The following is a 144,179-nucleotide window of genomic DNA, read 5'->3' as shown; positions in this document are numbered from 1 at the left end:
CATTCAATATGATTCTTACTGTATATTTATGAGTAGTTCTCAGTTATTAATCATGTCTCTTTATGGATTCTGAAACATTCAGAGCCATATACTGTACTTCCATAACACAAGTTAACCTCATGCCCATGTATGAAAGAGAACTCCAGTTGTCTTATAAAAATAAGCAAATGCCTTGCACACATGCTGCAGGCATAATGCTAAGACACCAGTTTGCTTCCAGCAATTTTATTGGATTGATCTTGTCTGCAGATTGGCAAATCTCCCTTGTTTTATGGCATATGGTATTCTAGCATATAGTATTCACTCTTTTGTGGACATACTGGCAAATAAAGTGAAATCTTCCAATAGTTTCTCAGTAAAGATTTCTTTTACTATAGATCTAATGAAAGTGACTCATTTAAACAAATGCCACTTTGTTGCCAACTGTAAAATTCTCACTCTGTTTCCCATATTGTGCGTGTGATGGACTATCTTATATGATTTTGCATATGCTGAAATGTACCCAGGTTTTGGAACAGACATCAAGACCCTAATGATGTTATTGTTGAAAAAAGATCTTGCAATGAATATTACTCAGGACTCATAGGCTTAGTATGTGGTCATTAAAAAATCCATGGTTGATCCACTGCTCAAGACTGAGTTAATCATATACAATGTAATTCACAGAGGACCTAGGGGTTACAGTGGACGAGAAGCTGGATGTGAGTCAACAGTGTGCCCTTGTTGCCAAGAAGGCCAATGGCATTTTGGGATGTATAAGTAGGGGCACTGCCAGCAGATCGAGGGACGTGATCATTCCCCTCTATTCGACATTGGTGAGGCCTCATCTGGAGTACTGTGTCCAGTTTTGGGCCCCACAGTACAAGAAGGATGTGGAAAAATTGGAAAACGTCCAGCAGAGGGCAACAAAAATGAACAGGGGACTGGAACACATGACTTATGAGGAGAGGCTGAGGGAACTGGGATTGTTTAGTCTGCGGGAGAGAAGAATGAGGGGGGATTTGATAGCTGCTTTCAACTACCTGAAAGGGGGTTCCAAAGAGGATGGATCTAGATTGCTCTCATTGGTAGCAGATGACAGAACAAGGAGTAATGGTCTCAAGTTGCAGGGGGGGAGGTTTAGGTTGGATATTAGGAAAAACTTTTTCACTAGGAGGGTGGTGAAACACTGGAATGCGTTACCTAGGGAGGTGGTGGAATCTCCTCCCTTAGAAGTTTTTAAGGTCAGGCTTGACAAAGCCCTGGCTGGGATGATTTAGTTGGGGATTGGTCCTGCTTTGAGCAGGGGGTTGGACTAGATGACCTCCTGAGGTCCCTTCCAACCCTGATATTCTATGATTCTATGAGTGTTCAGAATTCAGTTGTATCATATGAGTATTATGCAACTTGTATGACATAGTAAGTGTAAGGAAAATACACAACCTTAGATTATCCTATACTAGTATGACTCTTTTGGGGTTACAGCTGTAGATCACAAAAGTGAGTGAAGTGAGCTGTAGCTCACAAAAGCTTATGCTCAAATAAATTTGTTAGTCTCTAAGTTGCCACAAGTACTCCTTTCCTCTTTATTCAGACTTTCTTTAAATTCTCTGTGTAGAGCCACATCTTTGGCAAACGCTGTTTGTCTATTCTCTAAGCCAAAGTGAAAAGAGATACTTCCTAAGAGCTGCAATGGCTGTCAAAAGAATAATTTTGAAAAAAAAACTGGTAATTGAAGTCAACACTCTAAAGAGCAAGATCCTCAACTAGACCTAGACCGTTTTATCCCAACTGGGGATATGGCTTATGTTTTAGTAAGGTTACATACTTCATTAGATATTGTTATATGTGAGAGGTCAGAACAAAAAAGATTTCTACAGTCTGGTCACTCTGGGACAGAGACTTTGTCTATATGTTTTTCTGTAAAATACGTTAGCACACTTCTGGTACAAGAAATGAAATTAACACTCCTGTGCAGTGGGCAAAGACAAGGTCTGTGCACCATTTAAGTCTGAGTCCTTGCTTACCTGGGTGGTGCATTGATCTCTTTCTGGATCTTTACACCACTGTTAAATTTCATCCTATATAAGTAAAAATAATAAATAAAAAATAATTGGTGCCCTATTAGCTAATTAACTTGAGAAAGTTGCACCCTACTTATCTTCCGCTTGTGGACAAGTTGTGTCAAAGTCTAGAGATGAAGATTTCCACACACACACACACACACACACACACACATTTTAACACTCTTCTCTCTCTCTGTCTTTTGAATGGCAAAGTCTGGTGATATAGTATTAGCTCACAGACATTAAACAACTATGAAATGTCTACATTATATGATCTGTTATTTGCATTTTATAGCTGCACTGTGTAAGAATATTCCCTACAATATAAATGCATTTTATTTAGCATATGATAAAATATTAATTATATAAATAAATACAATGTCCTCTTTAGCGGGCTGATGTTCCTCAATGGAAAATACATTCTCTTTGATTGATTGCTACTACAAGGCTTGATTCCAGTCTTCTTCCTCTGCCTGTGTGCTGAACTCCCTTATTTTTATATTCTGGTGATATTAACGTTATTAGCGTGATGCTGACTTGTGGTGTATGAAACAAAAGTTTTTGAATTATTAACGAAATTACAAGGGTAGAATCAGATGATTCAATGGAAGTTGGAAATCTTAAAAAGACCAGTAACTGATACTAAATTTTAATGAGGTCCAGAGTGACACTGGAATGCACCATTTCATTTGCCATTAACCTTTTGGATATGCTGCTCTGAGGTGTTTAACTTCTTCAAACAGGTGCCCTTTAATGACAAAGACAGGTGACTGTTCCATTTAAGTGAACATGTTTAACAGAAACATGGCAGTGGAGTGAAAATCATGGGGTAGGGGCTAAATATGAAATAATATAGAAGGTTTACAGATCACTGAGGACAGGAAGGGGGAAGACGCGTCCTATCGAGATAAATGAAGTTGGACTCTTTGGCAGAACTGCTCATGGGATAGAATAAATTGCTTGAAATTAAAGATAATGAAGAGACTAATGATCCATTTCTGTGAGGGGCTGAGCATTCTCAGCACCTACAGTTCCCTATAAAAACCAAATCTAACAATAATGTAGGAGAGAACATGATGTGGTCAAGAGAGCTCAAAGTTAGGTGCTGAATTCTAACTCTAGTTTTGTTCTTGCCCATCTATGATCCTTTGGCGAGTCATTAAGTCCCAGTTAATCAAGGTATTTTCAGCATGTGACTCCTTTAAAGCATGTAAGCAGTCCTATTTGTCACATTTCACTTCCCTGGCTTTAGTGAGACTAAAGAGAGAGATGGTGGATGTTCCCTCTATTGTAAGGGGAGTCTCAGCTATTCCTTCACACAAAGGCCAGATGCTCACAACCATGTGTATATGCATCCATCAATCCCAGAGGCAGCTGTTCTCACTGCTTAATACTTGACATCAAAAGGCTGCCCTAATCTGATGTTGGTCTATCTCCAAACTTCCATAGATTCTCATTTTGTATTCATTCTGTTTCTGTTTAGGACACTGGCTCCCAAGTAATTTTGGTGGAGCCCCTTAGGATGAATTGCTGCATGGGCACTCCTTCCCTTATCCCCTCCTGCCATCTCCTGACACATTTGCCACCATCTGTCTTTTTTCTGTCCATTTTCTCTCTCGAGTCTTCTTTTATTGTGTGTTTTCTTTTTTCTTCTTTCCTCCTCCCCACCCCATTGTCCTTTACTACATATTATTATTTAATGACACAGTCTTCCCCCAGTGCTCTTGGAAGATTATTTCACAGTCAACTACTGAAAAAGTTGTGTTCAACCTACACTTTTATTTTCTTAGTTTCATTCCATAACTCCAGGTTACATCACCTTGGGCCACTATAATCACTTGCTCACTTTCCTTAACTTTTACACCTTTCACCTTCTTTTAGATGGGGTCAGGGACCTTAATTACTCAAAAAAAAGGAAAGAATCATTAAGTCAATATTTTTTTAGAACAGAGGATATTCAGAGGGAATCTCAGTCGTTACACATAGATTAGTTGTTAGATGGAATCAATGATCAAAAAGCAGCAATAGGAACAATTAGCAAAAAACACACAAATGTGCAATAGAATTAGGTGCAATATTTGGAAGAGAACAAATTATTATGGAGAATAACTGCTAACTCCAGGGAAGCAATCAAAAAAAGATGTGCTTTCTGCCTTTCTTATCTCCTAAAACCTCCTATACACCTATGTGATAATGATTGCTGACTTAATTGCTTGAAGTTTCAGTTTCTAACTGAGGTCAAAACTTCTGGGCTTTGTATTAGTTTATTTATGGAATGATGTGAAAGGTCTTTGTGAAGGTGATTTTTCCAGACTCATTAAATATTTAAAAATGAAGGGATTTAAAAAGTTGGCTACAGTTCTATGAGCACAGAATCAAACAATTTACTACTTGGGGACCAGAAGCCAATTAAAGTAATAGAAGGGAAACAACGAAACAAAGAAAGGTTAAGAGATACTCATATATTAGTGAAGGAATAGATAGGTGACAATCATTAATTGGCATTGGCTCCGTTTGGTCAATGATTATAAACCAAACCATACAAAATAATATCAATAAAAATAAATGACCAGCTGTCAAATATGAATGGGTTGATGGAGAATCTGGTAAACCCTCAGGCATGAGGACACCCATCATAATGCTTACTGTATGTGCTTTAATTCAGTGGACACTTAAATTAATATTACTTGCTGGAAATTTCTGACTCCATTCAGGAAACTTTCCCTAATACATTGAAAGCGGTGACCTGCTTGACAAGAACATGTATCTATTTTACGTTGTTGTTGCACGCTATGAATATTAAATAGGTTGTCTGGAACATTTTGGAGGAGACTCAACCGTTTCAAAAATGGTCAACATTTATGCAATGTATATATATATATATATATATATGAATGAAATGTCTAGGGTTAGATTAACAATGGGAGGAACAATAGGCCTGTGCTTTTGTCTCTAGCTCCTGGGGTCATGTGATTATATCAGACTAAGCTTTCATTTAGAAAAATAATATTTCTAGCTCTCATGGCTACGAAGAAAATCTTTAAAAAGTGAACCCATGCTGCCTGTGACATCTGTTGAGTCTGCAGACCATCTTCAACTGAGGAAGGCACAGCAGCTTTTAGAACCAGGGAAGAATCCACACCCATGATCAAGAGCAAACAGGACCAGCTGCAGCTCCAGGGATATCACATGCTGTTGCTTGTGGGGCCATGCTGTCTCTCATGCATGCCACTGGCCCATGCTATGCTGAGGTAATGATGGTGGGAACCCACACAATCCTCTGTTTGAGTGAGTGAGGGCTCTATGGTCACTCCTGAACTGAACCCAGCCAGCTTGAGAGGCAGGAAGCACTGGTATGATGAAGAAAGAATCCCCAGCCTGCCCAAAAAAGGAGCACTTGCAAGCCACTTACAAATTTAGTATATGGCTCTTGTGTGGATATATGCCAAAATCCTCCAAAGCAGGGGTGGGGGTAGAGCATGGGCAGAGAGGCTGTGGTGGGTGGGTGCCTTGGGATCCAGATTTCTTTAATCCATTTCTGAGGACTTTCTTACTTTTTATGAAGAGAACCTTTTGATAATATTAGCTAAATAAGTGGCAACAAAGCAGATGCTTTTAATGCCTGTTTAAAATTGAATATGTTTAGGTATGTATAGCTATCCAGAAAGGGTGACTATGTATATGTATAGCTGTATACCTATCCAGAAAGGGTGACTCATTAAAAGATGCACTCAAAATTAATGCCTATCAGTGGGTACATTCAGGACCATATCTGATTAAAAAGAGGATGGGCAATACCAGCCTTCCCTTCCCCATATCCCCTTTGTTGGGTACACTTTCATCTCGTCTTCTACCTGGGCTCCAAATGCCAATAAAGTTACTGATGCTCACATAATGAAAGTGAAAATGCACCTGTGTGCATGTGTCAAAGATTCTAATATCTGCATGCAGCCTTAACACATGCTTATATCTTGGTTTGCACAAATGTTAGAATTTGCACCAACCAATGTCAACATAAACAGCATGTTTTCTTGCAGACTTTAAATCATTTAGTGTTTGTACAGGTATTTGTACCTGCCCGCTGCAGTCACAAGTTTGTGCATAGACAAGTACAATATATGTGCATGCTAAAGGAAGCCGGGCCTTTGAAAATGTATACCTGAGACAGAGAAACTGGAACTGGAAGAGAAAGAGAAAAAGCCAAGATGTTAAAAGTTAGGTTCCTAAATGCATATTTAGTTGACTAAATGAATGGCCTGATTTTCACAAGTGCTAAAAACCCATCAGCTCCCACTGACTTTAGAGGGGGCGGGGGAGAGGAAACATCATTATCCAGTAACTCCCTATGCCTCTAAACCCCAATATAGGGGTCAGCTCTCCTAGCTTTATACCTGCTGGGGGGGGGGGGGGAGAGGGGCTGCTCCTCGCTGAGGGTATCCCAAGCAGGTTAGAGGAGTTTCCATTTCCCTTGTACCTCATGAATGAAGTGGATAAGGACAGAGAGTCTGCTCCATAAATTAATCTAGTTTATTTTGTTTATATACATTTCTCTTGAAAAAACAAATGTTTTGTGGTGAGGTTTCGGGGTTTGTTTGTTTGCTTCTTCCCATTTTAGAACATTTTTGCTCCACTTTTCAGAAGTCTCAGAAAAGACAAAGGAGTCTCTGAAAAGTTGTAGGGTACTTTAGAACTTAAAACTTGTGGTGGTTTATCAAGTCCTTGGAGATATGTCTGCATGGTAGAGAGAGCATTAAAAGGTTAAGAAAACAATAATAGAAAGAGAAAGATAAACAAGAGTTAACAGGACCTCAAAATATGGTTCACAATATACTGTTTGAATTGCTTCCCTAGTTATAGCATCTTTAAAACATGAAGTTCCCATGTCTCACATAGAGAGAAAGCACAAGAAAATCAATAGCTCATTACGAAAATGGCTGGGATATCAGTTAGCTTCCCAAAGGAAGATTCTTTACAAAAGATCTTGTAAAGGAAAGCTTCCCCTGTCACCATTAACTGATGAAACTGAGGTAACTGCTAGCAAAGCAGTAATGAAATCATGAGGGTCAAAGGATGAAAGTGTGAGAAAATAGATACTATCATTACTGGAGATGGGGGAGTGAAAAAACGCATTAATTTTCTCTGCCTCCACTTTTCACAGTGAAACTTTTTTTTCTTCATTGTTTTAAGAGGGGAGGAACCTCAACAATGCAGGTAAATGTAGCAGGTGCGAAAGTCTGCAAAACTGTGGGTGCACTTTGCAAAACTTAATGTAAAAACAAATTACCAATAAAAACACAAACATTTAAAGAACATTTTATTGCCATGTTTCTTTCAGAGAGCTAGAGCCAAATTCACTACCGGCACAAGCAAATCTTCACTGACTTCATTACAATTGTGCTTGTTTATGTCAGTGATGAATTTGGCCCATAAAGTGTGGCTCAATGCCCTATGAAGTCAAGGAGGGCTTTTCTGTGGTGCTCAGTGGGCTTTAAATCAGGCCCATAATGAGGAAGGGTATTCTGAAAGTTTCAAAAGGCCAGCATTGTGTGACCCAAGAACCCCTTAATGCCAACTGGCATGAGGGTTACAGGAATGTCCTGATTCTGGTGTGTACATTCTGGTTCACCAAAGAATGTCATGTGAAGTATCAAATGAAAGCCGGGATCATGCTAGTCATTAATATTACTGTGAAATGTTTGTACAGATACTATATAAAAATCTGCAGTAAATTAAGGGGTTATCAGACTTTTCTATCAAAACCTGACAGCTGGTAACTTTCGCCCGACTTCTGATTTTATTATGAACATGCAACTCTCAGTGGTTCACCAAGTTTCAGTGAAACTCACTGAAATTTAGGGAATTTAGGTGTAGAATTCCAACTAGGACATTTTTGCCTGTTTGAGCATATCATTTTGCCCCCTCACCAGTAGCCAAATACCACTTTAAAGGATTATTCATGAGAAGACATTGGATAGAAGGTCACTGAGCTACTTGAATAAAATGGGAAAAGTCAAAATAGGTAAGCTAATTACCTTTGAAAAGTAGCCTCTAGATGTAAGATGAGATCTTACAAGATGAGAGCTACATCCTGTTGAACCCAAAATTCAAAGCAGAATTTAATGGGTGTAAACGTGTGGGAACTGAAGCAAAGATCCACTGAACCTACACAAATCAAAAACTCTGGTATGATCTCTCATTCTAAGAATGTAAATTATAGTAACACAAGAAATGCAAAATATTTACACTGAAATTATAGTTAGAGTGTTCAAGAGCTCAGCTGCTACAGTGATGAGCGTGGTATAAGAATCTATACAGAAGAGAACAGAAACTGTACCAGAAAAAAAGCCACTTTATTTCTTCCTCTGAGCCCTAACATTTTTTGGTGTTGGGTCTTTGTTCAAACTGGTTCTCAGGTGATTCCAGAAGTGTGGGTGCACGTGGCTCATGACCAGTAGTCAACACATAGAAAAAGCTTGGGTGGAAGGGAAAGGAAATGGAGTAAATGAGTTAAGATTAAGATGGGAAAGAACAAGCATGCAAAGGAGGAGGAAACAAGAGGATGCAGGCAGGCTAAAATGTTGAGAGGGGCTGACACTCTTCTGCAGGAAGTCAGGCCACTGGTTTTCACATGGCAAGAAAACCGAGAAGTAGAAAAATCGGTGGAAAATGATGTGGAGCTGGTTGGATTATCAGAGGAAGATTGAACCTGGAACAGTTACAGTATGTGGGTGGATGGTGGATCCAAGAAACTGGTGCCCAATTCCCTATATGATTCTTCTGTGATGGTTGCCATCTTGACCACTGCCAAGGATTCAACAGTGGACCGCCACAACTAGCAGTGTTAATTTATTCAGCTTCAGCTGAAGACACAGCTCTCTTTAGCCACTGCTATAACAGACTAATATTATCTGTAGATCAGGCACAGCGGGTGACTGTAACCCACACTCACCAGTGGGTTATAGTTGCACTTTATCTAAAAATTTATACGGCTAGCTCTGACCTTTATTATACATTAAGAAAGCTTGTGCCATACATTTAGGTCTTGTAGCATTGAATCTATGCTGACTAAGGCACCTGTTAATGTGACTGTATATTCCCAATATACCAACAGGAGGATAGAAAAAACACTGATTCAAAATGAGGTTCAGGAAATAAATTAAAGGAAATAGAGGGATTGGTGCAAAGTAGTTTACGTAAGGGAAGACCTGATGAGACAGCAAGTATCCTCGAGAGAAAATTCTCTTACTGAGCTGTGAAAAATGAAGCCATAAAGGCTAAGATATTGCTAAAGAGCATTACACATTCTTTTGCTAGTGCAAGCATAACATTAACAATAGAGACTAAGAGAAGATACTGACTAGAGAAGAGTCTGAGAAAACTGATATCACCCTCATCTAGTAAGATGTTGGCCCAGACCCAGATTTGCTGAACTCATGAAGAGAGGTTAAAAATTATACTTGGTCAACATTTTTCAATTAAAAGTTTTTTCAATGGGAAACAGTTTTGTATAAAATGATTTTCATCTAAATTTTTCATATCTCCATTAAAAACGCCAAACCTTAAAACAAATAAACAAACAAAATATAGTTTTCAGGTGCTGAAACCCCAAAAGGTTTCAGTTTTTGGCAACTGGTAAGTTTTGCTTTTTGGTTACTGAACAGAGGAAATGGTGCGAGGGCCAGATTGATGAGATGAGTAGCTGACAGCAACGTTCCACCAGGTAGAGCCAATTACAATAGCACTAACACTAGAGTTTCTGTGGGAGATTGGCCTGAGAGAAGAGAGGTAATTTTGTGCTTTGCAGGTGTAGACTTGATTTTTGAGTGATTTTGTTCTGGGGATGCTCTTGTTTTAGTGTTTGCACACGCCAGCTAATGCCAAGACCCCGGGCCTCATGGAACAATGCATAGCTGGAAACCAGTCTATCTGACCTGTGGGTTAGTACGGTTAAAATAGATATTCGTGTTATAAGAACGTTTTTTAGTGTTTAGACTTTATGAAATGCTTATAGGATGCTGCATGTATTACACCTACATATAATAGCAGTATCCAATGCTATAAGGTAATATTTAAGTGTTTGCTCTATAACTATAAAATGTTTGTTCTAAAACTCTGTAACTCACCAAAGAGGAAAAAAAAATCTGAACCTAATGCAAAATGCTGGATTCCTAGAGAAGGTGTTATCTCCTGCCCATCAGGAAGGACTATTGAATACAAATGGGCCATTGTGGAACAAAGATTTTGTTGATTGCACCACCTACCCACCCATGAAGAAGTTATGTGCAGAAGCATTCATCCCATCAACTTGGACTCTAGGGTGATAGGGTATTTTTACGTTGGTTGGACTCTAATGGGCAAAGATTCTAATGGGCCTAAACGTAAGCAACCAATCTCCAAGCTGCTTGGCTTGGGTTAGCCCCAAACGACATAAACACTTGCTTATTATAGAAGCTTTTATTACCTTTTGAACTTAAGATTGCATCTCATTTGTGTGTGTGTGCTTACCAGCTTTAACCTTGTAAATAATTCTCTTATTTCTTTTTCCTAGTTAATAAACCTTTAGTTAGTTTGTTAGAGGATTGTCTACAAGCATTGTCTTTGGTGGGAGATTTAAGGTGCAAATTGACCTGGTGTAAGTGACTGGTCCTTTTGGCATGGGAGTAACCTAAATATTTTGTGATCCTTGATGTAAAGTGACCATCTATCTCAGAATCAAGCTTGCCCAGTTGACAAAATAGATCTGAATATCCAAGGGGACTGTCTGTGACTCCATGATAAGGCTGAGGAGTTTATATTTGTTGGTTGAAGCTAAGTATAGAACTCACAACCAGTTTGCCCTGTGACTCCTATTCTCTCTCAAGAGCCATTTGGCATAGTCTTGGCAGGATTCACATGCCACAAGTCAACTGGATTTATAGATCATAATCCAGAGCTGTTAAAAGCTTAAACTTGATATTGAGAGTTTTTAAATGTCAAAGAATAGACCCAATGAGTGGAGCACATTCATATGATGGTCTTGAGACAAAAGACCTTGAGAAGTTATGTAAGGAGAGCAGAATATCTTATAAAAAGAAACTCCCTGAACGAGGGCCATCACAGGGACATTTAAAACTATGATGAAGATACATTACCAGGAGAATGAATGACTGGGATATGTTACCCCCTTATTTGTTATTCACATATAGATGTGATCCCCAAGAACCTATTGGCTTTGCTCCCTCTATGGAAGACAAGTGATTTAAATCAAGACTCTTGTGAGGATAGTACAGAGGAGATAGGACAATCTGTAGCGGAGCATGTCACTTGTTTTAACGAGTCAGCTGGTTCAATAAGTTTGGTATGAGAGACATGCTGAAGAAAGATTTTTTGACATAGGCCATTTGTTGTTAGTGTTGATTCCAGTGAGGAAAAACAAAATGCAAGATTGTTGGGAAGGACCTTTTGAGGTGATAGAGTGAATGAGGTCACTTATGCTACACAAAAGCCCCATGGCAGGGGAGCAGGGCAGATAGTACATGTCAATAACTGAAAGCTTACCGTGAGAGGGAGATGGCAGTGAATATGATTGAGGGTGGGAGAAGAAACAGAATGAGGGAGAAGTGAAGGGACTGATGAAAGGTCATGCAGCAGGTAAGTGTCTGAGCCAGGAATAGAACACAGTTTTCCTAACTCATAGTTCAGTGCCCTATCCACGGGGTATGCTTCCTCCTGGGTTTATTAAAATTGAGTTATACCATTTTTACAATGGTGCACATGAGAAGAGAATGTGGCCTAATAATGTCACTTGCTCCAGGAACAACAAAGATAATAAGAATGAAAATAAGTGGATCACTGACACTGTTAGACCTGGATCCGTAGCTTGTTTTCCATCGGTGCATGAGTTGACTGCAACTGTAATGTCAAAATTAAACAAACACCAATGGGGAACAAGAAGATGGGAGAGAGTTACTTAATTATTTTTAATTAATTTTAATTGCTGACATTTTCAGTGGTAGTTTAGCATCCTGAATTCTCCTCACCCTTTCCTGATGACATTGGGATTTCTGCCAAATTTTTATTGCTTTGGGTTCCTTTGGTACTTTTTAAAAATGAAGAGCTTCTAACAGGTGAAAAGTTTAAAACCTCAGGGGAACCCAAGTGACTACAGAGAAACAGGCTAATAGTTTAAACCTTAACCTTAACCCTTTATTCAATCCGGGGGGCAGAAATGGGATGGTACATCAGCAGGAAGCTGCAATCTATTTTGTAGGATTTGTGTAGTCATATTATATATTGTAGCTCTGACTGCATGGAGAACAGTATGCAAATGCTATATAAAAAGTCTTAAGAACCATTAGGATTAACTAAAAGAAACACTTTTTCTAACATAAACAGTTTTTTGCTATTTGCTGGGTTGTTGGGGGATTTTTTATTTATTTATTTATTGGTCAAAAGGGGCACAAATTTTAAGGCAAATCTTATTAGCCAAGATGGAAAAAGATCCAATACTGCACTGGCACTGATGATATAATGGCATGTGGCTTTTTACATACTGTAATCCATTTATAGGTAGTCATTTTTAGATGAATATTTCTTAAGAAGCTGCTTGCAAACATTTTCACAACTCCCTGAAGTTCTCAGCTGGATTGCTCCCAGACACTCTCATTGCCTTCAGGGTGTTGATGCTGACCCAGGGCTGCTTTTGCCCTGAATCCACAATGCATTAATTACTGACAATATTCTCTCTACAGGTGCTTAAATAAATTGGTTCGTCTCTAAGGTGCCACAAGTACTCCTGTTCTTTTTGCGGATACAGACTAACACAGCTGCTACTCTGAAACCTATTGCAAAGGTGGTGTTGTTTTAAAAAATCATTGAAATGCTCCATCTATCCTGCATTGGTGTATGTGTTCTCTGCTAGATGTGCAGCTTCTTCATATCATTGATGGGCTGCTTGATGCCAACATTTTCATGATTGGTCCCAATATGCTCATCAATTATGTGACTAGCTGGATTAGCCAGACTAGCCAGAAACGCTAGAGATCTGCTAATTTCCTATCAAGATAGCCCATACTGCAGCTGAGCTCTACGTAGCCCTCCAGGTCAAAAGCACAGAACGCTTGCACTGTTGGTCAGTGAAAATGCCAGTGTCTTATATTGGTGTTTCTGATAAGCTATGTTCATAGGAATTTAAAAAAAAAATCATTAGCATTCCTATAACAGATCTACTTTTGTATTTTAACAAACAGTTAACAAATATTTCTACAAAAGTTCTCTATTTATAGAAAATGGTCACATACCGTATGTAGATAAAAGCACAGCTGGATATTTTTGAAGGCATGAGTTTTTTATAAATATAGAAATTCGGTAATTATAACTGTTGTGCCATCGTAATAAGCACAGCTGGGGAATGCTGCTGCTGCTTCTGTTTCTTTGGCTGTGAACCTAAATTCAGACTTCAAAGTCCCTACTGTCTCGTCTGCATCTTTGTTCTGTGCAGTGGAAACCACCTAGGGACACCACAGCTAAATATATGGCTCCTTTCCCCCAACTAATGATCAGTAGCATGATCAAATGCCCATTGAAGACAATGTAATAACTTCCACTGACTCTGGATCAGGCCCAACGCCTTCTGCTGAGTCATGTAATCAAGCCACCACAGGGGCTAAACAAAAAGCAGGAATTGAAAACAGCAAGATTCTGAGAGCTGTCCAAAGAACAAAAAATGATGTTTCACAGTTAAGTTGTCATCAGAGAACTCATCTGAGTGGTTGTTGGCTCATAGCTGTTAAGTATTACTTTTATTTATTTCTTGTTTAAAAAAGAAAAAAGGAGGAAAAACAACCATTGATTGAATGTTTAAACTAAGGTTCAGAATTGAAATGAAGTGATATTAACTATACAGTGACCAGCCTCCCAACAGTGAGATGATCAAAATTACTTTAAAAATTAGACTGTAAATTTAGGCAGCTTGTTGTTAACATTCTAAACAGCTGCCTACTCATTAATCTGTGCAGTTTTCACTCACACTCCACTTAAAGTTTATAGAGTACACAATGGGGAAAATTGATGATAAATTGTAAACTGAAGCTACTGGACACAATAGGCAATGTATTGTATAATTTTTTGTTTGTTTTTTAAACACAGCTAAATGAAATTTTCTTTGTATTTCACTTCTGGACTTCCTGCATTAACATCAGGACAATAATTCTTTGATTTGTTTGTTCAGCACATGTTGTACTACTTTCTGTAAACAGGGGAATAGTCCTGCTGTTGTGGGGAACCTTCCTGGCTTCTGTACTTTACCCAGTGGCCTCCCTGTCCTTGTGGACTCCGCTTCCACTCTCCTGTCTGGCAGAGTCCTCGTAACCCCAACAAGGTTGGGCCCAGGATTCCTGGGGGGCTCGACCCCCAACCCTGCTGTAGTCACCTAGGACAGGGGCTAGGGTGTCCCCACTCTGGGGTACTCTCTCTGCCCTGGGCACTTCTCTGACCCACTGACCATTACATACAATGTAAAGCAAATGCAAGTTATTTAATCAACAATTAATATTAAAAAGAATAAGGAAAAATGGGAAAGGTTAAAGGAAACACATCAACCCGCTCTGTGGCAGGGAACATCACCAACAGTGTCTCTGGAATGTCAGGGCAGTTCACAGTCTGTTCCTTGTAAGTCCCAGGCCTTCTTCTCAGGCCCTGGCTGTGCTGCAGGGATGCTGTAGGTTGGACACTTGCTCTGGTGGTGGCCACACACTCTCAGGCTCTAAGTGGTAGGACCCTTCTTCCCAGTGTCGCCCCCGCCCTGTCGGGGTTATGATCCAAGCCTGGCCCGCAGAGCCTCTTGGCTGAGGCGTCTCCCTGTGCTGGGCCTGCTGCCCAGGGTCCCCCTTGGTCTCCCCAGCTGCTCACCGCACCCAGCTCTGGACTGCTCCAGCCCCAGCTGCACCACTCTATCTCTGCACTGCTGCTGCTGCTCGGCCTCCAGCTCCCTGGGCTGCTTCTTTGGCCCCTCTGGCTCTGGTTGCTGCAGCTCTGCTCCCAGGACAGGTCTACTCTGCAGGCTGCTTCTGTGACTCTGCTCTCAGCACTGACCTGCTTCCTGGGCTGCTTTTCTGGCCCCTTTGGCTCTGGCTGCTGCAGCTCTCCTCCCAGGGCAAGTCTGCTCTCTCTGGGCTGTGCCTCTGGCTTTGGGGCTGCAGCTCTGCTCCCAGGACAGGGTCTGCTCTCTCTGGGCTGCTTTTCTGGTCCCTCTGGATCTGGCACAGCTCTGCTCCCCAGCTCAGCTTGGGCCCCTGCTTTCTCCTTAGCTCAGCCCCACTCTGTCTGACCCAGGCGAATCCAGCTCACACAGAGGACGGGACCTCTCTGGGCTCCTGACTCTCTGATTAGCCTGCCCACCCCGTCATTCAGGCTGACCTGGAGCATTGGCTTCTCCCCATTGTTCCTGGGGGCTGTCAGTCTCAGGGTCCTGATTCCCCATCGACCCTTCCCCCTTTTTAGTACTGGGAGCTAGCAACTAAAAGACCCCCAGTGAATGTTAGTAAGGGGGCAACAGTCCCCTTACATTTGTTAGGGGCTGATTTGCATTTGCCTGTTCTGCAGATGTACAAAATGAGGCTGGGGCAAAGAATATCTGCTAGATACACCTTTTGTAATCTGACAAACCTGCATTCCGAAGCTTGGAAGCTGCTCTCTCTTTGCATCTTGAGCACTGGAACACAAGATACCTCAAAAGTTGCCAGGAAGACTCACCCATACTGCCTCTCTTCACTGGCCAGTGGAGCTATCTGACTGTGCAGGTGCAGCAGGGGGTGTATTCTGCCCTGGGAGAAGTTCTGCCCCTTTCCAAACTACCAAAGCATAACTGAGTCCTAGATTAATATTTTTTAATTATTAAACAATTTATAGTGATCCATCAGACCTCTGCCCCATATGCACTAGGAGGGAATAGACACATCGCCTCCACACAATTCCCCAAACTGGAGTTCTGTAGGGAGTTGGGTCTGCAAGGTGTCAGGGACAGAACTTGAGTGGGTGGTGGTGTACTGTCCTCCTTAAGCCCCCCCTTAAGTCCCTTACACTACAGCATTCCTCCTATGACCAGCTACAATGTCTCAGGGCCATAATCTGTCAGGGGTGAAATACACATTATGGATGATGGCTCTGAGCCATAGTGTTCAAATACAGCTAATTAAACAGCCTTTAGCTGAAGGACTCTATTTTGAATTTATGAAGGAAGATTATGAGTAAGAATGAGAAACAAATAGTCAATCATGTCTGTAAAAGCCTTGTCTGGACTATTTCACCATGTACAAGAATAATCCCACAAAGGCTGTTTAAATTGCAAAACCACAGTCTCCGGTGGTAAAGCAGCCTCAGGGTATATGACAAATTAACTAAGTTATGTGCAGCAAGATAAACAAAGGGACTATATAAAAGATTAACAAAGAAATATTGTATATTGACTGCATACATTGTTGGATTTTTTAGTCCACCAGCACTTTGAATGACATGCTAATAGGCGCACGATGGAGTCCTGAAAGTAATAACTTTATAGTTTTCTCAATTAGTGCATATTTCAAATAGATTTCTGCAGAGATAAATCTATGACATTTGATAATGATATGTTAAGAAATATATTTTTGCAAATAGCTTTTAATACAGTGGTATCCTACTAGAAGATTTTACACAATTTGAATATTTGTTATAATTATTCACTTTCATACATATTATTTGATGACTCTTATTGCAAAGTTAAGATCTATGGAAATGCGCTCATTCATCCTTGTCCTAGTTTTTGTCCCCATAACATGAATGGGCCTGATTCTCCATTGTCTTACGTAATCATTTATATCTGTGCAAAAAGGAGTCGAGTAAAAATCAGAATGGTAGAATTGTACACCACTTTGTACAAGTATAAATTGATGCACAAGCTAAAAGGCTGTGGTGAGGTCTATACTACCGGCGCTCTAGCAGCATCTAGCAATGCCACTGTAATCCCATAGTTTAGACTTAGACTGCAGTGATGGAAGGGGTTTTGCATTGCTGTAGGAACTCCACCTCCCCAAGTGGTGGTAGATAGGACAATGGAAAAATGCTTCCTTTGTCCTAGCTGTGTTTTTACACCACTGACACTGTTGCTCTGTCAGCCTAAGTTTCAAGTACAGATCAGGCTTTAGACGCACTGCCTCCCGCAGTTTGTTCAGAACTGCAATCCTGTTCCTAGTCGATTGCCCAGTTTTGCAAAAGCACAGGATTTACAAAATGGTTGACAGACAAGAGCTTCAAAATTGTTAGACAGCAGAGCTCCAGCAAATGCTCACCCGGCTCCTTGACTTGCCTTTCTTCTCAGCCTCTCTCTCTCTCTCTCTCTCTCTCTCTTTTTTTTCTTTTTGGTACTGATTGCTAATGACTTACTATAGCTTAGGTTATGCAGAAAGAAACAGAGATGAAGATAGCCAGAAGATTGATAGTTTACCATTCATTCTCTGTACCCATACGGAGAGGGAATTGTGCATGGTATTTATATAAAGGTCTAGGACTGAAAAAAAATCAACTAAAATAACTAATTGGTCTTAGAGATGTTGTGGGTCTGAATGTCTTTCTGCATCCCTTGAAAGTTACGGCTCCTTTTGGGGAATGACAGTTCAGATCAGCACATTGTGTTACCTCGGAAACAGCAGTGGCAGCATATGTATATTTAGATTGAAAGTATTTATTTGCCTGCACATTTCTATCTAATACAGCATTGACTTTTGTTTAAGTTCTTAATGCAGTCAGTCCTTCGCTATCACAGCTACTCCTTACTACTCTTCAGTCAACCACTGTTGCCATGTGAGCAAAGTTTTATTATTATAATTTTTTACTTATTCACATGCACAGCTGCATCTTTCTTAAATCAGAATGGTTTACAGGAGAAAAATTAAAAGAAAATTATTTATACCTTTGGGCCCAGAAAGGTAAAATCCATGCAGCATTGTCATGACGTCAACTAAGAACTGGCCTGTACAGTGGGGTAATCTGACCTACGGGTGGGTGTGATTTCTAAAGCACACTAGCATCCTGAGCATTAATTGGTCCATGTAGACTCTGCTGGCATGCACTAAAGGTTCCCTACTGTGCTTTAACATATTACTGTTTGAAAAAGTACTGTGTTAAAGCATACTGTGGAACCTTTAATGCACACCAGCAAGGTCTACACCAGGGGTCGGCAACCTTTCAGAAGTGGTGTTCCGAGTCTTCATTTATTCACTTTAATTTAAGGTTTCACATGCCAGTAATACATTTTAACGTTTTTTGGAAGGTCTCGCTCTATAAGTCTATATATTATATAACTAAACTATTGTCGTATGTAAAGTAAACAAGGTTTTCTAAAGAAGCTTCATTGAAAATTAAATTAAAATGATGATCTTATGCCGCTGGCCCGCTCAACCCGCTGCCAGCCTGGGGTTCTGTTCACCTAGGCCGGCAGCAGGCTGAATGGGGCCTGCGACCGGGACCCTGGCTGGCAAGGGGCTGGCAGCCAGAACCCCAGACTGGCAGCGGGCTACGTGGGGTCAGCGGCCGGGACCCCAGACCAGCAGTGAGCTAAGCAGCTCAGCCCGCTGCCACTCAGCCCGCTGCCGGTCTGGGGTTCCATCCTCTGGCTCCTGCCAGCCAGGGTCCCAGCTGCCAGCCCCGCTCAGCTCGCTGCCGGTCTGGGATCCCGGCCCTGCCCACACAGAGTGGGTACCTACCTTCTCCCTGGTTCTAGCCCATTCTCTTCCTCTCTCTATGCACAGAGCTGAGGGTGGGAGTGCACTGAGCACAGGGCTAGGGATGAAGGAGCAGGCTGGGGGTTGGGGTGCAGGGTCTGGCCAGGAGCTAGAATGAGGGAGGGGGCTCAGGGCTGGGGCAGGAGGTTTGGGTGTGGAGCGCTTACCTGGGAAGCTCCCATTTGGTGCAAGGGGTGCAGTTGGGAATGTGTGGGGGTGCAGGAGCTCCCGTCTGGTGCTCAGGGTGGGGGTGGGAATGCGCGGGGTGCAAGAGTCAGGACATGGGCTGTGGGGGGGCTGGGTATGTGTGGAGGGGTGCAGGAGTCAGGGCCTGGGGGGCTGGGTATGTGTGGGGGTGCTGGAGTCAGGGCTGGGTGTGTGTGAGGGGGGCGCAGGGGTCAGGGCAGAGGGCTGGGTGGGTGTGTGGGGGGTGCAGGGGTCAGGGCAGAGAGCTGGGAGGGTGTGTGGGGAAGTGCAGGGGTCAGGACAGAGGGCTGGGAGGGTGTGTGGGGAGGTGAAGGGGTCAGGGCAGAGGGCTGGGATTGTGTGAGGGGGGTGCAGGAGTCAGAGCAGAGGACTGGGTGGGTGTGTGGGGGGTGCAGGGGTCAGGGCAGAGGGCTGGGTTAGTGAGGGGGGTGCAGGGGTCAGGGCAGAGGGCTGGGTGGTTGTGGGAGGGTGCAGGGGTCAGGGCAGAGGGCTGCGGGTGTGGGCTGGGGTCATGGGGGTGCTCCCAGTCCCCTGCCCTGAGCGGCTCATGGCAGGGGGCTGGAAGGGATATGTCCTGATTCCACCCCCTGTCCCCATGGCCCTGTCCCCACCTCTTCTCCGCCTCCTCCCCGGAGCAGCGTGCACTGCGGCTCCACTCCTCTCCCTCTCTTGCAAGGGCCATCAGCTGATGGGCGGCAGGGAGGGAGAGGAGGAGGGGCAGGAACCCAGCATGGCGGGGAAGAGGCGGGGGAGGAGGGACCTTGCCTGCCCTACAGCAGCAGTCAGCAGGATCAAGCTTCTTCACCCTGCCCCCATGGGAGGAGGGCGGAGAAGAGCGGAATGGGGCAGGCAGGATTTTTAATGGCACGCTGCTGCCTGCCAGGGTCCCGGCCTGGGTTCGGCAGCGGGCTGAGCAGGGGCAGCGGCCGGGACCCGGCCGGCAGCAGCGTGCCATTGAAAATCAGCTCGCGTGCCGTCTTTGCTCTACACCAACCAATTTATAGGCAGCACATTAGTGCACTTTAGAAAACATACCCCTGTTGAGTGCATTACCCCACCATATAGACAAGCCCCCATAAAACCATACAAGGCGGCCTCCATTTCCTCTTATTTCACATCAACTCTAAGCAGTAGGATATTTGTCTACAAGAAAGATGCTTGGCAGGAAAGAGGGGACAAGGAGCAAGGAATCTTGGGTTCTAATTTATGGTTCTGCAAATGAATTGCCATGTGACCTTTGGCAAGTCATTTAAACATTTCACATTGCCCAGTCTCTAATGGGATAATAGGGCACTAACACCTACCTTCCTGGGTTTAGGGAAGCTTGCAAAGTGCTTTGAAATCCTCAGAAAAAAAGCTCAATATAAATGTACAGTATTATGATCTTAATTCTTATACTTTTATTAGCTTTTCCCTGATGAAGGGAAACAATTACATTACGGTTTTAAAATATAGCATGATTCAGCTGTCAGGAAGTTATTTTAATATTTCAAGGCATTAACTTTTCTCCTTTCCTTAGATGAATGGCTTTACTCACAATAAATTATTTTTGGTAAAAAAGCTATTATGTACAAACTAATGAACAGTTGCTCAAAGTCAAAAATAAAAAAAAAAATAAATAAAAATAAAGCAATTAAAGGTACAACAAATTCCCTGACTACCATCCATATCAGAATATATCAGGAAAAGATACTGGAAAAATAAAAACAAAAACAAAACCCCAAAAAATAAAACAAGGGCTCCTGTAGAGGTGGTCCAGACCTGCCTATACTGGCACACCAAAAAGCCTTGGGGAAAAACAATACAAAAATTGCAATAAAATTCAAATGGATCCCAACTATACAAATCTCCTCTCCAACTCCATCAAAATCAACACCCAGATTCATGTTTACTCTTTCCTCGCTCTCAGGCTATCATTTTTTCTACCCTCATAGATCCTCTGCCCTTGCATTCACTGCTGCTTGCCTGCCCTTCTGGAGCACCTTTCCCCACGGAGGAAGAGGAGGGTGTTGGAGTGGTGCCGCATGATATCATATACAAAAGGAACTCTGTCTCCTCATTTCTCTTCAACACCTCCAATTCCACAACGAGCTATGGAGCAGGAGCAAGCATAGTTGAGAAGCAGAGAGCTCCGTGCAGAGCTGTGAAAAGGAAGATTCTGCCAGGGTGACCTATTTCTTGCCTATCAGCTGCAGGGAGTGTTGGCCTCAGTGGCGGGCAGAAAGTGAACAATAACACAAAAAAAAGTTTCTGACAGCCAGCCAGGAAAGCTGGAGGTAGTGAGAGGTGAGCCAAAGTGTGTGTGAAGACAGAGGAGAAAGCCAGCATCTCTGGCCAAAAGCCAGGGACTTGGCAGATGTGGTTATATGCAGCATTCAACTAACTATAACAGCCAGAATATTATTCTTTCATGTCCTAAATTTTTCAATTTCACACACATTTCATGGCTGTGCAAATGAATTTTCCTGGGCAACAAAATAGAATGCAAGGGCCTGATTCTGATCCTAGACCATATTTAACTCCATTAACTTCAGCAGAGTTTCTCTCACTATATATTTTAGAATGAAAAGTGTTAGTAAGACTGGAATCAGGCCCCCAAAGATTTAAAGGGTCTACGCCCCACAGCTATTATCAATATGTTTATATATTATCCGAATTTGAACAATAAAGTATTGTCTAGTGGCTAAAGCACAAAAATGGGAGTCAGAGAATCCAAGTTCTGTTTCCTGTTCTAACATTGATTTGGTGTCTTTGCACAAGTCAGTCAACTAATTTGGGTATTTCAACATCTGCAAAATAAGTTCAACAGCCCTGGCAGTGCATTGACTGTTGTTTGGTTGGTAAGTTGATCAACAAAGTTAATATGTAATGTACACTCACAGCTGAATACATCGTGAACATCTGCAGTTTTTGTAAGCTGAGGTACAAAGATATAAAAACCAGAGAATGCTGGAATCTTAGCCAACTGAAGTAATATTGTATTTTTTTAAAAAAAGGTAAAATGGGTCCGTGGCATAAATGCTAGTGACGACTTGAAACCTACCTTAGAACATAACTGCTGGAGGTTTTGAATGTTAAGCCTGATAGCTGATTAAATATCAGAAGAGTTTTTATAAGTGACCATAACTTAGCCTGAGTTGTCTTAGCCTACTCAGCTGCTTTACTTTCCTTGTTTTTGTGTTGCTCATGAAAGATGCTGAATTTACCATCCTTTAGCATCTGAAATCTTATGTTGCTCTTGCTGACCAGTGGCTAGTACCCACCAATTTCTCTCCACCAACATGGCTCAAAAATGAGCTGAAGGGAACAGTTCTAGGGCAAGAAAATAGTTTAATCTCTGTATCAATTCAATACTCTCCCTCTATGCTGAAACTGCCAAAAAAGGTGCAAGTTTCATGGTCAAGTTGTAATGTGGACAGTTGTCCTCTATGAACTGGACTCGTACAACAAACATTTCACACAGACCACACAATAGCCACCAGAAGATAATGCAGTTCAGAGACTATTGACCAGAGCCCCATTCAAATGAGCATTTTACTGTACAGGGGAAGTATTCTTGGGTAATTATTAATCTCCTGAGCCATAACCTCCTTTTTGCCTGTTAATCATTTCTTCTACAAAGCAGATCTATTTTTGAAAGCTTTAAGGATACAAAGATAGGAAGAAAGGCAAGAGTAGATTGGGGTGTATTTTTTAAACACCTCGTCTCAGTCTTCCACTTGGTTAAGGGCCAAATTCTCTACTGAGTTATACCAAATACAACCCCCATATGCAAATCAGTGAAGAATTTGGTTCTAAACAACCGTAAGAGAATGAAGCACTTCGAGAGGCACTGATTAAAGGGCCCAGGACTGCAGTCTAATTTTTCAGCCCAATGATTTTGTTTCTGTGTTAGCAAGTGTACCTGGTAAATCTTTACCTTTATAAGACTGAGCGTCTGTACAATAAAATCAATTTATTAGGGAAAAAGCAAAGGGAAATGAAGAGAGGGAAAAACAGAGGGAAGAGTGAAGGCATGCAAGAGCAAAGGAAGTCTAAGAGGTCATGTGACTAGCTATTTATTTTCAAGCCACCAAGGTGGCAACCCTATAAAATACTGATGGACTACCACAATGATTGACCTCTAAATTGTCTTCTAACATTACACTGCATATTTATACCTATTTTAAACTTGGAAGAAGGTTAGATTTATTTGCCTGTAGAATACAATTTATACTCTCAGTCTCCTGTGCTCCATTTTACATTTTCTAAAGTGCACTAAATTTAATACTTCCCAGTTAACAGCTCTCTGATGAATACAGACAGTTGTAAACAAGACATCCTGTTTCTGGGCTGGTGAGGGTTGTAGCCTCATATTCTAACATCATGTCACCCTGTACATGACTCACAGTCCTGCCTGTTGGCTGTAAATGATGTGTCACTCTGACTCCTAAGATAATATGTATAAAAGTACTTAATTTGCTTTGTGTCTTGGAATGTAAAAGTCAGCAAAAATAAAAGCACTCATTTATAAATAACAGCAAAACAACAACAACAACAAAACAAAAAATAACCCACAACAACACATGGGATGGTTGATGAGAGATAACCGTATAACTGTACACTTCTAAACTTAGCCAGCTCATTATTCTTCTAAATCAGAAAGATAGTTTGGTGCTAAAATTGGGCTCATGTTGTATGTCAAAGTGACTAGATTTATAAAAACTGCAAATAAGAAAGAGAGAAGGTGTATTATTTGACCAATCATATGTCTCCTCATGCAGCAGCTAGAGATGGGAAGCAGGGCAACTGAAAAATAATTAGAGATCATAAAAGTTTTCTATGTAAGCTACCAAAGATCCCCAAGTAAGATCAAGGGAGAGTCTTCAAAAGAATTTTAGGTTATGTGGCTTCAGAGGGAATTGTGCAGCTGAAAACTCATGCAGTGCTTTGGACATATCAGGATAAAAGGCTGATGTGATCTGTTTCACTATAATAACATAACATGAAAAGGTGAAGATTGCATATGACCTCCCTTTCTTCTACAGTCAATCTTGCCACATTTAATAGACTAAGCAAAGTTAGACTTAGTCAATAATTCGTTGGAAGCGGTCTAGGGATTGTAGGTGATACTCCCCAGAGCTATTGGCTATTCAGTGGTTGGTGGTACTCTGCTTTCTGAACAATTGCCCCAGCACAGAATTAAAGAATGGTATTGCACTACTAAAGGTGTATTCTGCTGGATGAGATCTAAAACCAAGACTTTGTCCCCTTGTGGTTGCTAAAAATCCTACTGGACTTTGTGAAAGAGCAGGGCCGTTAACCACCTGTGTCCTAACTTCAATTCCTCTTGAATTTTCATTTGGATAGGATCTTCTATAGAGCAGAGCTCATAACAGAAAACATGTCTTTATGGACAGTCATTTTGATTTGAAAATAATTTTATTTCCAATACTTTTGAATTCTCTTTCAACCAATATTTGAGCACTTGAGCTTCACCAGCATGAATCCTCATGAAAAGCCATTTTTTACCTAGAAAATTTCTCCCAAATTGTCTACTTGACTGTAGAATTCACAATTTGAAACATTTGCTGTATTGGCCAATCACATATGTTGGCAAATCAGGAAACAGAAATAACAAAGCAGAACTATTTTTATAACGTGAACTTACCCAAGATGTCTTAGCTGATTGAACTGTTTTCCTTAGAATTATAACATTTAAATTGGTATTTCCCAAAGTATGGGTCATGTTTTCTTTAGGGGTGAGGCATGAAGGAGATTACCCAGTGTGGGGCATGCAACAGCAGCCATGTAAGTTTCCTCCATGCTGCTTGCTAACATGACTTGCCTGCAGGGGGTACAATAGAGTTCCTTTTTCTGAAGAGGCTCAGCTTTCAAATTTTTGTTAATTTCTGATTTATATGACTGAACTGCAGGAAGGATGAAATTATTTTCCTCTGATGCAGTTGCCCCTCCCTGAATTTTTAATGTATTACCCTCTGAAATTAATTCAACCTGGGACTTACAATAATACTTCTGAAGAGCAAATATTTTGGTTTTGGAATGGTTTAGAGCAAGCATCAGATATTGTGCTCTCCCCTTCCCCCACAAAAAAGAAAAAAAAAGCAGAGAAGGATACACTCAAACCCTCCTCCTAGTCATACAGGAAAATATGTCTTCATTCACCAGTTTAGATCGCCAATTGAATATTGGGCTTTGTTTATTCATATACTCAACTTGTTTTTTTTTCAGGAACAAAGTATAAACTCTTCCTTAAAACGGCCTGTACCAGGAGGGCTGGGGCCAGCCAGCTCTGTTCAATTATCAGGCCCAGCTGGGAAAGGATTAGATCGATCCCTATAAAGGGCTGAGAGAACTCAGGTGAAGGGAGATCTGGGGGAGGGTCTTGGCTTGGTTTGGCCTCGCTTGGCTTCTGCAGTAAGACTTGAAGCGGGGGACTGGATGGGCTTCACCTTCTTTCAACACAGAGTGGCAAGGGATAGAGCCTCTAGAAGCTGTAGCTAGTGTGGATAGAGGACCTGCTTTTTATTGTTTAAATATAAAATTTAGACAAAAGATCAAAACACTGCATCCTGGACAAGGACCTGAAAGACTTGGGGCATAGCACTGTATCCAACTGGGCTGAGCAGACAGGCTAGCAGCAGACATTGCCCTTTATATTTCTGGAGGCCCAGTGGTGTTGATTTCTTGGTTAGGGACTTGAAAAAGCACCTGAAAGGGAAAACAAATGAGCAGCTATCCGAGCCTCCCACCTTTCCCCTCTGAAAGTGTTTGGGACATCGGTATATCAAGACCAAGGGGGAATTGTTTTGCAGGAACTTCTGAAATAGCGAAAGCGCTTCCTTGCTCCTGTTACTTGTTTTTCCTTCTATGTCCCTTGGCACATAAGTTGCATTCATTTTGAACACAGCTTGAATACCAGCTCAGTTCAAGCTATGCACCTTTGCCACTTACACACATTTGCTGTCCTATAACCAACATTTAAATTACACTGTTGCTGAATTTGACCCTAAAACTGCTTACTCCAGCCTTATACTAGGGCTGAATTTTACCCATTATTATGTGCAGTGGCTTCAATTAAAAACTTGACAAACATTTATTTGGGGGTACAAAGCCATAGTATTTGATCTGTTGTATTTAGAATTAGAACACTAACCCTTATACAGAACTTTATATCTGTAGATTTGAATATGGAAGACACAGAGGAGGGGACATGCCCAAGGTCCCACGCAGGTCAGTGGTAGGCTGGGAATAGAGTTCAGGTTTGCTGACTCCAAGCCCAGTGGCCTTGCTGCTTGACCATGTTATTAATTACTATTTACCTAGGAGCCCCAGACGTGGACCAGGACTCCGTTGTACTAGGCACTGTACAAACACAAAACAAAAAGATGTTCTGTGCCCCAAGAAGCATATAAGACAGAGACTACAGGTAGATACAGACAGATAGGTATAGGTTGTGAAGGGCCTTCAAAGTGAAGACAAGCAGTTATGCTTGATGCAACAGAGAAGGGGGAACCAAAGGAGCGTTGCAAAAAGAAAGGTGACATAATCAAAGCGATGACCTAGGAAAATGACCTTTTCAGCAGCAATCTGAATGAGTCTGAGCAGGGCAAGAATGCATTTGTCAAGGCCAGAGAAAAAGATGTTGGAATAACTGAGACATGAGAAGATAAAAGCATGGACAAGAGTTTTAGCTGTGCGGATGGAGAGGAAAGGCCTTACTTTACAGAAGATATAAAGGAAGGATTGACAAGATTTAGACACAGCCACACATTGTCTCAATAAAGAATAACTACAGATATGCATCTATGTGCATACAGAAATGGTAGACGTACCACAGTTGTTACCTTTACCTGAAAATGTTGTGCCAGGTCTTCAGCTACTGTAAACCTGTGTAGCTTGACTGAACTCAATGCTTGCTGATATACACCAGCAGAGGACACAACCATGTTGTCATGTTGTGAACCTTGGTGGGCCTAATGACCTTTTTTCATGCACTATATTAAACATTTCTTACCTCTTACATTTTATTACTGTTTTCTAAAATGTCCACGACTACAATTTCTTTCTCTATGTCCTTCTAATCCATCATTACAACACAGTGAATCATCCCCCTTTCATTGTGAGGCTGATGACTTTTTCCACTATAGCATCTTTCAGTTAGGGTGATCAGACAACAAGTGTAAAAAATTGGGACAGGGGGTGGGAGGTAATAGGTGCTTATATAAGAAAAAGCCCCCAAAATTGGGACTGTCCCTATAAAATTGGGACATCTGGTCACCCTACATTCAGTACTACAATAGAATTCCTCTTCCAGCCTCCAAGGGTTCTTTAAAATGGTGTTCAACTAATCATCCAATTGCAGCAATGCTCGTAGGGTCAGATTTTTGCCCTTAGCTCTAGATGTGCACAGCTGCCATTGAATTTAACCGCTTACCTCCAACTCCATATGAAACTATTTCCACCCTCAAGGAAAATGGAAATCCTAAGGCTGCTGCTTATCTCAGGATCTTTCCATGAGAGTGCAGCACTTTGAGTTTTGATTCATCACCAGGTCTGCTGCTAGGTATTTGAATAAAAGTCACTTCATGCAAGTGATGCAGCATCTGGACCAGAATGTCTAGGTTAAACTTTGGCTTCCAGTTATCGGTGTTGATATTTGGTTCTAATCATTGGTATTGGGTTCCGCCTTGTCATAAGAATTGGATTATGGTTTATTCATCTATTTTTATGATTAATTATTCACCATTATTAATTTTTATTTTTATATTTTTGTATTGTTGTAGGACAGGGATCGGCAACCTTTGGCATGCAGCCCGCCAGGGTAAAGCCCCTTGGTGGGCCGGGCAGGTTTGTTTACCTGCCGCGTCCGCAGGTTCGGCTGATGATGTGGCAGGTAAACAAACTGGCCTGGCCTGCCAGGCGGCTTACCCTGGAGGGCTGCATGCCAAAGGTTGCTGATCCCTGTACATTGTAGGATAATTGTCCCTTCTGGAAATATGAGCATTTCATTGCCTTGCAACCAGTTTGCCAAGATCACCCAATAGTGAAGAGGAAGAAACTATTAAATCCCTTTTCTTATTTCCAAGCTTCAGCTGTGTTGCCTGCTTATTCTACACCATATACACATTCACTGTGAGGGAGAATAAATGAATAAGTACCCAAAGAAGAAAAATGATATCTAACAAAAACCTCAATCATATTGTGTCTTGGGGACCAACAGGAATTGTACAAAAAGAACACAGAAACACACATCTTTCCACATCTATTTAGTTCAAATGAGAGGAAGCAATTTTTAGCCTCATACATTGCATGAATTCTTGCAATGTCCTTGGATTTACCATATACCATCAGAGGAAGGACACCTTTTTATCCCACTGGGTGTTTGCCGTATGCTACAGTCAAACACTGCTAGGAATTGAAGGGGGAAAAAAACAAAACATCAAAAGACATGGAGCTATTCCCTACTAAATATACTAACAGCAACAACAAAATGCATTTCTTCTGAGGACTTCATTCATTGATAAGGATCAGTATGGGTAAATACCTATTGGCAAAAACGTGTTGCTTTTGGGAATTTCATACTTCCCATTAAGCTTGCTATCTGGTATCATTCCTATTATTATGCATTATTAAGACTGGAACTTTTTAATCCATAGGGCAATTTCATTTTCCCTGGGGAAATTTTATTCCTGCAAAACTACTCCCTTTTGTCACTGGATCATTTTTGAAGCAATGAAAGCAGCAAGGCAAAATGTTTCTGTTTCATGTCTCTGTCCTCCTCTCTCCCCCCCTTCTATTTATTTCGTTTATTAGAACAAAAATGACAATTAAGTGACCCACACACACACAAACAGAAAGGGTTGTGATACACTTGAATAGTACCCTATCCCACTGTTAGTCCCACTGAAGTTAATGGAATTGCCTGTGAATTACTCAGTGCGTGTAAGGACATCAGAATCTGGCCCTACATGAAGATCTCTTACAGCATCACAAGGCACATTTTCTGGATTTTAGAAAACACTGAAATGCTATTTTCCCAGTCAGTATTGTACATCATGCAAAAATATAAACCTCTTGCAACACTATTCATATTTAGTGTGTGCAGAGGTATCAATCTTCAGAAATGACCTGTGAGAGCAAGTGTATTATCTGTGACATCAAGGTTAAGTGCACTCTGTTGAAAGCAACTAGATTATGCCGTTAAAACCATCCTAGTAAGATAGGTGTAGTACCATAAAATATGTGGATGATGCTTGGTTGATGGTAGGCCAAGGAAAAGTGACTCTTAACAGAGGAAGGGGAATAAAGCAATGATAGAAAGGAGAGAGCATCGAACTTGACCAACTATCCTTTCTCCTGCCACTTTCAATGGTCATTTTATCACTCTCCCTTTACTATCCTTCACTGAGGGTCATTTTACCCTTCATCTTTTGTGTATTAATGGACACGTCTTTCTTCCTACCACCACCTCATCAATGTGATATTATTTTTCATGCAGTAGGGTTGTTTTTTTTAATCAGTAAGGAAATAAAAAGACAATTCAGACTGCCCAATCTTGTCAGACTCAAATGGTCTAATGTGGCTTGAATGTCTAATTTTATAGCACACTTATGCCTAACTGATGAGTAGTTAGTCTCAATAAGAGGAAAAGCTCTCAGTGTATTGTGGAGTACTGAGGCAAAGCAGTAATTAAAGGAAGGCAATAAATGTCAGTGTACATAGGGCATTTTGCACATGTGCTGGTTCAGTTTAATTTTCTATCTTTTGTTCTCTTTCTGCACATAGATAAAGTGAATGCTATAAATTGTAGTGAAGAAACCATGTTAAAGGTAATGAACCTCAAAAATTCCTAAGGTTTAGTTTTGTTAAACACCTAAACGTTATTAATAAAACTATTCTGAAGGTGAAGTATTAGCCCTAGAGTACCATATGAATGGTGATGTTAATGACAGATTAACCTTATTAATGGTCACTATAACACCTTGTCATCTGATGTTCCTCTGTGTATAGGTCTTTTTCCCCAGCCCCTGAGATGAGAGAAGGAGGTGCCTTTCCTCTTACATCCAGAAGAGGAAGGATGGTTCTTGTGGTTAAGGAACAAGACTAGGATTGAGAATTTCAATTTAGGATCTGCCACAGAATCAGTGTGCCACTTTAGTTACGCAGTACTTCCCGTCCCCATCCATAAAATAGGGTTTAAACTTACCTCCCTCCTAGAGATATTGTAAGAATAAGTTCACTAATGTTTATGAGGCAGAAAAGTAGATGGAGGAGCTATGCTGACTCGTGATCTTCTCTCTCTAGGAACCAGCAGAGGAGAAGTCAGGGTTGGGTTGGTTCTTCTCTTTCCGTCATCCCTTATAGTTGAGAGGAGTGAGGGGCCCAGCAATTTACAAGCTGTTGGGTCTTGTAACTAAGGAGAGCTAGGATCTGTTTGGAAATTAGCATTGTGCTTTTTGGAAGAGTGACGGGGTTCAAATAAAATCCCAGTTGCTTCTTCCTGCTTAAAATTCTCTTGTAACTTAAACTGTGGCATGTTGCTGCGTGTAAAGTAGAATCGCTAAATCATTCCATCTCAGAGGAACTTCGCAGTCATAGTGAGTAAAGTGAACTGCTCTGTGTCCTTAGTTTGAGACTACGGCAGGTATGCAACAAATGGACTATAAATCTCATGGGACTAGGAGTTCCAGAAATATTTCCAACACTTCCTGAATTCATTTGTGTCAAACATATTATAAGCATACCAGATTTTCCCATCAAAGCCAATTATAGCATTTTTGGGGTGGGCCTGTGATACAATCACCAACACATGTAAATGATTATTCTTCACTGCTATCACACCATTATGCATAGGGATGGCCTAAGGTTTTAGGGAAGATTCTTTGACCTGATTCTTTGGGATACACACTGACGCTGGGTCCTTTTCCATAAAAAAAAAAGTGTGTGGGATGGTTAAATGCACATTTAATTGCAGGAGATGTGTTTTCCCTATTGGGATCTAAGGAGAATAAAGATAAAATGCATAATGACACATGACCCCATTGGCTTCCGGTTCTTTAGAACAATCTGTATACATAGATTAAGAAATATTTTCACTATATTTTACTTGGAAGCAAATGTTCCACTGATTTGAGAGTTTATAGAGAGCAATATCTATGTTTACAATATGAGTACTCTAGGTTTCTCCAGTGTTCTCTTCAGTTCAGATATTCAGTTTGCAAAGAGGAAGTGGAGATACCTCACAAGGAGCAGCACACGGCCTATATGTATCATTATTACGGCTGCTGGAGCAAACAGTCAGAAGATGTTAGTCAAAATGACAACAGGATTTCACTTGATAGAAGTACTTTGTACTTGTTCTTTCTTGTGATTTCCACACATCCCTTTCTTTTGTTGCAGAATCTTCAGAATAATTAGGTAAGTTGATTTCTTCAGGCAATACTTGTCCAGTTGTTTTCTGGCAGTAACAATATGATCCATGAGTTTGCAGATTTCATGTAACACCTCTCCTGTATTTTCAAGTATCCCACTCAACTTATAGAAAATGATTCCCTAGCAAGCCAAAACGTAATTTAAACTATGACATTTTTCCCTAGCCAGGGTGCTTTACTACACACACTGGTTGGCAAGCTTGTCTCACACAGCGAATTGAGCCATTAGAGGATATGCTGGATAAGACAGACTCCTGTTTTGACCTCTGACTCTTGTAGCTCAGAGAACACAAGGACAATTAGCCATCCCTAAAACCATTTTTTGTGAACAGTGCTGAACGTTTCCTGCTGCACTTGTGATGAATCTGAGTTAAGACACAGTTGTTTATATGCAAGACTGATCTATGTGCCGAGATGGGACAATGTGGGAGGGGATGTGATGTCATGGCCAGGGCTCTGAACTGGGACTCAGCAGACCTGCATTCTGTTCCTAGCTTTCATTGACTTTCCTCATATGTAAAATGGGGATGATGATGTTTCACTCCTTTTGCAAAGCATTTTGAGCTGGATGGATGAAGAAGTGCTATATTACAGTTCGGTATCATTTATGTGTGATCCTTATTTCAGCTATCTGTGCTGATGTGAATGTGAAGCTGCTTAGCATTCCTCAGATCAGTATAACTATCCACAGATTTTTAAAATGGGCATAGCCCTTCAAGGAGAAGTGCTCTCTATATAAAAAAATCATCCATGTGATCAGCTACAACCATGAATTTGATCATAGATTTGCTGGAAACCACAGTCAACAGCAGTGTGTTCCCATTTCAGCTCTGCAGTATTCTTACAAGTGCATACAACTGTGTGGTTTGGAATGTATTTGCTTTTCATGATGACCATGTCAGAAAATACCACTTGACTTTGTGTCATCCAGTGGTGGGTACTTTGGAAACATAAGTGATTGGTATTTTATATTGCACAACATGGTTTCACCGATAATCTGTACAAGAAACGAGGAACGGGAAATGTTTTGATATTGACAAGTGTGCATACACAGAAAATCAATAAAGAAAAGTAATTTAGAAGGGAAACATTGATTCAAGAGAGAAATCCTTGAAGAAAAAAGCCTCAGTGAAAAAAAGCAAACACAACAGAAGCAATAATATATTTGATCCTTAATAATCTGTTTTCGTAACAGTTGATGTCATGACACCTGGTAAAAGTACTGGAGTGATCACATCAGTCCATCTAACGGGATCATTTATTTCAAGAAGGACTGAGATCTATCTTGAATATTAGTGCTGTGTAGATACTGACCTTATTCCTTTGGTAATAAGAAACACAGGGTCAGACTACTCACTCCATTACATCAGTTTTACACAAGAGTAACTCCACTGATTACAGTGGATGTACATGTTTATAGCAGAGTGAAGATCCTGGCCCATAATCTCACCTGAGTGTGACAGCTTTACCCAAACCTTGTCAATAGTCCTGCGAGACAATTGTAAAGGCCTCGGGGAATTTCAGCTAGACATGCACACCATACAACTCAGTTGTGACTTGGCGGGAACAGAAGGAGTTAGATTTTAATTATGGGTGGCAGATTGTTTGATATTCTGCCAAATGAAGACTTCAGTGAACTCTCATTAACTACAAGAGCTAGTTAGAAATTTTCAAAATTTTCATGAAAACTTTGTAAAAAAAATGTGAAGGAAAGTCTGTTCAAAAGAGCTCTTCAGGAATGTTCCATTGTCCTTGTGGGACACACAAAAAGAAGTAGCACCATTTACTTTCACCGTTCAGGGCTGGAAAAGTACAGAGGGGCAACAAAAATGAATAGGGGTATGGGACAGCTTCTGTACGAGGAAAGACTAAAAAGATTGGGACTGTTCAGCTTAGAAAAGAGATGATTAATCTGGGGATACAATAGAGGTCTAGAAAACGATGAATGGTGAGGAGCAAATGAATAAGAAAATGTTATTTAGCCCTTCACATAACACAAGAACCAGGGGTCAACCAATAAAATTATAGGCAGCAGGTTTAAAACAAACAAAAAGAAGTATTTCTTCACACAAGTCAATCTGGGATGTCATGAAGGCCAGACGTATAACCAGGTTAGAAAAAAATTAGATAAGTTTATGGAGGATAGGTCCATCAATGGCTATTAGCCAAGATGGTTAGGGATTCAACTCCATGTTCCGGATGCCCTAAACTTCCAACTGCCAGAAGCTGGGACTGGATGTCAGGGGATGGGTCACTCAGAATTGCCCTCTTCTATTCATGCCCACTGAAGCATCTGGCTCCAGTCACTGTCAGAAGACAGGATACTGAGCTAGATGGACCATTGGTCTGATCCATTTTAGTCATTCTTAAGATCTTATAGTTAGTCAGCCACTTAGTCTTTAATAAGGCTTTCAACATTAGGCCCCAGAACAACAACAAACCCCCCTAATATAAAGAATTTTAATCCAATGAAAAAATATGAAACACCATAATTGTGATACGCTGTGAAAAGTCCTTTTAAAAATTGCATTATATGTACTATAGTAATATCTCTCATCAAATATTAGAGATTTTTTAAATATAATACTTTTTATACCCAGCAGACAAATGTGTGTAGTGTAACAACAGTGTTTCAGGATCATCTTCAAATTGTGTAATGGAAAATGGATACATGCAAGAATTTTCAATGCATTAAATAAAGTGGAACAGATTTCTTCCCATAGCAAATGCAAGGCAAAGCTGACACATTTTTATGAGAAAGGGGATATACTTTTTTTTATAAATATAAAACAGGAAAAAAACAAGGCAGTTGTGCTGTTTACTTAAATAACACTGAAATCTCCTTTGAGTGATATGTGCTAAAATCAGCACTTTTGACTTCATAATCCAAATGCATGAATTTTTTTATCTTCCCACCAACAAGGAGATTATTATAAAATTGTTCTCCCAGCACCCTGCTGATTTAACACCAACATAACACCTTACTTTTATTGAACTGCATACGCTTGATGCTTTTTTCACTTTCTTTTATTGAAAATCTTACATATGTGACTAAAAGTCATGGGTAATATCTTTCAGTTCCATTACAAAATCGGTCATCTATCTATCTATTTATCTATCTCTCTCTCTATATATATCTATATATATATAGATTTAATACACTTATAAGCAAATCTACTCAATCATGAAGCAATGATTGTCTACAAAAACGTTATCCAAATTAAATAACTCTGTTGCAGATAATCAAAATTATGTTTTTAATGAGGCTGAAGGCCACTTTCACATAGTTAATTGATAATGCTGGATTGCAAGAATTACAAAGCCTTAAGGATATCTTCCCCCACCCCCATGTGCATCCATACATTAGGATTTCACTGTAAGGCTCCTCTTTTCAGAAAGAAGCACTTTCAGAGTGAACTACTTGTGGCATACTTAGGCCCCGACCCTTCAACACTTATGCTGAAGTCCTTGCAAAGTCAAGTCACTGAAATTTAACACATGAATAATGTTTGGAAAATCAGGGCCTTATTTAGGAACTCATCTACATATGCTTCAAAGAGAAAAAAAATGGAAAGAATATTAAAAGAAAACATTATTACTACTTGAATATATGCCTTATTTTCTAATAATAAATCATGAAAGATGAAGTATAAATATTGTCAGAATTATAAAAAAAAGTCTTATTCTAGGAAACCCTACTTCAAAATTGTACAATATTTTAACCTACTGCAATTGTCCTTCTATTTTGGCACTCCTGAATCAGTGTAGAAATTATGTGTTGTGAAGTTAATTCCTCTGGGGAAAATATTTATGTGAATCAGGATCAAAAGATGGATTCTGGAGTTTATAGCATTACATTGCTTAACATATGAAAGAAATTTTAAACAGTCTTTCACTGTGATTCATTAACAGCAAAAGAGAAGGGGAGAAAAAAGCACGGTCTTTAAAGTCTTCCAAGCGCATAGGACATGTGACCTTGAAAACTAAATCTCGCACTAAAGACACTCCCAACTACCTCTGAGTCTTCTTTCGAAAATGCAATGTACAAATATTTTATTCAAATGTCTCAGACATGGTAATAGCTCAGAAGAATGACTGTGTGTCCTTGTAGCTGTGCTCCTTTCTGAGAGATGAATGGCGGGCTCGATTGCTGTACTGTAATTTCTCCATTTCCATGCTTCATTTCCTTCACGTATCTGAGACTGGAGAAAAATCAGCATGTTCTGACGCGTGTAATACCATGAGGCAGTAAAATGGACCTGAATTTAGTGGAGACTGGAGCTCCAAAATAAATATAACTCTCTATGTCAAATTAAAAAAAAACAAAACAAAAGATAAATTCTCCTGTACAAATCAGAAGAGACAATAAAAAATAACAAATAGATAGCAACTTTTTGAGTACCTACACAGGCATCACAAGCCCATTTTCAACGTTAAGAATCCCTTTCCATATTTTTTATTTTATGGGGATTGTAAATTATTTCAGTAAGATGATGACAAATATTGCAGGTTTTCTTAGCATGGTTTGCAATTATTTTTGTTTGTTTTGATAACCTAGGTATTTACAGAGATTTCTGATTAAATAGCTCTCTTCACCACCATCGCCACCAATAAAAATATTCGGCTGGGTTTTTTGTTTTTTTTTTTCTTTTGTTTCTTTGGGGTTTTTTGAGCAAGCAAGTTGCATGCAACACTGTAAATAAAATTTGCCAACAGTTTTTTTTTTTAATCAGAAAACTACAATATTGTAAGACTGTTTTGAATGGGATATTGTGTTTTGTTTGTTTCCTCTTCTACTTATCCCTTATTAGAGACTTTACAATCTAGACATGGCAGTACTGTGAAGGCATCTCTAGGGTATCATTGGCTCATTGAAGTCACAGTGCACTGTATACTCTTAGAAGTTAGTTGCCTCTGCAGGTATATGAGGGTTGCTATCTATTTGGACATGGCTGAGCGTCTCATTTTATCAAAAATGCCATCAAATGCTCAGGATCTGTGTGGTCAGTGCAGTCCCTAGGACAAGTCTAATGAAAATATGCTTCACCAAGGCAAAAAAACCTAAAAGGTTAAAAATGGAGAAATATTTACAACTTGCCTTTGTCCAGATGTTAAGTTTTTGTTTTTGTTTTTCTTCGGTGCATTTACATAGAAAGGTTCCAAGGCTATGAGTACAAGCTGTCAGGGCCAGTTCCGTACATATCCGCAAGTCGTTTAAAACGAGGCCCCCAGTCACTGAGGTAATCGTAATTCTGATCAGAGTTTGAACTGATGGAATCTAAAGAGCTGAGTGACTCAGCCACTGAGCCACTTCCCTCAAAGGCATACGTCTGCAAGGAATCATATGGCGGGGCACAGGGATCCACATCAGCCTCTTTTAGTCTCTCCCAGATAAATTCCCTAAAAATGACATTATCTGGGATACTTTTAAAAGTTGGTCTGCTCAAGAATTGAATCTCGGGAGTCACATCCCTTCTGGTCTTGGTGTCTCGGATGATGTTGAGGTTTCTCAAAGCAGCCATATCAAAAGCCTCCGTGTCTTCTTCTCCGCCACCCTCATCATCATATCTGACTATGTTTTCCCTGATATCTCTCTCCTCATCAAAAATGAGTGGCTCTTTTTTCCGCCGTCTCATGGTGACAATCAGCAAGACCAGCACTGGAACACAAAAGACAAAAATTTTAGTGATGCTGAAGTTTGAATTTATCCTCCACTCAGATCTTTCCCAGTAGAGGAACTATTCCTCAGTTTATACCACACAGATCCTTTCCTTATCCAAGGAACACAATGCCCACATCATGCAGTTAGATTTTGAATCAGGTTCAAAAATGGCTTTTAAACAAAGACCTTTTAGATATTACAGAATATATTTCCACAGTAATTCTGACTTAACGTCTTCATTTTTATTGCTATATCCCACACTATCTGCTAAACATAAATTTAAGAGTCAGTTGAGGCTGATTATTACAATCGTACAGCCACAAAATGAAAAAAAGAGACCTTTTTCTGAACTCCTAATTGCCCAAGTGGTAAAAGCGCATTCATAAAGATACCGCATGATTTTAACAACCGTAGTTTGGGAAGGGATTGCATTAAAGTATGCCACCATAGGTTCACTGATAAAATACCCCTTCCTTGATTGGGAAACTCTGAGTTATTAAATAATGTCTAATATAAGCCTGAGTTCATGGATTAAAAGCATCTCTGTATTAGACTGCACTTTGCTTTAATGTGCAAAATACCATAGTTGGTGCCTGTGAATATCTGATGAGAATTGCTAAGGCTGCATGCGTTTACTGGATCAACCCCTAAAGTAATGATTTAAAAAATTCTGATACTTCGGGTTTCTTTTTTTCAGCTTAAAAGCCAAGATTAATTTATAGAGACTTAGCCAAAGTATAAGGAGGGGATTCACTCCAGGCATGTAATATACTTGCAGTCATTTACAGTTTAAATATGTTTTTGGTAAACAAACAGGTACTATTCATAAACATAATTTGAAGGGATTAATGTGAATACTACATTCATGTCTGAGACATGACAGACTGTTACTTATCCTCCTAAAAATGATTTTTTTATTTTAACGTTGAAGCCTCTGAATAACTTTGATGGGATTAGTGGGAACTATAATGTATACTTAAGGTTGTAAAAATCAGAAGACATTCGGTGGTAAAGCTGCTCTTCCACCCTATCTCATAGCATTGTGCCTTGGTGCTATTTTTAAACTATCCTAAGAATATATTTTTGTAAAAAAATGCATGATCCGGGGTTATATCCTTCACCCCATAGCACTCATGTACTTCTGCTGGATGTTACATGTACTTCTTAAAGGGAAAAGTTCCTGAAAGCTAATTTAGATCAGTTTTGGTTTAAAGGAACTCAGTTCTCCTTTGGGCTGATTCTTTGCATGCCATGCTTCTTCATGGACTGAACTTTTGTTTCAGAATGCAAAACACTGAACATAAGGTTTTATAATATAAACAGAAGCACAACCAGACATATAGCGATATTAGGGCATACCACAATAGTAAGAGTAGTTGAACTGAGCAACTACATAATGAAATATAAATTAGATACCATTAACCCAAAGACAAATTATGGGCATTAAATAAATAAATAACTACCTTGGGACACTTCCCAACTACGTGAACTTTCCCCAAGTATTCTCATGTGTGACATCAGTGCAGTACATCATCCTCATAAGAACATCTTTTCAGGGAAGTATTTTCTACCAAGAAGTAAAGCTACACACAGGGCATAATTTAAGATGTGGGTCAGGTGGTAAAAATACCTAAGCAACTCAAAGCCATTCAGACTTCTTTTCTGTTTAGAAGTACCACACCATCCTCCTTATGTAGCTTTTCCAGCCCAGTGTCAAATTGGCCTACAGCACAATCAGACTTCAGAGACCGGTCTTTGCAGTTCCTTCCTGGGCACCTTCTGTGCCTTCTAAAAGTAAGACTGAAACAAGTTTTCTTCCTGAAGTTTTCTCTTTTTGACAAATATAGTGAGCAATGCATTATTTTTCATGTAATAGCTACAGGGCATACATCTAATGATCCATCTATTAGCAGATGCCTTGTGATTGTGAATTATTGTGGCACCAGCCTATATTTTTTTGCATGACATCTACTGGCACGAGAAAGACACACATTACTTTGAGGCGGCAATGGTTTGGCGAACACTATTTGGAGCCACGTTTACATAAGTCTGAAATATTAGGAGTTTGACTTTTAAAAGGGATTTAGAGTAGTTGCCAAACATTTTTGTATTAGCAGAATCTGTTTTGTTGTAAATTATAGTATGGTGAACATAATATGTACACTGTCTCTCCCTCATCTAATCTTATCTATCTATCTCCTACATGCAATGGTTAAATTTCACTCTTAACAGTTTTTCTTACTAAAAGTGATATTTTTAAATGAAAGACAAATTACGTTGCTATCAGTGATAAATTTGTGATTTCATTTAAGATCACTATAGACAGAACTAAGGGTTTTCTCCATCTTTTAGTTCTTCTTTTATATTTTTTACCATGTCAGTGTGACAATTTTTATTGCCATGTAGCAAGCATCTAATCACTTCCTTTAGTCAAGTGTAAATGTGTTTTCACACTCCTGTCATGCTGAGCAGACTTCATTTTGAGATTTAAATACCTGCTAATAAGTGAAAAATATGAAACTTAGTAGATACGCCTGCCTAAAGGTACAATAAAAATCAAGATAAAATGAATGTTTTATGTAGTATGCCTTGTACATCCCACTCTTGCTTGAAGACAAGAAAAATATGAAGTCTTTCAAAAGGTTAAACATTTTAGCATTTAGATGGCTTGAAGAGATTATTAATTTCTAACTACTCCAGCAGCTATGAACAATAACATTTAACCTCTAAATGAACAAAGCCTTAGCTGCATTGCAGGGACTGTGGAGATTATTACAGGCCAAAACCAAATATCTGTGGTATCTAAAGCAAGCACGTCTGATTTTAAATGTAGTCTATTTCCCATTACGGCCTATTTCCTTTCCCATGTTCATCACAGAACCAGTGATCAAGGCGGTAAAGAGTGCCTTACTGAATGACTAGAAAAGCTAATTTTAAAAATTGTACAATGGAAATAAAAGTATAGTGCAAGCATTAGGTATACATATTAACTCTAAACAACCACACAGACAATAACATCACTGGTTGTTATATTTAATAAGCAAAACACCTAATACCATTTGTTACAAACAACTAATCCATGAACAACCAGAACAACTAATGGCTGGGACTACACTCATATTTTGTGCCAATTTAACTAGCTTGGTAGAAAAAAGCAATTGAGTGAAATCATTACAATGCCCTTATGTGGATGCAGTTATACAGATATAAATGTATTTATATCAGCACAGCTTGTTTGGATACATTTTGTCAAAAGCAGTTATGCCAATAATTAACACCTTTCTGTCACTGTAACCATTTTTACCTTAAGCTGTTTCTGAACAAATACAGTTCAGTCAATGCAAAAACTGTGCGTAGACCAGCCCCAAGTATATTCCTGTTGAAGTCACTGCCTCTCAAAGCCATTGTGCAATGTGTGTAAATTTGAAGTTCTCACTTATCTTAGTAGGCTGTCACCCAGCATGTCTCCCTGTCTCTGTTTTTGTTCTAGACTTTCATTTTGTACTCAAGGCAATTGCTGCATCATTGTAAAGATGTAATAATAGCCAAAAGACAACCCGGAAGAGAGGACCACAAACAGGGCTATAAAGAATGTCATACAGCTAATACCCATTGCCATACAACAGTCCCTTAAGCCTATTCTCTAATATAGCAATAAACCACATCAGGCTTTGAATTAGTACACTATTGGTTCATGCTTTGGATGTGTTATGAACCCTGAAGCTAAAGGCTGGGTATCTTCAACCATCTAAGAAATGCCTCAGAAGCCTTCTAATTCATACACTCTCATGGCTAGTGCAATCAGATAGCTCTTGTGGTTAAAGCAGATTGGGACTAGGAGATCTGTTCCCAGATCTGCACAGGTTTTCCGGGTGACCTTGAGTAAATCAACCTGGTTTAAATTTTCAAAAGTGACTGGTAATGTTGTATGCCCAAGTTGAGAGATTTTAGCAGGGGATGATTTTCAGAGCGCAGGTTCTTAGCACCATCTGAAAATCAGCCCCCCTTCAAGGTATCTCAGGTTGGGTATCCCAATATTGACTCACCCCAAAACACCATTTACTTAAAGAAATACAGGCCATAATCTCTGAGTCAGTTTCACATCCTGTGTCCATCTTTTATTTAGAATGTAAGCTCTTTAGGACAGGGACTGTGTCTTACAATGTATTTGTACCAAAATTGCACAAAGAGTCCCTGAACTCATTAGGACCCATTCGTGGTACAATAATATTAACAATTAATAAACAATTTGTATCTACTTTTATTTTAATTTTTAAATCTACTTTTGGAAGTTTAATCATTGTATTATTATATAGTATAGCATATAGAAGTGTATACAATGAGGTGCAAAGACCTTTTTTTAGAATGGGATGGGAAAGTGGGTGCTGACGGTGGGTTACCGTTTCAAGTATCCGCAAAAAGAAAAGGAGGACTTGTGGCACCTTAGAGACTAACCAATTTATTTGAGCATGAGCTTTCGTGATGCATCCGATGAAGTGAGCTGTAGCTGTAGCTCACGAAAGCTCATGCTCAAATAAATTGGTTAGTCTCTAAGGTGCCACGAGTACTCCTTTTCTTTTTGCGAATACAGACTAACACGGCTGTTACTCTGAAACGTTTCAAGTATGGAACTACCAATAGGGAAAGCACATTACTAACCAGATTTCTGATTTTACCTGCTGTTTCAATGTAATGGAAATCCCTGAGCTGTGGAAATAAGTTATATGTAACTTTACATGCAAATACTTCTTTTTGTGAGCTTTTACATATAATAAAATTGTAGTTACACACTATGTTAAATGCTTATTCTAAAAACACTTATTATTGCATCTGTGAGATGTTAACTGAAAAATAAATTACACTGAATGAAGTTACCATATAATTTTCAAAGGAGTTAAAGATTTCCTCTCTAATTTCTTAAAAGAATTATATACAGTATAAAGTGAATGACACCCAGCATGGTACTTTTCATACGTATTTTCATAGCATAAATAACAGCCATGTTTTTGTTGAAAACAACAGCTCTGCTGCAGAGTTGATACTGTGCAGCTTTTCTAAGGAATCGACTGACTATTGGAACTTTCTTGTGGAACGGAGTTTAGAAATCAATCTTCATCAGTCAGATTAGGGGCGGGGAAAGCTCACCCCTCTGGCCTCTCTACTTTGAGGCTCTAACTCTGGCATTCACTAGAGGACAACTTCAATGCCAGCTGTTTAACATGCACTGGCAGCTTTGCATGTAAGCATCCAAATGTGACTTTGTAGGCAGAAAGTGGTAAGGGGCTCAGCCATGCAAATGTCCATTCAGACAAGTAAAAGTGAGCTTTGTGGGGCTATTCAGGTGGCCAGTTTTGAAACCCCACAAAATGTAGTGAATGTCAATTCTTCTGACACCTAACATCAACAGCCAAGCAGCAAGCAGACATGTCCCTCATATGCTGCAGAACAAATTATTTAGATAATATGTTCTGAGATCCTCTCCTCTTCTCTTTGCCAGTGCTTGTGAACAGTCTCAAAGAGATGAGAAGCAGCACTGTGGTGCCATGAGTTATCTGCTGCATTCCAACCCTGTTGCACTGAATAGAATAAGCAAGTTACTACCTGGTAACTTGACAATTAATAAGTTGGGTCTCTACTGAATATCTTCCCTGAGAAACACTGTCTCCTGTTTAAGAAATACACACACGCGCACACACACACAACAATCCTGTAAACCATGGTATGTTTTTACAGGACTTTGAAAATAACCATCTCATTTATTTATATGCCAGAAATGATGGTATGAGAGTGCTGGGTGAGTGGCTTTCTATGAGTACAGAAATTGTATTTCTGTAAATCACTTTGGGCCAAACTTGCACCACCTTGTAGACTTCAACCAAGCAATGCCAATTTATACCAGATAAGGATCTGGCCCTTAGTCACTGATCCAAATGTGCAAATATGGGAGGGCATGTATGTGTTCAGGAACTTTCTTTAGTTGTGCTGACGATCAGGGCAGTAATATATTTTTTTTCCATATGGCTCCATTCCATTTTTAACCTTATTAACCTTACAAACTGTTATTAAGTATTGAAGGAGCAATTTAAGTACAGCAAAATGAGTAAAGAACAAATTTGAAAAGCTCCATACTTTGCTCGTCACAGGCTTAAAACACCAGAAACAGGAAACGCTACAACCTGTGTACAACCACTGTGTAAATTGACTGGGTTCTCAATACTCTTCTTGTTTTATTGTTCCGTTAACAGTGATCCAGGCAGTCTCTGCCTGTTAGTTTTGAGCCTGTCTGGGCAGTGCAGAGTACCAGAAGATATGATGTCTCAGGGAGGGACAAGGCATTATTCAGGGAGGTGTGGCCTGCTCTCCACCAATGCACCTAATTCACTATGCAGGCTCCTGCAGTGAAGGAGAGGCAATGGACTGCACTTAGCGACTTCAAAGTAGCCAACACCAGGAAGGGGACACTGCCGGATCCACTTGTTGTACACACAGTGGAGGAAACTATAGTAAAAGCCTATTGGTTGGAACCACCTAAACTGATTCTGTATTTTAGCTACCTCTGTGGCTACGATACCGACCTGTGGACATTACAATCTCCCCACTCCTTTTGGGATGATATGCTCACCAAGAGTACTCATGTAAGCCTTGATCCAGGAAAGCACTTAAGCATGTGCTCAGCTGGGGCCTCAAGCAACACTGGGACTCTGACTGCACCAGAATCTTACACTGGGTGTGAAAAGATTAGGGAAGCTCCTTGGTTCCCTTTTCTACTCCACAATCTTGAGTTTTTAATACTGTCACGGCCTAGTCAATTTCACTTTAGTCTCCACAGGGAAGTGAGAAATCCTGATACAACTAAGCTTCTAGTGTGATTTCACAATTTCCAAATCACCTTTTCTCCCTCCCTTCTCTAGTTTCAGTTTTGACACAGAATGTAAAATGCAACTGTGCTAACAGCTGCAGGTATAACAAAAGGACGTCATGCAAATGCTACTCAATTAAATATGCTAATTCTCATCAATAAATTAATTTGTGACATTTGCTGTAAGTCTTTTGCTCTTTGCAAATCATTAAATGTTATAAATGAATATCTTTAAAAGAAACAAACTGTTTATAAATTTGCATATTATATACTCAGTAAGTAATGTGAACGCTACCAGCTATATTATGTTCAACGAGAGAGATGTTCATAAATCCATTTTTTCACCTGCAACGTCTATCTATAACTATTATATCAGCTGCAACTGATATTAGTCCTTCTACCATTACTTTCTGGCAGATTACCTTTGACATTATTTGCCTACATTTTATACAATGCCTCTGTGGCTGGATTATTAGCTTTTCTTCCCTAAAGAAAACTGAGGATAAACAATAAATGAGATGAGGGGGCTTTGTTTGTTTGTTGTTGTACTGTGCTTCGGGTGTAAATGAACAAAACACCAAGGACATACCTAACAATGTCAGGACACAAGCAAGTATTGCTATAAGTGCGCCAGTGCTAAGTCCTGCAGGCAAGATGTATGCCTCCGCATTGCATGTTTGGGCTGTGCCGTCGGCATCACAGTCACACACTCGGATAGTGAGGGTATTGGTGCTGCTAAGTGAGGGCGAGCCACTGTCCACAATGAATATCGGCAAGTAGAAAACAGCCTGTTCCTGTCTCCGGAATCCATTTCTCCTGGTTAGCACAGATGCGGTGTTGTCTAGAGGAAGAAAAAGACAAGGGTAAGACACTCAGAATTTCTATAGGAATAGTCCACAGGTAAAAATGCATTTTTTTTCTGTCTGATGGACTTTAAGTTTTATATTATTTTATTAACTTCTTTGTCCTGGCCATCCACCATAAGGAGCTGCGATGATATGTTCTGCTTGAGAATCTAGTTCTAGCCCATGCAAAAACCGTTAAGGCCTGTATTTAGCAGGAAGGTTTATGCTGGAATTGTGGAGGCCTATAAACTTTAATCACACTTGCAGTGCCACATTCATAAAGCAAAATCCCAGAAGGGGCGGGGCACAGTAAATTAAATGAAAAAATTTGCACTTCACTTGTTTCTTTAAGTAGCTACACAGTGTATCAACACATAGATTTCACTTCTAATTTTGCAGGCTCTGTTTCCCCACCGTAAATGTGCATTGATATTAATGGAAGTTAGATTCACACAGGAAGAGGAAAAGAGGAAAATAAACCTCTGAAATCCACATTGTCACAGCTTGGGTCACAAAAAAAACATGGCATCCACACACACAAACACATAATTGTGTGTGCAAATGCATAATTAGATAATAGCACATCTAATTATTTGTCTGCATGCACCAAGACCCATTTGTGTACACAAATAATGCAAGAATCTATAATGGGAGTCTGCACACGTTTCAGGCTTACCCAGAGTACAGGAGTTTAAAACTGACCTAGAAAGGACAATTAGTTTATATATTCAAGGTCACAAGTGAGCTCCTCAAAATGGTGCACCTAGTGACTTAAAGACATATGGCAATGGAACCAATCACTTCAAAATCCATAATCACATCTCAGGTATCTTTTCATAAGAAAATAAAAAGCCATATAGCCTCTAGTAACAATAAAATGGTAGAATAGCTGAGATTTAATTAACAGCTCTCAGGCACCCAAATATAGGTATTTAAAATGTTATCAAGCTGCTCAAAGAGATATGGCTGTCACAACTGATTTGTAATGTTTACTTCTACAATTTAAGAGATATAAATAATAATTTTGCCCTCCTGAAGAAAGACAGTGGGAAATGACCATTTGCTGATGGTTCCTGACTGCACTCAACAAATGAATGGATAATAAAGAATCAAACCTGTATATTTGGCAGGTATTGCACTTTTAAAATATGTTTTATTAAACATGTTTTAAAATATATTAAAACAATTGAACAGTGTATTACTGACTTCTTTTGCGACTTTTTCTTCCCTATTTTAAAGTTTCAGTAGTTCAGAATAACACACAATTATTTTACTTTTCCTAATACTAACTACAGTAAAATGAACACTTTGTGATCCGTAAACACTTGTACCCATGCTTAACTGTCCCACTGAATTCAACAAGGCCACCAACATACTTAAACTTAAGCATATGCTTAAGTGCTTTAAAGGCCCAGATGTTCAGAGTGATGCACAAAACTGTGTGTGTCTGTGCAAATCCTGACATACAGGGATTATTGTCCCTCTGTGGTACATATGAAAAAGTACATATACACTTTTGCACATACCCATTAGAAAGTATGAGCAATTATTTCTGAGCACACAAGTCTGGTATGTACAAAGTTAGATAATCAAAAACGGACAACTTCTGCCCTTACTTACACCTCTGTTGACTTTATTGCTGTGGCATGGGGTGTATTGATCTAGATTGTATGTTCTCTGGGGAAGAGAGTGTATTTTTACAATGTTATGGTACATTGCACAGTGTGTCCCAGAACCTTGCCTAGAATTTCAGAGGGCTAATGTATTCTAAGTAATAATATTAATAATCATAAATGCATTTGAGTCTTTAGGTCATGATCTATAAAATCACTTCAGCATATGCTTACTTGACTTCCCTATTATTGTTCATATAAGTAAAGTTAAGCACATTGGAAAAACAAACTGTGGACAGCTGAATAAGACTCTTTATCAACAGGCTGATTTTTTGTATTGTGGTCCAGGAAAGACACTTCATTTCATTTTATATTTAGTTTGTATTCTTATTTTTGTTCAGGACAAAAGGTGAATCAAAGTGTGGATACAGTTTGAAAAACTGTCCACAAAAATAGTACCTTTTCACTCAACATATGGTTAATCGTTTATTTTATTACAAGAACAAGTTTTTTACTCCATTTCACACTGCAGAGCAAATAGAGCAGTGCAGCAGTGAGATGGGGGTCTATTGTATTCTATTTGCTTCAACCATTAGCTAAGCAGACTGCCAATGTCCAGCTGCCATACATATACAGCAACTAATGAGAAGGCCAATTAGGAATGTGTTCTCATCTCTTTTCACCAGTGGGAATGTGATGCCAATGATGGTCCTCTGTGTAGATCTTTGGGGAAATACAGACCTAAGCAGCATGTGTAAATATTGTAGGTAGCCTAAAAAATGAGCACTCAGCCTTCACCTCCAAAAACAACATTCAGTTGCTGAAAAGGTGTGGGGGTGGGTTTCACCAAAGGAATTCTCATTTTGCCATGTCTTTGGGGCTCATTTCTTTATGCCCTGAATTATATTAATAAAACATGAGGCCCAGGACATTTTTCAGTCACTGCCCTCAAGGTAAAATCTAATTTGGATAAAGACGTAAAAATACAGGGGAAAAAGGGGGAAAAGGCACTTGGGGGAAAAAGAAAAGATTTGAAGCCCCGCTGTTTAGCTCAAGGCTCAAAACGATTTAAACAGTTTCTTCCTCTTGACAGATAATCTCTAGATAAAAGTTACTTAGGGGGCAGATTGCTCTTTAATTAATGTCCTCCCTGGCAGGGAAGTTCACCCAAATGATGATCACTATGTGTCTGAAAAAAGGGTGGTGGTTACCTAAGGCACCTAAGTCAGTGCTCCCCTAAGGCACCCAACAACATTTATATTTTTACCTTTGTTGTCTTGCAGAGAAAAGTTGTGGTTATTTGCTGCTTCTGCTGTCAAACTGAAGTAGAACTGGTGACCACTGGGTGGGTCATCTTTATCAACAGCACTGATTTTCTGGATTACCTGAAAAGAGAGAGTTCGGTTGAAGTTATATTGAGTTTTATATTTTATATAATACAAAGCAGTATATACACGCATGCCCTATGCACACAGCGCTCATGGTCAAGTGATAAATTGCATTTATCATGCACCTTCAGCCATCTGACTTGCATTCTGCCCCCAACACCTTGTTCTAACATTTCAACCTCGTAAGCAATTTTAGACACCGTTAACTTTCATCTCCCATCTCCCCACTGAAAACGGTGCAAGATAAATACTTTTCCTTTCCTTCCTCTACCCCAAACTGCACTGGCCCGAGGCACTATGTAGCCAATATTCATCCAGTGACAGGTTAAGATCTAATATATCACCACTCATTAAGGATAGGAATGAGAGTTTTATAGTGTTGGAAAGGGGACACCTTATGTGTGAAAATAACAGTGGATATAATCTAGCACCAGAGAGAGAGAGACAAGCCTCTCACAGTTATTAGTGGGTGCAATTAATGCCACACTGTGTCTGCAAACCACAGGTGTAAATGTAAAGCCCAGATTTTAGAGTTAATTAAGGATGAATAAAACGGAATTGAATATTAATTTAATCAACATTTTCTGAAACATGACAAACCATACAAAATATAATAGACTAGACCAGTGGTAGGCAACCTGCGACCCACCAGCGTAATCTGATTGCGGGCAGCAAGACATTTTGCTGACGTTAACCATCCACAGGCACGGCCCCCCGCAGCTCCCAGTGGCCGCAGTTCACCGTTCCCGGCCAATGGGCACTGCAGGAAGCGGCGGCCAGCAAGTCCCTGCGGCCCGCTGCTTCCCACAGGGCCCATTGGCCAGGAACGGTCAACTGCAGCCACTGGGAGCTGCTGGGGGCCGTGCCTGTGGATGGTCAAAGTCAGCAAAATGTCTCGCAGTCCGCAATCAGATTACCCTGATGGGCCGCATGCGGTACGCAGGTTGCCCACCACTGCACTAGACTCACGTCTTTGATATTTATAAATTGTGAGTATGTGGTCATGAGTATCTGGAATAATTGATTAGAGCCAGGGACAGTGTGGGTAGATACTCATATGCAATTTGGTCAGTCCATCTTCATTTTTTATGGCTTACAAGACTCCTGCTGGTCCAATTCTAGGTTTCTTTTGAGCAAATGAGGCTAATCATGCTAATTTCTGTTGTAGTTTTAAATTTTGTTGTAATTTTGAAAAATGGACAGAACAGTGATGTCGTTTATGAAAGAGGTGGAAGGCTGAGACTCTGGGAGATAACACAGAAGTGGAAATCCTCCATGCAGAGGGCCATTGCATCCAGGATGGTACATGGATGCTGTGAATTTCAGGAATAAAATGGCCTCCAGTTTTCTAGGGGGTGAGGGGTTGGAGCAATGTGAATGGATCTCTTTGGGTCTGATTTTCGGAGGTACCAAGGACAAACAACTCCAGTTGAAGTCAATGTGTGCAAGGAAGGGGTGCTCAGAACCTCTGAAAGTCAGACCTTGTGAGGGCAACCTTGTACAATTTCTAATACAAGAGAACTGTCACAGGGGATATTGTGCCCCTTAGACCCCTTTTTCCTAATTCAGCCAAACTTATGTCACCCACATTTAAGTTTTAGGAGTGCTAGAGGATATAGGAAGTGAAGTGCTGAGCACTCTTACTGCCTAGTGAGATCAGTGGGAATTAAGGGTGCTCATCCCTGTACAGAATCAAGCAAACAAAAGCATCATTTTGCTATGCAAGGACATCTGGAGTTTTACACGGCTTGTGCACATCTAATTTTTATTTCTGCAGCTCTTTCACCATAGCCAGGATGGTGGAGTTTTTAGACTTTGCAATGACTGCGCAGCATAAACAAATATTAAGCAAAGTGTCATTTGTATTGCAATAAGCTGACTGTCTTTTATCTTAAAGCTGGCATCTTTTCAAAAGAAATTACTGCCTAACTAATGTGAATAAACATCTGGAAATATCGATCTGCACCTGGCCAGGCTGAGCATTTTCACAGACTGTGGTCTCGTACTCCATAGCAAACTCGGGGGCATTGTCGTTGATGTCAAGGATAGTGATGGCCACATATCCTCTCCCAATCTGTGCTGGGTTCTCTGTGCAAAACAAACAAACACATAAACAAACAAAGACTCTTTACAAGTTATTTTTTGGATCAATATGCCTTTCGTTTGCATTTTGTCTTGTGCACACACCTGTCAAAATGAATTAAAATACCCCCTAGAAACATAATGAAAAATAAACTCTAGGATAGAAATCCTGGCCTTTTTTTCAGACAATGGGAGTTTTGCCATTTACTTCAGTGGGACCGTATTTCACCATAGGGGTCAAATTCAAATTCCAATGTATAAACCTCAGGAGCAAAAAGTCCCTGGGGGGATGGGAATGAGGTGACATAAAAACCCAGCCACCTCGAGTGGGCTCACAGCCAGTCAGCATAGTACCATTCATCTAGGATGGGGCATGGTTAGAATGGATATGAGACGCATTTATTCAGTTAATTCCCCTCAGTAATTCAGGGGGCCTATGACATGATTTATGGCTTCCCTGTAACTGTGGGTAGCATAAGAGAAGTACCATCTACCCACCCAAGTCAATCTCCCTGCAATTCCCTTACTATTAAGAGTGAATCTAGTTCTAGGAATCTAGCACCTTTATTTGCAGACATGGTGTAATTCTTCTCAAACCTGAATTACATCCCCAAATTGAAGCAATCATGGATTCTAGCAATACGGACCTATGCTTTCTACTGGTGTGCAAGACAATTGCCAATCTGTGCAATTGCACAGTAAACTGATAATCACAGAGTTCAGAGGACATGTGTCTTAATGAATAAAATACCTGTCTGCAATGAGACCGGTCTAAATGACTGCACAAGGTGTGAGCCAGAGGAGGTGTTAGGTAGGTAGGTAGGTCCTATCTATCTATCTATCTATCTATCTATCTATCTATCTATCTATCTATCTATCTATCTATCTATCTATCTCTTATTTACAACACAGTCCTCATCACATTATCTATAGTAAGATCAGATATATAGGTCTACATTTTCATATTTTTATTCAATGCCATCAAGCAATTATTATAATTGAACCTGAATCTTTTGTTCATTCTGTGTATAAAACCTTTAAATTGTAACTTACGACTCTCCATAGCCAAGACAGTGATGTTATGAACAGCATTAGTTTCTCTATCCAAAGACTTGGCAGTTGTAATGACTCCACTGTTGGCATCAATATTGAAATATCTCTCCAGGTCTGTGTTTCGGTCGATTGAGTACCTAGGTGAAAGGTTAAAGAAAACTTCTGATCGATGTTCAACTATAGTTTATCAAAACGTTTCACTAATTTCTCATTAGATAGAAAGAGCACTCATTGTTTCCCCCTTTTTTGACTCTTTTTCTCCAGTATTGCTCAGGTTTCTGGAAGAAGCAAAAATGTATGTGCAACCTCTTGAGGCTACAAAGTGAACAGTGCTGAGAGATGCTGGCTCTGTTCCCGTACACAATGCCTTCTTCAGTGAGGTTACAGGTATTTCCTTATCTTTTCTTACTTTCCTCCTTAAGGTAGCCATTCATTTATTCATGGAATAGCATACTCCTGAAACCAAACCTAACAGGGCTGTATCAAATTCATGCAGCTCCCAGCAGAACTGGCACTGACAGAAACAGAACTTCTGTCACTCGTGGAAAAGTTCCTGTCTTACCCTGTGCTATGGGTCCGGGGAAAAAATACTTGGAGGAGGTCAGGGGATTACATATTCGACTGCCAGTTCCTGGTGTTTATTGTCATTAGACAAACACATTGAGTTTCTTGGCTTAACATATTGTTTGCTAGGAAGGGGGAGACAGAAAACAAGCAGAAAACACAGAGGAAAGGGAGAACCCGGTCCATTGTTTACTTTTCCTGTGTGAAAATGGGAGATGGGATTATGCAGTTTTAGGTTTACTAACAATGACTTCTTGACATACCATGCTTATTTACTACTCAGTGTGAGTTAAAGAATCATCATCTGGCCAAACGTTATAATTACTGTCATAACAATGCAACTACTTCACTTGTGGTATATTACTGATCAAACCTTGTAAAAATGTGGAACGGTCGAATTACAGTAGATATCTCAACGAGATCATTTCCCAGATATAATGACCATATACCATTATGCATTTGTACTATATTGTACTATGCCAGTTTGTTCTGTGCTGTACTACATTGCTTTCATCTGTCCCTTTAGACTGCAAGTTGTCTGGAGCAGAAACTTGTTATACACTTGTTGTTGCTTTATTGTAGAATATTATGTGCTGAGGGTTCTATAGCAACAGAAGCGCTAATGAAAACTTTTTGGCATTCAACATTTAGAACTTTCCCTTTCTCATCAGCAAACAAACACGCCTTTTTATTTTATTGTATTTCTTGTCTTTTCTATTTCAATGTTTCCTTTTCTCCATGCCAGAACTGCTGTGTATTTGGTCAGCAATGCTCATCAACTGTTTCATGGCTGGCATGTTATCCCTAGAGACTATGCTGTACCTGTCACCTTTGCAATGCAGTCAGTCTTGCCCAGCAGTAGGGATTCAGTCCCTTGCCAAACATCAGGCTTTCCAGTTATTAACGCTATCACTGTGCAGTCTGATGAGCCAAAGATTTACTGGTTTAAAAACAACAGATTACATAAATTGCAACACATATGGCTAGAAGAAGAAAAAAAATGAATGTTTCTGAAAAAGAGATTTCCCCTAATACTTACTTACAAGTACTGCATCCATACTCAGATTCTAAAAATCTATTTCAATGTGATTTAATCTTTTAATTCCTTACTATCAGTTGTATTTGAAAATTAGTTTGGCAGGTCTTTCGCCAAAGCTATTTCAAACCTCAATAGTTCTCAGTACCTTTTGAGATAACCCCTGCTTTTCTTACCACACCCTCTATTTTTCTTTGATGTCAAGGTTTAGAAGTGTCTAATCTTATAATCACAACATCCCACCCAAAATTTCAAGATATGTATAAATTCAGTTCTTTTGTCAATATCCATTTTCCTTCTTCGAACATATATTGTTTAAATAATCATCTAAACTTCCTAAATGGATCAAGAAAAGTAATATATTATATTATATATATTATATATATATGTAAAAGACTCTTTTATGCTCTTCCAATCCTGGTGAGTCTGATCCTTTATGTAAATTATAGCAGATTCAGGACAGCTCTAATTTATATCAATGGTTTCTCACGGCATGATTTTGGCACCCAGGGATTATGATGGCATTGGCACATCCTGTCTATTTCTGTGGTTTCTTTCTCCAGTCACACCACCTATGTGGAGCTGTGCAAATAACAGATTTTTTGGTTCACTTGTAATTCTGAAAAACTGTTTTGGGACAACTCAAAGGCAATCATTTTTTGAAATTTTCAAAAAATTGAAAAATCAAAGAATAAAATTTCATTTCCATTTTGAGCAGTATTTAAACATTTTTATTTAATTAATAAAACTAAAGGAAATTTCAAGAGGAAAACTCATTTTGAATTAAAAAATCAAAAAAAAAAGTTTTGTAAATGTTTTGTTTAAAAATTTTGGCCTGCTCTACCCCTGAGTCCTACACAACCTTGGGATGCCCTTCAGCCCAGAGAAATCATCAAGATGCCAATTAACCTAGTTTTATGGCTGCTTTGTGCTGCTGGAGTGGTGCAAACTGACAAAAGTGAGATTAAAAATTTGACTCTCACCCTTTTACAGGAAAAAAAGAGAGAAGTGAGGATGGATTGCATATAGATGGAAGTTGGAACTAACACTAACCCTTGCAGTTCTGCTAAAACCAAATTTTATAAACCAGATGCTAACAACACTGCCAGAAAACATTGCCATGGCAGAGAGAGCTTAGTGAAGATAAATTTCAGAAGTAAGTCCATGCCAACTTATCCATCTAGTACTTGTTTGTACATTTATTTTGAATCTGTTGCTAATATATATTGAGAAAGAGAGAGAGAACAGATACATCACCTCTTCATGGGAGATACATGCTTTATTTTTACGTTTGGGTTGCTGCATTGTAAAGTACAGAGCCACAACACAGTGACAAAATCACCTTTAATAAGTGTAAATAAAAATTAGATAACAGCAGAAAAGGTGAAATAATTAATTAGTACCATATAAGGTTTTCAGTGTATATGCCAAATGAATAATATTAACAATAATAACACTTAACAGCAACTTTCTCTTATATACATTTCCCTATTTTCCCCGGGTCTCAAATAGGTTAGAATTTCAGTGGGACAGAAATATTACATAAAACTTTTAGTTATACTGTCCCTATCGTGTGGATAGCATTGTGACATCTAGTATTAACACCTATACAGTACTTAGAAAGTGATCACATAAGTTAAAACACAGCCAGATCACTGTAATTCTTTTTCTGTCACTGTTCCTCTCCCCCCACAAACATAAAATTCACTCTCTATATGTGGCTCCTTGTCATATGTTCATAATATGTGGATTCCAAGCATGATATTGTGGCAGATTCTCTACCTAAACATGCAGAGAGAAGGGGGGAAATACCTGAAACAGATTTTTCATTCCCTCCCTCATAGGAGGGAAATGTGACCACATCTTTCCCTGTGGTGATGGCAGATATTTTACCTCAGTGGGACCAGTAAAAGGCACACAGCCAGCATATCTGAGCCATCCCCTCTATCCTGTTTAGAACACCATTTATACTTATTGTAACCCCTGCTGAGTCTTCATCGTCCGCATGCCACCAAATATATTTCTTTACTCTGTCCATTTCTATGATATATGGACAATTTGCACTGTGGAACCTCAGGTCCAAGTTTCTGCACTATAATATTAAAATGTTTTTGTTTTTACTGTTACTCATATATATTACTGTAGGGCCTAGTTATAAGGTCTTTTCACTTAAGGGCTACTGGTAGGAATTTCAGAAGCACCTAAGGCTGAAAATCAATAGGACTCGTGCTCCTAAGTTCTTTTGAAAATCCCACTCTTTATATATTTACAACCTTTATCTTAAAAATCATTTTTGTCTGGTAATTATACAAAGCGTGGACTGTATACACTAAATATATAAGTAATTAATCATTATATTGTAATAGAAAGAGTGAGCCTGAAGCAGCTGAATAATAAAGCTGAAATAATGCAAACACATATCTTTCAAACAAATAACTATAAAAATATAATTTGCTAAACAAATGAAACTCCAGTTTGTTCTTCTTTTGAATACAAATTCTACAACATACACATTGTCAATGCATCCAGAAAATGCATCACTTCTTTTTTGTACATAGTTTTCTCTATAATAGGTTTGGCATAATTGATTTAATAGGGACATAAACTATGGTTTGTGGATTCTTCCCGACCGCTGCTGAACTTGGATAATCAAGTGATTTTTTTTTGTTTCAGAAACCTGAATATATATATATATATATATATATATATATATATATATATATATATATCTATCTATATCTATATCTTTAAAGAGATTTAAATAAATTGTTTATCAAAGCTACTGCAACACTGGAGTCAAAATAAACAAACTTTTTAAACAGCACAGACATATGCTGAAAAAACGAAATAATCCCTTCCGGTACAAATTAATAATCCTGAAATACACTGGACAAAATGACATCAAAGGACAACATGCATATGTGCGTATGTACATACATAAACAAAGCCTCATAATTACCTAACAGGGCTGTTCAAGATATCGGGGTCATGGGCTGCAACTGTTCCAATGATGGTGCCAACCTTTGCTGCTTCAGACACTACCATGGAATACAAATGGGAAGTAAATACAGGAGGCTCATCCACATCCTCCACAATTATCTTCACTGTTGTCATATCGCTAAAGGGCCCCAGACTTTGAAAGCGAGAGTCAACATGCTTATTTGCTGCTTCTATCCTCAGTGTATAGCTTGTTTTAGCTTCAAAATCCAGCTCCTAGAAAGAGAAAGTTATTTTGAAATTTAATTACTAATTAAATAGATGGTGCAGCAAAGCTCTTGCATTTACAAATGTCAGTATAGATATATATAAAGAACTCTGCCACTGGTATCCAGGCAGCATTTTTGACTGGCAGATCATTGAAAACTACTGATCTTTAGCATTTAGCTTTCCACTATTTGCAGTATGTCCCTTGGTCTAATCCAAGATATTTTGATTGATTCTAAGGCTGCCAATTAAAGCTAAAGTTATTTTCCATCAGTGCATTAATTTAGTAGTTATAAAACAACATGCAACTGCCAAGGGAAAGAGCAAAAATTCAACAGGAGAAGCCAGTGCTGCTTAACCAAAATGGAGTGAGAGTACAAAACAAAAAACAAAACTTTACCATGTGGTTTTAATGAACACTTATTGAAACGTATAAAGACAAATGAGATGTACTGTCTGAAGGGGATTTTCAAAAATGCCCGGCATTGGGCTAACTCTGCTCCTACTAAAGCTGATGGCCAGTGATGACTATTTTTGAAAATCCCTCTCTACGGATGAAATCCCTGTGATTTCCCAGGGCCAGAATTTCACCCAATGTTTTTAATGTGTGTGACTCCTTCATTTTGTGTTATGAGTATTTACCATCCATATAATATCACTTTATCATTTCCTTTTTACTACACTGTCTAGGGCCACACATTTGGCAGGAGTTACTCACTAGAAATTATCATTTAAAAGACTACAACAGTTGGACAGAATTTTGAGACAGTATTAGAAAGATACTGACCAATGGGATGGTCCAAATGCAAAAGCAGTTTGGATACAGTGCACTGCCGCAAATCAGCATCACACTGTATTGTCTGCATTGTAGCATATTGCATCTGGATGTAGCCCAGAGAACATTTGATCTAGACTGTTTATCAGTCTACGCAAAAGTTGCTTCACTTGGTTTTGCCTCATTAATATCCACTATATAAATATATTTTTCGCAGACAATACTATATTAGAAGTCAATAAGAAACACACAGCACTCAATATTCCAGACCCAATAATCTTTTTCAGAACACAAGGATATGATTTGGATAGTAGCCTCCATGAAACTAGAGGACAAATTTTACTGATGTTGATATTACATCCTGCTGCAACAGAAGTCCCTGAAAGAAAGAAGTGAATTAATATCAGTGATATGCCCATACTCTACAATGTAATGTCTCTGGCTACCATGAAGGTCTGAGCCTGAGAGAGTCAGGATGCACTGAGTGCCTAGCTACTGAGCTGCCTTCTACATTACAGAAGCATTCATTTCTAGACAACAATGAAGGGACTGAAGCCTTGCTAAGTCTGCAGTTTGGTTAATCAGCTACACTTTCAAACTATATTCATGAGACTATAAAATACTTACAGAAAATTGGTATGATTGTACAGACACTGGAAACAATTGTTAACATCTGAAATGCCCTGCGACAATAACCTGCTGATATCTGCAAAACGTCTTTATACACACTTGGAGGAACAGTATTTATGGGAATTATTAGCCAAATCAGAACCAAAACATAAATCTGCTAACCTGCATACATTGTGGGCCAGTCTCTCCTCTCAGTTACACTGATATATATATCCAAAGTAAGTCCATCAAAGTCAACGGTGTTTACATTAATTTTACAGTACAACCTGAAACAGTGCATATACCTGCATAAATAAGAGAAGAATTTGGCTTATTGTGTTCAAAAGGAGATGAACTTTTCTAAACTCCATGTGGAAGTTCACTGCTTTGCTGAATAGGGATGGGCTTAGACATGTGCTTTAAGTTATGCATTTAAAGAATTGGTAGGGGAAGTAGAAGTGTGTGGCAACCTGGGCAGCAGTGACCATGAGATGTTCGAATTCAGGATCCTGACACAAGGAAGAAAGGAGAGCAGCAGAATAAGGATGCTAGACTTCAGAAAAGCAGACTTTGACTTCTCAGGGAACTGATGGGAAGGATCCTCTAGGAGGGTAATATGAGGGGGGGAAAGGAGTTGAGGAGAGCTGGCTGTTTTTTAAAGAAGCCATATTGAGGGTGTAGGAACAAATGACCCTGATGTGGAGAAAGAATAGAAAATATGGCTTAACAGTGAAATCTTCTGTGAGCTTAAACACAAAAAAAAGGAAGCTTACAAGAAGTTGAAACTTGGGCAGATGACTAGGGAGGAGTATAAAAATATTGCTCAAGCATGCAGGGATGTAATCAGAAAGGCCAAGGCACAAATGGGGTTGCAACTAGCAAGGGAAGTGAAAGATAACAAGAAGGGTTTCTACAGGTATATTAGCAACAAGAAGAAGGTCAAGGAAAGCATGGGACCCTTACTGAATGGGGGAGGCAACCTAGTGACAGATGATGTGAAAAAGCTTAAGCAGACAATGCTTTTTTTGCCTCGGTCATCACAGACAAGGTCAGCTCCCAGACTGCTGCACTGGGCAGCACAATATGGGGAGGAGGTGAGCAGCCCTCAGTGTTGAAAGAGCAGGTTAAGAACTATTTAGAAAAGCTGAACATGCAGAAGTCCACGGGGCCAGATGCAATGCATCCGATGGTGCTGAGGGAGTTGGCTGATGTGATTGCAGAGCCATTGGCCATTATCTTTGAAAACTAGTGGCAACCAGGGGAGGTCCCGGATGATTGGAAAAAGGCAACTATAGTGCCCATCTTTAAAAAAGGGAAGAAGGAGAATTCGGGGAACTACAGACTGGTCAGCCTCACATCTGCCCTGGAAAAATCATGGAGCAGGTCTTCAAGGAATCCATTTTGAAGCACTTGGAGGAGAGGAAGGTGATCAGGAACAGTCAACATGGATTCACCAAGGGCAAGTCATACCTAACCAACCTGATTGCCTTCTATGATGAGATAACTGGCTCTGTGGATATGGAGAAAGTGGTGGATGTGATATACCTTGAGTTGAGCAAAGCTTTTGATACAGTCTCCTACAGTATTCTTGCCAGTAAGTGAAAGAAGTATGGATTGGATGAATGGACTATAAGGTGAATAGAAAGCTGGCTAGATCGTCAGGCGCAACGGGTAGTGATCAATGACTCAATATCTAGTTGGCAGCCAGCATCAATTGGAGTGCCCCAGGAGTCGGTCCTGAGGCCGGTTTTGTTCAACATCTTCATTAATGATCTGGATGATGGGATTAATTGCACCCTCAGCAAGTTCATGGATGACACTAAACTGGGGGCAGGGGTGGATATACTGGAGGGTAGGGATAGGGTCCAGAGTGACCTAGAAAAATTGGAGGATTGAGCCAAAAGAAATCTGATGAGGTTCAACAAGGAGCAGTGCAGAGTCCTGAACTTAGAATGGAAGAATCCTATGCAGTGCTAACAGGCTGGGGATCGACTGGCTGCAGAAAAGGGCCTGGAGATTACAGTGGATGAGAAGCTGGATATGAGTCAACAGTGTGCCCTTCTTGTCAAGAAGGCTAACGCCATATTGGGCTGCATTAGTAGGAGCGTTGCCAGGAGATCAATGGAGGTGACCATTCCCCTCTATTCAGCAGTGGTGAGGCCACATCTGGAATACTGCATCCAGTTTTGGGCCCACTACTACAGAAAGGATGTGGATGAATTGGAGAGAGTCCAGCAGAGGGCAATGAAAATGATTAGGGGGCTGGGGCACATGATTTACGAGGAGAAGCTGAGGGAACTGGGATTGTTTAGTCTGCAGAAGAGAAGAATGAGGGGGGACTTGATAGCTGCTTTCAACTACCTGAAAGGGGGTTCCAAAGAGGATGGATCTAGACTGTTCTCAGTGGTAGCTGATTACAGAACAAGGAGTAATGGTCTCAAGTTGCAGTGGGGGAGGTGTAGGTTAGATATTAGGAAAAACTATTTCACTAAGAGCATGGTGAAGCACTGGAATGGGTTACCTAGGGAGGTGGTGGAATCTCCATCCTTAGATATTTTTAAGGTAAGGCTTGACAAAGCCCTGGCTGGGATGATTTAGTTGTGGTTGGTCCTGCTTTCAGCAGAGGGTTGGACTACATGACCTCCTGAGGTCTCTTCCAACCATAATCTTCTATGATTCCATGATTCTATGTTTAATGATTTCTTGAATCAGAGCCAAAAGCATTCAAAAAAATGTCCAAGTCAGTCATTCTGAGCAGTTCAAGTATTAAAATAAAGTAGATTCTCTTGATCTACTGTAATTTTGATATATGAGTGAACTGTTTTTTTAATTTTTGTTACAAAAACAAGTACAGTTATTTTGAATCTCAACCTCCATTTAGTTTTACATCTGAAATACAACAATCTGAGGAATCCACATGTGTCAGCCATTAAGTATCAGTATGCATGGTGCCGCTATCATGATGTAGCATGGCAGGCATTGTGGTACATATGGTATCTAAGAGATGTTCCAGAAACAGGGCAATGAAGCAACTGATATGATATGCTGTGCATCAGGCTTACAGAGAGAACAAGAAACCTGCCATGTGTTAAGGCTATTCTTATTTTCTAGCGCAACTACCCATACCAGTGAAATAAATTAGGTTCCAAACAATGGCATAGAGAGGAGGGAGAAAATGTTAAAGATAAAAAGCTGATATGTTTCGAGCAAAGCCTGGGAACTCTGAGGCAAAGGGCACACAAATTCTGTAGCTAAGTGTTTGAATTCTGTGGCACTGTGCTGTGGCAGTGGCAGCTTCATTTACCATTAGAAAATTGAGGTTTTAATGAGCTAGCTATGCAAATGAATAATACAGTCAGTACACTAGCCCCATTCCATTTATTTTGATATTAATTTCAGTTTAACATGTAGTGTCCCAACATTTTCAATCTGTGGCTGGTGATCGTACTGACATGTTTAACTGAATCATAAAAATCACCATGGGAGTAGCTGAAGCTTTGGCAGCTGGGCAAAGGTGTGACATAAGTTGCATATTTCTGCTAAAATGCTCAGGAATAAAAGAGTTAACATTGTTGCTATTTAACTTAAGATTTCAGAGTTTAAAAAACATAAAGATGAATAGGGCAGCTCACACCCCTCAGAGCTAGTGTTTTAGGCTGTCTGAAGATTTGGGAAAACGTCGATCTATTGGTTTGCACTTGCTTCACATTTTCAAGCCTATGTTCACAGTTATGAGGCCAAAAACACAACTTCAAAACAGAAAGAAAATATTTTATTCTGGAACATATATCTGTAGGTTTTAAGGCTAGAAGGGAGAAGGGACCAATGTGATCATCCATTCTGACCTCCTTATAACACAGCAATACAATTTCCCTGTATTTTATTCCTGCCTCAAGTCCAATAGTGGTGCATGAATTAAAGCATTGGCGGCCAGTATGTCCCTCGGCCCACGCCGCTTCCAGCAGCTCCCATTAGCCTGGAGCAGCGAACCGCGGCCACTGGGAGCCGCGATCGGCCGAACCTGCGGACGCGGCAGGTAAACAAACCAGCCCAGCCCACCAGGGGCTTTCCCTGCACAAGCGGCGGAACAAGTTTGGGAACCACTGAACTAAAGCATATCTTCGAGAAAAAAAAAATCCAATCCTGATTTCAAATATCCAGTTATTGGAATCCCTCACAACCCTTGATTTTTTTTAAAAAAGTGCCTTCTTTCTAGTCTGAATTTATTTAATTTCAACTTCCAGTCACAGGTTCCTGTTACTCCTTTGTCTGATAGATTGAGAAGCCCCTGTCACAGTGACAGGGTTAACTGAACTGCTGCTGCCTGTGGGATCTGCTCAAGGGCTCCCCTGTAGGTCTCATACCTCCAGCCATCACCTCTCTGTGAGTGGGGACCTTCTTCCCTCTTCCTGCAGACTAGGGATTTAGGTTTGCTGCCCCCCTTGTAATTCACTATGATTATCCCAGCAGCCTGACCTTAGCCTATTGCCTGCTGTTCTGCTCTTCCAGTGACCAGCCAGTTTTCAGACAACAGTACATTTATTTACGAAAAAATCATTACAGAGAAAATATATCATAAACAGGAAACAGTCTACACACATAGTTGCTTACCAGGTGTTACCCATCTTCCGCTTGGAGACCCTGGTAAGTTGAAAGTCCTTTAAAACCTTCCAGCAGGGTTTTCCCTCTGGGTTACAAATTCATGTCAATTTAAGGATCTAAATGAGAGGCACTCAGACAGTTCAGAGTGAGCCTTTATACACAAAGCTCTTTCTTTGACTCCTGGACCTGTTGACTGTGGTCTGAAACAGAATATGCAATTACCCTTAGGGGGTGACAGTTTTTTGGAGTTGTTTAGCTGTCCTGAGATTTGCAGTAATTACACCCCACTGACTTTAATTCCTGGAGGAGGCTTGGTAACTCTCCTCCATAGAGCTAGAATACAATTCCTAGCTCACAAATGTTTATATATATTCCTTGTGACAGAGTCTGACACATATCAGTATAAGTTTTTTGAAGTTTCCATGCTTCCCAGGTTTCACATTTGGTACACACACACCTTTATCAAATTTCTTTTCCTCATGTAAGTACTCACAGATGCTGAAAATTCATCCTTTAACCTTCTCTTTGTTATGCTAAATACAGTGAGCTCCTTGAGTCTTTTATTGTAAGGCAGGTTTTCCAATTAAATCATTCTGTTGGTTCTTCTGTACACCCTCTCCAATTTTTCAACATCCTTCTTGAAAGTAAGGACACCAGAACTGGACATGGTGTTTCATCAGCAGCCGCAATGTCGCAGTGTCAAATACAGAGGTAATTTAACATCTCACTCTATAATTCTGCAACAACCAATATATTCTGTGGGTGAAATTCTGGCTTTATTGGAAGCAATGGCAAAACTTCCACTGGCTCCAACAGGGCCAGGTTTTCACCCTATGTCAAATTCTGATGCTGCAGAAATCAAGTAATTCACAGGACCATATTATGAGCTAGAAACACTGGACACAAAATGTATATGTGTTTTAGATGTATGTATATGTATATGGGGTTTATTTGTATACTATATATCACCTATTGCTAACTCTCTGCTGCATGGCACTGGTAGCAGTTATTTTAAAAAAATAGATTCATTTTATCTTTCAAATGTCCCTTTGATTTTAGAATTTTAGGTTGGTTTTAGGTTGCATACAACACTTAAACAGTGGGATATGTTGAAGTAAGATGTTTTAGATTACAGGAGGACTTCATCACACATGTGGAAATATATTACCAGGATGCAGAGTAAAATATCTTTCTAATAGATATTAGTGACCAGCTAACATCGGTGCCAAAATCAGCACTCCAAAGAAAAAAAGATTCAGAAGGAATTCCATTTTAAAAGAAAATGTGTAAACAGTACAATATACCTCATCAGATAAACTCTGCAAAGCCTCATTCAAATAGAGCAGGGCACAAGAAGTTAAAAAAAAAGTATGATTCAAAGGTCAATTTTTACAGATATTCCTGTTCTTACGTGCAGTTCATAAAAATGATTTAAATTAAAATTTCTGGTAAGTTTAAAAATTAAAACATATCTAGGCCTTTGGTTTGCTTACCACACATAAATATTCATTTGGCACATTGACATGCACCTTTATTTTGTTACCATTTATTGGCCTCTTTTTCTAAGGGCAGAAACAGACTTCTCTTTTAGATTGTAATTCAAGGATACAGGAGTGATAGAGGATGCATTGTGAAACAATAAAGGGCAAATTAGTGTACATATTCATAAGAGAGAGGTAGTTCATTATTGAGAAGGATGAATGACTAAGATCATGTAGTTTACATATGTTTTACAAGCAGGCTTACTAGGGTATCTGAAGGGCAGTGAGACTGCAGTATGGGGCATTCAATGCTAATAGTTTCCTAAACTTACAGGGACCCTTGTTAAAGAAATATGGTCCAAAAGCCTTTAAAATACATTTTTGATGGGAAAATGCATTTAGTAATATAGTGTAGACTTTGTTCACAGAAATAATTATACATGTTTAAGAAAGAAATTGGGCTCATCATTAATTCTTGTGAATTGCCAGTCCTGGAAGGTGCTGGGCACCTCTGATGAGATGATGGAAGCCTTCAACTCTCAAAGAAATCAGTGGTAACTATGGTAACTAAGCACCCTGCAAAAAGTGTTCAGCACCTGACCCCCAGAAAAGGGCATTTCCCTCCTGTGAAAATTTAGAATTTTTGGGAAAAAAAAGTCATCCCAAATCAAGAGAAAAGGTCAAATATTCAACATTTTTCACAGGAGGAAAAATTGTGAAAAATTCTATTTCAGGAGAACTGAAGTGAAATATTTCAGCTTTCAGGACAGACTGCCTCCCTGCCTAGTTTTGCATCAAAATTTTCAACAGAATCAACACCTTCCCACAGAATGATTCAGTTCCCTCAAATCTGTATTTTTTGACTGAATAGTGTTCTGTCAGAAAATTTTCAAGCTGCTATACTCACTGCCCTTTAGGAACAGAACCTTATTTTTCAAAACTGATCACCGATATCAAGAGGTGAAAAGGGAAAACATTACATTGTGGAAGAGAAGTGGTGACTGCAGGAGACAGCTTAAGTCTGTCTAGAATTACAGTTCTTCATTACACCATCCTTTCCAGGCCCCCCGTTGAGTAAAACATTTAAATGCACACATTCCAAGTCAATGGGACTGGCTGACCCAAAGTTCACAGAAGTCAAAGGAAGGAATCCCATTGAATACAATGGACTTCGGATCAGGCCATTGCTGAACAGAGATGGGATAACTAATGTGATTAAAATTAAATGTGTGTATAAGTGTTTTGCTGAACTGGGTCCCAGATCTCTGCAGAAAGTAACAAACAAATCACTGGCCTCATAGGATAAAGAAAAAAGCATACAGTATATAATCCCCCTGACACCTCTGCAGGTACAAACTCAGAACATATGGGGTGAGGTCCTGGGTCTTTCTGCCAATGTGGGTCTCTCCGATGACCTCATGACTCCCCCCACTGGTGATATGGATTAGTCGAACTGCTACCGTAACAGTGGTGCCTCCTAGGAAATAATGGATGATCCATCCTAACTATGAATACTGTACTCCCTTCATAAATAAGTATAAATTACCAAGCACTTCAATAAACTTTATATAAACAATAGCAACTATAAACACAAAAAATGCAAGGAACAAGTTATATTAAATAAATATATATTAATATGGCTAGATTTGTAAAATATATAAACAGGTATCCATAGAGGACACCATAAAACTCTTCTTTTTTGTCTTTTTTAGTCACTTAACACAACCACTCAAAGTCTCCCTGATTCTAGTTGTTAAGTCATCCTGTGATGTTGCACTCCATATGTTTATGGAAATATGCTTATGAGTGTGAATATAATGTAACTGAAATATGCTTTATGCAAAAGGTCTCTTGTAAGGTATCATTACAAAGCTTATAATGACAGGTTTCAGAGTAGCAGCCATGTTAGCCTGTATCCGCAAAAAGAAAAGGAGTACTTGTGGCACCTTAGAGACTAACAAATTTATTTGAGCATATAGTAAGCTTATAATCTACTGAGCGTGTTCACCCTATTTGTATGAATGTATCATTCTTGTATCTGAAGCTAGAAATATGAAGTGTTACTCTGAAGTCCTATTGTAACTATGCAAAGTGTGGGCCATTAATGGTGGCTTGGAATCTTGATGGCTCCCATTAACTAGGACAATTGGTTATAAATGGCTCTGTTTACTTGTAAGCCTTCCTGTATATGTGTGTGCCAGACAGTGGGTAATGAAGTCTCACAGGACATGTGAACATGTCACATGATACGGGAATCCATCTTAAACCTGGCACTATTCCATTTAGAAGGGAGGATGGGAACCCAGAGAGAGACAAAGGATTCCCACCTTGTGACAAAAATAGAAAAGGGGGTGGAACAGAACAAAGTGGGCTGCAGTCATGAGAAATCCCCTAGTTACCACCTGAGCTGGAACTAACAAGAACTGCACCGGGGAAAGGATTGGGCCCAGATTAAGAAGGAGTCTAGTCTGTGAAAGAAGCTTATTGGAAATCTCTGAGGGTGAGATTTATCTGTATTCAGTTTCTTAATGTATTAGGCTTAGACTTGCGTGTTTTGTTTTATTTTGCTTGGTAACTTACTTTGTTCTGTTATTACTTGAAACCACTTAAATCCTACTTTTTATACTTAATAAAGTCACTTTTGTTTATTAATTAACCCAGAGTAAGTGATTTATACCTGGGGGAGCAAACAGCTCTGCGTATCTCTCTATCAGTGTTATAGAGGGTGGACAATTTATGAGTTTCCCCTGTATAAGCTTTATACAGAGTAAAATGGATTTATTTGGGGTTTGGATCCCATTAGGAGCTGGGTGTCTGGGTGCTGGAGAAAGGAATACCTGCTGAGTGGTTTTCAGTTAAAGCCTGCAGCTTTGGGGGTGTGGACCAGACCTGTTGCAGCAGACTAGTGTGTCTGGCTAAGGCAGGGTTCTGGAGTTCCAAGCCATCAGGGAAAACAGGCTCAGAGATAGTTTCAGCACATCAGGTGACAGTCCCAAGGGGGTCTCTGTGACCGAACCCATCACACATCCTTCTAACATGTCAGTCCCAAGTGCAAGTACCTATTTGTGGTGCAACTCTAGATACTACAGGCACTATGGTCTGATGTGTATTTTGATTGTGAGATCGGATGATCTGCAAATATCAGAAATAGCTTTTCAGCTCTAAACCCTCCTCACACTGGGTGACAAGATTACCTATAAGCTTTCTGCTTTTTCTCCTGCTAGGCTGTGGTAGCTGTGGGGCAACTTTAAAAAAAATCAGTCAATATTCTGAGGGGAGCTGGATGCTCCTTTCCTCTCTGGCTCGCTTCACCTCTCCCCCCCCTTTCTTTTCCTTTTCAACTGACACCCCAGAAGGAGGAGCTACCTCCTCTCTCCCAGGCATCTGTTCTCTGGGTAAAGAACTAGTCAGAGCTCCACTCTTTCAGGACATCTGGGATTGCTGCTTTATTTCCTTCCCTTGAGCTTCCTCTTGGTTTAAGAGACGGTTGCCTGGCAACAGGGTAGTAACTCTTCTGGGATGCAATCTTCAGCCCTGGCTGGTCCCAGGTAAATTTCATGGGCCTCCTTATGGTATGGGAGTTGAGAGGTGGGGGTCACAAGTATATTCCAGATTTACTTCAGTAGTCTATCCCAGTATACTATAGTATATGAAGCTACTGGCATTTCCTGTCTATATTAGACAACTCAAAGAAAGCACTCTTGAATGCATGTTCCACATGCTCATATAATACATAAATAAAAAGGTCTACCATTTAGCACTCGATCATTATTTAGATCTTTTAAATTGCTCATGTTCATAATAGTAATAGTGGAATCTGCCTGCATAAATTAGTTTATGAAGAATATTTATTTTTGAGAAGAATATATTTCCTTGATTAAAGAAAATAATCCTTAAAAAATTACTAACTGATCTTTTTGCTAAAATACTATCCAGTGGCTTGTGAAAACAATCTGAACTCAGTCCAGATATCTATACATTGCAAAACAATCAGCAATTGTTCAACAATGGAGGAAATATGTTTGTTGACTGAATTACTAATTAGCTATCAGGAAATGATGAGAACAGATTTTCAAACCCATTGTCAAGCCAGTTACTAGGATAGCTAATTCAGCAGGTTCTAATTTACTGCTAAAGGAGGACCCAACTTTACAAACACTTTCTAGTGAAAGTAATGCTCAATACTGAGTAAAATTCAGTCCTGAACAGGGGGCCAGCAGAGGAATGTGTTCTACTCTACTGTGAGTAGTGCCATGCAGACTTCAATGGAACTACTTACAGTAGAGATTAAGATGTCCTGTTTTTCAGTCAATGTCGGGGGCTCAATTCCTGACTATCACAAACTTCTCGTGTAACCGTGGCAAGTCCACTAAATATCTCTGTTCCTCAATTCCCCATCTGTAATATGGAGGTCATAATAACTCTAGTATGGGTATTATATAGGGATAATAATATTGTCTGCCTTGTCTTTTTAGATTACAAATTCTTTGGCGCAGAGACTGTCTCTTAGCATATGTGTGTACAATATCCAGCAAAATGATATCCGAATAATAAGATGAAGCAGCATCAGAAGGAAGCATTTGTACGATGAAGCCCTAAGGGTTTGATTCTGCCTTAGGATATACTTCCCAAACTCTCATGCATAGGACATTTGTGCCTTCTATGGCAGGCTTTAAGGCAGAAAATCAAGATACACACTTTAGGTAATCTGGGAGGATGGAAAACCCTTTCTCAGTTATGGTATAAGGAATAGATATTATTACTGACCTGGAAGAAATGTGTGTTCCAAAAAAGGTTAACTTTCAATATAGAAAATGACGAAGACACTGCACATTACAGACACTAATAAAAGACAGAAAAATACACTGGAAAGATCTGCTGTTTTTTTTCTCTATCAATCTAACTAGTATATTAGATGCTTATATTATACAGAGCGTCATTTAACTGGCCTTCAGATTATCTCCTCATTACTGCATGTTATAACAGAAGCACAGTTTCCAATGAAAGAATACCAAGCCAAAAGCTTACAAATCATTACATCAGTGTTGAAGGTTAAAAGGACAATGTATACTTTAGTTCTTTCTTCAGTACAGTGAATAGAGCTTGACAGCTTCATTAATATCTGTGCATTAGTGTTATCTGATTAGATCCTGTACAGGCTCCATTCATCTTGTCTTTTTTTATTTTCCCTTTCTTTTTTGGGGATAGGGATTTTGTCCTATCTGAAGGAAATTACAAAACAAGTCACCCATAGCACAGAAGCTGGATATGCAGTTATCCTTCACAGTAAGCCCATTTTTGTAATGCTCATTTTTTACTGTATGGTAACTTTGTAATAATGTATTTTACAGAGATGGAAATCCCATTTTTAAGCCCAGTTGAGGTCTCATATTGAAAACCATAGTACATCAAACAAATGCACATTGAGTCTCAAAGGAACCAAGAAAGGCTCAAGTTCTTACATTGTAAACTCTGATACAGAATTGAAAGCAAATTTTCTAGCTGGAAAAAATGGAATGTTAACACTCAAAACCTCACTCATAAAAGCCCTCTTTTTATAATTGCCAATATTACTCTTAGTAGCCAGCTCAGGTTTTAAAATAATCTCTTAACAGCAATACATACACACACACACACACACACACAATATATATATATAATTATACATATAAACTACTTTGCATTACTTGTTTTCAATTTTTTTCATCTAACATTCAAATTGGGTGGTGATATTGGTGATGGGGTGGGGTGGGTGTATGAGAGGAAAATGAAGACAAACTCAACAGCAGCCCTACAAAGTGAATCTTGCTTCTTGATACTTGTTACTAGACAAAAATCAAGTATGATCATCTTCCAACTGCTTTTCAGGATTTCTCACTGCAGTAAAGCTCTGTTCTGAAGTTCACTGAAGTCACTCCATTGACTTCAAAGTGCTTTGGATCAATCTCTATCACTTTATTATATATCCTATTTAAATAGAATAAAATAAAATATGCACAACCTACCTACCACTACCATTACCACTTTAAAACCTTTGTATTTCACAAGACTTCTGGGGAAGACAAACTTTTAGATGGAGTGAGATGGGATGGATATAAGAGACTTTGTTATCTATCAAGCGCCTTGTACGATCATTTTCTTAATGTATTGTGTTATGGGGTGATGTTTTTCTGACTGTAAGATTAACTGTTGCCTACAACAAGGGTACAGACGCTCTTTTATACATTAAATTAAAAAACAAGTAAATAAAACTGAAATCAGTACACATGATTCTCTTCTCCACCCATTACCCTTAGGTGTAAATGCTTATGGCCTGTGCAAAATTGTATGTATGCTTTTTTCACATAGAAAGAGAAGCATGTTCAAAACATCTGATGTGTGTACACCAATGAGGATTGTGTAAACGGTCAGTGCAAATTTGTTTTGCAATTGTCCAAGCACAATTCTGTACAGACACTTTGAAAAAGTAAGTTTCCTTTATTGTGATTGGGGGTAATAATTGATCAAACCATGATTCCATTTCCACAAATTCTATTTCAACTCCAGAGCTTCTTCTGGGGAGAAGAATGAGACATAATTTCTACAATTACTTTATCAGTAGGAAAATTACTCTTCCCTTCAAAATGCTGCTAACTAGAGTGTGTATGTAATTTATATGGGTCCTTACTAAATAAAATATTAATAGTTAAACATGAATAAAGCTCATTCAAGAACACCAAAATCGAACAATAGAAAGAGCAGTCATAGGGCAGATCTACACTACGGGGTTAAGTCAACTTAAGTTATGGAACTCCAGCTATGTTATTCATGTAGCTGGAGTCAACGTACCTTAGGTCAACTTATTGCGGTGTCTACACCATGCTATGTTGACAGGAGAAACTCTCCCATCAACTTACCTTATGCTTTTCATTCCGATGGAGTACCGGAGTAGATAGGAGAGTGACTGGTGGTCGATTTAGCGGGTCTTCACTAGACCCGCTAAATTGACCGCTGGTGGATCAATCGCCATGGGTCAATCCCCAGATAAGTGGAGACAAGCCCATAGTCATGCTCCCTTTGTCCATTGTGCAACTGCTACAATCATGTCCCCTCCATTTCCCTTCAGCTCACTCTTTCAGCAAATAAAACCCACAATGTCAACAGAGTCATATCCCTTTTGAAAAAATAAAGTGAATTTTAAGCATTCATATTTTTAAAAGACAACAAAAAAGTTAGGGAGACCAACACAGAGAATGATAGGCAAAGTTTTAAAACTTCAAGCATGACTGGTAAGTACAGCTGGCACTTTTTCTTGTGAGTGGTGACTCCGTGCCATACACATCTGTAGATTTTAAACTTTAAAAAGTTTCCTATCAATCATAGTTCTGATAATGCCCCTCACGCCTCACCATCTTTAAAATGAAAAAGAGTATTTGTGGCACCTTAGAGACTAACAAAAAACATAAAGCTTATGCTCAAATAAATTTGTTAGTCTGCCACAAGTACTCTTTTTCTTTTTGCGGATACAGACTAACACGGCTGCTTCTCTGAAACCATCTTTAAAATATGTACCCTCGCAACAGCCCTGTGAGGAAAGGAAAAGCTATCATCCCCATTTCAGAGATGGAGAACTGAAGCACATAGAGACCAAGGATAAACATTTCAAAAGCACCTAAGGGAGTTAGGTACTTACGTTCCATTTTCAAAAATGACGTAGGGCCAGATGTTTAAAGAAATGTAGGTCCCTAATGATGCATACAGGTGCCTATCAGGGTTTACAAAACACCTAAGTAGGTGAATTGCCTAACTCTCATTGATTTTACTTAGCTATTCACTAAGGGTAACAAAAACAGACCCTGAGGCTAGAGGACACATAGAGAAGCAAAAAACCTCTCCTTCCATTTGCAGCAGCCAGGGGAGTAGTGAAGAGTTAGTCATGCAAATATGCCCTTACAAAGGTCAGGAAGGCAGTTTTGTGCTAGGAGAGAAAATAAAACTAGAATACCTTTTTCTCCCTTCCAGCAGCCAGAAGAATTGTTTGGTTTGGTTTGGTGAGGGAGAGGGGGAATCATGGTGGAGAGAGGAAGGGGCTCCAAACTGATTAGGTAACTACTAGTCAGGAGTTGCTATGAAAGATGGACACTCTAAGCAGGTTGCAAGGACAGCACCCTGCTACTAGTCCCAACACTTTCCATTCTTCCAGTGGCTGGGGATAGGTGTGGGCTGGGTTTTGCATGAAGCCATTGCCTCTGGGATGTTGGTAGTGAGTCCTCATTCACTCATTATTTGTACTTGCTTCTGACCAGTAGGTTTTGTCTTCTGACTCACACATATCTGGTAAATTTTTCAAGTCCTGATTTCAGGCAGTAAATGAAAACTGACATGCTAGGAACAATGTATCAGTTTATTGGTATGTGTGTTTCTATATATAAGCACGATAAAATGTTTCCGCATACACACAGTGCATGCATTGTTAGGTAAGGAGCAGATTAGTAATTCAAATGCATAATATCTGCCATGTGATATAGAAGGGACTTAATTTGCTGGTTGGTTGGGTTTTTTAAAATGCCAATAGCTACGTAAATGGCTCATTTCTATAATTATTATTATTTACTAGATTAAACTTGGTGAATAGAAAAACTCCCATTGATTTCAATGTTCCAAGATTTCATCCATTATTATTATTTAATCCCCAACAGAGTGCTCTGCTTTGTGGAAGACATGGCTCTTATCCCAAGGAACGATCTCCAAAATCAAAAGAAAATAAAAACAATTAATTTATGTGGCATGAGCTTGAAACAAATTTAAATATTGAATGCTTCTCCTATTCATCCAGTCGTGGTGTCCAATCCTAGTTTGCCTGGCATGGAGTCGGGTAAGGCATCACACGTACATGCACACAATCAAAAGATGATCTTGTTCCCAGCTCTTCCATTAACTGAGGGGGTAGGGAAGGGTGTCCTTCCAAAACTTTCTGGGAAAGAAGAGCCCCAGAGTCTCTACTGGTCTATATGAAAGACTTCTACATTGTCCTGAATGCATAGCAATGGTGCCTAATATATCACTGGCCAAATCCTGCTCTTTATTGTCTTGCGAGGGAAGAGTGGGAAGAAGATGTAGGGAGCCTCTCTTCCCTTTGCCCATTTCCCCCTAATGCTCAGGGGAATGTAAGTAGAGGGCAAAGCTACTGTCACAACAAATATTGCCTCAAATGGGGCCTCAACTAACAGCTATGAAATGTGACTAGGAGTCCAGTCAGTTACTGTGCACTGTCTCAGGCACTAGGCAGCAGCAGTAAAGCATTCTCAACACCATGTCCTCCCAGGTCCTGTCATGGCAGCATGAACCATGAAAACAGAAGATCCACTTTTCTCCCCAGTGCATCTCCCACCATTAAAAGATTTCATCTAAAATCAGCCTACATGGAGCCCCCACTTATACCTGTGCAACCCCACTGAATTGAGTAGGAATGAAAAGGTGTAAGTGAGGGCAGAATATACCCCATGAAGTTTAGAGTACCGCTACAAAGGTTACAACTCCTTGTTTTGGAATGTGTGCCCCTAAGATGCAGAGAAGAGATGTGTTGAAATGTGCATGGGAGGAAAACAACCCTCTCAAAACTCATACTTCAATCTCAACCTCAGCAAAAACAATACCCATATTAAATGGGCAAGATCTATTAGATACAAATAATCTCACTGAATACACAACTATAAATTAGCTTCTGAGTCTTAATATCAGCATCCCAGTGTCTGGCCCTTTCCAAACATCCGTCCAGCTCTTTCCTTAATAGATTATTTTATTACACACTATTTACATCTTTTGCTGACTTGGGTAGTTTCTTTCATTCTCCCACTCAGTCTTAATGTACACAAGTTCTGCTTTATTTGCTAATATCCCTAAATCTCATTTCTTTCTATAACATTGATATCTTATTTTTAGGAAATCTCATCTTCATTTGTTTTAACTAATGATTCTATAAGCTCTGTGTATGATTAAGCAAAACCTAGACCTTTAGCAATGGGACCAAAATTTTAATTATCTCTAAATTTGTGCCCTACTAAAGCCAGAAAGTAAAATCATAATTTCTATGTGAAAATCAAGTAGCAGGAAGTCAAATATTAAACAGAGAGCCAAGTGTGTTCCTGTATTTGTTCTGACAGCAAGTGGTCCTTTGCATGCCCATTTGCCTGGTTTGCACAAATGACTATAGTAACTATGTGCAAAAGCCAAGGTGCACAGTTACACATGCATTTTTGTACATTGAACACAAGCCTCCCTATTCAGAAGTGTTTCCCATGACATCTAATTGCTTGATGTATGTGCACAAATGACATCTGTACACACAAACACATTATGCATTAAATCATGGGCAAACAAATTTGAGGCTGGGTTGAGGCTTCTTTGAAATTTTGTTCCTTAATTTCTACTCAGATTTTTGGGAAGAAGGCAATGAATTACAGACCCTTGTGTAGAATACTTCCTGCAGTTGGTAGCACAGCATTGCTGTTAGGTAAGTTCCAAGTTACAGACTTACACTCATTCCCTTATACTTCTATGCAGAGCTCAGTCATGTTACCATGCAGTGACACCGTCTGGCTGATTCAGTTGTGAGCTAGCATGTTCGACATTATAGTTGAAATCCACTCCACCTGCATACAGTACCCGTAATTGAATTCTGTGTAAGTGGACTGCAGAGAAAGGGGAACTGGGAAATGAAATCCTTGCCCCAAGCCTGGAATCAGTCCTGGAGTCTTCCACTGCCAATCCCCCTCCCCCTCACTCAATGTTGTTTGCAATGAGATATGCAAGCATAACAAGGAGGCTCTTTCGACTGTGCACAGGCATCTCTACATACCCACCCCACACTGAGTTCCCTCGTGCAACTCCAGTGTGGAGCTTATGTACTGTGGAGGGTCTTGAGCTTGCCCTATGCTGCAAGGGTAGATTTTAGAGTCCAAGAGGTAGATTTTAAAGTCCGGATGAGGCCAGGCTGCTAAAAGGAAGAAAATGGATGGGATGCTGGAAAATGGATAAAAGATTACTGTATTTCTGAGGCACTATTTTTTGTCCCAACAAAGGTTTCAAAACGGTTAACAGAATGGAGTAGTAGAGTGAGTCAAAATTTGGTAACCTTTTTAATGTGGTTCACCAGGCATTTCATGAAGCACCTTTCAGACCAAATTTTCAGTACTGAAAAGGACAGGTCAAAACCCAACAATAAATATAACAATGACAACAGAGATAATAATAATAATTAATAATAAATGGCAGTTATTTACCCCACTCCGTACAACACTGAAATCGAGATTCTCTGAGTCTAAGTTTCATGCCTACAGGCTCATAGCAAAATTAAAACATATGCATCAGCTTCTGACTTGGATCATCAGAGACCCCAGACTGATTCAATATTGTTCAGTGTGACACTGACAAATGTTCTCCCTCTAGGACAGGCATAAATCTTCCAGAGCTGTACTTGGAGACATTAAATGAGCAAGCTGAAGAAGCCACATTGAATTTGGCTGCTGAACAAAGAAAAGGCTAACTTTTCACTAGCTATATTTCAAATATGTGTTAAGTAGAAATCAGCACAGTATGCAAGAAGTATGCTTGATCGCTTCTGCCTTGAAAGAGGATATTTGAAAATCACGTTGCAGTATTAGGAACTGATTTTTTGGGGAAGCTGAATATCCTCACATTGCTCTGACTTCAGGGGGGTTCAGCAGCTCTCAGGAGGTAGCCAGTACCTTCACAGGATCAGGCAGTACATTGCAATTGTATCATGGAGAAATCACCTCTTCAGCATATAAACAAACGGTGGAATTTCCCACAGAATGGAAATTCTGGATCCTACACAGCTCTAATTGTGAATTCAGGCCCCGAAAAATTATGAGAATGGCTGAAAAATCATGAGATTTTAAAAAATAATAAACTTGGGATCCTTTTTATTTGCCTTCTGGCTATTGAGTCTTAAGGGTGCCCTCAAGTAACCTTTTCTCTGCAATCTTGAGGGCTAGAAATCTACTTGTTAATAAATGAAAGCTGAAATTCTCAGATAATTCTATAGGTGCTGGGGCTTTAAAAAAAGCCACCAAAGATCACTGGGCTCAGTACAAATGATGTTCAGGCATTTTTTTAGAAAAACTGAAATCAAAATGAGATCAGCTAACATGACCCAGTAACAGCAGGTGAGGATCCTCCCCATCTTAACCATACAGTCTCATCCTTATACCTACTACATTGGTCTTGCTCAACCACAAATTAAAAAAAAAGAAAAGTGAATTTTACCTTCTGAATAGTAATGATTCCCTCCTGTGTATCTTTGTCAACAGAAATTTTGAAAACTCCAAGGCCATCACCATCCACAATCTTATATTCCATTTCAGCATTAGGGCCCACATCAGCATCTGCAGCTTTTATTCTGGCCACCACTGAAGCCACAGGCAAGGACTCTGGGACATTATACTGATATGACCCTGTAAAATTTAAAACAATCATTGAACCCGGGGTCATGACTTATATTAACTTTACAACTCTGTTGAAGGTACCACATAAAAGTCTTAGTTGAAAAATAGAACAATTGTTCTTTGAGGTGAAAGACGGTGGGTATCATTTCTCCATCCTCCACTCTCTCCCACCAGGTTTGTGGGATTGTTTAGACAGCATCTCTCTAAATTTAAGGAGTGAAGTAATGAGATGAACTGTTACTAAAAAGGTTCAAGAGAACAAGATTTTTTTTGGTATATTTCCTATAATATGAGAGGAATAAAATAAAAGCCAATAGAATGAGTATTAGTCCTAATTTTTATAACTGTAAATCTCAAGGAAGCCCTGCCCATACTTGACATGACTGGATCTTGAGATATACTCAGTTTCTGACCCTTTAATAAGTACATCTCCCTCTCCCTTGAAAATTTCAACCTTGTAGTACAAGTAGAAAGTGATATACAATGCAGCTAGAAAAGATTTTGGAGTGTAGTGTGCAGCCAATACCATTCTCACCTCCAGAAATAGATTCACTGTTGTTCTATTAATACCACAAGCAATTGGTGGCAGGAAATCTAATTCTCCTTCTCTTTGGACATATTTGTTTTTCATATACACTTGAGAAGAGGCCAGATTGGGCATGAATACATTCTGCACATTATTCTAATTTCCCATAGCAATGACTTTACAAGGAAGACCATTGGAAGAAAGAAAAGGGATGAGATAAAATGTAATTTATAAACAGGGTGCCTCGAATTTGGTAATATACTTGTTTTTTTCCTCTTCTTGCTTAAGTCAAGAGCCATTTTGGTCAACACAAGTAAATTGAGGGCAGATGGTTTTGTTTCTTCCAAGATTGATTTCTTATGAAACACTGAGTGTCTGCACAAGAAAAATCTTGCTGAATTTCCAAAGGAATGTGAAGTTTATGCAAGAAAGAAAAAAAATATGCATCTTGAAGTCCCAGAAGTAAACGCTGCACTATAAATCTTTTATCTTTCCTTTGACAGTGAAAGAGCAAAAGATATTAATACATTTACATAGTGTGCATCACTGTGTTTAAACTGATCTAAAAATATGTATGTGTGGACTGGTAAACAAGATAGATTTTTCCAATGTAATAATACTAATACTACTAAAAATACAACCTAGCTGTGATATAACAATTTTTATCCAGAGATCTCAAAGCACTTTAAAGAGGAGATAAGTATGATAAGCTCCATTTTACAGACGGCATGTAATGTACAACATGCAGAACATTTAGAAAAGGTAGCAACTGTCATAAAGTAACTTACTCCGTGGAAACCGTGGTGGGTTATCATTGACATCGGTCAGGGTGACAGTTACAGATGTGGTCCCAGACAGTCCACCATTTTGTCCAACCATATCCTTTGCTTGAATAACAAGTAAATACTGGTCTTTGGCCTCCCTATCCATGTTCGGAAGGGCAGTCTTGATAATACCTGGAGACCAACAAAATACACATCATTGGTTGCATTTATTATTGGTAAATATATTGACATAAACATTATGTTTGCCTTAAAAGAATAGTGTTGTAATGAGATACAATGATGATTTGGACTAGTTTCTCCATATCTATAATATATTGTCAGGTACAATGGTGAAGGTACTTGTTATGTCGATATGGGACAGCATCAACAGCTATAGATGGGTCTTTCCTATTGTGAAATTAGTGACCAAGAAAAGTAGTTTACTCATAGAAAGCTTTTACATAGGCATCAGCCATGTAGTGTAAGCTCCTGCGAATTGTTTGAAGCTTGGTCTGAAATAACTACCTCTGGGTCAGTTTCCATGTCCATTCAATCCGTTGCATCTCTGCTGAGAGTGCCAAGAAGGGGGGTAATTAGTATAAATTTTATCATGGTACTTTTTCACTGGGAACTGAACTGAACTGAACTCACAAACTCATTTCAAAGTTTCCACTAATCACTGCTGTCAGAAGGCAACAATTTGCAACCAATGGTACCATAGGCTAGAGGCTTTCTCGGCCTTATGGTTTTATACTGCCACACATCACTGTACTATGAGAGCCTTCTATGAGAAATCAATAGCAATATAAAAGTCCCTGGTGGATTTCATAGAGTTGCTGGCACTTGCACATCTTTTGGGTCCTCAGCCATCCGATCTCTCATACAGCTTCGTTTCCCCACTATTTTGGTGATATGGAGAAACACATATTTTTATTGTTTTTCAAGATTCCACGCTGAGTGAAGAATTTAACAAATGTCTTGAAATTGTCATTGACCAAATGGATTCTTAGTATTATTAATCTCATATCCTTCTAATGCCTTCAAATGAAGCTATTTTGTATTGGCTGCTATTTATTTAAACAGTTGCAACTTCTAAAGCACCCCATGTAATGAGGTGGCTTTGATGTATTAACTGAAATACTCTAATATATGAAATAATATTATTGTTATATCCACTTAGTTATTTACATACAATTTGTAATTATGATGTGAAATTTTAAAAAGAAGAAGCAAAAAATCGAGTGCGTTACCCATTCTGCTCTGTCAATATGTATCAGATAAATAAATATTCCTTCTCAAACCACAATGACTTTATGAATATTTCATATTTCGTACATTGTACAGCTGCTAACTCTGATTTCCAGAGGGGCAGGCATTTACTCTACCAATGCTTAGTGTCACCAACAAAGGAAACAAACAACCAAAATAAAGGAGAAGCACACTGGGGCCCATATCACTTCATCGGAGATTTGTCAAATGTTTAGTTACAGTTCTATTTATCTTCACTTCTTTTGAATGCAGGGCTCCGCATTAAACTTTTCTGTGCAAAAATATTTGCTTTACAAATAGATTTCATGGTACAACAAATTTGTGGAAAAAATGAATACTTAATTTCACAGCATATTCATTTTTAACTGTTTCTAAATGTTCTGATTTGCTTGCTTTTGGTCATTTGTAGCTACTGTCATAACGCTTCCAATGCTAGTCATCATTTCTGGAATATAATGGTCATGTACATAGAGGACTGTGGCACCACAACTAATAAAAACATAACAAAACACTTCAGTAGCATTCTTCAAAGATTTTGATTGAGCAGAAGTTACCATTCCACTGTCTAAGAGGCTGGGCTATACAAATTTTGGATACCAGTATATCGATTTAGAAACAGGTATAGCTGCCATGGCACAAAAACCCTAATGCGAATGCAGTTATACCAGAACATAGCTCATTTCCATAAATTCAGGCATTGTTAAAGTGTTGGAGAGAGGCTCGCCATGTGGTTAATGCTCTGCACTGGGACTCAGAAAAGTTACATTCCTAGCACTGCCACCGACTTCTTACGTTGTCTTGGGTAAATCATTTTATTTTTTTGTGCCTCAGTTTGTGCTAACTGTAAAACAGGGATAATAAGAGAATTCCTTATTTCGCAGGGACATTGTGAGGGTAAATTCACTAATGACTGTTGAGTACTTAGATGCTACATTGATAGGGACCAGATACACACTTAAAGAGAAAGGGCAAAAGTTACTAATTTTGTCTTCATCAGAACCGATACAATAGAATGGATAATGTTCACAAACTTCATGGAGACTGTAAGGACATGTGCACAATGACTTGGCTGTAAAAGTTCATACATTTCTGTGAAACATACAGAAAATTGTTTTTAAAAAAATATTTATTTTTGGTGGTGGCTGGGAAAAATGTGTCAGGTAATTATTGGCATTCAAAAGCACAATGCCTTGTTTTTAGCCCTGGTCAAAAAAAAAAAAAAAAAAAGATAAACATTTTCCATGAAAATTTGTCAATAAAATTTAAAAAGAATCGTTTGAAATTTCTCACCGAATTTTCATTTTCACTTTCTGAGGAGGAAATCTGGAGTCAGAAGACACCCAAAAAGGGCACGCATTTACAAAATGGGAGAAGGGAATAAAAACGCAGAAACGAGAGGAGTACAAAATCAAATCAGGCAGGGAGGCAAATCTTGATTTGTATGCCTTGTACAGCATATCATGAATGCTTAAATGAAAATAATAATGATAACAATAACTGCAGCAGTTATGCAGCAACTAATGGCAAATGTTTACCAATATCACAGTGATGAGTACAATATGTGGATCAAAGCAGAATGGAATAGAATAATGGATTCTTCTGCACAAAATGCTTGCAAGCCCACAGTGTAAACCATAGTGTTTGTTACAGTCCACTTTTAAGTAAAATAAATTACACCAATTTGTGGTGTGTGACGAACACCTTGAAAATTTGCGCCGGAAATTACTTTCTCTGATGCTCAAGCTCATTGTGTTCCTACGGGCGTGTACTGATATGGTGGAAAGTGGGAATAGGCTTCAGGTGATGTTGAAATTTTGATCTTTTCATCAAGAAATGTCTGAATTTTTTAACTATTTTCCTTGCAAATCCACCGCCCTACCCACACAGCAGCCTAATCTCCCATACCTTGAGCAAGGTTTAATCCTGGAGTCTCGCTGATTTATGGCTGTGTATTGGTCCTGAGCTGCCTACTTGCATGCCATTGGGACTTCTTAAACAGGCACACCCAGAGAATTATGCTCACCTGAGAACAACTACAGACAATCCAGAAATGTTCAAGGTTTCAAAGGAGCAATCTAGGCCAGGCCCCATCCAGATATGAAGACTAGTTGAGCCCCACAGTGAAGTATTTGGCAACAAAGGGAAGCTGAGAAAAGTGGTCATACAGAAGAGGAATCTCAGGAAGCCTGAAGAGGGCTGGTGTTTGTAGGGGCAATGGACAAGGAAGCTGGTGAGATCACAGCGAGGGACAGGACAGATACAAATATTTTCAAATGGTTATATGTTTCAAATATGTGCTGTTAATTTACAAACTGAACATGTTATTGAAATATGGAAATAAGAGTGCTAAAACCACAATTCATTTTTATAACAACACACTGCACTAGCAAGTATCCCGTCTGAGTTTCAAACAAATGTGGTATAAACTATACCTCAGCATTACTGTGGACTTATCTGTGGGGGAACCTGAGAAAGTTACCTGTCTTTGGCTCCACAGAAAAGTAAGGTTGTCCTTGCAGAATACTGTAAACGACTCTGGCACTATTGCCATAAGTAGGGTCATCTGCATCAGTAGCTGTTACCTGAACCACAGAAGTTCCTGTAAAAGGTTTAAGACACTGCTTTAGTTAAATGTCCCACAGTTCTGAATTACATAAATGCAACAAACTAGACTTACAAAAAACGTTATAGTTTTTTCATCCCTCTGGTTCCACATAACATTGTGACTTGCCCACACTACATTTCCACACTGATCCTACTCAGACTGTCAGCTCAACCTTTCTAAATGACTACTAGAGGCTGCTATGATACATGTTTGTAACGTCACTACAGATTCACTGCTGCCCTTTAAAACTGCCTCATCAAATGTATAATAAGTACATGATCTTACTGAATATTTTAATATTTTGCCTTTATGGTTATTTTCCATTCTGATGAAAGAGCTGGCTTGGCTGTTGTGACGTAAGTGGTTTAGTAGTCCACAAGATAGGTACACAATGGTAAATGGCAGTGAGAACCACCCCACATTGCCCCATCAATGTAGCTCAGTCCTGAACTGGAGGGACCACATTTAGGTATCAGAGGGACATTCATTCCCTATGACCACTTAATGTTTGCCCTCAGTGATCAGATCACCAACAAGGGAATGCATTAGGGCCCACTGTGATGGTCATTTGCTATGTAAACACTTGTCCACCCAGAAATGGGCTGAGACCCCAACTCATTATTAGCTATGGCAACAACTCTATACATGCCCCACCCCCACCACCCTCCCATGTCTAGGGCCAACTGGGGAAAGAAAACCGTTGGCCCCTTTAAGGATTGCCTCTCCTCATTGTTCTCTCCTCCTTGTGGGCTGTCAGCCTCCTCGTTGGCTTGGGGAGGGGAGGCTGGCTGGCTGAAAGGGTTCAGAGGAAGCCCATTGGCTCCCATACATTTGAGAGGAGGGTTAATAAGCCCTTTCCTTTGCCTGAGGTGCCATTCTGCATCTGGGATGAACAACTCCCACCCTGCCCCTGTTTGGGATTAGAGAACGACTGGGTTTCTGGGCCTTGGAGCATGCATCAGGCTAGTCAGCTTTTGGGAGCTTGGAAAGAATTTGTCTCTCACTGCCAGATTAGACAGGGAATGGTGGGTTTTTGTCACCTTCCTCTCAGCAACGTAGGGACCTGGTGCGTACTTAAGGCCTTTGATTCAGTACTTTAAACTGGTTCTACAGCTTGTTCTACAATGAAAGCTAACAGGGGCCTAGTGTAACCCTGCCAGAATCCCTAACTTTGGAGTGTATGAATATTATAACCATTATTCAACATTCTGTGCTTCTTGTGAATGCCAGGCTTACTATGTTGGAATTTACAAGGTCTCTAAGCATTGTCAATGGAGCTTACAAGGTCTGCAAATATTGCCAGTGATGCTTACAAGATCTGCAGACAGTAAGGTCTTTGTTCACTGCTCATGGTTCTTTCAAGGTCTGCAAATAAATGCCTGCAAGGAAATGACAAGCTCTGCAGCCACAACATAGGGAGCTTGTAAATTCTTCAAATTTAATTGTGCTTGTGTACTTTCAAACTCCATTGATGAAGCCAATTGAGCTTCTAAACTTCAGGAGAGGAATAAATCAGGGACTTATTAAATTATGAAACCTTTCTTTGGTGCACCTGCCTCTCCTCTGGAGTGAAAATAAGTCCCTTCATACAAATATCTCCTGCAGAAAACTTTCTAGGTAGGAAACCTTCATATAGAAATCTTTCTACCACGTGTGTTTCTGAGCAGATATTCTATAAAGGACTTTTTACAAAAGAAATATTGTGTGCAACCTACTTATTTATGTATATGATATTTAGCATGTAGAAGCCTTTGTGTAGCAAGTTTTCAGCATAAAATCACCTCAGATAGAAAGTTTTCTATGTGAAGATTGTGTACAGAAAATTACCCCAGGAGGAGGATGTGTTCTATGGGAAGTAAAAGAAAGGGTTTGGAGAGTAAGTACTTGTAGCTCTCAGAAAATGCAGATAGTGATACAAAGCCCTTGTAAAAAAAAAACAAGGAGTCCTTGTGGCACCTTAGAGACTAACAAATTTATTTGGCCATAAGCTTTTGTGGGCTAGAACCCACTTCATCAGATGCATGGAGTGGAAAATACAGTAGCAGGTATGTGTGTGTGTGTGTGTATATATATATATATACACACACACACAGACACACAGTACATGAAAAGATAGGAGTTGTCTTATCAAGTTGGGGGTCAGTGCTAACGAGACAATTCAATTAACAGTAGAATACCAAGGGAGGAAAAATCACATTTGTGTCCATTTATTCTTTTGCATAGAGAAATCAGACATCAGGAATTATAACAAATCTGACATCAGGAATTATAACATTCAAAAACCAATAGGAGAACACTTCAATCTCCCTGGTCACTCAGTAACAGACTTAAAAGTCGCAATTCTTCAACAAAAAAACTTCAAAAACAGACTCCAAAGAGAAACTGCAGAACTGGAATTAATTTGTAAACTGGACACCATCAAATTAGGTCTGAATAAAGGCTGGAAGTGGATGGGTCATTACAAAAACTAATTTCCCATACTAATTTCCCCCTACTGTTACTCACACCTTCTTGTGAACTGTCTGAAATGGGCCACCCTCATTACTACTACAAAAGTGATTTTTCCTCCCTTGGTATTCTACTGTGAATTGAATTGTCTCGTTAGCACTGACCCCCCCACTTGGTAAGACAACTCCCATCTTTTCATGTACTGTGTTTATATATACCTGCTACTGTATTTTCCACTCCATGCATCTGATGACGTGGGTTCTAGTCCACGAAAGCTTATGCCCAAATAAATTTGTTAGTCTCTAAGGTGCCACAAGGACTCCTTGTTGTTTTTGCTGATACAGACTAACACGGCTACCACTCTAAAGTCCTGGTAGTCTTGCTTCTGGGTCTTTCAAGGAGTAGAACATACACCACCACCCCCAGCTGTTGTTTCATTATATACATAACCATTATTATATAAGTTAACAAGATTATATATATATATAAGTTAACAAGATTTTTATTTCATTCTTTTTCAAAAGTTCTTCATTAAAATAATTTAAAATAGTAGTGGAAAGAAATGAAAGTACTTGGAAGTTTTACTTTACGAAAGAAAAGAAAAGAAAAGAAAAGAAAAGAAAAGAAAAGAAAAGAAAAGAAAAGAAAAGAAAAGAAAAGAAAAGAATGATTGCCAAAAGTTTAAGATAGATTTAAGGACAATAATCTATATTGCTTAGAAAAATAATAGATTCTTCTATAGTAGTTACATTTCAAAACCAACACTTTTAAGTAAGGAAATTGGATGTTAAGATTCCTACACCAACTTTAAAGGTACCTGTTACTTCTGACCACTTTTCCTCATATAATATTCAAATATGTGCTACAGAACCTCACTATTCCATGGACAGTTCTACATATTGGCTTGTAAAGTGTGAACCCACTTACTACTTATAACCACAGACCCAAACCCTTTCTGGCCTCCAGGTATGAGGTAGGTATGATACATTTTGCAATTGATACTGCACATACAAACCACACCACACCTTATTCCCCTCTGCCACCACTAATGAACTGGGAGCCCCAATGAATCTCATTTACCATCCCAAGATTGGTCAGAGATTCCAAGCTACATATACAAGCAAAAGATTAATCTGCACCATATCAACCTACATATGTGGGCTGTGGAACCCACAGCAAAATACACATCCTCACAATGTCTTGTGGTTCCCCTATACTTGTATCGGCCAAAAATAAGAGTGTAAGTTATTTTATCCTCTGTACTTGCCAAGGAGGTTTCTTCCTTTTCTTTTAGATGTGGATCTAGCCACAATTGTCCATGCCTTAGTCACTTCCAGATAGGACCTCTGTAATTAGGCTACACCTTAAACTCTTACAGAAAATACAGCTAATGCAGAATGGGGCAGTGTGCTTATTAAATGGTGTTTCATGCAGGGAGCAAATATTACTATAGAGAGAGAGAGAGAGTTATAATAACCTGAAGCACGTGACCTAACTACTCTCTTATTTAAAAATTGGGGGGATAGCAACAGGACATTTGGAGTGAGGAACCCTTGGCTTTAGAATTCATTCCCACTTTGATTCACCAGAGCCCAGATTTGGTGACATGCTGCAAAAGGTCACCTATTCTCGTAGGCTATTCATGTTGGTAAAAGGTGGCTTGAGGTCAACTGATTGTTGCAGAGGAGCTTATTTGGGACTGTGTGTTTGTAGGTTTTTAAAGATTGTAAGTACCTTGAGAAAAAGTGGAGGTATGGGGGCAGGGGTTTAAAATGAGGTTGTGCAAGGAATATTGGGGAGAAGATTGTTTTTAGGGCTGACATGGCCCATTAAGAAAAACCTGTGTAAAAAAAACCTGTTTAGTGACTGGCAATGCTTGATAAAGGTCTGTTGTTGTTGTTGTTGTTTTTTTCTAAAATTGTAAGCCCCTGTGGCACAGGAACAGATTAAAAAAATGAATTTAATAAATCATCATACAATGAAAGCCCATACCATTATACATCACATATGTAACAGGACAGATATGTTTCTTTTATGTGGCAATGGGGAGGATTTCTTGTAAGTGAAAAACTGGCAGAGTAAAGAGACAGAATTAAGGTAGGCGTAAAAATCTTAATTTTCAGTCTCCTTACTTTTGAAGCATGTAGGGCCAGATTTTCAAGTGTTCTGCAAATCCACTTTTTTAGATGCCTATGTGGAAGCTTTTGCATACTGAGCCCTTTTGAAATTCCAGCCTACATCATTAGATCCATTCGCAAAGGGGTTTATTTTGTTGTTTAGAATATAACATTCTGTTACATTTTTAAAATAAGCAAAATACATTGTCACTCATAACTCTATCCATAATTTAACATTTTTTATTGTCTCTGACATTCCTATAGGCCATACTTTTGGAGCTTTTTTATTTCCATGGAAAAATTTGCAAGCCATCAAGATTTAGTGGTATAGATTGGACATTAGGAAAAATTTCCTAACTATCAGAGTGGTTAAGCACTGGAATAAATTGCCTAGGGAGGTTGTGAAATCTCCATCATTGGGGATTTTTAAGAGCAGGTTGGACAAACACCTGTCAGGGATGGTCTAGTTAATACTTAGTCCTGCCATGAGTGCAGGGGACTGGACTAGATGACCTCTCGAGGTCCCTTCCAGTTCTCTGAGTCTATGAAGATATTCCCCTGCCCAATATTTTCATAAAAGGTCCAATCCAAAGCCCACTGAAGGAAAGACTCTGATTTGCTTCAATAGTCCTCAGATAATATCCTAAAATATTTGCAAAATGTAATGTAGAATCATAATTCTTGATAATAATCCTATTTGGAAGTGGGGGGGTTATAGTTCTCGTGCTTTTATAGTTCATTTTGGTTTATAAACCTGCGATTTTTTTTTCATTCTGTTTCATATTCAATTAAGAAATCCTTGTCATGGATATAATTTTAGACAAAATAGGAGAGAGATACTTTGTTCCCCCTTAATATTTCATGAATGCTGTAGATGTTTAATTAGAAATTATGTAATATGAATAAACTATGAATCAATGTGACTGTATAAGATAAATGCCACACAAGGGCTTCATGCTACTAAATCCTTAATCCAATATTAATGCAGTATTCAGTATTACTACAATGCAAACTCTGAAGATGTTTAAAATGTATTATTCTAGAAATCTCAAAGGAGGTGAAATTCAGTCCCATGCAGAGGTCAGCACAAGGCCTCCACACCACTCAAGTCCCACTTAAGCTCTATGCTGAGGAGTTACGTCGGAGTTAAATGGTATATATACTTTGTGCTGATGCCCTGCTCTGGGGAGAATTTCACCCAGTCATTTATGTTGGTGAAGCAGCAAGGAAATATGTGAAAGCAGCTCACATTAAACAATAGTGTGTGTTTTCTCTACCATACATAATGACACCAGTGTGTGTTTCTATCAAATGGCAAAAGAGTCAGGTGAAAATCCAGTTTCAAATGCACAACAAAAGATTGTTTCTTACTATATTTTGGGGGCGGGGGGGGGGAAGCCCTCACTTTTAGTGTGGCACTTACCCATGGTCACTTAGCAATATAAATCAATGTGGGAAAAGGCAGAAGTTACACCAGGAGGAAAGATGGAGATACCGTTCTTCAGGGTGCGAGATGAACAAGTTAGATTCTTTAAAACCTTACTTCTTGCTGTGCTCTGGATAAATTGTCTCTGGATAAATCACTATTGTTTAGTATATACTAAATGATATATATTTAGTACAAAGATGACTAAAAACAGTGATGCTGCAGTAAAACTAGCTTAACCCTGGGAGAGGCCACTTAGTCTAAAAATTGGTATTTTGGCTTTTCTTGGTAATGAATATATTGCTCTTAACCTTTTGGATTATTTGTTCTTAAAAGTCTCTTGAATTATCTGAATCATCTTCTCTTTCCAGAGTGCAGTAGGAAACAGTTTTTAGAAGTATCTCGCCCCTTAACCTTCCCCCTAATATTTTATATTGATCTCCGTCTTTCCTTTAAATGTTGCTTCTGCCTCTTCTGACACTGACCTAGAATGAAATGATCTTGGATAAATGCAAAATATCAACTGAGGGATCATATCTATGACTTCTGCTAAGTAAAATCAAATGGCAGTAGCAACGTTCTACTTATGTTCTCTCTGTTAATATTTTTGATTTCAAGTGAGTCTCCTTTATTTGTAATGGTGACTAATGATTTAAGTAAACTCCAAAGCAAGAGATTTTTTTGTTGTTGTTGGTCTCTCTACTCCTTTCATTCTGGAACAGTAACATAGGGCTTGCCAACATACAAAAGTCAAACTGAAAAAAACTAAAATGATTGTAATTCACATCATTAGTGCAAGTCTGTGTGTGGACACTGTTCATTCAGATTGAATGTCCCATTTTGATATAACTTAAATCAGTAAAAAATCAATTTAAATTAAATTGATATAGGGCAGTCTTAATCTGAAAGAAGAGTTTCCACACATACAGTTGCACTGAAATAACAAAAGGTTTGAATTACAACCGATTTCGTTTTTTTTTTTTTTTTCCGATTCCAGTTTATGCATAGACAAGCCCTTAGCTCGGAACAAAACTCACTGTAAGTGAGCCAGTTTCTGGAATAGATTCTCAGCCGGTGTAAATCAGCATAGCTCCATTGAAGCCAATAGGGCATTGCCAATTTACACCGGTTCAGGAGCTGGTCCTTTTCAAATGACTAAATAATAGATCTGAATGTAGACAGGGTTTAGATGTGCCTTATTCACATTGCTATCTTCCAGCAGAATACTTGAACTACTTACAAGGTTTCACTCTCTAATTGCAATAAACTTCAAAACTCTCTTAAGTTGGGCCAAGCTCTGCTCTTGGGTCCACGCACGTTCCCACAGAGCATAATTTGGCTATTACAGATGAGATACAGTTCTAACACACCAATATAAGCAACACATACTAAACACTTTATGTACTAAATGGCTTTTTAAGGGATTTGTTCATAATGGAGTTTTGTATAAAAAAGGAGGTATTATCACCTCTCTGTGCCAGAGCGTAGGTGTGAAACTTTCTGTTCTTAATGAGAATTATAAAACAAAGGTCTGGGCACTGAAATGAGAAGTACACCATAAAATGCCTGTCTAAATCCCTATATAGCTAATTTTAGTTTTTCTACATTTTTGAAAGAATAAATATTTTGTAAAGCCTTATTTTCCCATCAAGCCTGCAAACATCCAACTGGTGCAGGTGGCTCATAGATAATTAAATAGCTTGGTGTGATACTGTAAAAAATAATGACGTTTTAAGAAAGATAATAACAGATTTCCCAAGACATGAACAATGTATTCTCTACTTACCCACGGGAGACATCTCCGGAACCCCAGCAGTGTAAGGGCCATCCAGAAATTTTGGTTCATTGTCATTGATGTCCTGAATCTTAATGACGAACTCCGACTCTGGTTCCACAGGTTTATTAGTGAGCCTATCTAGTGCTTGTGCTCGGAGCGTGTAGTAGGCCTGCTCTTCCCGATCCAGCCTCTTTGTAGCATGAATATCCCCCGTGTTCTCATCAATAATGAAAATGGAACTTGCCCCTTCGCCTGACAAGATGTATTTGATGGAGCCATCTCCTTTATCAACATCAGAGTGAAGCTGGTGAAAAATTGATGAGAGATGAGATTAACTTACAAGAGAGTCAGTGATATGGAGATATGTAAAACTAATTCTTATGTCATGCAGTAGTACATGAAATTCTATTGTTCTTGGAAAGATAAGCTGAATGTTTATTGTGTGCGGCATGTGAAAGACTATTAGAATCTGTCAGCTAGCTCTTGTGAGCAAGAACATTTCTTTCCTTTCTGTATGCAATCTCACTTTCAAAAGCATTTTATGTCATTTCAAAACAATAGTAGCCTCATGCTGTATTTCTGTTCTATAATGCTATCTGTTCTTAAATATGGGTAACCATTTAGTAGCTAACAATGCCTATCTGACAGGATGTTTGTGATTTTGGAGGAAAGTTACTATCAACTAAATCTCAATAATTGTCTCTTACCTTTTGGGTACTCTAGATCAGCTACAAGATAGTTTTCCCAGTGTTCATTGTACAACATAGGCTGGGAGAATCAGAACAGATTAGAGAATCAAGGAGTCTTGCTCTGCTACTAACATATTGTATGGCCTTGAACCAGTCACTTCATTCTACACCTCAGTTTCCTCATATGTAAAATGTGGATAACCCTTACCGGCCTGCAAAGAGTTGCACTAGTGCTAAAAATTATCATTTCATTGAGATCAAGATAAAGTTCACAAAATTCCATCCAAAACATGAGCAAAATGCAATTTTGTAATACAAATGGCAGAAGTGTAGATCAGTAAAAACCTGGAAAACAGTCATACCTTTCTATGCTCCAGGAATGATATCAGTTTATTCATTATACATCATCTAAAGCCTGTCCTAAAATACAGGAACAGTATAACCAATCTGCACCTACATAGGTAGTAAGAGCACTGTATGGTACAGCTGCGTTTCATAGCTAGAACCAACTCTGCTTCACACAGGTATTCGGCTAGAAGATGAAAAGAACCAAGAGATGGCCTAACACCTTTATATAATGTCTACCACTTCACAGCATGAATGTCAGAGTGTAGCTATAATGGGAAGGTAACAGAATCCACACATGCACATCCCCAACTCTCCCCCCCGCACCCGCACAATAAAGCCCCAAACAAACAAAAAACACTTCAGTAGGGAACAAGTGAAAACATCAGTCATGTGCACTTTAGCACCTGTTGTTTTGTTAAAAGATTATGTTACTTGAGGATGATGACAAAGATGTTCAAACTGGTTGCTTCTTTTATCCTCTTTGGAACACCTTTCACCCCCATATCAAAAGCAGGTTGAGCCTGTTTGTATTTTACCGTCATCATTATCATTCTTTCCATCACTAATATATATATTTTTTCTCAGCTGGGAGTATCACTAGGATTGTAATCACTGCCAGAATTCATGGGCAGAAAATTGCTGTCTGAGTCAGAACTTAATACAATTGCAAAAGGCCTGTGTCATTTCAGCTGTGAAAAATTGGAGACCAATTCTGAATTTTTCCAGTGAATAAAGAGCTACATATTACATATACATTACCTAGCTTATAGCCCCTGGGTAGCTACTATTTATGCAGTTGCAGTATGCTCCTTCTACCAATCTTAATAGATGGACTGCAGTCTGAGCTTTTAGTGGACAACTGATACTTTGCAGACTGAAAGAGTGACCAGCAATGTTCTTTGATACTACAAAATTCAGGCTGTGGGTGAGCTACACTCAATGCCCATTTTGTTTTATTAAAATTACAGAATATTTTGTTCTTCTAAATCTTTAAAAAACAGTGCCCCGGCCTCAACTAGCTGCAGAAGCACTCCCTATTTATTTAACCCTAGGGGAAACCCTATATCACCACAGAAGGCAATGTGGTGCTCTCATTCTATAAGAACAACCTAAAAAGTTTGTTTAAACACTTTTTTTGAGTATTTTCATACCGGCATGAGAAAAATGAAAGTTCCATGCAAGGAACAATGTAAAAAATTCAACTGTACTGAAAGGATCCAGAGAGCTGGAGAATGCACACATCAGCCTTGCTTTAGATCTCTTTAGTGTAAGTCTACTATTAAGATGGAGGAAGTAACTCACCTTGTAGACTAAGCATAGGACTTAGACCCAAGAGTTCTGGGCTCTACTTCCATCTCTGCTACTGACTATTAATGTGCCTGTGGACTAGTCACACTCTGTTATTCGGTTTCCCCGTTTGAAAGTGGAATAATGATATTTACCCAGGTCAAAGTCTAAAGCTTTGTAAAGCTTAATACATGTCTGCAAAGCACTTTGAGACCCTTGGAAGGGCTAAATATTAATATTTGGCCTTGTAACTGACCTGGCTTGATCCTGGGGGATTAATATGCAAAAGGAGATGGTGCCACCTCTGCAGCACTCTTTGCCAGCTGTTTTCCAGGAAAACCCTACTATGGAACTCTGCGTGGAAGAGCTCCAGAGAGTTTCCGCAACTCAGATTGTGTGTAAGGTAGAGTAGTATTGCTCTGTGGCATTGCCCCCAATAGGCCCTCCACTGCACTTATGATTTCCCACATAGAAATCCAAGAGGGACCTAACACAGAAGCCTAAAAGGGGACTCAGCCAGTAGCAGTGCAAATACATTGATTTCAGGGGAGAGGTTATCCAGTAGAGCAACATAAACGACTCATGTCTCTGCAGAGGGGGTGGTCCCAAGGATCCAAAAGGGTTTGGACGTTTTGCCCACTCCCACTCTGGAGTTCCCCTAACTCATTGCCTTTCAGGCACAGTTTGTAGGAAATCCAGTGATCTTAACCTCACAGAGATCTCCTACCCCACCAACCACAGATTTCTTTACAAGGAGCCATAATTAGGGAGGAATGGTCTTCATTACTTTCTCTAAACCCCAAACTTTTTTTTTTCAAGGATTTCAGATCTCTTCATTTAAAGAAGGAACATCATGTTCCCCCCAATTCCTAATGCCTCCGTGCAAGTCCACCTTTAGTCAATCCCTCACATTAGCTACACCACACATACACACATGTGGGGATCTAGCTCACGTTATCTCTATCTTCCAAGATCTGTTGTATGGGCCCAGATGCCTCTCAGCTGAGCCCCAAGCACATCTACTATTAGGTTTTGTAGGTTCTGTGGTTTAATCTTCCTTGGCATGCATTGTGCACAAGAGCTCACAAGAACTAAAAGTGAAGGCACCAGGCTCTAAAAGAGAAAACACAGAATGCACCCTTAACAGTGGGAGGATGTTACCATGATCACAAATATTTAGGGAGAATTAACAACTCTAGAAAGTCGGGTCATGTGAGCCTGCTGGGAGTGAGGAGATCTCCTGAGGTTTGGTAATTATCTGAATTACATATATACATTTTTTGAGGTTTATGTATCACTAATGGCAATTATTTTCACTGTGGGCTTGACACTGCAAGTTGCTGAGAGCCCTTAACTCCCAATGAAATCAACAGGAATAAAGGTCACTTAGCGCTTCACAGGATCAAGCCCTAAAAAAAAATCACTTTAAAATATTCTTGTGTGTATGTGTGAGAGAGAGATAGAGTGAGCTCTTTAGATTCTGACCAGCAGACACTACTTCTCTAATCAAAAAATGAACCAAATTTTGCCCTCAGTTACACCCATGGGTCCTGCTGAACCAGAAGGGCTAAAGCTTAGGGTACAGTCTGACCTACTGTGTTTGTATTTATTTAGTTAGGACAACAATTACTCTCCCATTCAGGGTCTAACAAATGTCTAGTCAATTTCTTTCAGATTCACTGACACTAAATGCTCTCTGCTTTCAGCCATCTTGTAGGTTGTGATTCACAGGGCCAATGATAACATTGTTTTGCATTACTTAGCATTATTGTGTGCTATTGTAGTATCTCCTATAGAGCTAAAAATCTATTTCCATCAATAACTATGGATACCTGTGCACCAGAGCCAATTTGTCTAACCAGCAAGGCTCTCCCTGACTTCTGGAGGCATGGACTGCTATTTCCCTGGTTTCAGACTCCCTCAAAAGAGGTGGAATGCTAATATTCCTGTCTTCCTCTTTTTAACATTAAATACATTTTAAATCTATATCTGAAGCTGTTCCTCATGGTGACAGGATTGTTAATGGCTGCTGTTTCATTGCAAGGTCCAGAGATGCAAGGCCTGGGGCAGAGTGGAAAACATAGGGACAGAAAGAGCATGAAGAGCTGCAGGCTTTCCACCACCAACAGGATCACAAAGGCTGTGGTGAGAAAGAGGGAGAGAGAAAGAGTATGAGAAGCTGCAGTATTCAGAGATTCAGAAATATTGGGCTTTGAATCAAATATAGATACTTATTCTCAGCATAACTGAGAAAGTCTCTTGAGGAGGAGTCACCACACTTCACAGCTTTCATATCCCACTATGAAAAGTATGAGAAAGGGATGGGGGACAAAGGAGAACTGATTCCTCATTCATAGTTCTCTGTACTGTGGAGATGACACAAATGTACCTGCTCTCTTGTCTTAACACTAAAACTGAGCAGGGATGATGAGGAGATAGGAGGATGAGGGTTGGGGGAAGTAATAAAGAAAGACAAAATGGCAGAACTCTCTGTTTTGGCTCTACAATTGTGGATTCTTCAGGTTTTATGTCCAGCCAACAGTTTGGATGAGCTAGGTCCCTGGCAGCACCCTTCTCCCCATCTCCTCCCGTCCCCCCTCCCCCCCCCCCCACACACACTCATCTCACCAAAAAGACTGGAGATGGATTGTGAAGTGAAGGGGACACAGTCACAACTACCTGCTGCCATCCCATTGGCAAGACTGAGAAGGGAGCTGGGAGGGAATGCACAGCCACATGCACAGATGAAACTAAAGGCACTTTTCAAATATTAAATTGTCCGAAGATGGAATGAAAGTAGGGGGAATCTCAAACAAAATGATCTTAGCAATGTGCTTGCCTCCTTTCTTTTCCATTTTATTTATTTAAATGGTCACAAACAACAATGCTGTTTCTTAAATACTTAATATTATTGGATTTACTATTTTATTTGATTGTAACCAGGCAATTTTGTCATATATTTTAATATTGTTGTTTGTATTGGTCTTTTGAATTGTGATTGTTAATTTAAAATGTGTTACATATTTCAATAAAATATGTACCTGTACAATATTTGTTATATGGGAGGGTGTTTGGGGAACAAGACTCAGTGAATTGGAATAATTTCAACCTGAGTAAAAGTTTAAATCTGGAATGAAATTAGTCTATGTAGTGCTAGTGCAAAGTTAAATTTGATTTGCAGACTTGTCATATTCCTGTTAAAATCAGGGTGCTCTCTCTCCCTGGCTCACACCCACTTATTGACCTTATTGTTCTCAAAATGGGTTCTTGGATACTGCGCACTTTTGAAAATCTAACCATATATCATGAATTGACATTTTGCCTCATCACAAAATCATGTGAAATCGAAATAGATAATTGTAAAACACATAACTGACATCAGCAAAGGCTTGTAATTCACATCATTCACCTCACACCCAGAAGCTAGCCATTGTACTTCCCAGCTGATAATGATTTTCTTTTAGAAACCTGCTTCCAAAGAACACTGAGGAACAACTCCTGGAGGGCAAATGTTTCCTTTTGTTTTGTTTTTTTTGTTTTTTGTTATTTTATGTTACATTGCTGTACAATGCTAGGATCGCAGGGGAAAAACACTATTCTATGTTCTGCTTTTTAATATAAGAATCAATATAGGGAAGGGATAAAGTAAAGAGAAAAGTACCAAATACAATTGGATGTCCAAAAATAAGTATAATCTTAATCAAGGAATGTTAAGGGGAAAAAAACCACCCTATTCTAAATAATATGCTTTCTAAAGGCTTGGCTTTTGTCATGGTGTCCAAGCCTTCACTCTCAGCAATGCCATCAATGCGTGAATGGAATCAATGTAGATAATTATGGCACAATGGCACTATTCACCCTTCTGACACATGTGTTTGGCTCTGTTGCTTTGGGATCTTGTCATATAAGAGCAGAAATGACCATAGTCCATAGAGGAAGTAGCACCACAGTAAACACACATTCACTCTGTGTAACACAGGCAGAAACATCAAGGACTACTCAGAACCTGGTCCAACCCAGAGCACAGCATCTGCTGGGCACTGGCCTGAAGATACAATGAGGAGCAGATGCTGAATGGAATGTAGATGGCAGAAGAGACTAGTATTGGCTTTGCAACGCAGAGACGTGGGCAGATAATGGAGAGAACAGATCCATATGGGTCAGGAAGGGGAGCAGCGAAATGTGAGGAAAAAAGACATCAGGGAGAAAAGAATAGAGTAGACATGACACCATAGACCAGGGGTTCCCAAACTTGGTTCACGGCTTTTTCAGGGTAAACCCCTGGCGGGCCATGAGACACTTTGTTTGCCATAGACCATATATGGGGAGAATGAGAGAAAATCAGATGTCAGATATGGGGACAGGAAGCAGTGGGCACACCAGACATGGAGGTCAGAGTGATAACAGAGGAGGAGGGAAGGCACGGGGATAGAAGAATATGGAGGGAAAAGACAACAGAAGAGATAGAAAGTGAAAAGGAATGGAAAGAAAAAATAAAGAGCTATGGAGATGGTATAAAAGAAAGAAAGCACAAAATAAAGTAGCGAATGGGACTGATTTTGCAGTCTAGGGGTGGAGAAAGAATCTCTGGGATAGAATGGTAGCAGCTCACCAGCATTTTTAATATTCCATCTTGGGCAATGGATATCCTATGAATGTTTACAGCATTTTCTGCTGCTGGACAAGCATCATGTAACTGTAAATGTTTGCTGTAACTACCCTGTGTTTACAGAGAAACTATGTTCTCCAGGGAAAATTTGTATTAACAGTTAAATTATATATTGGGAGGCACGGTGAAGGCTGTAGTAAATTTAAAAAGGTTGAGAATCAGCAGAACCAGGTGCTAGAGGGAAAAAAAGGAAAAATGCAAGTGCCCACACATGCACAGAGCAGTGAAAAGAATTAGAGTATTTTTCAAAATTTAGAGTCACAGGCTCAGATCCTCAGCTATTCCAGAGCTCTGTTCCAGAGCATAGCTGAGTGGGAAAATGGAAATATGGCTTTAAGCAACTTTTGTGCTTCACTAACCTCCCGGGCTGCATTGGGTCACTGGAGCCCCTAGAGTAATTTAGAACAGCCGGGGGCTGCTCTAAATTATGCCAGCTTTGAGAGCCCCCCATTAAGGGCCTTTGTGCTGGCTGATGATTGCCACACCATCTCCTGCCTCTGCAGCCCTTCTGATACAATGGGCAGTCAGAGAGATCGCGTAGAGCTGGCTATGTCAACTCTAGCCAACCAGCTTTCCTATTGTGATGCTGTATGATTGAAATATGACCACTTGAATCATTAATATTGCCACTGTTAGACAATTGCAACAAATCTTGTACAAAGTATGTCATGTAACATGTCAATGGAAAAGATATGTTTTGCTGAGTATGATTATCCTGTTTATATGCATGTATCATTTTTGTATCTGAAGTTATGAATATTGGCTATATAGATCTATATATCAAATATGTTTGCTCCTGAGATAACATCCACAAGGTAATTTATATCCAATCTGGCCAACATATTGTGAATGAACTATTCAAGATGATGGCCCATTAAATAACACTTAAATCTCACAATGGGCCACAGAAGAAGCTTCTCCCCGCCTGGTGGTCCTTCCTGTGGATGCTTTAGCCAAAATATGGGTAATGGCTGCTTCTGTGAGTCATCAAAGCATGCAAGGGTATTTGACTTGCTCACGTGACCTTGAACTCCATCTTGTGCCTGTAATTTTCCATAAACTAAGCAGTCCCTCCACATGGGAGAAAGTACAAAAGAAGGACCCTGGAAGCATCTCCACTTTGCCTCTTTCCTGCTCTGATCTCTGGACTATGGATTTACAATAAAAGGACCATATTTACTATGGTCAGAGGACCTTCCAATCTTTTGGAAATTACCACAGACGTTACAAGTGACCAGTCTGTAACATCACTGCTACAAACCTGATCCAAGAACTTTGCAATGATTGTATGTATAAGACTTCCTTAACCATTTTAACTCTCTACTCTTTCTTTTCTTTTCTCTTATAAATAATCCTTTAGATATTACATAATAAAGGATTGACAACAGTGTAGATTATTGGATAACATCTGAGTTAAATATTGACCTGGCTATGTGGCTGATCTCTTGGGATTAGAAGACCCTATATGTGACTAAATTGGTTTTCAGTAACCACTCATCATAGAGTCCAGTGGTAAAGCAAGGGCTGGAATGCCTCAAGATTCGTTTTAGACTTATCACTGATGCATTTTAGACTTCTTGTTAACCAGTGTGGTGAGACAGAAGTTTACTTTTGTTACTGGCTTGGTATATTTTACGATAGAATAACCACCGGTTTGGGAGTGATTCTGCCCTATTTTTCAGCAGTTTGTCCCAAATCTGATATTCTCATCTGTGACCCACTGTGACATATATGCCAGATGACTCTTCACTGATCCTGTTATGGAAGTTTTCTGGCCCTTTTTCGTACTAGAGCAACACAAAGGGGCCGGAGCTGAGAGTAGGCACTGGGTCACAGAGATAAAAAATTAAGAATTTTATTCATTTCCTCAAAGGAAATATAGTTGCTATCTCTTGAGGCCAAGTTTTGAATTGACAAGAAGACTCAACTGTCCTCTCACTCCTACAAGTCAAGGGTTGAGACATTTGATGGGACAGTTTGGTGATGCATGCACTGCAAAAGCCATACGCAGTACCTGTTCTGTGAATAAGGAGGACTTCACCAGACTGCCAAACCTCTAACTTCCACAAGCATTATAAATTTCCTTTTAAAAGACTCACTTTTTATTTTAACCTTTATATCTTTAAAGTAGCCAAAGAGATTTTATGAAGCACAGAGCCTGTCTGTCCTTCCAGACTGGTACTATATGGTGCTAATATCACACGGTATAGCCCATATCAGATTTTTAAACATCCTCAGACCCAACTGAACAGTCATTGAACCAACAATAAAATAAAGTAATGTTGAAGCAAACACATCTGTATTGCTTGATAAATTATTACTCAATCATAATCCAAGCCAATATTCTTAAACCTACTCCTCAAAAAAGTTCAGTTATAATTTAAGTAAACCCTCAAGGTTTCTGAATGAAACACCAAGTTCAGATGACAGGGTCCCCCTAGGAATATGAGTTTCTGTCATCTAAGGACTGGAGGTTGAACAATTAATAAGAAAATACAGAAAATTGGATGTGATAACAGCAGCCAAGTCACACACATGTTCTATAACATGTACACAACTTTTTTCCTTTCAAGCAATGTCACTCAACTAAATATATACATAATATATAATGTCATACAGAGATATAAATCTCCTTGTTGGGTCCTCTCAATTCTCTACATCTGCAGATGCTGCAATCCTAAACCTCTGCCTTCCCCTGCCCCAGTTTTAATAAGAGCACTGGATGCCCTGTGGCTGCAAGGAAATGTGCAGCAAGCCCATTAAGATTAGCACAGTTAGAGAAACAGCACAGAGGCAGCTGCTGTTGTAGATGGAGCTGAGTGGCATATGTAGTCCATGAGTATTCTTGAGGAGTTTTAATGGGCCATCATCATGGTATGTCATGCTTCAAAATGGTCATTTGTCATTCACGCTCTTAAATGACAGTTTGGAAGCTCTGAGTGGTAAAAACCATTTGTATACTGTACATCTTTACATACTAATTGTGAAATATTTAATTTAAAAAAGCAACAATTCTGTACTGTAGCACCACCAACAGCCCACAGGAAACATCACACTTACATAATGGGAAATGGGCAAAGAAGGAGGGATAACTGTGTGGTTACATACATAGAACCCAATTTTTCCCTCATTTATACACATGCAACTCCACCGAAGTCAATCAGGCTGTAACTTAGAACAGGGAAAATAATGTACATTGAACAATGTACTAGATGAAACATGCATTTTATAGGACTGTGTTTACTGTGAATATTTCTTCAAGTACTCAGTATTACTATTTCAATATTCAAACTGTATAATTCACCAGATAAGTTATATGGTATTGTTTCTTCTCTCTGACCTAACCAATATAAATTACTTCTGTTTCTACCCAAAACTGATTTCATTTTGTGATCAAACAAATATCAGTGATCCAACCTTGCTCATACAAGTGCTTATGAAAACAAATAGTGCGAGAATATGCTTGAAGCACAATTCTACTTAAAAGTTACTGAATAATTATTCTCATTAGCTGGAGAAGGCAAATTTAGACCTTTTAATTTACTTTAAATGTCAAGATAGAGTCACACCTCTCTTCCAAAATGCTACAGGTTTTATCATATACTCCATGTCTATTCATAATGCACCATGTTTCCTGATATTATTTACTATGCCAATGTATTTACTAGTCCAGTGACTGGATTCATTTTGTTGCCAGGAAGCACTGAAGCTGTAAAATAAAAGCCAGCTACTCTCTGTTTCAGCTTTCTAATCAAATTCTGTAAGGCTCCCTGTATTCCACATGTATAACTCCTATAAAAGTGAATAGGCATTAGGAATGCAGTGTAATAAACAAATACCATAGACCCCAATCCTACAAGGTGTTCCATGTAGAAGGACCACTGTGTTTGCACAGAGCTCCACTGACTTCAATAGGTCAGCTCACATGGAGCAGCTTGTGGGATTATGATGTTAGTGCGCAGCTCGAGGTATCAAGTGCATTTGACAAGGTTAAACTATTTGCCCCAAATTATTTTCCCCAAACATGTAAAACAAATCCTATTTCCCACCTCTACTCCCACAGTTGGAAACCATCCAGAAGCACTAGCTAGCATAATGTAAATAGAGACTAAATTTGAAAGAGCGAACTCTCTTCCAGAAACTGCATGGTTTTATTGCATTATGTAAGTCATCTATTTTTTATGGAGTTTGCAGAATATTAGAGGAAAAAGTGTTTTTTTCCTTTTGTTTATTAATTATTTAATGTTTAAAGTACTCAGATTTCTTTTTGACATTGCAAGATTCGGTTCTGTACTTCGTGGGGGGGGGTATGCGGGGAAATCTGCAAAGTACATGCAAGTGCAATTCTGCAAAAGCAATATTTTTTTTTCCCCCTGCCCACTGCTTTTGGGAATACATAAAAGAAAATTAAAAAAAAAAAAAACAGACCTACCTATAGGAAAGCTAGTTCTGCCACAATATTTATTCTGCTAGTTAATCATGATATTCTAAACCTGAATAAAATACACAGGAGTCTGGAGTACGTAAAAAAGTATATTTTTTCCATCAACATTTTTAGAGCATTTAGACCCTCCCCCCCCCAAAAAAAACCAGGAAAGAAAGACCTCAGAAGCAGATACAATAGTAGCATCACTCATAATATACAGCATTATTATGTAAGTACTTGAAGAGTGGGTAGATAAGCATACACTGTACGTGTTTGTCCATGTCCATAATATCTAATTTAGAAATGAAAAATCATTTGGCATAAAACATAGTCCTATGTACAGACAAATATGTACATATATCAAATCTCCATGTGTTTATAGAGTATAAACCATATTATATACTCTATGTGGTCTTTTTTGTCAAATTACTGATCTACAGTTTAGAGAGATTATTCTTTTTCCGTTTGAACTATCTAAAATAGCTTGCAGCACTATTTGGTTGATAATGATTTTCTCATAGGAACCTGCTTTCGAAGAACATTAATCCATTAATACAGAGAAAGAGATTCCTGGAGGGTACATGGGTTTTTGTTGTTGTTGTTGTTTCGTTTTGTTTCAATGTTATATCCATTTACTGACACTTCCTTTGCTGTTGAAATTTTAATGTTACCGAAAATTCTCTTGTAATATTACAGTGCACATCAGTGGGTCTGGGAGGTGCTGAAACCCTAATAGGATGGGTGAAAATGGTAAAGTGTGTAAATGTAAAGCAGTCAAAGTAATTACTGTGACTAATTGTTTTTGTAGAAGTCTATAAAGTACTGGACTGCAGCACTATGCGTGATCTGATCATTTTAATGATGAAAGATTTATAATGCAGAACAGATGCAATAAACTGGGTCCAAATCCACTCTAACCTTTAATTCCCTGAAAACAGTTAAAGAGTTGTTAAATAAAATCTATGAAACTATTAAAATAAAATAACATTATCATCGCTTGTCTCCCTCTTCTTACTTTCAATCCCACTCATAACACACACTTATAAGACATCTTGCTCAACTCTAGCTGTTTTGCTTAAAAGACAAGTTACTATAATTAAATATAGAACCATATAATTGTATGGGTGATCTGGGCTGAACAATGAACAGGTCCCTGCTCTGACAAGCTTACAGTCTGTTACAATCAGTGCAGTGCTATATAGTATAAGGAAGTTATATGGTTATACTTAGAATGTTCCACAGACTAGGTTTAGGAGGGTTGTTCATTCATTCATTCATTCATTTAAAGAATGATCTTTAACCAGGAATTACTAAAGACATTTGCTCAGTTTTATTCCTACGAATATTCCCACTAAATTCAATGGGACTATTCACAGATTTAAAATTAATCATGAGATTAAGTGCTTTCCTGGATCAGGGCCTTAATGTACGTACAACAGGTGGCTATTCCATGCTTATGGCACATCACTGACAAACAGCAAGGAGTTGAGAGTGGGCAAAGAAATTAAAAGAAGAGAGTAGCAGAGAAGCATGGGTAAAGAGCTTTAGCATGGGTAAATTATTTTACCAAAAAAAAAGGGAACCAATGAAAATCTATACCATGCCATAGACACTCCATTCCTAATATGTCAGAGGGTAACATATGAAACCAGTGCATAGCTCAGCTTCTTATGTTAGTGTACCTCACAATGTAATTATGCTCCCTTAGATGCTGGTGTTGTGTTTTAGTGCCAGTGCTGGGTAAAGTCCATTAAAAAAAAATAACAGCAAAATCCACTGCCATTGTTTAGCCCATCATTTCAAATGGCCAATGGCTCTGCAATCACATCCGCCAACTCCTTTAACACTCTCGGATGCAGCGCATCCGGCCCCATGGACTTGTGCTTGTCCAGTTTTTCTAAATAGTCCCGAACCACTTCTTTCTCCACAGAGGGCTGGTCACCTCCTCCCCATGCTCTTCTGCCCAGTGCAGTAGTCTGGGAGAATGATCAAATCACTGGTCATTGATGCCCATTTAATTTAATGCTCTTGCTTTCAGTGAATATATATACATTAGGGTGGGTAGTGGTTCTTCACTGCTACTGGCTTGGTTGATGTTCAATCATAACACTTTTTTAGTGTTCTCCACCAGCCACCACTAGTGTTTGTTTAAAGTTGCAGTTTCTGTAGGGCAGACCACCAGATGGAAGGATAGATGACATATCCCTTTATGCAGTCAGAAGTTATGGGCAAGATGGTACCTTTTCACTTCATCTTTTCTCATCTTACTCATTTTTATTTATACTGATTTTCCATGTTCTCTTCTTCCCAAGATTTCTTTTTTTTTTTTTGTCAACCAGTACATTGCTGAAACTTTAACCTCACTAACAAGAATTAAGTAATTTAATCAATATTACACCTTACCAAATCTGTGTCAATAATGCTCTGAGTCAGGAAATCAGACATATTTGCGAAGGTTCAACACACGCTTGAATCTCCCATTGAAGTCAATGGATCTTAAACAGATGTTTAAAGCTAAGTACATGTGTAAGTGATTTCCTGATCTGGAGCCTTAATGTGCATGCAAAGCAAGGGTGTTTTAATGAACAGAAATGCGGTTATGAGAGGGAAGCACTGCACAGACTAACTGCAAAAAGCAACATTAAAAGTCAACGGGATTCTATTATATAAATTCATAGTGTAACTGTTCAGTATTCAGAACAAGCTGAAGTATAGTATGCACTGTAAATATGGATGTTTCAGAGTCTGTCTTAAATTGTTCAGATCATTTAAAGTGATCCCCAGTGAATAAGTGCTTTAAATGGTTTGGTTTCTTCTCAATTTTTTTCTTAACATTAACATTTGCAGGTCTACTGGGACTTCTGGATATAACCAGATTGGTCTCTGGGTACTGATTTGCATTTTGATAGGCACTTTTACTGTAGGTGACTGGGACGAGTGGAAGGGGGCAAATACAAAAACAAACCACCTACCTGTGGTATGGATGGCGATTATCAGACTAACTGCTTACAGTACCTACTGACTTCAGTGGGAGTTGGATTGGGTTTATAGCGACTGGTATAATGCCAGTCTGGTAGTTGAAGTGGACAGCATTTCTTTTTCCCCTTCCTATTCCTTTGAATATGCAGAGTGTTAAATAAATATAATCTCATCTCACTCCTGTTCTATCAGTACATCTTGTTTCCTTAAAAGAGCACCCTGTAGCATTTGATATGATCAGCTGAAGACATTAATTGACTAAAATCAAAGCTATCTCTGTGTATATATAAGCTTTTCTGACCTAGATCATTAATACCAGGAAAATGACATGATTTTTATCTATTTTTCATATCTGTGTCATTGTCTCTGTGTTTCTTGTAAATTAGCCTCCACTGTTAATTGCTCGTGATATAATGGATTTATGTTCAATTTACAACCAAATGGTAAGAAATTAGTGAAATGGCATGTGCTGTTTTACTATGGATATGTAGGGTTGCTGAATCTACATTAAAATTCAAATTGTGAAGTCTCTGTGCTAATCTTGAAAGCTGTCTGGTTTCTACTGGAAATATTCAAAGTTTCAGTTCAGAAGCTCATTTCTGATGGTTCCACTATTCCATGTCACTGGGAACTTCAGATTTACATAAATATTTATCTGATTATATGACACAAATATTTCATTTTACCCCAACAAAAGATTTCCCATACTATAAGCAAGTTGAATGTACAAAGACTCCCAAACAAAACTGAGGAAATTAGAGCACTTTATCTAATCATCGGTTTCATGCTGTTTTTCCCTCTCAATGAACTCTGGTAGGATAAGAATAGAAATGATAGTGCACTCCCAGTATACCAAGAGGACACTCCATGTATTTTAAGGATTGTGATCATCATGAAAGTAGAGGAGTTATTTGCATTAGTTATTTCATTAACTGCAAACTAAATCAGTTTCTTTACGTTTCCTCCCATCTACATCAACTCTATTAAATTTACTGTTACTTGCATGCCTCTGATACTTCTTGATTGTGTATATCACCAACCATTTCCTAAAGGAAACTTTTATTTCAGTGTCTGAACACTTCATTTTTAAACCTGAATCCCCAATGTGTTGTTTTTGAAGATTAGAGTTTAAATCAGTGTAATACTTGCCCCCAGCGTTCAAGACTGATCTTTGCTAAGTTTCACTTGACACAGCATGTAAACTTCTCCACCAGATTGTTTGAGCACTCTCAAAGCTTAATTGATCCAATTTGCATGTCTCATCTTGGCAGAATTGTGTATCATTTCTATCCTCTTGGACTAAGTGATCGCAATCTAATTACTTTGTATACAAAGCATATGGAATGTTTCCAACTCCTTTGCTATCCCCTTCCATGCAACCATGTTAAAGCTTTCTAATTCTACAAGCAATCTGATCTTCCAGTATTTTTACAGGATTATTGTCTCATTGATTGGCCTTCTGTCACCAATTATAGTACCCTAAAGCCAATGTACTTTTTTTTTTTACACAAAGCATTTTCACTTTGTATAACACCTTCTTGTGGGCTTTTTTATAACAGGTGTTTTATTTAACACTCTGTTCATGTTAATTAACCCTATTTAAGGGAGCAGTCCCTTTCAGGCCAGGTCTTCTGGTGTAAATCAGCATTGCTCCATTGACGTCAATGGAAATATGTAAATTTACACCAACTGAAAATCTGTCCCTATATTTTTAGGGAGGAAAATAATCTACCATTTCCCCATTGCTCCAAATCCTGTATATTTGAAGGGAGTTTAAAGGACTGCACCAATTTTTCACCCAATTTATAACTTTCAAAAATAAAAAAGTTACTTTAAAACCATTGATATATATCTTTCAAATGTTAATTATGCTTTTGTACGTTTATTACTATTTTTTCACTTACCTAAGCATAGTTGGTCCCAATCTTTTCCCCTACCTAAAATGAGCATGTTACAGTAACCATCCTTAAATAACAAGGTGATCTCTTCAGAAATTGCATTGCCTATGAATTAATGAGATCTAGCTGTCTAAAATAAAACAAATAAATAAATTTAAAATAAAAACATTAAAAAATCTGAAGCACACTGGTCAAATTAATGAAGACCATGGATGAATAAATTTCAGACATAATTAAAATCAAGCACTAGAGCGAAATGGAAAATTCTATTTGATCAATTCAATGATCAGCTCAAGGCTTGATCTTAATTCCCTCTATGCCCTCAACCACCATTACCAAAATTCTATTTTAAAAAATGAGTATCATGCCCCTTTTACTTGGTGTCTTCTGCGCTCAGTTTTCCTGCCTCGTGTCCCTTCCCCCAGGATCCATAGGCAACTAGTGCCCAGTATTCCTGCACTAATGGAATGCTGGGTTGTTGTTTTTTTCCCTGTGTTCTGCCTTGCTGTTTTATCTTGTTTTTCATGCACCTCTCTAATCATATTTGTTAAGAGGAGAAGACAGGGAGCTTTTTTCTTCCATTTAAAAATATGTTAACAGACTTAAAATATGTAGTTTACAGCACATGAATAGTCTTCAGAATTAGAGTTGATGGCCACCTATGGTGTCATCTAAGAGGGAGCTGGGAATCATTTGGTCTGCTATGCTGCTACAGATGACTAAGCAAACACAGGGAGGACTAAATGACTCCAGTGGAGAATGTGTAAATGGATTATGAAGTGTCATAGATCCGAGAGAGCATCCCTCCCTATCCACACACTAAGACTACTGTGAGAGGAATCCAAGCCTCTGCTGTTCTTGATCCCTGATTTGTTTCATGCTTCTGGAACTTAAAGGGAATCCAGCCACTGCCCCAGTCTGAGGGTTCCTAGGTGCACACTCAGGGTGCAGGCCTTCTATCTGGCATCTGCCTCTGAGTGTTGGAACCTGCTGTCCCACCACCTACCCCCTCTGGGTGCAGTGCTAAACTGTCAGAAAACTACTTCTTAAACACACCCTTCTGTCAAAACTCCACCCCAAAGGTGTGAAGCTTTTGGTTTACAGTTTAAGGATATGTCTACACTTAAACCACTACAGCTGCACTGTTGTAGCGGTTTAAGTGTGGACATATATTTAATCATGCAAAGCACAGAAGAGTACTGATCATACAAAACAGTAAACACCTGAAACTGCAATATCCCTCACTTTCTAGCTCACCCTTCCCTTGTGAGCCCTGGGAGGGGGGGGACACCATTGGGGTCCAGGCAGGCAAGATGTCCCCTCCTCATGCAATTATAGCTGGTCTCTCTCCCTCATGGAGTTCCTTCCCCACTTCTGTGACCTTGTTCTACCCTACACCACACTTAAGGTGGCCACTCATGCATTTCCAGAATACAGGACATTCTGATACTTCTGGAAATGGTGTGACTCTGTCCGCACTGGCATGACCTTGCTCTCATCGTGCATATGAAATCATATCACATGAAGGATGCCATTTTAAAGCGTGTGCCGCTCTGCCCTGCTGATGTGATTTTGCATGCATGGAGCATGTGACATCAGGCTGGCGGGGGCAGAGCGGTGCGCTCTTCAAAGTGGCATCCCCCATCTGATGCCGGACAAACCCCCATCTCGTTTTGTGTCAGCACTGAACGGGAGAACAAGCCATTCAAAAAGCGGACTGTCTGGTTTAAAACCAAACAAATGGCCTGTTTACCCACATTTTCTCTTTCTGTCTTCTCCTCCTGTTCTTGTGTGGCTAGCTGCTTAAACCCAACTGGCTTCCTTTGTTCTGTCTTTGAGGTAATTTCCACTGCTCGTGCCTCCCCCCTCCCTTCAGAGGAATTAACCTAAGACTAGTTTTCTAAGGATGCAGTTCAAGTGTTTGTGTCTAAATAGGATTGTTGAATTCTAAGCACTACCCCATTATATCTCTGGTGCTACAGAACTTGTCAGCAGTGACGGACATATAGGCACTCATGACACAGCTGTGTTTCATTATGCAACTTCATATTATGAATCTGAATTTAAAAAAATCATACAGATATAGCCCCAATTCATCACACTAAGCTGGATGGATAAGTGGATAAAGAAGCAAGAAGGGGCTATCCAAATGCCATTTTTCGTCACCGCAGCAACAGAGGAGTGCCAGCCTAGTAACAAAGCCCGGGAAGGCCTTGAGTCTATGCAAATGATAAAATTTTGGTTTGGACAGAGGGGAAATATGTATGTATGAAATGTCTAAAACAAAAACACCATGAATTAAATACTGTACTGGTCAAAGAACTGATTTAATCAGCCCTACCAATTAAAACAAATATAATAATAAAAATATTCAGAGGAAAACAGTTTTGCTCTTAAAGTGCATTGTACTCTGAAACATGATTGGTTAAAAATGGCATTGTGAGAATCTGTATTTATTGCCTCTCAATTTATTGCATATCAAATGGGCTCAGTGGACAAGTGAAAAGCAAACTGTCTATCTTGCAACCTTAATCAAGTCTTGTAAAGCTGTGTTCTACCATTCTGCTGCATCATCACTAGAAATAAAAGTCCTGCAGTTACACCAGGAAAAACTGTCTGATTTTCAAATTCTGCCCTCATCAAATGTATAGTCACATTGCCTGCAACTGGATTACACAGGATTAACTCATTGGAACCTCATAAAGAATTCTGTAGATGATACACACACACACACACACACACAAATAGAAAACAGCTCACTCTCTCTCTCAGCACTGTTGGCTCAGCAGGGCTAACAGAAATAAAAAGCAGAAAAAAATTATTTTTGTCACCAAAAAAAGCAGATATGACTCTCACAGGGAGCTGATCTGTTGTGTAAGCAAGCACCATTTTACACAGTCACTGTTTAGAGTAAAATCACACCATAAGCAAAGTAATATACGGAAATATAGAAGAACCCTTTGAAACATTCTAAAAGGACATCCAACTAAAGGTATGAACTTCCTCTCCTTAATTATCAATATCAAAGAGCTCTCTGAGCTGAATTATATGTGCTAGTTCATTATTATTACTAATAGCAGTAATACATCTTATTAGTATTATGGTAGTGCCAAGGAGCCCCAGACATGGACCAGTACCCCACTGTGCTAGGTGCTGTACAAAAATGGAACAAAAAGATGGCCCTTGTCCCCAAGGAGTTTACAATCTTAGAATTGTAACATTTCTTTATTCACCAGTTCAATAAACTTACAACAGATTTTAGAGACACAAATGTGGACAAACAAATTTCTCTTTCCAAGATTCTGTAAAACTCTGTGAGTTAAAATAATATACCCTGGCATTTATGAATGTCAGATTCTTAAAATCTCTGCTAAAATATCATTTTATTCTCTGTCACATATTATTAAAGAATCTCTTACTCTTTTGGACTGGAAAATCCTATCCAATCTTATGTGATATAAACAACTACAATACCTCCATTGTCACCAACTAAGCTAGCAGCATATCTTGGTTTTGTCAGTGGATTAGGAAAGTGTTGAACACGTTGTCTATCATTAATTTTACTCACACTTTCAACAGAACAATCTAATTATTGGAAAAACAGTCTGGTTTCAGTCCATTACTCTGTACAACCACTCTCCTTGAATTCACTGTACACATCTGTTTTGTTATGGATAAAGGGCTATTTACAGTTGCTATAATGTTGGACTCAATGAAAACTTTAAATACTGTTAATCACTCCACTCTTTATTACAACTTTATTCTTCCGATCTTAATGATCAAGCCATAATTTGTTTCACATGATATCTTGCTAACCATTCTGTAAAGTAATTTTCCAGGGAAGTGAATCTGAACTACAACTGTTAATTCTTAATACTGTGGTACAAGGCAATGTTCCTGTTTTCTCTTTATGACTTAAGATTTTCACCAATATTTGCATGAAAAGCATGAGAATGTTACCCACTGGTGAGTGTGTATTAAAGGTCTCCCTCTGTGCCCAATCCACGGAGAATATAAATTTGTCACAGCCCCGACCAAACAGTGTTGGCTCTTCAGCTCAAACTATCAAGACTCTTGTTTTTAACTCTGGAGGTTCCTAGTTCAAGCTATGGTGCATCAGCCAAGATGGCAGCCTTCCTGAGAGGTCAATGGGATCTGATGTAATTAGTTTATCTCCCTCTTTCCTTTTATTTTGGGGACACCATTGGAACATGGAACACAGGGAGACAGGCTGAAAGCAACTCAGTGGCATGGACAGAGAAGTGCACAGGGTTTAATAAAGTTCCAATTGTTCAACTTAACCTGCATTCAGCTTCACTCTTTGTGAAAGAAACATGGTGGCAGCATCTGAGCTCTCTGAAGTACAGCAGCTGGTAACATGAGCTATGGTACTCGGTTTGAAGCCCCCTGGAACCCTAGATTTTGAGATAAAAATCTAGCCTAGCAATGGACCCAGTGGAAGGAGGAATTTTAAATGTACATAGACCTGGCAATACAGGAGGACAAACACTTGCTGCAATCAGCTTGCACACAAACTCACACACACAGACTGAAAATCAATTGAAGGACCTTAAGCAAAATGTAATGATTAATGCCAAAGTATCAACCTGGGGAAAGGTATCTGTTGAGGTACTGAAAGGAATCAGTGTGAGATCTCAACTAAAATTTTCAAAAGCACCTAAGTGAATTAAAAGCCTAAATCCCATATTCAGAGGTAACAGGTATTTAGGAGTCTAAGTCCCATTGAAACTCAATGAGATTTAAACTCGTAAGTAAATTAGGGACTTCTGAAAATGTTACCCATGGTTTTATTAAACATCTACATGATCTGGAAGAGGATGTAAGCAGCATATTAATAAAAGTCACCAATAGTAAACTAATAGGAGTTGAAAAAACTAGTAAGACCAAAGAAATAATAAAAAGGGAACTAGAGAATTTCTAAAACATTAAAATGAAATTCAGCTTAGAAAAATACAAAGTAATACTGAATGAACACCCTATTCCACTAAACAGCACTATCTGGCTGGTCATAAGGGCTTTGGGTTTCTAGGCTGAGATGTCATTGACCTGGTTTGATGTGTCATTGGTCTAGCAGCAACTGGAATTGGGTTAATAATCAAGTGGACTCAGAGTGTTACCTCCAACTCCCTGAGGATACAGTTGGTGTCAGCCTGCCTCTGACAACTTTCTGAGAAAGTTCTGCCTCTGAAAAATTCCAGTGCATAATATACACAGTGCTCTAAGTAGAAATAAATAAAAACACCCCCCCCGTCACACTCACACACACACACACACACACACACACACACACACACACACACACACACACACACACAAACTATGATCATAAATACCTCCAGGCACAGGAAAATAAGGGGGATAAGTATACTGGAAGTATATTCAAGCAAAAGGACTTGAAAGGAATAGATAATAGGCTATAAAACATCAGTGTATCCATTAACAGATCCCAAAACCCAGCTGTCTGCTCCCTTCGATCTCTGAGGCTTCTGCATGTGATCCTAATGGTCCAGCTAGTAGATTAACGCTAAAAATAAGATTTTTAAGAGCTCCCTTTTCTTTTGGCCATTGCTGGCATACAGCTGGTCTACAAAGTGCAGCCAATGGATCAAGAGCAACTTTAAATCATTTTCAAGAATACAAGCCAAATGAGAACGACATGTTGAACTGGTTCTTGAAGTCACATAAGCCAAAAGTGATCCTGCGCGTAAAATCCAGGAGTTTTAAATCCAATACAAATAAAAATCCAACACCCCGCCTGTCCTCTCCCCAAAGGTTTGCTGACTAACTAAAGTATGATCAAAGGGGCATCTCCTGGGGTATTCACACCAGTCAGAGGTTGATGTACTTGGGCATCTAAGGAATCCTAGCTAGCTAGTCAGTCCACATCAGACAGTCTGAACTGTGGAGCCCCTTGTAGTCTTTGTTATTATTTCCCCCTAAAAGAAAGTAACCCTGATGTCCTCCTTTCCTTATTTGCTCTGTCATACTCAGCATGGCATTAGCTGTGGAAAAGAGAGCGGAACAACTAGTTGCAAGAGCTACTGTTTCCATTGCCAGGGAAAACTTTATAGTGGTGCAGTGAACTTCACTCTCTCAAGAGCACTGACCATATACTGCCTCTCACATAAGTATGTTGCACCCTCAGGGGGTGACTCAGGAGAAGGACGCTGCATTCAATAGGGGGGAAAAACCCAGAAAGCCAGCTGTGCTTAACGACCTCCATCCAGGGGTGGTAGTGGACATCAGTTTGCAATATAATATGGTATAAAAAGGGGCATGCAACTTTTGAGTTGTAAAATCTGAATAATATAATGGAGCAGGAGGTAAGAGTTTCCTTCTGCAGCTCTTGTTTAGCTGAAGCTATACTATACTGTTCACTTCTGGGCTTTTCATTACCAGGAAGAGATTGAAAAATTGGATGGAGTGAAAAAAAAAAAGCAATAAAATGATCAAAGGGCTAGAGCAGTGACTCTCAACCTTCCCAGACTAGTGTATCCCTTTCAGGAGTCTGATTTGTCTTGCATACCCCCAAGTTTCACCTCACTTAAAAACTAGTTGCTTACAAATCAGACATAAAAATACGAAAGTGTCACAGCACACTATTATTGAAAAATTGCTTACTTTCTCATTTTTACAATATTTTAAAATAAATCAACTGGAATATAAATATTGTACTTACATTTCAGTGTACAGTATATAGAGCAGTCTGTATGAAATTTTAGTTTGCCCTGACTTCGCAAATGCTTTTTATGTAGCCTGTTGTAAAATGAGGCAAATATTTAGATAAGTTGATGTACCCCTGGAAGACCTCTGCATACACCCAGGGATACAGGTACCCCTGGTTGAGAATGACGGGGCTAGAGGGCTGATTAATGAGGAAAAATTACAAGAGTGAAATATACATATTGCTTGACTAAGCAACAGCTAAGTGGTTGTGGGAAGGGGCATAATAACAGTCTACAAATATTTGAAGAATATAAACACCTAGGAGTGAGCGGAGTTAATTAATGGTCTTCAAAGAAGCCCCATACAGTATCACAGTTCTGTAACTTAAAAGGGAAACATAAAAATGCATCACAGAATTTCAAGGAAGTTTATACCATGTAACTTAAGCACCTTTAATGTAAAACTAGTTAAAACTATTTACTCATTTATGGTATCCTATGTATGCTGCTGTGACATATCTAGGCAAAAAACTGGGTATATGCTTCCCAGACTGTGACTGAAGATTTTTCATTATTGTAGAATCACAAGCTAAAATTATATTAACAGAACACTCGTGTAACCTTATAGAAAAAAAACGAACTGGCTTTGATTTACTAGTAGACAGAAACTTCAAGTTAATATTTCAGTGAGAAATATTTTAACAGCTTATCCTCTTTGTACTGTATCTGAGGCTACATATACTGTATCTAAGTCTATTGCACCCAGAGGTGTAATTTGCAGCTCATGTAGAAATCAGCATGCTAGCTTTAACCCAGCTAGCTTGCTAAAAAAAACAGGGAGGACATGGGGGAGCAATATTCAGAGTGGGCTTACAACATGAGTACTGACCGAGGCAGGTTTGCGTAACCCATGCCATGTCTCACATCGCTGTGTTCTCACTGATAATTTTAGCGACCTAGCTATCACACAAGACAGCAAAATACAACCTGACTGCAGTGCAGACACAGTTTAAGAATCAGACTTGTTCTTAATTTCCCAATGCATTACACAGAGACACAAACCTGTGGGCTCAAGACTCCTTCCACTCACACCAGTTTTACATCAATGTAACTCAATAGCTCCGTTGACATCAATGCAGTTGCTCCTGATCTCCACAGATGTGAAAGGATGATAACGCCAAGTGACTCCAGTTCATTTCAGGGGAAGTCAGAAACCCAGACATCACTTGGCAAATGTAGGGCTTTATTCATTTCTCTCAGCCCACAAAAAAAGGATAGAATTTTTGGTCCAGATATTCTTTTCCTGTTCCTAAAATTTAGCCTGTTCATCCATGGGAAACTCTATCAAGCACTAAGATAAGCTGCAGTCTACGAAGAACACAGAACTTTAGGAAGTTAAGGCATGCTTTTTCCCCACTGCTAAACTGTGGAATATATTGCCACCTGTTGTCCAGCAATTCTCAGCACTCTTTGTTTAATAACTCGTAGAGTTAAATCTTGTGACTGGATTTTAAAAAAACAGACTGAATAATTTTATGGCCAAAAATAACATAGGTAATTATGCACGTGCTGTAACAGAGTCAGTAGCACTTATGCTTCAGAATGTCAACTGATCATCTCAGGTTGCACCTCTTCAAAAAGTGGCAGGATACACCCAGTGTTGCAACACCCACCCGAGGTGAATGAGCATCTGGCCATGTCCCCGAGCAGAATGGCCACTCTCCCTTGTATCTCCAATATAATACAGGCATCAGGACTGAATCTTCAGCTCCACCCCACTGTACAATCAGAAAAGCACATTATAGAGTATTCACCTTCTTCTGAAGCAGCCAGTATTGTCCCCCCTGGAGGCAGAATACTGAGCAACATAGACCGAGAGTCACATTATGGCAAATTCTGTGACCCTTATGTACCTTCAAAAGATACATGTACTTATCACAAAATACTGAACTGTATTGTATCTCAGTGTTTTCCTGTTCCATTAGCACTGTTTGTCTTCCCATGTATTTTAGGATATACACACATATACAAGGACAAGGTCTCTGCCGCAACGGTCTAGTCCTTCAAAACACTATTGAGCATTGGGCTTATCCAAGGCAGCACGTGCAAAACTTGTCTCTAAACATCTGGGAGACTGAGTCTTGAATATACATGGTTATTTAGCGCACATGTATTTTCCAGTTTAGGTTGCCCCAACCATTTTACCACATGTTCCTTCAATATTTCCTGTTGGTCTTCCTCATCAGCTGTTCCTAACCTAAAATTAATTATCCTAAGTAATGATTGTACAAAATAAATGTTAAACAAGTGAGGTATTCTTTTTGTTTGTTTTAAACTGGAAGAAAATAAACTTTGGTAAGCAAGATAGAAGTTTTCTATATAACCAAGAATTATAAAGGGAAATGTATTGGATTTGACTAACAAAAGTGCAATTGCTATGCAAATATGTACTGCAAGCCATTAATATTATATTTAGGATATAAGACTGATGGTTATTCTGCACCTTTTTGCATCGGAAAAAAATAGCTACCCTAAAATAAAAATCCATACATAATCATTCTCCTATCAATGTTTTGGGGGCAAAATAAACTATGTATTTTATGCTATTATAAGCTGCTAGCCCTTTCATAGTGTATAGCTTAGCAGCAAAATATTTATGCAATATATTTTTTGTCCAAAGCAAAAGGTACAGCAAAAACACTGATGCTAATTTCAATTAACTGTATGATTCCTTTCTTCCTCATATGAATGTACTGAAAAATATCTCCAATATTATAAAGAGCATATAACAAAATAATGGTTGCTCTTTGAAGTTGAAAGAATTAGAAATAGAAAATTTCCAGCTATGGTAGTTAATTGAACTATAAAATTATAAAAGTTAATACTACCCACCAAATAGAACATGAACATAAAGAATATGTAAGCATTTAGGGCCATGGCTTACGTCTACTAAAATCAATGGGAGTTAGGACATTGACTTCAGTGAGAGCAAAAGAGAGGCTTTTTCCCCTTTATTAAGAAGTTGTTTAGGCATTGGGTTTTTTGTTTTTGTTTTCCCATTTCAGACAGCACAGATGAATGAGACAAAAGTAAATGTATCTTCTGATGTTCCATTTCATTTAATACAAAGCAAACAGCAAAATAGATAATCTGGGTTAGGACATAAATATTGAAATGTAAAGGAATGTAGACTTTCACCAGTACTGACAAATATAAATCAGCTATAGTGTTCCTGAAATACAGTGTATATGGAATTGTGGAACTGATACAATATAACTACTTTGAAGAACTTAGTTATTACTGTGTGCCCAGCTAGGAGTGGGTTATATGCACACATGGTTCGGGGAAAAGTAAGATACAGTGAGGAATCTAGCTTTACATTCCATTTTTGATATTCTATGCATATAAAAGGTTATAAAATATTTTATTGGAACACAGAACCTCCTATTCCCCAATTCCCCATTCAGATGTAGTTGGCAATGGAAAATACAGGGAACTGATTGTTGCTCACTGATCCTCATCCCTCCACCCCCATTGGAATCTAGAACACCAGGAGACCTTCTTTAACTTCCACCATTGGTGGAAGCTGGAACTCGTGTGATGGCCACCACTTTGGCTGACACACTCAGGACTTAATCAGAGATGTCGAGAGCTAAAAGCATTAGCTTGTATAGCTTCCACTAAAGAGTCAATCCTCTTTAATTGGAGCTTTATGGTCATATTTTCTCTGTAGATCAGACACAAAGGAGGATCTGTAATACGCACTCATTAATGGGGAAGGGTGAGTTAATCAGGAATAACAGAACTCAGCTCCACCTGCCCCAACATGCACCCCTCCTACACTCTGTGCACCCTCTCCTCTCAAGTATGCTGTCAGTGTAGAGGAGATGTACACTTACACAGAGGAAATTCTGCAACACAAATCTCCATTATGTTTAAGTTCACTTGACTGTGCACTCAAAGCAAACTTTGAGCCTTTAATCTTTAGAAACTAGAACATACAGGATCTCCAAGTGTCCTTAAACAAGTCATAAATATTCTGTTTAACAAAGAGGGAAAGTTCATACAGAAAAAAGACCCATATGCACTCACACATACATAAAAATCATATTCCTGAGTGTATTGGATCTTTCCATTAGAAACATTTTCTCAAGTCTCTAGAATTATGGAAGAAACAAAGGGTTGTGACAAGAAGGCAAGGTTGTTATTTAACAGCTGGAGAAACAGAGCGTACACGAGACGGCACAAGCACTATGATGCAAGTAATAGCCTATAGAACAGCAGTAGGTCTAGCATCACTTTATTGTTGTGAGAGATGAAAAATAATTAATACCTGGAATGAAAGCCTGATGGGCCTGCAGATAGACATTTGTGTCAAATGCTTCAGGAAGGTTTGGCAAAAGATGTCAAAGTAAAGCGAAAGATTGCCCGGAAGAGATGCACTATGCTAGCAGATTGTAAAAGAATCAGAATTGCTAGGCATGTTTCTGATATCACCTCACAAGGGGCATGAGCCAAAGCCCATTAAAGTCAATAGAAGGACTCCCATTGCCTTCACCGGACTTTGGATAAGACCCTATGGACAGCTAGCTAGGCACTGGTGTGGAGGATAAGGGGTCCAAACATACATCCTGACCTGTCGTTGACCACAAATGAGACAGATCTTAAAGGTGGGACAAACAGTTATCAGTGCATGAAGTTTAAAATAATGTAGGATTCATTTTTTTTAGGCTCAACAACATTACCAATAACCTCCATTTAATGGTTCTGCATTTCAGATGTCAGTAATTTGCAACAATACAAGTATATGACACAGGTAAAACTGTACAATTAGTGATGGTCAAAAGCGATGGGTACAGAACTAAAGAACAATTTCAGAAGATGAAAAGGAGGGGAAATGCTAGTGCAAAACAGAAGGAAAGGAAAACAAATAAACTAAAAAATATAAGCTGAAGCAGCATGAGCTTGACTGTCCTCAAAATTGTAAATCTGTTCATGTCCTCATATAGAAAAGGCATTTTCTGATAACTAGCCAAGCATGAGTGAGACCTGCATCTACAGTAGGTCACTGCAAAAATAGCTTTTACGTCTCTCTATAGTTAGAGAAGCCCTTAAAACGTAGCTTAAAATAACTTCCCAAAGAAACATCAAGCATAATGCTATAGGTGAAGGCCACTGGCCAATCAAAATGCAGAACAGCTACTAAAAGATTATCTAAATAGTATGACTGTGACATTGAAGAAAAGACTCAGGTGAGGGCAACTTAACTTACTGGTGATGTCACCACTTCCATAAAACTTTCCCTTCCACAATATGTCACTTTAAATGTCAGTGTTCTATCTTATACTAAAGGATCAAAAAAGTGACACTGTCCAGTTCCTAGTTCAGTAGGTATCCCCTGTTAGTTCTTTCATAGAATCATAGAAAATCAGGGTTGGAAGGGACCTCAGGAGGTCATCTAGTCTAAACCCCTGCTCAAAGCAGGACCAATCCCCAACTAAATCAATCACGCAAATTTCAATCATGCTATCTTTTCTAATAAATAAATTAGGTCAAAATTGTCCTTGGCCCTTGTGTGGGTGCAAGAGTGAGAGTGTAAGGAATCTTCTTCCCATTAAGTCCCCTCCAGAGAGAGCAATCACATTCCCTATGCTTAGGGGACTGCAAAGACTGCTTCTGCCTCTTGTACCCTGGGAGCACAACCCACCCTAAGGTAGTGGGGAGGAAATAGAGCCATGGCCCATGCCATGACTCACCACACAAGCCCATAAACCTGGCCAGGAACACAGAGGGGAGCTTTCAGCCCTTTGTATGCCCTACAGTACTATGGGTAGTGTGGCTGTGCGCAGCCCGTAAGAAAAGACATGCTGAGATATGTAAGTAGAGTTTAGATTCATTTTATTTCTCATTTGTTCCAAATAGCGGCAGCACTTGCAGTGCAATATTATTGACAAGAATGGTGGTGTCCCTTTTTACTTAAGGATCAACTGTTATCACTTTGTATTATATGAAGCAATAAAGAGCTGCTGAGACTGATAAACTTCAGAAGCACAACAGAGTTGTTTTATCAATCTCCAGAACAGTTTACTGTGAATATACAAAGCAATAGAGCTTAAACCTATTATGCAACAGAAAAAGGCATAGACAAGAAAAACTTGCAAATATACATATTTCCTCCATGTGAGTTTGAAATTACTGTGCGGCTACTTTTTCATACTTTCCAGAAAGACATTAGGAACATGGCTAGGAAATATAGTGCAAGAACACTTAAAGTATTTGGGAGCCCACATGTAAGTGGCCATTGCTTGGCATTTCCTTGCAGTTTCAGAGTTCAATTGAGAATTTGTTCCACAGTGTCAATGACAAATTCTTTGGTGGTAATTTCTAATAATTGGTGAATAGCCAATATTTTTGTATTATGAGGTCTTCAGCTTTTCTACATTACTTCACTGAAGAAGTGTCCTCACCTCTTCAGGAACTGGTGTACCATCATATTGGTAGCAGTTTGAAAATGTTGGCCTTTCAGTCTAAGTATACTAGGTAGGGCACCCCAAAATTAAATCCCACAAAACAAATGACTACTTCTGAAAATGGTGGGCTATGCTCTTTGGGGTAGCTCTTTGTGGCTTTAGTCTACATGTTCTGTACAGTGTGCTGTATGTTTCTGGCACAGTATTAATAATGCATGCAAATATCATCCCTCCTTCACCAAGCCCCATCTCCTACCTTTATAGGGAGGCAAAAGAAATGTTCTGTACCCTAATAAATCTCCTCCCCTGGTCTCAAGGAGAAAGGGATGGAGAGCACACTCTCCCCAGGAACCCTCCTTCACAGGCCTGACAGGGCTGTAAAAAAAAACGCTACCCTCTCCCATTTGGTCATATAGAAAAGAGAGGAGACATTTGGACCATTCCATTTCCCTACCCACAGATTCCCTTTCCCAAATGGCACACTGCGTGTATATACACTTTCTTAAATGTACTGGCCCTCTAGGCAGCGGGCTAATGGTCTTCTACCCACTCACTAGTCCACAGGATTCTGGCATGTTTCAGCCACAGAGAAGTCAGAGGCCTTTCGCAGTAAGTGTTTCTGAGACAGTGTAGAATGTAGGGGAAGAGATGTGGATTGATTATCTGGCTCCAATTAAGAACATTTAATAAACATAGAGTATGAGCCTATTTGCCCAGTCTCCCCTCCCAAAAACTGTAGATAGGGTAAGTAGGCCAGCTGACCACCCCATTATAAAAAATAGGAGGAAGGAGAGGAGCAGGTGATTGTCCCCTGCACATGTCAGTAGCAGGTATGGGACTGGTGGGATAGAATGACACAGGACAACACTTCAAAAGAAAGTGTGAGTTGCATAAGAGCTCAGGCCTAATGGATGACAACTACTTACCACCATCTCATCCATGGTGGTCTCCACAGGCTAGTTGTAAGATTAGGGCCCTAGTTTTTGAGTTCTTTGGGGAAGGGACCATGTCTACCATGTTGTACAGCATCTAGTACAACAGGGCTCTGATCTTGATTGGGACTTTAGGACACTGCTGCAATATAAATTAATAATAATAATTCCGTTTATACATCTTGGCCCACATTTGAAAATTGTGTCCAAATGCCTTTTTAACTTCAAGTAGTTAAGAGGAAGCACCAAGAGGCATCTAACGAATAAGTAAATGAGGCTGGGAGCCAACAAGTCCTGAGTGCTAACTCTAGCTCTGACACTCTCTAACTGAATAACCTTGGGCAAATCATTTAACCTTTCTTTCTCAGTTTCCTCATCTGTAAAATGACACTTAAAAGTCCACAGTGATTTTTCTTTTTTTTTTTTCTGCTCATTCATATATATTTTCCTTTCTGTTTTGTTTGCAGAATCCTTTATATCCTATTGAGATTGTATTAAAAAAGAATGGATCTCATTAAACGTATTGCAGAGAACTGGAGATGGACAGCACCACTCCGATTGCTCCCAATTTTAGAAAATTTTAGAATCCAGATCCGGGTTTGGATCTGATTTTTGCAGCTAGTGCCTCTCTCTAGACAAACACTGATTAAATTAGTGAAGCCAGAATTCAGACTGTAAACTAGTACACTCCCATTCACAGTCTTCCTCTCTTTTTCTGATTTGTTTGTGTGTTTCTTTGTTTGTTTGTCTGTTTGTTTAGACAGGCAAAAAATGGAAGTGGTTGCAGCTGAATGAGATCTGGTGTCATACAATTTCTCACAATGCTCTTGAGGAGACTGAAATTCTTATCAGCATTTTATCCAAAAAACAAAATTAAGAAAACATTAGGGTTACATGGTTAAGCAATCAAGAAAACAGAAATTTCCCAAGCTATCGTTGCACGTACAATTTTAACTCTGCCCCCTGGGGAATATATGTTTCCACACAGACTTTAATTACATGATCACATATTGGTTCTCAAATAATACAATATAATAGCACACAATTTTTCTACAGCTTTAGACACACATGCATAGGATTGTTTAGTACTGTGCACTATTATTTGTATGCCAAACAGACTTCATTAAAGTCATTTATATGGAAAATACACAAAATACTGCAGAGTAATAGTAAACATTTAACAACAAATATAATCCACCTAAGTTTCCAGATAAATTGGCTTCAGAGTTCACTGGCTTATCCCCTACATTTCACCTCTCATATGCAGGAGTGCTCAGCTCGATTTGCTAAATAATTTCTTATTCAGTTAGATTTGCTAAATAATTAACTGCTGCATGCCCTGAATTGTACCTGAGGTATGCTGTGCTGATGGATGGAAAGAAATTGTGCCGTATATGGCTAAGCACCTTATCCTGCTAGGTATTAAGCACATCCCAGGAGGCACTGAACATAATACAGGATTGAGCCATTGTGATGGGAAACACGAATGCACCAGGGGGCAGAATTAAAAATAACCTATAGGCTGCCACTGGAGCAAAGTCAGGTAGTGCTAAGACCTAATTTGCTGATGAAGTCCAGCTGGGGGAGAGGATAGGCCAGGTTTATAAAGACAGGAAGCTGGCAACAGAAAGGGGCTGCATGGAGGTAGTCTGCCATCACTCCCTGGGAGAAGGGAGGTGTTGGGGCTACAGTGCCAGGTAGCCTGCAGTTAATCCCTGGAAGGAGGGAAAACCCAGAGAGGCAAGGGAGCCAGAAAACAGAACTGAGAAGTAGAAAGATGTAGGAAGGAGTCCAGGGGAAGAGCAACATGATCTGGGAGTGAACAGGCCACCATTGCTAGCGATAGGGTCCCTAGACTGGAACCTGAAGTACCGAGTTGGCCTAGGTTCCCCTACCAGCTACTGGGGAGGTGGCACCGTCAGGGAAGTGAATGAGAAGACTGCCTAAGGCCACTAGTATGTAAACTCTTTGATACCCCAGAAGGGGAAGACTACAATGACCTGGCCGGAGGGCCAAGCCATGAAGACAGAGTCACAAGGAGTGTGAGAAAAACAACAGGGTGTGCAGCGACCAGCAGAAGGGGGTGTCAGACCTGAGTGGAGCTAATCCACAGATGCAGCCACAAGGAGGTGCCCCAGTGGTGAGTAGAGTTTCCCTGTGACGGACCTAAACTATTAAAATTCTAACCTTGGAGAGAAAAGAATGTATATAAACAGGCTAATGGTCTCATTCTCTGTTGTCTTCTAACAGTTTTAAACTGATGTACCTCCCCCAACAATAGTGAAGCTACACCTGGTTTACACCAATGTAAGAGAAGAAGCAGGCCCTGTTTCATATAAAAGTATATTGATCTATTATGGCAGGGAAAATTGTTTAAGGATACAAAAATGCAATATTACAAAACACTCCATATATTCACCTAAAGTCTAGAAAAACTGTATGATATTATATCATTTGAAAAAATATTATGGGTGAAATCCTGGCTCTATTGAAGTCAATGGGACTTTGACCATTAACTTCACTGGGGCTATGACTTCACCCTCTGCCATCATGTACTTGATGTGTCAAAATGCATACAAAGAAGAGGACAAAATTAAGGTGAAGCATGCATTTAACGTGGACACTTTGTGACTTTGCATGATTTCCCATGCAATTCTAACATCCTCCTAACACTGCTTTTTAAACTGAAATGCCTAGGTCTTCTTAAATAAAATGATAGGAAAACACATACTGTAATGTGGATCTATTTGTATAAATGTTATTGAAACACTTTATCCCCCACAGTTTCTGAGGGCTGCAGGAAGGCGTCTTGTCCTGTGCAGTTAGACCTGGACTGGCATCTTGCAATACATTTTGAACAAGGAGCTATGCACAACTGAGCTTGCCCAAGAGCAGAGCAGATTGGCATGTGACTTGAGTTTGGTCCTGTTTCCCCGTTGCTCCATAAGGGAAGTAAACTATCCCAACACAGCTTATTTCCCCCCTCCTCGAAAACTGGGGTGCAAGGCTCACCCAATCACCACTCCCACCTGTCCACTCACCAACCATTTGCATGGAGGTGGAAGCAGCAGCTCACCCATGCCTGCTCACTCTAGTGTTACGGTAGCCCATACAGAGAAGTAACTCCTTGCTTTCCTTCACTCCCCTCCATGGAAGCATAGCTAAAGTCACAATCTGACCCATAGGAAGTCCACACTACAGATTGCCTCTCCTGTTAACATTATGATCTGTGCATCTTATCTTACAATATGCACAGAAAAGGGTATTTTTCAGTAAAGCATTGTCGCTTTCCCACATGCAAATTTATGCCTATATTTTCTGCATCTGCAAAATGATTTTCTGGTGCAAATATGAGTTCTGGTACCAGCAAATCATTTTGTGGATGAAAAAGAAAAATAGGCAGCATACAAATTGTACCTAGAAACAGAGAGCTCATACTGTAGTCCAACTTCTGAAAATGTACCCCTAAATGAGGCAAGAGTGCCTTTGGAGTGCCTCTGCCTCATTCACTATGCACCTTCAATAAATACCTCACTGTATCACTAAATTAGCCATGCACATGTAGTGTGGACTTCTTTACCTGTGCACAGTACGGCTATAATGAGAACTCCATGCAAAATGTATTAAACACGTGCAAAATGTTAATTGCAATGGATCAAATCAAAACCAACTTTCTCTAAAATATCTGTAGATATTTCTCAGCTAGGACTATTTCCAAGCCAAACTTCAACTTTCTACCACCAGTCAAAAGTGGCTGAATATTTAAACAGACCTATACCTTCAGACAGAGATCAAGCTGGAACAATTTCAACCTCAAAGGCTGAAACCCATAAATGACTGAAAACAGGATATCAGAATGGAAACACATACATAACCTTAAATATAGCAGGCCTTTTCATAACTCCTGTAATAAGAAATAACTGGAATCTGATCATCTCATCATCTCTGATCCTAGTAGGTCTTTATGGGCTCAATTGTGTAAGGTGCTCAGCACTCTGACCCCTGCCCAGCACAGCACTTAAACATGTGCATAACTTTAAGCATATGAACCGTCCCTCTTTTGATCTTTTTGGCGCTACTCATGTGGTTAAAGCACCTGGTAGGATCAAGGTGTTCTCAACTTTGCAAACACTTACAGCATGAGTAATTTTGACATCACTGGGACGGATCACATAAATAATTTTTTTTTTCACATGCCCAAGTGTTTGCATCAGTAGGCTTCAAATTATTTTATTTGGACCCTGGATCTTCTTATCGACTTCTTGTAAACTTTTATAATTTTGCCAGAAATAATTACTTTATTGTATTTTATGTTTGCTTTAATTTAGCCAAGAAACTAACTACTTTTATTAATTCGTAGATATTTCTTAATAAGAAACTAGATTGTAAAATAGGAGAAAAATGTTTCTTTCATTTAATAAACAGTTACCAGAGATATTAAATAAAATCTAAGCATTTCTCATTTGAAAAGGTACTAATGGAGCTATATTACATGCCACTACAAAACACTGACTAAGCTTAGGCCCCGCTTCACAGTTACACTCAGTATGTACTCCATGTAGCTAAAGGGGATACAAAAGAACCATTTGGGACTCCCTGATGCTGGAGGTTGTTTTATACTGGCCCAGTGCCCCCTTTAGTGTAGCCCAGCATTTGGGTTGAGCTAAAGATTACTGGCCAGCTATGCCCCCAAAGTACCAGTATGACTGTCAAAGAAGGCCAGAGCACAGCAGCATTCCAGACACTCCCTCATTCTCCTAGCCACCACCTACAACCTGCCATTCTGCCCTTTCACCATTGTCTTCAGTGATGTAGACCCTGATCTTAAGACTGTAAGCAATATAGGGCAGAAACTCTGTTCTTTGTTTGCCTTTTTTCTTATTTCTTGTAAACGACTACGTATAGTTATGTTGCTATATAGCTATGTAACAAATCAATGTCCTATTGAGTGTAATGAGCACCTATTAACTTTATTTGAATAATTAAAAATCATATTTGTGATAACAATGGTAAAATGCTTAGGTTATCCTAATTCTTTTCTTTAATAGCTAACATATATGGCTCTGGGGAAAAAAAACTCTGAATGAGGAATCAAAGATACAGGGTATTGTTACTGTTTTTATCTAATTCCAACAATCTTTTTATTAAAAAAAACGTATTCCATTTGGCCTACTCCTACCAAGTCAACAGAATGACAATTCAGAGTCATACTGTAAAAATGCATCAAGAAAACAAGCATGTTCACTTTTCAAATGCTGATCAAATCCCCTACCTTTCCTACATAGAGAGGGTCTGTACCCATGTATTCCTCCAGCACAAAGAATTGATTCCACACCCAGCTGCGCTTGGTTCTCGGCCTCCCTGATTGAAAGTAGGGCTTTGATCTGGACCTTGAGAGTTCAGCTTGATTCATCCCAGAAAGACACAGGAAAAGAGCTATTATCTGCAAAAAATGGCAGAACTCCACTTTGCCCAACTTCATCTTTTTTTCCCCTGTGTAAGAAAAAACCTTGATAAGAGGGTGGGCGCAATTCCAGTTGGCTCAGTAGCTCTAGCCTCCGGACTCCAGAGATAATAATTTGTGGAGTGTTCAATTGGAAGAGGTCACCACTGCTGAATAGCCTTCACCAGAGAAATGGTATAATAGGTACCTATCAGAGGAAAAGACAAGAACTGTTGTCAGGAAGTTAAAAAACATACATTTGCTTTCAGCTTTCACTTGCTGCATCTTATACTTTACTAAAACTTTTCTCATCATCATTAGTAGTATTAACAGACTTTAGCTTATACAATAATGCTTTGAAAGTTTATATTGTCTTACTTTGATTATATTAATTTTGCTGGTTGATCTGTATTTTAATCATAAAATCATACACAATTTTATAATTTTCTGATGAACGTTCTCTTGATTTATGCAGTTTTCCTAACACAGTCTTTTCTCTTTCCCCCTCCTTCTAATTATTTTACATTTACTAGCTTTGATTTTTCTCTCCTCTCTGTTACAGCTAATTTTACTTGTTATTATTAGCACACAAGAACAAAGCATCTAACAGCAGTGATTCATACCAATGGATAGGACATATGTTGGCTTAAAGTGATAGAAGGTAGTATAAGGTGACTCAGAACAACTTGATTGATTCTGAGTCACAGTACACCAGATGTTTTGATGTGTTCTGATTTGAATCTGATCAGCTAAAAAGCCAGGAGTTTCCCCATTCATTTTTTTCCCATTTCAAAACCAAGTGTCAGATATGATATGAAGCATGTTACGCAACTATTTATATTTTCAAAAAGGTCAGAAAATAATTTGATTTTATATGTTCAATGCAATGTTGGTGTGAGGCTGAATGATTCTTATGTAGTAACACAAACATTTTCTTATACTATATCTTCTCTGTTTCACTTTCAAAATTCTGGTTATTCAGGAGCTGGCAGAATTTACTAGGAAAGATGACCAATCCCAACAAAATGCCTCAAAATGGCATGGGAAATTTACCAAAACATGGATTTAAATCATTCTGATATACTCTCTGTCCTCTTGCATTTATTAAATATGTTTTGATCTCTCAAATATATTTATATAATTATACCGCAAAGTGGTTATTTTCCCAAAACCTTTAACCTAAATAATTAAATAAAAATAGAGTTATTTGAGAGGGCCAAAAGTAGGTCTTACATTGCAGAGATATCATCTGACTGGTTGAACTCTATGTAAGCAATGTTTCCTCCTGCAGTAAGGATTTCTGCTCCTTATCAGGCCAATGTGTCAGGCAGTCAAGATGCATTAGAAATGTGTCAAATATAAGAGGGCAAATGAGGATGAAGTTAAAATGGTTACCAAGTACAGTAATTCATACAGAGTGAAATACTGTGATCTAGAAAGCCCTGGAAGAAAAAAAGAGTTAATCTTTTGCATGGTTTACTTAACTGAGTGGACTACCGATTACACATTAAATGTTTTAGGTAAATTTTTGTATTACTAACCATCTTTATTAGAACTGAGTGAAATACAGTTTCTGATAGTTGTGCACAGTATCCAGAGTTTTTGTTTTGTTTTGTTTTTTAGCCGTGCAATTTCTATATATCTCCTTAAGGTAGCTAGAGGGCAAAAAAAAACAAAACAAATAAAAAGCCCTTCTGATTACAGTCTGTATTTAATGCCTTTTTATAGTAATCCCTTATGGGTACTGCCTTGCAACAGAAAGGCTCTACTTAGAGACCGGTGGGATAAACCACAAACCCACTAAGCATGTTCACTAAGCAGCAGTAATTTGAAAGCTCCATATGTAAAGAGCTAGCGCCTTGCTACAGGCAATGAAGAAAATAAGCAACTTATTATCTCATGACCCTGATTTCTAAATGCTACGATTCTGAAGCATCTCTGGAACATGGAAGATTCCTTTTGCAGTGGGACTAACATAAAAGTGCCAGTTTCAACTAACTGGTGTATGAATTATTTATTATATGTTTGAATGATTACTTCTGAATAGCCAACGCTCAACTTTGATGTGAGCCTTACATTAAGACAATAGTCTTATTAAAAAAAACAACAACAACAGCAACAATAATAGCATGAAGAATACCAGGAGAGGATTTGTTCACTGGCTGAATGACATGTTTCTCACTCCACCATTCAGTTCAGTTAAGAGATGGTTCTCCAGGGAAGTGCTGTTCACACCAGAAATTGTAAATGCACCCTCAAAGTACCAACTCAACATCTCTGTTACACCAGGTTAGCTGCAGACATCTGCTATTGATAAACTATCTGTTTATTTGAAAGAGGCAGCAATATCTATCAGAGATAAAAATATGAAATGGATTTTCATTAAAAATGTCAGTAAAATATTTATAGTATGTTACAGTCTCTCTACAAAGCACTCTGAAATGTCTTGCTCTGAACAGACTTTTAAAACCTAGTATTTCTGTAACCTTTATCTTGAACATTTTCTGATCCCCGTTCTTTTACACCTGAAGGACAGTATGCAAACCTCATATGGAGTGCCACCCTTGTGGTCCCTAGCCACACACCACAGCATGGAACTGAAAACACACCCAAAATACTAGCCAAAATATAGTCCATATTCTAGAGAACACAGTCTAATAAAAAGCAGCATATACAATATTCATACTTCAGAAGAAATCATTCCTTACCCATTGCCAAATAGTTTTATCACACTGTCTCATTGTTCCAATTACTTTTATTATTACTTTTATTCAGATAAATGGCAACACACTTTTTCCAATGGATATTTTATTCCTCTTACTATTAATATATGATATTTTATCTGAACTAATTCTTTAGGGATTTTTTTTTTTGCCCTTCCAGCATGTTTAGTATTTCAACATGATAATTCCTTTTAAAAAATCAATATCCAGTGCATAATATTCTTTGCTTCCTGGAAGAACAGACAATTATTTATTAAAATGAATTTCATTTTCTCTCTCATTCATATCTCTGTGATTGCACAGATATACAATACAGTATATTCATATATATTCTCTCTCTCACTGTATGTATATAGAATAATATACATATGCGGAATAACTATCTCTTCTGGATCATCTGCTGCATCTATACGGAATATCATCCTTTTGATGGAGCCAAAAGGTAAACTGCAAGGCGTTTTTCCTGCCTAGGCATAAATGTAGGGTTCTATGCTTCACTTGAAGCAACCAACATTGAAAGCACTGTATGGAATGCAGTTCTGGCCTCTGATTTAAGTGTCATTTGCCTCATCTGCTGTTGAAAGACTAGGTACCAAGTGAAGGAGAAACTGATTCTCAATTATTGTCTATCTTGTTTTAAAATGTTCTTGTTTTGAATAAGGTTGTCCACACAGCATTCCGGGTGCAAATGATTGAGGGAGACATTATATGCAGATGCAACTGATGTAAGTTAAACATCTAAGTACCTAATTACACCTTTAAAAAGGTACAGTAGTCGGACATCCAAATGATATAGGTTGTGTCCACACAAGTTTGGGGTGCAAATGTGTGTCCTCAAATTGTGGGTGCAGAAAAGGAGGTCAGTTTTTAAATGTCAGGGTGTGAAATAATTTGGGATTGCATATGTTTTTAAGTCACTCGAGTTCACTTTCAGGAAGAGCTCAGCTTTTTAATTTACTTTGTGCAAAGCTCCCTGGTCTGCCAAAAGTGCCAAACATCAGTAAGAACAATCAAACTGTAATTCAAGGGATAAAATCTGTAATCTAAGGAAGTATATTCTGTGACCAGTATCTTTAATATTTCTGTTGGCTACTGGCGTATCTCAAAACGGCTGAAATGTGTGTGTTATGGAATGAGCCCGAAGAATCAGAAAAATCCATAAGGAGTGACCACTGAACATTTACTGTATATTTTTTGTGTTCTCACACAGACATTTAGCTAGTTGATCTGTAAAACATCATGGCATAAAAAAATCACAGGTCTAAAGGAATCTTGCTACTGAGAAGATTTTAACTGCATTTGAACTAAACTCGACAAGTAAAGGAGTTTCAGTGAACACTTTTAAACTGAGAAATGATATGCTTTTATTTTGCCAGCACAATCTGATGGTGTCAGAATGAACATTGTACATTGTTTCAGAAGGGCAATCCTGACTGTAAAAAAAGAGCCAGATCATGGGTCCTTAATGTTCTTAACTGGCAAAGCCCATTAATTTCAAAGCTACAAGGCCAATTTTAAGCAGCTGAAGATCTGGCCCAATATTTTGTTTCAGTTGCTAATGTCTGTACCAGTAATGAAACTTGTTCTTGTTGTTTGTGGTTAGGGGTGAGCCTACTTCTTCCCCTCACCTTTTCTAGATATCCAGGTGTAAGTTCTTCCTTTGCCTGCTTTCCCCAAGCTTCCAGGCCATTCAATAGAAGATCCTCAGTTCCTCCCACCACCTCCTCTGTTTTACAGAGAAAATCTATCTCATTATTTTCATAGGCCTCCACTCACACATTGCTACTACTGTCTCATTGCCCGTTTAGTCCATGAACCATGTTACTCCTCCTATCCCATCTATTCAGCCCCACCCTAACTTCCTTGCCTTTCATACCCCAATACATGTGGTCAAATACTTCTAGGCTGGGAAATGATAGTCTGAAAGTTTTTCTAATCCTACATTTCTTCACACGACAGTGTAATACTCTGTTGTGAAGTCTCCCAGCCAGCTCATGACAATTTTTAAGAGTGTAACTGAAGAATTTTACCGCTTCTAATCCCTTTTCCTTCCCCACATCTATTATCCTTTCTTTAAATGGCTTTAACTTCTCAATACCATGGCAATACACAGAGGTTAACCCTGATCTTCACTGTCTCTGGAAATATCCCTGAAGTGGGACCAAGACAATAATATCCAGTAAATGATGCCCCAGATGGGTCAATAGTGCAAAGTTATCCCTTAATTTTCTCACTACAGGTCAGTCACTCAATAAAGTAACACCCTCTGTGCTGAGATAATTCTAGAATTGACTATTGCCACTGGAACTTGAACCATGATCCCTTGAACGTAGTGGAATCAGCAGGTTAGCCCCTTGATAGCTGAGCTACTACAACTGAAATATTTATGTTTTGGCATTCTATTTTACAATGCCAGTTGGAAATGGTATCATTTTCTGTGCAAAATAAAATTCCCCTTTTAGTGACTGCAGGCTCTAAAGAGTGTCATACATGGCTTTGCTATCACAGGTGTCTCTTTTACATTAAATAACATCAAATCCATGCTTGTTTAGACAACTACGGGTGAAGATATGAGAACAAATCTAGATAACTATAGTATAGATTGCAACTGCTGGCTTTACCTTTCTTCTCAAAAAAAAGAGCTCCTTTGAGCAAGTGAGGGTCTACAAGTCAAGCCAGCATGATCAAACCCATTAACTCCCTGTGCCAGATGACATTACAGCTACAGACCACAACCTCCTGCCGCTAACTGGCCTAAATATTCACATGGGAGCACTGTAAATGGAGTGCACATCCTGTAGTCTGCATCTGGTTATCAAGCAAAAAACTAACACTACTCTAAACATATGGCACTGTTACACAAAACTAGCTCCAGTACTCTCTGACTCAGGTGAAAGGATTTGGCAAGACAACAGAAAAACAACAGGCAGACTTTAATAAATAACAGTCTTTCAGAATGTACACAGAAAGCAAAGTGATTGTTATTCAGTCTTCCATGGTATTCTGGAGTTGATTATGTGACATTATATGGCTGAAATGCTATTTTAAAAGTATACTTTTAAAAAGTCTGTCATTTTCTCCATATGAAAGTTCTTTGTAGCCTCCCTATATTAAATTGTTGTTGAAAAGGATCATGCTAACTTGATCAGTTATGTAGACATCTGAAAATAAATATTTAACAGTATTTTTACAGTTGTGAATATACAGCACAAAGAGTAAAATTTCAGCAATGGTCTTAGTTTGATTTTTGCATTCTAAGTTAGTTTGTAGAATTTCATGCAATACCTAGGGAAAGAAATTACTTTGTGGTATTTCCCTGTAGAACCACTAAATCCCCAGAGGAGGCACTCCTGTATTACTGCTTATGGTGAAGCGTGGTGTTACAGACAGGGATTGAGGGAATCATCACATATCTTATGCACCCTCCCTCAGCTAAAATTAACTGATCCTTTATTGCCACTTGAAAGTAATACCCATTAGTGACATGAAAGCAGACATAAACAAATTGTATGTGATCATCTAAGACAAATTAGATGGCTAAGAAGTTGGATCCATTGAAAATGGTATCAGAATATCAGGTTTAGAAATAGCCAATGAAATGCAAAATGAAAACTTATTAGCCAACACCGCACTCATAAACTAGCTCTTAAGTAGCAAATTTAGCCCCAAATCACTTCAAGTTGAAAATACCCAACTTACAATTTTCTATGCACAGAGGATGCAATTTGTGTGTTGAGAAGCCTTAAGAAACCCTCAGCATGTTTGTTTAATAAATAAGGACTTTGGCTCAGGGTAAAGTAACATGGAGTTTTTTTAATATATATTAATGAAGATTTCCTCAAATCTTTACTGCCTGACTGCTAACAAGATTAAACAGAGAGAGATGAACACAACATACACATAAAAAGTTGCAATGTGTTGAGCACATATGTGAAGGATAAACAGAAGCCTTCACTGAAGCTGCATCACTTTCTGTTCATAGGACATTACAGTCAATTCAAGGATAAATTGCAGTTATACAGATGCTTTACAATTGCACTTTTATACAGAAGGGTAAAAGCACTTTGCTATTAAATCAATAAAAGTAGACTTAAAAGAGTTGTGAGGCTGTCATCTGATTGTTAACACAGTCCTAATGACCCATAGCAACCCTTAATTACAATAATATCTCACATTATCAGGGCACAATGCCCTCTGATTAAAACTGCAAAGCTTAATGGCTTTTTTTTTTTTTTTTTTTTGCAGGTAAATGGTCTGCATTACTGATTATTGTTTTTTTTTTCTTCACATTAATTGACATGTTTCCAAGGTATGCAGTATTGTTTAGCCATGTTAGTCCCAGGATATTAGAGATACAAGGTGGGTGACGGAATATCTTTTATTGGACCAACTTCTGTTGATGAGAGAGACAAGATTTCCAGTTTACAGACCTCTTGACCTGAAGAAGTGCTCTGTGTAATCTCAAAAGCTTGTCTTTCTCACCAACAGGAAATGGTCCAATCAAAGAAGACTTCCAGTGTACAGTACTAGATCAGACTATTGACTCTGATATTTACCTAACACTATTAGAAGTTTGTGTCTGTTAAGTTCTCAAACCAAGGACAATATTTTTTTTTTAATATAAGAAGTTGTCAGAGTCAGCTCTTAACTCTCTTTTTGTTCTCCGCTTTGCCGTGGGCTTTGTTTGTTTGCTTGCTTAAATACTTTTTCATCTTTTTTCACTGCTCCAAAAAACACAAAAGGTTGTCTAGATTAGATCCCCTAGTAGTTGCAAGCTGGAAGGGCTAGAGAGTCTAGACAAGGACTTTCAACAAGAAGTCACATTTGGACCCTAGCTGAATATTTCAAAGGTAATACCAGCACAGTCAAACCATGCTAGTTTTAATGAGGCATGGCCAGATTATTTCTAAACAGCCTAACTACATTGCTGTCATTGTTTAAAACTGTTTTAATGTTGCTGACAGCATGATCTTTCCTAATCAATTTTTACCTGCTGTATCCTTAGAAGCCTTATTCTAGGCAGCAGTTCAAGCAAGTTATAGTTACACAATTTTTCTGCCATTAATGTAATCTGTCAATCCTGGCATTTAAATGACCCTCATCGCCTTACCTGGCTCTCATTAATGACCACACAATAAAATACCTTGCCATGTTAACTTCAAAACATTTAGCAAAGAGAAAAAAAGTATTAATCATAATAAAGTCTGAGAAAAGTAAAGTGTCTACACTTCATTACCAAACTGAGGTGCTTCTAGAGATTGGCATTCAAGACAGTTTAGCTATAGGATTGGGGTTTTGTTTGTTTTCTTATTTTTCCCCTTCCCTGAGAATGAATTTATTTTCTACAAGTTTTATGATTACCCATTTTGATTTGAAAAATGGCAGGGCAGTATGTCTTGTCAGAGGGACTATAAAGTATATGCTGCCCTTTCAAGTCTCTGCTTTGACTTGAGAAGTTATCAATCAAGCAGAAGATTTTTCTTTGCAATGGAAACGGATTAAAGTATCAACGTTTCAATTCGCAGAATCAGAAAGCCTCAGTAGCATTAATCCTTCCCCCATCCCTACCCCAAAAAAACCTCCCTGTATCACCAGGGAAGTCAACCACAACATAACCCTGACTCACCTGAACCACATCATTTATTGAAAGCACAGGGGCAAGAACTGATCTTTGGGGGGGAGCCATTTTCTCCATTTATCAACTTGAAGCCAGAGGATCCAAACCATGAAACACTTACCAGCAATGCATGTACTCTACTCCAAGAAAGAAGGACCAGCTTGTATGTGTATGGATGGGTGGGGGGGGGTCAGTATCAAACACTCAAGCACTGCAGAGCTAACCTTACCAGCTGAATACTAATTAAAGAAATAAGCCTTTCTCATTTCCACATTTGCAAACCTGATGCTGGATTTCGGGTGCAACAAAGAGAGCCACTTGAGTTTTGCATCAATTAATGAAAAAAGACTTGCTCCTTCCTAAATGTTGCAGAAGTGTTTAATCGTCTCCCTTTTTCTGCGTGACTTACCTGCAGAAACAGGGCGACTGTCTTGCTATTTTCTTTTTGAAATCGTTATTACACTTCTCGATGATTTCTGCTGTCACATCTGGTGTCTGTATTTCTGATGGCTTTTCCAAACCGCACTGATCTCTCTCTCTCTCCCTCTCTGAGCTCAGGCTATTTGCATACAGTCTCTTTCCAAATACACAGACCGGAGAACACAGCGAAAAGGAAACTTCTGAAGGCGAACAACGCCAAGCCACCTCCTGACTCTGCAGATCAGCACCATCTGACTTTGGATTGGGAACAGTTTAGCGAGGGAGAACGAGGGGATAAAATCAGAGCCAAAAATCGTCCCTGCAACTCCTCAGGCTCCCCGCCCCCCGAAAACACCCGCACCCAGTCTGAGCCGGCACTTACCTGCCTCCTCTTCCCCTGGATCGGCCGCTGCAGTGAGGCTTTTAATCCAAACGGCTGGGGGTGGCTCGCCGGCGAAGTCCTCGCTGGACGCTCTCAGACATGTGCCCGGGCGGCTGCTAGCTCCGCTGGGGAGAACTTGCGCGGCCAGCCGAGTCTGTCTGAGCTCCGGGCAGCTCCGGCGCGGGGCGCTCCCCGCCCTCCAATCACAGGGCGCCGAGCGCCAGGCAGCGCCGCGGGGGACTCCTCCCGGAGCGCGGCCCCCCGCCTCGGTGCCCCCCTCCAAGCGCCCGCGTTTGACGTAGCGGAGCCCCCTGGTCCGCGGCGGGGAGGCGAGCGCTCCTTCCCCGTGCCAAGCGCGGCTCAGACTGGGCGCGGAGCTGGCGCGGGGGAGACGAACATGGGGCGGGGGCGGGGGCGATGCTCGTGTGGATGGGGGATGTCACCGCTCAGCGGCTGGAGCCTGCCGTCACTTCCATCGGAGGCTGACTGAGACTTTGCCTCCCTCCCGGAGACCCACTGGTGGCTGCTGGAGAGGAATCCAAAGACGAAGCCGTCCTCCCCATCCCCACAACCCCCCGCGCCTCCTCCTTGACAGGAGACACAGATGGAGTCCTCTGGATCAAAAGCAGGAGCAGGGCTTACAGGGGGTGGGGCTGGAGCCGGTCTATCTCAGGGTGAGCTCTTTGCATTTGAAAGCACGGAGCTGGAGGAGAGAGTTTAAGATTTTTTTATCATTATTATTTTTAAGCTTGTCATAGGAGCCGTGGTCAAGTGAGCTCCCGAGGCATGAAAGCAAAGTCAGCAAACTCATCAGAACTTCTGGCTTTAGAGTTTTGCCCTTTCAGTCTCCTCTCAGCCTGGCCCGCTTCCACTTCTCTGCGCTCGGAGAAGGCCTCCCGCCTCCTCCCGCGCTCGGCTCTCTGGGGTAAAACTTCGCTCTGGTGTGAGCTGCTGAAACAAGGCACCTGAGCAAAGGGGGACGCCGTGCAGCCAGCTGCTGCTGCTCGAGCGAGGAGCGGCTTAGGAGACCGTAGGGGGACGCTTAATGGTGTGAAGAGATTCTCTCCTTCAAGGGTCTCTCCCTTGGATGAGGAGGGCGCCAGCCTTGTAACAGGGTGGCGGGGTGTTGCGGCTTTGACAGCCTAATTACACCACGCTGCCAGCGCCTTGGGATCAAAGAACTTATAAATACAGAGGGAATGTTTGGATCAGGCTTCGGCTGTCATTGCGATCACATTAGGATCCTAGAACTGTGGCTGCCTTAGCCTATAAAGTGCAACTGCCCCTCCTACCCACCGCAGGTTTCAAAAACCAGAAGGGCTTATCATAAACCACATGGTGGAAATAGAAGATTGAGTAAATGGCAGTGTTTCAGTGCTGAAGCTGTATGCACTGGAAAGAGAAGGAAGACACATTGTCACACGCTCACATGCATATACAATACATACACACACATTCTAAATCTCACAGCTCAGGAGAGAGTTGACAAAAATATAAGATATTAATCGCTGACTTACTGTATTCGGTTAATCTTTGAAAGCAGAAGTACCACTTTGTTTCATTTCAACATTCTTTAAACATTTTCCTCCTGCAATACAATGGAAAACCATTTAAGTGATATTACCAGGAAATCAGAATGCTTCCTTATATAAATGGCACAGGGTACAAATGATGTAGTAGGTTGATATTTTCCTTAGTTTCAGAATATTTTTAACACCAACTGCTTTTAGAACAGTGAATCATATCAAGGGCAACTGTTTGAAATAGGCCTGGGCCAATGTTGTCTTTTGATTTATAGTCTTTTTTTCTTGAAAGCCTTCTGGAACTTTCAAAGAGCATAAAAACCTGTCCTTTTTGAAATTAAATGTTGCTCTCTGATAGATCATATTGTGAAGTGTGGCACTACTTATAACAAAATACCTTGAAAGTAGTGTCATTTGCTTATTTTTACAAATAGAGGTCTATTTTAAATTACTATATTAAATACTGTAAATCTTTGGATTTGTTTGCAGTTTGCAATAACTAAATTACAAACACAAATGTTTTAATAAATGCAAAATGGAACAGTTGCTGTGGCAGTATGTGTGTCTTGTCTTTTCGCTTCACTTTTAGGCATGTGTTTTCTGAAGTCATCCTTTTAGGAGAGATAGGCAATACAGAATCATAACATTTGTGAACTGAGGGAGAAATGGTTTAAAGATGTAACTAGAAGCAATCTGCATTCTGTAACCTACATAGCACATGAGTACTCAGTCATATTCTAATAGGATGAATTCAAGCAAGAAAACCTGATACATGACTGTACAGAACTATTCAAAATTTGTCCAAGATTGCAAAAAAAGGATATTTTAGTGCATCTTTCATGAATAAGGTAATTAGGGAGGTTGGCACGGATCTAAAAAAACAAGGTTCAAGAACAGAATATTGTTAAGTCACCAAATACAATAAATGCCTGGGCTTTGCGTCCTGTCACTTTTTATGAGATTTAATCAGAATTTTAATCAGAATATTTCCACACTTAATTTGATAGCCACAACTTCAATGATGAAAATATGTTTTTAAAAGAATCTTTCATTTTTGAACATGGGACAAGGAGGGAAGGTGAAACAGTTGGAGGGAACTAGTATTATAAATTTTAACTGAAAGCAACAAGCTTTGTCCCCTTGAGACTCATAGTGTGGGCTAATTAATTATCTGATAATTTTAAACTATTCATGAAACAAGGGCTATTTCACCTTTATTTTGATTCTGCTATACCACTGAGGCAGAACACTAATACTCAGTATTAGCCAAGTTAAAAGCTTTCAGTGTCTTAAAAAGTTTAAAGGCACACTGTCAAGTATATCGTGCCAAAAATCTACACTCTAAATCAAAACATGAATTAATAAATGGAAATGGAATAAATAGAATAGTTGTATATTTTTAAAACAAATTATAATGAAAATAGGCATTTTTTCTTTTGTATTAATTTTTACATTCTGGAATTGAAATGAAATTTATTTAATCAATTGATTTATATGGGAGCAAATCTGAGCCCAGTGACTCCAAAAACAAAAAAGAAATTGATTGAACAGACCAGTTTAGTTTCACTGCACAAACTGAATAAAATATAAAATAGTAAATTATTCTTACTCGGTTTTAGAAATCTAAAGTCTTATTAGTAACACAAGCTAATAAAATATATATAAATATTCTTCACTGACCTATTGATGAGTTTTTGACAGAGAGCCAGGCTATATCCAATACATTGGCTAGTTGAGTTTGGCTGTCACCTACACTTCTAATGATTTTATCTTTCTTTTTACATGTTTTCTATGGAATTTAGTGATTGTGAGAGTTCTCAGTTTGTCAGAAAAACAGGTGTGGCAGGGGGAGCAGCAACATAAGCTGGATCACCCTATGAATATGCCTTGGCTATATCCTGAAGGAACCACTCCTAGGTGTGAGAAAGTACCTTTATCACTATGTCCTTTTACTTCTTGATATCTCTACTAAGACTGCAAATGGGGATGCCTTTTTTCTTTCATACCAGTGGTAATGGATGATTTTTGTGCTGCAGACATTTGGTCTGAACTGAGATCACAAACTCATTTCACATAGACTCTCAAACAGCCATCAGATGGTAACAACTTTTGGCCATTGCTGCTCAGGGCTGGTTCTGAACTGATGATATAAACATAAAAAGTTCTAAACCGCATTACTAATCCCCTAAGCTGTCCGGTCTCCCAACACTGTTATTTATATCCATACTCAAAAGTATGTGCTTTAAAAAGCAATGACTAGATGCTGGTAGCTGTAGCTCAGTGACTGTGGAGGCAAAAATAACAGTCATTATGTGTTCAGCAACAGCTTGCGCAGTGCCTTGGATATTAGAATATATTACACTCAGGGACATAAAGTTAACTTTCCCTTACTATTCGCGAAAGTAGAAGAGTCTACTGCTTAACATTTCATCTGAAGGATAGCACCTCTAATAACTATACCATATGGTTTGAAAAAAAGCACCAGTACAACTATAAGTACCTTTAGGAAAGCACTCTTCCTATTGCCCAGAAGTGCTCTGAGAATAAGTTCAGGTGTATGACTTTAATTTATGACCTTCTATCTCAGAAGTGAGATTATTGTCGATTTCCATATCCACACTGATATAGTTATAAATCAAATACAGAACCATGCACTGACTGTCTTCAGTCTACAATTATTTCCTTCATTCCCATTTCTCAAAACAGCAAAAATACCTGTTAAGACATGGCAAAAAGCTTTCTGGTAGCAGAGAATCTAACCTTTATTATTAGTATATTCAGCATAAGGATATTCCTGGCCTTTCTACACTCCTGCAGCTTCCATTAATTCATTATCTATCAACACTACGTTTTTTGAGGTAGGGACTTTGTATTTCTACATGTCTGTAAAGGGCCAGACACTGCTTGGAGCTATTGCATCCATGCATAAATAAATATCTACAGTACATCACACCGATTTGAGATATAAGATATTTTGAAATACATTTTCGTAGGCTATTTAGCTCAACATTTTTGGTTAATATTGTAGCACACATCATGACAATTTTCCAACAGACTGCAAGAATGTATGAATGGCCCTGCCAAGAGTGACATACAGGCAGCCCCACTGACTTGAGTGGGACTCCACTCAACGTAAGAGGTCTGCTGCATGCTTCTTTTTGAGGCTCTGGGGGTGAAGTAACTCTTTGTGAGTACTGACTGCATTTAAATATGATATAAACTGTTAAATACCCATATGTTTAGATATAGTGTCCTTATATGTCTACAAGACACAAGGGGCTAGATGTACAAAGAAACTTAAGTATGGTGATGCCGAGCATTGCCATGCCTAACTTTTAGGCGAAAAGGTTGAGTTCAGTGCCAGGCTTCCTATCCAATGAATGGGGAGAGATATGTGCATGGCAAATGGGACTGGCAAAAACTGGCACGGTGGCTCCTAAATCAGGCAATGAGAGGTGCCAAGCCAAGGGATGTGTGCTCAGTCCTGCCCCTCTCTCAGAGATAGGCACCTAAATCCAGGCTTCAGGGAAGAATCACCCCCTGCTTGGGATTCCCGGCTGCAAACCTTCTCTTGGCAATAGGCACTTATACCATTTTAGCAAGAAGCCAGGATGGGGAGGAAGGACCTCCCTTGTAACTTTTAGTGGTTAAGGTATTGTCCTGGTATGTTTGAGACCCATGGGGCAAGTCCCCTCTCCACCTGAGGGGGAGAAGGGATTTGAAGTAGGCTTTGCCACCTTTTGTCCATGGGCTATTCTGAAAGGTATGTCCCCCAGTTTCTCCTGTTGAAGCTGTTCCACTGAGGTAAATAATTTTAGAAGCCCATTGGAGCAGGGGCACTGGATGCTGCATCTCCCATCTCCTAGGTGAGTGCTCTAACCAACAGTCTACTGAGTCTCTCTCTTGCTCTCATTTCCTTGCCCCCAGTGATTCTTTCATTATTTATTCAAGGCTCCACCTATTCGCTTCCCCCATGTCCCCTCCCACTCCTGCCTGAATATGTGTGTAAGGAGGGATAGAAAGTAGCACCCCTGTGGAGCCTGCTCTCCCCACCCCATGCAGGAAGTGGTGGTACAGTGCACTGGTGGTAGGAAGTAAAGGGGACCTTAACCCTTTTACTCCTTTGCACAGGTACACAGGATGGGCCATCATCTGGCTTTCAGAAGCACCAGATGTTATCTACTGCCAGAGCCAGGATGCTGTACTTGCTGGCCCATGGGACGGCTCTTGTGTTGTCAATCCTAGGCTTCTTTGATTTTAAATAGAATTACTACTATATTATCTGATTCATTAGATTTTTTTATTACATAAATGATATACTACATACCCTGTGTAGTATGTACTACATACCACACTATGTACTACATACCATACTACCATACATATATGGTATGTACTACATACCACACTATCACAATACCAATAAATAAGAATAAGCACACACACATTGATATATATAAGTCACTTTAAGGTATTTTGTATCACCTGATAGTTTGAAATATTTATAGTCAAAATATATATAACCTATAACATTTATATATGTATGTTCTTTATTTTTTGAATCATGCCATAATTATTAAATAAATAAGTTATGAACCCTGAATAGCAATATACTTTCTCGTAACGGATTGTTGAGCTCTCCTCTTTGTTTAAATCTTTTTCTTTATATCTACACATCCTTATTGTTAATCTATGACATTGACTGAATCTATTGGAATTCTTTTGAGTAGCTTTTTATTTAATTTACTTTATCTTCAAAATAGTGGAACTGCTGTAAGAATGGTTGCATGTATGAGTTACATATACAGTCTCAGTCCTAAGGCCAACTAAAAAATAGGTGCTTTTTGAGCAGCAGTTGCCTGCAGGAGGATAATATACCCACTAGTTACTCAGCTGCTTCATCTGTCATTTTTATGAAGGTGTGTCATGGTTGGACTGAGCAAAATTGCCTGTGAAAAGCAATGTGGGGGAAAAAAGCTGGTAACTGTTTCTTAGTGTTGGCTAAAATTAATGCATATTGCAATTATTTTGAGGGGGAGAGAGGAAATATATGTGAAAATGGATATAAAAACATCCAAATACTTTAAAATTAATCTTCATATAATATCAGTCATGGCAAGTGTTAAAACATTGCAGTGCAATCATTAGTCAGTTTAAAAGTTAAATTAATGAGAAAAGTAGAAAGTAGCAGATATGAAACAATGTTAAGCATAAATTCCTTCATACTTCTTTGCAAGTATGTTTAAGATTTGGGCTGTCAAACACCCTTTAGTTAGGAGAATAAAAGCCAAAAGGGGAAAATATAACTGTTCTTCAATACTATAAGCTCAGTGAGTTTGGTAATTGGCTGAAGATTTGTTTTCTGACAAATTTTCCAGAAACAGGAGGAAGGGGATAAAAAAGTGTTTTTCCCAATGCATTCTGACAGACACCCATAAAAAAGACCCAACTGTGTGTGTTGGGAAACATGTCCAAATGCTTCTCTATTTAAGGCTTTTTTCCTTTCAGTAAAATGTCACTACCTCTTTGAAAAGATATTGTCCTCAGCCAAGACCCGAGTGAAAGGCAACAGATGTTGCTAAGATTGTACCCAGTCTGTCCTCGATCCTGTTTCATTTCTAAAAGGGAGAAAGAGAGAAAGAAATAAGAAAACCTGCTTTAAATCACTGGACCATTTTGTACTTCAGCAAATCTGTTTGCACATGCTCGACTGGCCTAGTAGAAAAGGCCGAGCCTTTTGCATTCAGCCTGAGGTCAGTCCTAATGCTCTGTTCAGTGGTCCACGCTCCTTTCACATGGAGCAGCTGCCTCTGATTGCTAGAACAAATTGAGGTGATTCAGGCCACCAGCAGGGCAACAGTATAACTTCTATTCACCAGAAAAGGAGGAAAAGTCTTAGAACAGGACCAACTGGGGCTGCCCACAATAAACCGTAGGATTAGATTTGATACACTCAATATTAAGACATGCTCCTGTTGAAAAGTAGGCTATAATGACATAAACTACAAGACAGTTACATGGAGGAGAACAGGGGGGGAAATGGAATTTGAACATTTATTCAGTTACACTTAATTATTTAATGTGTGAACATTTCAAATTGGCATACTACTGATTCAAGTTAAGGAAACAAACGGCTTATTGGTTAACACTTGGAAGACTATCCTAGGATATTAGTGTTGAATGTGTGATCAAAGATCAATTTCCCCCAGTAGCATCATTAGAACCTTGCCTCTAAGTTATATCAGAGATCTTTTTTTTTTAAAGTGGTAAACCACCAGTTCACACCACCTTATCAATCTGTTTCACTGCTTGAAAACAGCATGCTACATAATTGATATGCAAAGGAAATGATGTAACATAAGACAAATGCTGAGGATTTGGTATTTTCCACTTATAAAACTCTTTCTAATCTACCAAATGAGACAGGAACACAAAGCAGGCATTAGCAGGGAAAGATGAAGGCATGACCCCTTTATTAATGCAACCAAGCTCCTGCAATTACTCACTTCAGTCCCAGATTTCTCAGATCCCAGTGTTTTCTGCTGTGCTAAGGATCAGACCAGCAATTCTCTGAGTCTGAGGCCAAACAAAACAATCCACTAATGCATTAAGCCAAAACGCCAACTACTTACCACTTCAAAAGGAAATGCTCTTTGATGGCTCCAGAAGGAAAGTGAAATCTGTGCTGACACATAGGTACTTTCACCAGATTGATTCAAAAGAAGTAGGTTAAGGTTGTGGCTCACCTTAATTCATAAAGCTGTAAATTTAAGACCAAGTGAAATTGAGAATTACTGCATTTATTTAGTCTCTGTACTCAAACAGAATGGCTGGGCATAAAAACTGGTCTTTGAAGTATAGTTATACATGAGGTAGGGTAGTAACTGAGGAAGAAAGAAGATGAGATCTCACTGTTTCATCACTTAGATGGTACAGAAGCCAGAGATGGGGGAAAAAACATGTATATTGACTCAGGATGTCTGAGGTTGGTGTATAGAATGGTATGCTGGAGTCCTGTGCTGTGTAACCTCTGCGGTTTGACCCTGGAATAGCAGACAGAGAAGGCCAAGTTAAGCTCTTTGGTTTGACTTCATTAGAATTTCAACCCATTAGGCTAAAGAGTAATTTGGCCCTGCGACTTCTAAAATGAATGATGCGTATTCAAACAGTCCTTTAAAACAAAATCCAGAAGAAGAATTTCCTGAGGAATCACTTTAGTTTTAAGATAAACCTTTTTCATCACATTTGTCTTCTCTGCAAGGCATTTGGACACAATAGGTTCTTAGAATTTTCATCATTACAAGAACAGTTTTGAGGTGATCCTTCTGAAAACACAGGTAGTTGCATTATATAACCATAGAAAGAATGGATACTAGAACTGATAAAATGTGTGTAAATAGTTTAAAGGGAACTTAGTGTAAATGAGAATCAGGTCCAAATGCTTCCATGTTGGCCACCCTTTTAAGGTCCCTTTATGTACCCAGAGCCTTAATGTAAAGGAAAATCAGGCCCAGACTCTGTGTACTAAAGACATTTACTACTATCTGTCTCACCTCCTGCTTAATATCCTCTTGTGCAGGACTTTTTAAAAACTCTTGAAAGTCACAATCTCCCCAAGAGATTTTACATATAGATATTGAATAGGAATGGGGAAGGTATAGAACCTTATCAAATTCTATAAGTGAGAGCTCTTGAGGTGGAGTGAGGGCCTTCTGGCAGGAAGGATCAGAGTCAGTTCTGTGTACTTCTGCCTTTACATGCTAGAACTTTAGAGCATGTAAGTTGCATAGCATGACTGAATGTCAAACACTACTGAGAAAACCATTTTGTTTTGAAAATATTTTGATTTCAACATTTTTAAACCTTGTTTTATTGTAAATTAACTTAAATTTTGAAACAAAAAGTCATTTTTTCATAGAAAAAATAGAACTTTTAAAATTTATAAACTGTAATTTTGAAATGAACCCAGATAGTCAAATCTGAAGAGGGGGAAAAACAAAATAAAACAACCCTTACTTACAACTTACTTTTCCTCCTAGTTGTGGCCAGGAGTGTTTGTTCCATGCTGTCAGTCTTGGACTTGGTCATCATACATTTTCATACAACATGATTAAATATAGAACTCATTGCCACAGGAAGTCACTGAGGTCAAGAGCGTAGGAATCGGATAGTTATATGAATATCAAGAATGTCCAGAATTATAATCAGTGACAACAGCAGTTCTGGGAAGGATATTAAACCTTGTGCTTCAGTGCTTAAGCATATCTCTAACTTTTAGAGACGAAGATGAGATCTGTATGAAGGGAAGATATGCCTACTGTGTCATTCTTACACTGTCCTCTGAAACATCCTGTATTGGTCACTGTTAGAGATAGGATATTGGAGAAGATAGACCTTGGATCTGATCCAGTATGGCAATTCCTATCTTTCTCTCTAACATAGGAGGATACAGTGGCCACAGCGGTAACTGGAACCCATGGACTACAGTGTTTTTGTTGTTTGTTTGCTTGTTTTAGATGCATTTCTAAGTAGCTACAGACTGTCTTCTGAGTTAAGGATACAGTTCCCCCATGGCGCTTGTAGAACCACTACATACAAAGCTCTTTCACTCAGGCTCTGCATAAGAAGGAGGGCTTATCAGTTACTGAACAATGTGAATGAATATATTATGAAACTTTATACCAACTGGAGGAGCCGAATGATATAATAAAATATAATATTAATTAATAATCTGCCACTCTTATGTAACACTGTACTTCTTCAGAGCACTTTACCAACATGAACTAATTAACATGTATAAATTATTTTATGGAGACAGAAAACTAAATGTCTACTATACCGTATCTTTCCTATGTGAATTACTCTTAACTTCTTCTGCTTTAGTAGATAAAAAAAATCGGCATTAACAATTTTCTTACAAAGCATAACTATATGTCTTCCACTTCTTCCCTGATGGAATAAATATCACTAACATCCAGGAATAAAAATATTTTATTACTGTTGAATTTAAATCTCTCTTCTCCTAGCAGCCATCAGGGTATATTCACGGTTTCTTCAATCTGACGCTCCTATCATCCTTAGTTTTTCTCTACCTTTGCTCATTTTCATTTCTCAGAT

At 39.1% G+C, this 144,179-nt stretch overlaps 1 protein-coding gene across 3 annotated transcripts; it reads right to left on the bottom strand.

Annotated features, from left to right (window-relative positions):
- Positions 1–34,440: 34,440 nt before the first annotated feature.
- On the bottom strand, positions 34,441–134,070 carry CDH7 (cadherin 7). 3 transcript variants are annotated; one of them, XM_043539915.1, is made up of 13 exons: positions 133,147–133,476; positions 125,631–125,839; positions 124,227–124,605; positions 88,580–88,874; positions 80,677–80,796; positions 76,953–77,120; positions 75,460–75,647; positions 55,481–55,734; positions 50,922–51,058; positions 49,753–49,874; positions 47,666–47,783; positions 44,530–44,781; positions 34,443–37,078 (listed from the first exon to the last, which is right to left on the bottom strand). In XM_043539915.1, exons 3-13 carry the CDS (start codon positions 124,434–124,436, stop codon positions 36,585–36,587), a joined length of 2,358 nt encoding a protein of 785 aa, XP_043395850.1. In that variant the 5' UTR covers positions 124,437–124,605; positions 125,631–125,839; positions 133,147–133,476; the 3' UTR covers positions 34,443–36,584. The 3 variants fall into 3 exon arrangements, with proteins under 3 accessions (XP_007066768.1, XP_043395850.1, XP_043395851.1); XM_007066706.4 differs by lacking the exons at positions 125,631–125,839; positions 133,147–133,476 and adding an exon at positions 133,540–134,070 and having other exon boundaries at positions 34,441–37,078; XM_043539916.1 differs by lacking the exon at positions 125,631–125,839 and having other exon boundaries at positions 133,147–133,555.
- Between the last annotated feature and the right edge of the window lie 10,109 nt (positions 134,071–144,179).

Source organism: Chelonia mydas, chromosome 2 (genome assembly GCF_015237465.2).
Source record: "Chelonia mydas isolate rCheMyd1 chromosome 2, rCheMyd1.pri.v2, whole genome shotgun sequence".
Taxonomy (NCBI): domain Eukaryota; kingdom Metazoa; phylum Chordata; order Testudines; family Cheloniidae; genus Chelonia; species Chelonia mydas.
Note: the sequence above shows the minus strand (reverse complement) of the source record. Positions and strands in the feature narration are given on the sequence as shown.

Bases quoted from the DNA above. Each gene is read 5' to 3' on its own strand.
- CDH7 (XM_007066706.4), bottom strand. From the start codon at position 124,436: ATGAAGTTGGGCAAAGTGGAGTTCTGCCATTTTTTGCAGATAATAGCT. The intron at 75,648-76,952 runs GTAAGTTACTTT...TAAATTTTACAG, and splicing joins CCCACCACGGTTTCCACGGA to GGTCATATCAGTATAATGTC. The intron at 55,735-75,459 runs GTAAAATTCACT...TTCTCTTTCTAG, and splicing joins GAATCATTACTATTCAGAAG to GAGCTGGATTTTGAAGCTAA.